We start from the raw sequence: 129,990 nt of genomic DNA, 5'->3' as shown, positions 1-129,990 counted from the left end.
ATGTGTTAGGCACCGACTTATACCACTGGTAGGGTTTCAATCAAATTATTTGCCCAATTTTTAACTATATGAATATTCGAATAATTGATCAAATATTCGTTTATACTAGCTCAAATGAAATTTTAAAAAATAATAGAATGAAATAATTTGTATAGTTGAGCAAAAAAAGTAGTCGTTTTTTCTTTCAATATACCCGAGTGACTAGTGCCGCTCCAAAATCCATGGTCTTTTATTTTGCTTCGAAATGAGAGAATATGATACGCTTCTTCTTAACAAAAAAATGCACAACAACATTTGCGAATTAAATGTTTATAAGCGTGTCTACTATCACTGAAATTCTCAGAATTCTTTCGTTGAACGAAACAAAATTGGAAAGGCCCACCCTTTATTGCCGTTTAACGCTTATCTCAAAAACAGATGTGCGTCGCAAATTTTTGTGAAGTTCGTATTTAGTGTTTAATTCGATCGCGGTTAATTAATTTAAATTTATTTAGTTTATATTAAAGTCGGATCCGATCTGTAGGTATATCAAATTTTTTCAGTCATTATTAGCTACTGTATATACAATAAATCCGATAAAATTATGTATTTAAAATGTTTCGTCAATTTTACTGAAAACTATTTAAGTGCTGTATTAATTTTCATAAAAAATCACGTAATTAGTCAATTATACAGTAAAAAATGAATTTAAAGATTTTTTTATGTTTTTATTTATTCTATGCTGCATCTATATTCACCTTCTGGATTAAATCTATAATTTATTTTTTTACTATATAATTGACTAATTACATGACTTTATATTAAAATTAATTTAGCACTTAATTTTTTTTTATTGAGCGTGGCATAAATCCGAATTTCGTACTGGGAGCCGTACACAGTGATTCGGATTTATCCGCATCTAGCACATAAAGGGTTAATTCAATCGCAGCTGATCTAAATTCTAGTATTTTAAAATAGCTGAATTGACGTCCTTGATCAAAATATATGAAATATTATATTAAGCATTTCACTGGCCAGTATTGTGTAATACATATTTTATTACAATACATTAAAAAAGTTCAATGATTATGAAAGTAATTAATGGTTCATAAAAATAATTCCTTTTCACTAAAATACTATTTTACAGGGATATGATTAAAAATTTTTACTAATTTGTTAAATAAATGAATATCGCTAAAAACGAATATATTCAAATACTTCATCCATTTCTTATTCAATATTCAAAGAGTTGAAAACAACGAATAATTGAGAACCCTAACCACTAGTCTATCAGGTTGGTTAATAATCTTAAATAATAAACAATAAGGAAAAAATTAACAAATTTATTTTTAATTAAAATATAGAATTACAAACATATATGTGGGGATTTTCATAAACACAGTTCTATATTATGTAAAATTATGAATCAATAATTAACTCGTAAAAGAAGCCATTAGAGCTAATGCATTTTTTTATCTACGTACTTGCTTCAAAGAAACGGTTTTTGAACTCCCCGACAAAATGAATACATTACATTTTTAAGGATGAACAGGAACGTCATTTCAGCTTTTTCCGGGGGGGGGGGGAAGTTGCCCAGTTAGTAAGTTAGTTTTAATATTTCCATTTCATTAATATTCATAGTATTTGATTAAATGAAATCCTGTTTAAAATACAAGTCAAAAGTAATCGTGCCGTCGCCATCGCAGTGGAACTTTAGTATTACTTAGAAATATTAGATTTATGTATATTATTTTGTACGAGGTCAAACTGAAACAAATTTTTCTTTTAGATTCTAAAAATAAAGATAATGGTTAAGATTTAAATAACGAATAAACGTACAGCATACTTATTTGTGAAACATTAATAAAATAAGCTATTTTAAAAGCAGTGATATTAGAAACAAGTGTATAACAAGGATCTTCTACGAAAATAACGTTTAAGTCATGTACAAGAATATGGCAAACGTGTACACCAAAACGTTGACGAAGAACCAGTATGTTATGCTTCCTACTGTAGAAAATATATCTAAAAGTGGTGCCAAAAACTGTTCAAGAAACCAGGTAGTCGTTGTAGCAAAGAGGTGAAATTTTCATTTATATATTGATTTATTTTTATTAAATGTCAATGAGTGTTTGTCAATAATTCTCCCAGACAAACCTTGTAAATAAGAAAAAAGTTTATTTGGCAATTTAGGAGTGATTTATGGATGTAATATAATATATAATAAATATAAATATATACATATATTTATAAACTAGCTAAGTTGCTCATTTTATTTTTAATTAGTTAATACAATACATATTTTATGTAATGTATATTATGATAATGATTTTTAAATATGACAAAAACATTAACTAAAATAACACTGAAATACCGAAAAGATCTATTTAGAATCCCAGACATGTTGCATTAATATTTGCATGCATTGATTTATGTTTTATAGATAATACAAACTAATGATATTATTCGAATAAATACGCTTTATAAATAGTTATAAAAAATATAAAATATGTTTAGTTGAATAACAGACGAAAATTTTTAAGCAAACGAAGCAACTTTGGTCAGATTACATTAAAAAAATATCATTGTGAAAACTATTACTTTTGGTTTATACTATTATCATAATGATTATTTTATAAAAATATTCGTGATTTTCCAATTGAAAGTCGCTACTTTTTACACATTTTTACATGTAGACTAAGTAAACATCACCGAAGCGCGTCGGATTTTGCCATTTTATTTAATGAAAGCTTGAACTTAATAGCTTGTATTTTTCCGGTCAGAATTTTAATATGGTGGTGGTCAGAATTTATAATACATGGGTCAGAATTTATGTTAAAAGGTCAGAATATAATCGGCCAGAATAAATATTAGATGATCAGAATATATAATAATTGGTCGGAATTTATATTAAATGGTTAGAATTTCAATTGGACCGATCAGAATTTATATAAAATGGTAAAAATTATTTTGACGGATAGTTAGAATCATTTTTTACAAGTTGGCAATAGTATTATCGTATAATGTTGTTATTACTGTAACCCTGAATATTAGTACAACTGGTCGATCTGTCATTTGCATATCAGCAAAGTGTATTTATTAAAAAAAAAACTATTTACAATTTTTGTTTTTCTATTTTTATTTTTGTTAGTGTAGTGTGTATGACGACCACAAGTATCGCCATAGGCAAATAATTTGCTTTACATTTATTTGGTCAGTAGTTAAATCAACTTCTGGGAAGTATTTAATATTAGATGGTCAGTATCAATATTACTTGGTCGTTATACACAGGGCCGGCCCGAGGGGCAGGCAGTACAGGCGATCGCCTGGGGCGCTAGATCTTGTGGGGCGCCGTGATACCAAATAAAGGCGCAATATTTACTTAAAATTATCAAACAATATTGTTAAAAAATATAATCTGATATTATTTTTTTGTATACACTACTGTGCACTCTTTAGATTATTTCACGCGTAAAAAATCGCGACGAAAATAAAACTACAAATTCTTAAAATACCCACAATCGCAAAAAAAAATATGGTGTCAAATATAATATTAAATTACTTTAATTTGAATTATTTTTGCGCTCATGTAATGAGTTAATAAAGTATTAATATGGGGGGGGGGGGCGCAAATTTAGTTTTTGCCTGGGGCGCACAATAACCTAGGGCCGGCCCTGGTTATACACCAGTCAGTATTTGTAAAGAATAGCCAGTATTTATATTATATAACGTGTATTTTAACCTCAAAGTCAGGGTCAGTAACATGGTCATTATTAAGATGTTTTAGGAGCAACTTGTTTGGTTGGGCTCGCAACATTATTAAATGTCAACACAATAAGCTAAGCGTGCTTTCCGCCGCACGAACAATTAATTAGATTCATTGAGAGTTATTCATGGAATACTCACTGTTCTGAGCAACGCTCGCTCGCACCTAACTTGTGCAATAGTCTAGGTACAAGCAAGATATTTTATAATATATTTATAAAATAAATAATTTATTGCCTATTAATATTTAAAAATGTTATAATATTTTTTTAATTTACGTGATTATCTTTATTTATATTTACCTGTATACTATTTTTATTTTTACCATTTGATATTTCTTCTGACTCTGAATAGTATAATTATGATCATTTATTATTTTAATTATGATTGAACTATATTTTATTTCTTATCTTCCTATATATTTTAATTCTGACCCAAAGTTTATTTAAATTCCAACCATTTAATTTGTTGTTCAACATAAACACCATTTCTATTATTTCAAAATTTGGCAATAAATACATCATTTTTAATTATTCTGGCTAATGCAATTCCAAGATTTATATTTTTAGTATCCATCAACTCGCAGTTGGTAATTATATATAATGTAAATATTATTACATATTTTTTTTTGCATTGTGCATTGGCGTAAATCTATTATCCCCTACATGTAAATATATATGTAAATAAATTTCATACGCTTTTTATTAGCATACAACGAGTAATTGTGGAATGAAGTCGCTATAACGCGTTATAGTAAGTAAGGAATTATGGATGTACGGTTATGACATTAAAATAAATGTGCAATCGTTTCAATTCAAGAGTCTTGGAGAGCTAAGAGCAAAAGAGCACGTCAAGTTCGAGCGAATGTCAAGTTTTTTTACATTTTACTTCGCTTATAAAGATGTGGTCAAGCACCAATTACTATCAATAATTAATTAAGAGTATTACCTTGCAGTTTAACGCCGTTTTCTGATGTGATCTGAAGTGTGAGCAAGCAATATTTTGTACCACGATGACGCACTGGCTCACGAGTGTTTTTTTTCAAAAAACGATAGCACCGCATTCCCTGTGACTTTTATCTGTTTCCGCATAATAAAAATACAAATGTCACGATTTTTCATTCAAAAGACAAGACTATTAAATAATGCATTCTACAAATTATTAGTATTATATCATGACTTACATGTATGTGTTATAATATTTTATTATTGTTTAAAATGAAAATTGTCGTTATTTTTTTAACACACTTAATACACGTCACTACTGAATATTTTCAAATAAATGAATGTTACATAATTAAAAACGGATATATTTCATATGAAACGCTGAGCCCAACCGACAAAATTACGGTTTTGGCCATAAGCGTGTTTCAGCCGTTTCACGATAGTGGCGCTGCAATCGCCTTACCGCCAGCAGCCGTTACGTTCGAGTTGAAAACCAACGGTCGGCGGAATGAGTTCTGGTCGCCAAATAGATGCCGCAGCACTTCACCGAACGCCTCCGCCTCGTCCTTTCAAGATCAAGAATCCTTTCGAGCGCACCCTTGTCGAGCGACTTAACTCGCACGTATGCAGGTGAGTACCTGTCTTTTAACACCCCTGACTACATCAGTTCCTAATCAATATCGCCATCTATTTCAGCCCTGGCATGTTCAAGATCAGAGAGTCGCCCGGCAGCTTCGAATGGGATATAGAGCAAGTCTCGATTTTGAAACCTGCTCACATCGTGGCCTGCAGTAGTCAGTTCGAGCCTACGCCGGATCCCGCGTTGGAAAAGCAGGCGACCGAAGCCATAGAAAAGTATATATTCATCCTCTACCATAATCCAATTTATATCGCATTTCTATACCTAATCAACGTTCATCTCGCAGATACTTCTCTCAAGAGATGATCGTCCCTAGTCCGTTTGGCGAAGTTCCTAAAAGAAATGCGCTGCCGTTGAACGTCGTAGATGCGAATATGACTCCCGAGTGTACTAAATTATCAGGTTATAACGATGGAACGATGTACAATGATTGTTGATAATTGGTAACTGTTTAATCCAAAATCCGATTGCACATATCTTATATAGTATTTTTGTAATTGTCGGCTCGGAACAAGATTCACAACACATTTCAAAAATTGCACAATATCGATTCGATTGAGAAACGTAATAGAAACAAATAAATTAAGATGATTAGATTTTGAAAATATCAAATGAGGATACTAAAAATAAAAAGGCCTATTGGATTTTTTGTTTGAGAAGGATAAATTGCTGTGGTAACTAAAATAATAAGGTTATTTCGAAAAATTTTGCATACCTCGAAATTTTTTTTTACTGAAGAGAAATTGCTACGGTTGCTCAAAATAAAGTAATTTCTGAAATAATTGTTCAAGGGGGCAAAGAAGGACAAAAGGAAGACAACATTTTTAAGGGAGATGTTTGGTCACCGTTCTTCCCAAAGTTAATATCTAACTTCTTCTAAAAAGCACTCTGGCTTTGATTTTAGCGAAATCAATATTAGTGTATTAAGCAATATAATTGTCTTTTAATATTATTTCTAAACTACAATTTTTCATTTCATCTTAATTAAAATTATTTTAGTAAAATTTTCGCTTTTATGCAATATATGCATTTAAAAAGTTCTTCATTGCTACAAATTCATGTCTCTGACATACAATCTTCAATTTTAGCTCTATTTTTTTCCTAATGATTTATATTTCTCTTATTCTTAAATAACAATTATATTTTTAAAATAGCTTCAAATCTACTATAAAAATGAAAATACAAAAAGTAGTTTATTATTTATGTACTTTAGTCTGTAATATCACCGTATTTTTAAACTTTTTCTGGTGTAGTTTCTGATTTTTTTATTAACTTTGAATGATCCGTGTCCTCGTATATCGTCTTCTGTGCCATCAAGGGCATTGGTGATGCAGCATTTCTAAAAATGAGTACTATTGATTCCGAGGTTTGTTTTCAAGTAGCTGATATTTTTAAGACCCCATAGATTGTAGGATGCTATAGATCAGCGCTGTCTAACTTCTCTTTTAAGTTCGTGGGACATTTTCGGGGGCCAAAAAATCTTTTACTGTTAAAAAAAATACCTTTATTTTTTCAACTCATTGTTTAAAAATTTCATTTTTAAAAAAGGTTAGCGGGCCACCAGATGGACAGTGCTACTATAGATTAAAAGAGACTACAAATTAAATGGTCAGAATTTAAATCAATTTTGGGTCAGAATAAAAGTCAAATCTCAGACAGAATTGTATTATTAAGGGTCAGAATAAATATCAAATGGTTAAAATAAAAATATAGGACGATCATGTGAATTAAATAAAATATAACATTTATAAATATAAATTTTTGTTGCTTAGAACAGTGAACACCCCATGAGTAACTCAACGAATCTATTTAATTGTATGCAGGATGCGAAGGTATTTAGAGCACCGCACGAAGCGGGAATAATGAAGCGAGGGAGCAGAATGACAGAGAGCACGCTTGGCTTGTTGTGTTGATATCTGACAATGTTGCGAGCCCAACTAAACAAAGTGACTCAAAACACTTTGATAATGACCATGTATTATTATACTTACCATCTGTCAATATTAATACGAGCCATTATAGGATACACTTCCAAATTCAGAGACCACAATACAGACGTCTTACAATCAATAGAATGCGCTATATTTCTCAAATAAATCATCAAAAGAATGAAGAATCTTTGCTCAAAAATTATCACACCAGATCTTTAGTCCAAGTTGTATAGTCTAATCTTGATGCAATTCATTCCGCTGTTATATGTGTAATTGAATGCACAATAAATGCTTTTCAATTTGGTCTTCAAAGTAACATCTAGTATTGCTCAAAATTTTCACTCCAATACTGAGAAAAAATTATATATTGTTCAGATGGTTGAAAAAATTATCTTCGATGGCGCCTTTTATTGCAATTAAATAAATCATAAGCACATGACACGAAAAATGCTCTCTTGGATTAAAATTTATAACATGAAGCCGCACACCTTTTCTGTACTTCGATTGTCATAGATCTGACCACGAAGATTCATAATTTTGTTTTGCCCATCCCTCTTTAATTACAAATAGATTAATATATATTTTTTCTCATCATATTCATCACTCATATGCTATAATTTTCTAATTTAAAATAGTCCTGTTTAGAAGGAGCTACAATTCTATGACAACAGGCAAAATTAAAACATCAGTAACTCAGCCTGTCACCGAACGCTATCTAGCCATTTCAATATAAGTAACTCTGACAATTGAATATTGACCATTTCCAGTTGTATCGTATAAAAATTTAAAAAACAATTATTTTACGGTTGTGACAGTCTTTTTCCAAACTGACGATGTGTTTATAGATCTTAACATCAAAATCTTTCCTTTATTTCAGTATGGGCACAAACCAACCTCTCTTTTCCAGCCATACTACCACCAGAAGTTGAAAACGTATTAAAACCTTTTTATAATTACAATAAGGTGTATAAACTTACCTTTATATTGAATAATTTATAATTTTTTAATTAATATAAAAAAATCTATATCACAGGACCAAAGTTGCGTTAGCGAAGCAGACATATCAGCTAACTCACTCAGAAGAAAATTATGTTTCGAAGGTGAATTCTCAGATGATGAAGAAGATTATGCAATATATACAGAAAATAATTTTAAAGTACATATAAACCATATTTTTTACTATTGTTAATTTTAAATTTGCTCTATAACTATGTTTTCTTTTATCATTTAGAATAGGCATCAGCGCGGCTTGAAACGCTCTTTAGAAATGTCTCCAAAGTCAAGTGTATCACAAGACAAAATAGATAGCCTTTTTAATATGATCAACCGAAAACCTTCAAGTCCTATATTGAAGGCTGATTTTAAAACAAGGTGCGAGTCCAGCGAAAAGATTCACTTGAAATCACCATCTCTATCGCCGATAAGACACTCTTCTTCCTCCATAAAGGTTCTATCGTCTCTCCCGCAGTAATTATTAACACATAATCTGTAAGTTTAATACATATTTTGCGGTTTCAGGAAGAAGAGTCACCAGATACTTCGTCTAAAAACAATTCTCACCACGGTATCGACATATCTCTGTTTTCTCAATCGACACCAGAAAAATCGCTATCTTCAAACGATATCAATTCAACTCGAGACGTATTCGACTCGTCCGAGATGAATTTGATCAAGAGGAGATTCAACGACGACAACTGCCAACTCGGAAAGAACTCATTGAAGCTGAATAAACGTTCGCAGTCAGACCTATCGCTCATTTTCAATAAGTGCAAGAATTCTTCCGTCGTTAACATGGACATCAGCAGTGATGGATCTGTGTATGGCACGAGACATTATTCGCATCAAAATTCCGAAATTGGTGGGTGTTTGGTTTATTTCATATGGATATCAGATTTTGTTTAAAAAGCCTTCGGTTGTAGTGTTCGTTCTACGTTCATGCCGATCCTGTGCTATGTTCAGTGTAGGGCACAAGAAAGATCCTGTCGTTTAACTCTCACTATTGCAGATTTTTAAAATATTGTTATTAAGCATTTGCCCCCCCCCCCCTTCCCTTCCCTTGGCCAGCTAAATGCGTGTCATTAAATGAAATTAATGCAATCGGAATATTAAAAAAATGACCAATGACTTTTGCCACCCTTCCTGGAAAAATCTGAAATGGCTTTCCTGATTTTAAACAAGAAATTTTTCAAAAAGAAACTAAAAAAAACAGTCGAATCTATTTTGGAAATATTTTTTAAAATATGTTATTTCAGTGGAATCATATCGGAATACATTTTCACCAGTAGATACATATTTTTACCAGTAAAAATATAATTTATTTGTCAGGTGCTAGTAAAATTAAATAATTTAAACTTTTCCATGCATAGTAATATATACATTTACATATAATACTTACCATTATTTATTTACATGCAATGTAAAAATGTTAGTGAATGTGTATTTTCAGTGAAGTCATATTTTCACTAATGAAGTCCAAATACATTTTCACCAGTGGATATATATTTCTACTAGTGAAAATATAATTTGTTTGATAAGCGTTAATGAAATCATATGCTACTATAAAATGTCTATGAAACTCAATTTGACAGATGTGAAACGGCCATTTGCTGTTTAAACCCAAGCCTAACCCAATGAAAGTTCTAAAACAAATTATAGTTTTAGAACTTTCATTAGGTAAAGTCTAAAATATAAACTAAACTAACTTATTTCTTAGGGAAAAATAAGCGTTATTGCTTGTCTGCGCTTCGATATTATACTATGCTATAAAAATATGATAGCTATCCTTACCGATATTACTATAGACTTCTGATATGAGAACATTGCTCAAAATATATTCGAACCTAATTTTGGTCAATAGGAGGGCTCAAAAACAATAGGCACCGTCGCAGTAGGAACGTTCGGTTTACCGAGCACTCCCACTGTGACGGCGCCGACACGATTTTATTGCTTTTGATGTGGATTTTTGACTTCTGAGAAAGGATAATTGTTTTTTGCGCACTCCTATTGGTCAAAATTTAGTTTGGATATGCTTCATTTGTTTTCACTTATTGTAAATCGTAATATTGTTATAAAAAGTGTGCATTTTTTCTACTTTGAAAATAGCTACAAAAATGCATGTCGTTTAATAATGAAACACTGCGAATCTTAATTAAATCGAAATCTGGAGAAATTTTGCCCGCTCCTTGAAAAAGCTGAAATTACATCCTTGGATTTTCATACTGTTTTGTTGACACATCATATACTTACAGACGACTCCTTTGACTCGCTGTCTCTTCAAAATCAAATTTCCAACGATCTGGAAGCACCCACGTCCGACTTTAATTTCAAGCTGACGAAAGAAGAAATCGCCAAGATGAATGCACGCGAATCGGACGAATTCAACTTTATCCCCTTATATTCCTTAGAAAAAGAAGACAAGGAAAATCGCAACGATATTACCAAGATTGACGACTGCTACACTCCAACAAAATTCGGCCATGTCAATAATTTGCATGTTTACGATACTCCAGTCACAACAAATCAGATTATGACCATCGAAAGCCCCATGCAGATTTCGCCCAACATCAGCCTATGCAAAGGCGAATCGAACACCAATCTAAATCTTGAAACCAATATGAAATTTAATGTTATTTCTTCGCAAAAGTCCAATACGATCGTCACCAGCTTTCATAGAATGGACAGTGGTTTTTCTGAATTCGGCAGCTTTCAAAGCGTTCCCTTCGCATCAAACTCCATCCAGGATATGACGAAATCGTTTCAAAACAACACAACTTCCACCAGCGTCAAGTGGAAACGTTTCGACAGCGGTTTTCACGACGAAACCTCGTCGGACTTCACACATCAGATCAGCTCCAACGACTCGTTGAAGTGTTCGCAGAAGTATCTTCCGATCGACGAGGAAGCAGGGCACTTTGACGAGCTAAACAAGACCGACGTGTTCGTCGACAACATGGTGTCGATCATGAATAGCCAATTTTCGTCGACGCCCTCGAAAATGCAATTTAAGAGACCTTAACGTGCAATCTGATACGTGTTTGCCATCGCGCACGTACGACCCAGTGATAAATTACAGTAGTGTAATAAGATTAGATGATGTAAAATTATGTTGTTGATAGAGAATTAAATTATTATTACTATTTTATTTTAGGTAGTGTATAGATAGTTAAATTTTTTTAAATTTTACAGCATCTATCATACATTTTTACTAAATTTCAAGATCAGCGTTAATTAGAATTTGCTCTTCTTTATTTAAATGCAATTATAACAGCTACCTTGAAGACAAAATGGAAAAGAGATTTTTCAAATGAATGATTTTATATTTTGACAAATTTCAAATTGAATAGTGTTTGGATAAATAATACAATATAAATTGCTCATTTTAAATCTTTCCACTTAACTCTTATGGCAGTTATAATTTTATTGAGGCATATATAATGGCATTTTTTTTAAATTCATGATAATATAGATTAAATCGAGGAATCATGTAAAAATATAGTTTATTAAGTAGATACTGTAATGTAATCCATGACTTTATAGTATTTAAAATTATTTTTATTATTTTTAATGAGCTCACAGCGCCAAATTGGGGGATAGTTAATTTTACAGGTTTAGGGCAAGGGGATATATTTTTATAATTAAAATAGCCAACATTTGATTGTCGGTGAATATTAAACTTTTAAGTCATTAAGGTCAGGAATATTAAATTATCACAATATGGTACAATATTTTTATACCAAATCCACGCAAAAATGTATGTGCTTATATAATAGGAATAGCTATTCTGCCAAAAGAGAGCTGTTTATGGTGTATCTAGATTTGTAGGTGCGGTATAAAAATATTGTGAGCACAATGTGATAATAAACTAATTTAATATTGATCAAATGTTTATTAATACACTATAGCAATACGTATATATATATACTTATTTAATTTAAGTGAGGGATTCCTATGATTTAAAATTATTTACATTTAATATTATCAAATTTTACTAATAAAAACAATGAAAGAATTTTCGTATTGTTACAAAATTGCTTTTACATAAAAAAATATACATTTTAATTTCGAATTATTATACATAAAGGATGTGCCATATTGTGATTGTGTTGCTTGTAAACTTTAAAAAAAAACATTATTACGCTTATAACTGTGATAAACAGTATATATTATATTACATTATTATTATAATAACTAGGAGCTTATTTTGTTTTTTTGTGTGTTTTATATTTATGCAACTATTCTATATTTTTATATTGTGGAATATTAATTAATAATTTATATAGTCATAAAATTAAAAAGTCAATAATTATGAGTGCTCAATTATAATAATAAAAAAAGAAAATATGATTATATTGTGATCTCTTTTTATGTTATGTGTACCTATATATTGTACGCGTATATTATGTGCGTTGATAACGTACGGACAAAACCACCACCGATTAGTTAGTTAAATATATACGTTTTGGTCAGATATATTATGTAAATAAAACGATGAACTGCCAGAATTTTCGTCTGTAGACTGATTCAATAAATTATAAAAAATTATATTTTTTGCATCTCTATTTTATTACTATTGTTTTGTTAGTGTAATGTATGTATATTTTCTGTATAATTATCTTTTTATTAAGAATCATTTACGTTTGTTGGAATGTTTCTTGCTTTTAAAACAATTTCCAATATTATACACATTTTTTAAAATCAAACTGTTTTATTGTCAATCCTTTATTAACGAAAATATTTGAGCAAACTACTATTTAACTTTTCATAAACAATATTGTTATAAAAAATAAAGTATTATATGAAAGTTTATTTTAAACTATTTTAACAATGTGTATTTGAGTCAAAGTTTTATTGTAATGAACACGGTAGTCATTTGAAAAAGCTGAACTTGGCTGTTAATCTTAGTGTTGTATGATCTGTACCACATTTCTGACTATCGATTAAAGGGCGGGCAAATTCCGCATGTTTCATTTAAAAATAAATTTGATAAAATATCAAGAGATTAAATGTTATACACTTTTAACCCTTTGAGCGGTATCGCCGTACATGTACGGTGGTAGATCTTTCAATGTTGTAAGGTATTTTAAAATTAAGCAAATCTGCATGTATAAAATTGAGCGTACAACTTTAGGTGAAGTTCTTTGTCGTAATTCTTACTCAGGACCATGGGAGCATTTTAAAATCATAAAATCATGGGAGCATTTAAATATAATTAATTCTTCTCTCGAGTGCCTATACTTCCCGACGGTGTGGAAGCAAGCAAACGTAATAATCCTTCGCAAACCGGGAACAGGCCCTTCATTAGCCTCTAGTTACCGACCTATAAGTTTGCTACCCGCTGCAAGCAAAATTTACGAAAAAATTATTCAAGCTAAATTATTAGTCCATGTTAAAGAAAATAAAATCGTGCCCGATGAACAGTTCGGCTTTAGAAACGCACACTCTGCTACTGATCAACTTCATCGAGTGGTGAAACATATCCAAAGGGGCTTTGACAAGAGAATGTCCACTGGAGTAGTGTTCCTGGACATCGCCAAAGCCTTCGATCGTGTCTGGCACGCAGGCATCATATTCAAACTAATACATTTCAAATTCCCTGCTAATTTAATTAAACTAATCAACTCTTTTTTAAATGGGAGAAATTTCAACATAAAACTTGAAAATCATTTGTCAAATCCCAGACCTATAACTGCTGGAGTGCCCCAAGGTTCAATACTGGGTCCTTTATTATTCACTATATTTACGAGCGACTTTCCAACCAAGCACCGCGGTAACGACATAACTGCTCTATTCGCTGATGATACAGCTATTTTGTGTACCTATAAAAATCCTCATCGAGCGGTAATTAAACTTCAAAATAAAATAAAAAATATTGAAAAATGGTTCGACAAATGGCTGGTCACTGCAAATCCACTAAAAAGCGTCGCAGTAATGTTCTCTCTTAGAAGAAAAAAAGCCTTTGCTATAGAAAATTTAGCCAAAATTAAAATGTATAATAAACCAATAGAATGGCATAATAAGGCCAAATACTTGGGTCTTACCTTAGACTCTAAACTTTCGTGGAAACCACACATAGACACTCTAATTCATCGAGTTAAATACACAAGAGCTAAGCTTTACCCCCTTCTTTGCCGCAAAAGTAAATTAAGTATAAAAAATAAACTGCTAATTTATAAAGCAATAATCAGACCCGCAATGTCTTATGCATCCCCTGTGTGGGGACATATTATAAATACTCGCAAATACCCTCAAAAATTACAAGCCCAGCAGAATATTTCATTGAGAATCGCAGCAAACGCTCCTTGGTATGTTCGCAATTCGATGTTGCACCAGGATCTAAAAATAGACACTATTAAGAATCATTTTGAAAGGCTTAATAATAGACACCGCGAAAGAATACTAAATCATACAAATGGCTTAATAGCTGATTTGTTTGATTAATTCCAGCTAATATTTCTTAAACTCAAATAAATAAAATAATAATAAAAAGGTGATGCGTGTTAACACACACAGACACCAATCCTCGTCAAGCAGGTGAGAGACTTAAGTCTAGAAACTGCGATAAAATATTAGATATTATTACATTTTATAAATCTCCAAATTTTTAAAACGTACCGGAAATTTCACAACAAAATCAAAACTAAAAAAAAATGTTCCCATCTGCACTCGTGTAACACAAAAGAATCGAAGTAACAAAAGGCAGTCAAATTCTATAGGTTGTTTTTACAAAGTCATAAACATACAACTCAGAGTCTTTCTTCTGTGATATACAATCACTTTTGCAGCCGATTGTCTTTTCTTTTGAATTTTGACGGAATATATCGACCATATTCAGCGGAGTGTAACCTCGGTTGACATAAGATCGCAAACTTCGGTAAATTATAAATAACATCTGTCAAATAAATTAGATTCATTTATTAAACTTTATTTTCGAAAAAAATGCGAAGACTGATAATTTAGTCTGTAACAATCATGAAACATGATAATAAAAATACACATTACATTAGGAAAATTATATAATACATTACTGAAATGTTTAAATAAGTTTTTTTATTCTCACAAAAACATTTTTGTTTAAATATTTTGAAATATCAATATTGGCTGTTTTTAAAAAAAATGGAGGGGAGGTGTAAGTTCAGCGCTCCGACTTAATTTTTAAACACTACACCACTGCCTTCGATAAATTTTCTCTGTGAATAACACATTGTACAAGTAACATGTCTAGGTTGTCATCCTTCATTAATTTTAAAACAACCGCATTTCTTGCCCATCATAGAAAGAGCACCATCTGCACAATTTTTATCGGTTCTAAGTATTTTCTAAATATATTTTAGTTTATTGTATATATCAGTAGAGCAGTACTTGTGATTTTCACAAATTTTGAAAACTGTTTATCCTACAAATTCACTATGCAATCCTTTGTCCTATAATTTGATAGCAGTATTACTTAAGGATTGAAGAGTGAAGACGAGTCAAAAAAGGATCTCAGAACGCCCGACATCAGCGACTGGCGCTGTGTGGCTCAGAATAAAGCATGGTTGAAAATAATCTTAAATAAACCAATGCCCACTCTGGTCTGTAGCGTTATGATGAATCCGTAATTTGGCTTGCTTTCATTGCGCCACTGGTTGTTATATACATATGTATATGTTTTCAATTTTGGTTTTATAATAATAGTTTATTAATAAATATAAATTTATTTTCACTCTCAGTTTAGATGATACATGGTTACAATGTAATTAAGACATGTCTGGAACTTAAATCCAGTCATACACTTATTGTCATTTGAGGCTATACGTTTTTTTGTCTTCTCTGAAAATCTTATCCGAGCTTCTAATATAACGACTTTTTTAAGTATTACGTCCGCAATAGTGCGCAATTGGCAATAACTAATCTTCCCGGATGTATGTGTAAGAAATTACGCGAACGTCAGATAGCGGCAAAAAATAAAAATGTGCCATTGATATTGTTATCTAAATAATAACACAGAGGAAGTTAGACGAGATAAAAGCTACGTCGGCTCTGCAATTTTTCTCGCAGGACAGATTCGTCTTGAACTGGGACACACCCATTCTAGGACAGTCTGTTAAGACCGCGTTATCAATGAAAATACATAAATCATCGTAGGATAAATATATATATTTCAGTGAACACAGATAATGGTGTCTGTGATATGATTGAAAACATTAATAGAATGCCAATAAACAACAAATTTACGAAACGCCGAATAACAACAAGATAAAGTACACGTCATTAATATATTGTTTACAAACACTATACCATAAATATTATACGTGTGTTTATTATAATTTTTATTGCGATCTTCTTTACGCTCTGTGCATAGTTCATTCAAGAAGTAGAAGTCGCACTGATACAGTATGTGGTCAATATTTACAATAATGATGTTAGTATTTTTTATACATATAAGATTGTACAAAAGTTTTGCACCTTTTATTTCACAAAAATAACATATTATTTTGAGACATCGTTTTACTATTTTTAGGGAAAAAATTATTATACGTGTAATTAAAAAAAATCATAGAGCGTCATTCATTTTTAGTAAAATTGTAGGTTAAAATATTTTTTGTGTATTTTGTAAAAGTTGAATTTTGCAGAAAAATCCCAAAAATAAAAAAAAATCTATAGGAAAAACTATTGATATTGGTAGAATCAGCGTTTAATTTACACATTGATTGAATCATCACGTTTCAAGCTAAATTTTACATTTATTAATGTATATAGTTTTTTTTACTTACATAACATTTTATCAAAAGTTCTTAGAGTATGTTATTTATTATTTATTTTATTATTGACACAACCTTAACCTTTAAGATCAGCGTTTGTTGAAAACTTAAGACATAACATAATTTAAAAATATCTTCATAAAAAATGTTTTATGTATTTAACGTATATATTTTATTAAAAGAATTTAATCAATGTCATAAAATTAACCCTTAATTGGAAATAAAGTAGTTTTAATATAAAAAAATAACTTGCAAAAACTTAAAAATATACTTAATATTTATACATCGCATGTAAATAAATAATGATTAGTAAGTAAATGTATGGAAACGTTCAAATCTTATAATTTTACTAGCACCTGCAAATTAAATTATATTTCCACTGGTAAAAATATATATCTACTGCTGAAAATGCATTCCAATATGATTTTACTTAAATGATATGTTTTAAAAAATATTTTTGAGATTGTGTTTTGTAGATATTCTTTGGGGGACAATCCGAAAATTTCTGGTTTAGAATCAGAAATGTCATTTCAACTTTTTCTAACTTTTTTTAATATTTTGATTTCATTAAGATGCATAGTATTTAATTAAATTACATGAATTTTTCTGGCTAAATTCATGGGGTGGGGGGTAGAATGCCCACACCTGCCCCCTCCCCTCAAATGACAACCCTGATAGTTGATTTTGACAACAGAAGTCCTTGGTCCTAAGTCGAGGTGTATTGGAGTTGAGTGTTTCGGGTAGGCTCGCCGTATTCCCTCCACGTACATTGGTAGTGATCAGAATATAGTGGCGCACGTGACTTTTGTGCAGATCTCAGGAGATGAGCTTATGCATCACGAATTGTAATACAAGTAATAAAATATGGAATAGGTTTAATTGTATTGCTCATGAGGAACCTTACTTTAAAACTCATTATTAATTAATAATATCATTAATAGTTTTAATTTCAGACGAGGAATAATTCTGCCATCTTATTAATAAACGGTATTGATTATATTCTTAAAACTCTTTTATTGGAAGGAACATATTAATATCATCCTTCATTGCTCTTATTTTTTCCTCTCTTGTCTGGGCAATTTATTTATTATACTAAGTATAAAGTTTTTAAATGTACAGGCAAATTGTATAATTATGAGTATACAAATATACATTTTTGTTATTGTCGTAGTCTAATGCGTTACAACGGGTAAATCTGTACCAACTGAGTAAGTCAATCAGATATAATGAATACCTACAAATATTAACTACCAGACTGAAAGTCTGGGAATCGGTGACATCTATATTAATAATTATAAATTATTATGTGTAATATAATTTATAACATAAAGATGTCTCTGCAGCTAGAGCCGATTTTTTTTAAATAATTGCGCATTTTTTAAAATAAAAATTCAAGGGCTCGAACCCGTATCCTCCGAGTTATTAGTCTGAGGCATTACGGACTATGCTATTCCGTCCTTGTATATTATTTTTTTTTAATCACTGACTTATGTAAATCGATCTTAAAAAACCGCACATTGTAATACGCGTTTACGAGACGAGATAAGTCTGAGTGATAACTTATTTAGCGCTAGACATCGCAATATTATATTTTTATTAAAAAAATATCCGGTTGTGTGACCTATGGACAATCACTTGGACTTTGGAATTCTTCTGCATTATTTAATTGTAACGATTACAACAAACGTACTGACGGTTAACACGTTGACGGACGAATGTTAATTATTGCCAATTTAATTCATTATAATAATTATGTCATTTACATAATACATATGTATGTAAAATAAAATATGCATTTATATCCAAATATTATAAATCACCTTCCAGTTGCTTTTTCATAGTGACAGATGCAATAAGTGAAAGGAACACGAAGGGAGCCCTGAAATGGAACTAACAAAAAAATATCAAATTCATCATTGATAATTTGAATATTTTTGAATTTTGACAAAATCATATGTTAAATCAATAAATATTTTAATAATCGAAATATTAATTAGCATATCACATGTAGAATTATTTTTCGCATCGCGGTGCCGTTATTGCACGTAACCATGGAGTAAAGAAATATATTTATATACTCTATAATAAATACGCTTAACCAACACATAATTATAGTATAAAACGCAATTTAAAGGGTTCCCTTGAAAATTTAGATTAAAGGTAAATATCAGATGATTCAACTAGAGACAGACCAGCTCGGAGTTTAACTCAACTCCACCGCGGCAACTTGAGGCGACAATAAAAATAATTCAATTAAATATTGAACGTAAGCTTTGCCCTTCAAATAAGAAATAACTCATATTTATTTGCACAATATCATATAAATATAATCACGATACAAAATAACTATGTACAACTGTATTTAGATCAGCCTAAAATTGTTTAATTATAACCGTAGTAATCAAAAAAATTTTTGTGTAATTCAGTTCACAAAATATTATACATTTGGGTTATGTTACGTTTGTTACTGCTTTAGTTGGATTTATATATTTGGGAATAATTAAAAATATTTGTATAGATTTTCACAAATGCGTTAAACTAAATTATGGTGAACTGATAATATTATTATATCTGGAAACGAATTCTAAAGTTTCCTGTTTAACATTAAAAAAAAAACATTTTAACAGATAAAGTTTTCTGCGTAAGATAAATGTTTCTCCGAATGCATTTGTACTGCATTTATATTAGATAAAATTTGTCATAATATTGTTAAACCTAATAAAATTCAAAAAACTTTTAGAGAAATGAAAACAATTGCAATAATAAAAATGTATATGTTGTTTATAATTTTCAAATGATTAATATAAACTAAAATTTGCTGTGCTCTTGAACGTTAGAAATAGAAATTCTAACTATACTTTAATTATTCGTGCAGTAGAGCACACAATAACACGGTAAATTGTGAACGTGCTATTTGGGTGCGTGCAGTTGGGTGACTAGAAAATACTCATATATTTTTTTGCAATACGTACGTACAAATCGGGCGCATGTGGTGAGATATCCTCCCTTTGGCTTGCTCACACTTAAAGTAACGGGCACCCAAATAATTTGACCGTGTTATTTGGGAGTCTACTGTATAACAAAAATTCAGGGAATAGTCGCGAGATAGAATTATAAATGATGTAATCAAATGATTTGATCAAAACACATCTAATTATTTCCAAGACTTATTATTGTAATAATGCAACTGTACACATTTATGGCAATAAGTTTGTTTTTCTGTGTTTCCATAAAAAATAAACATTTTTCCACATAACAAAACATTTTCCAAATAAAATAACTTACATTTACCTTACAAACTTCTTCTTAATCCTGGGAAGTCGGTCGAAATTCCTTTATTGTTAACTAACAATGAAATTATTTTTATTGTCTCTGAAATAAAACTAAAATTTATAGGAATTAGTATTTCAAAAAAATATTGCTATTATAAAACTAATAAACTAATTTAAATAAAATTTTATTTTATTTAACTAATAGATTAATGAAGATATATATTGTTAATGCTTAAAACTATATTTATTGCTTTAAAAGTTGCAATGTTTATTTTTATAAATGGTATAATTAAAATACTCCTATCAATTAGTTAATTTATTACTCCCATACTTATAATAAAAAAGAGCGAAAAACTAATCAAGGAATATTTAGACTTCTTACACAGAATATTTTTTTTGCATTAAGATACTTTTGCAGGAATTGAAATAAATTGTAATTTGTAGTGTTTTAAAAAAAATCATTACTGGTGTGATTTCTGTTTTAAATAATTTTAAAAGTTTTTAATACTCAATACTTTTAATATCCCATCACACACAACTATTCCAGTTGAAACCTTGTTGTTGTTTAGAATAGAGTGCTGTTGTGAAAATCGAATTTCTCTGGTCTTAAGAGTCTGTGAGTTGTCTGTCAGTCCGAAAATCTTCGTTGAGTGAGTGAGTCTGGTGGTGAGTGCCAAATTGTATTTTATACTAGTCCTAACTTGAAGCTTTATGGGAGAGAAGACCAATTAAGGAGCAATAGCTTTAGTGTTTAACTCCGCTTTATGTACATAGCTTGGTGGTATTTGTAGGCAACCGTCTAATAATCGCTAAGGATGCGTACAATAATGCTAAAGGGTCATTGTCGGAACTTTCACAATATATTTGTATTAGGCCTAACTAAATGTCATGAAAAAAATCAAAATATATATACTTGAAAACCAGTAAAAATATTTTAATATCTGATATATTGTACAATAGAATATTTATGACCTTTTTACTTGTTTCACAAATAAAAATACTGTGAAAATGTTTTTTTACTTTCTGGATTAACATATTCTACCCGCTTTCAAAGTATTGTATGTGAGTGTTCATTTGAAAGAGTACATGAAACTTAATTTAAGGCCTTTATTTAACAGTTTACGTGTTATTCTAATTTATGTCAGAAGAAAAAAAAAACAAAGTGTTATCTTACCTACATCTTCGCCAATAACATAATTATCTAAAATTTCAGCTCTCAAACCATTTTTAGTTATTCTATTTATTTTATTAATTTAATCGTCTTACCATTTTGGGTTGAAGCACCCACGCGATGACCCCCCGACCCATTTCATACATAATTTGTGGGAAAACATCTTCAAACATTGACGTCAACGTCTCGTCTAGAGAATCCGGCAATCGTCTAATCACAACAGTCTGCGACTAGGTTCATTTTAGTACAGTCGATTCAAACAGATAACTGCTAAATACCAAAATAGCCCTCAACTCTTCTAAAGTGATGTTTATGATAACGTCCAAAGATTGCGTATATCTGTACTTGCCTGTACCGAGTGACTTAGAGCACACATCCCGCAGAACCAACATAACCTTTAGTCGCACAATCGCGTTCCTTCATATCACATAATTTACATTAAGACAATAACAATAATTTTCGTCATTCGCGAATAGTCGCCAAAACGGCTCGGTTGTGCGGGTAGGACAATTTTTTTCGACAGTGAATCAGAATGAATTTGACTGGCAATCTGTGGTTCCAGTCGATGCTGTTCGTTTTGCAGAACGGACAGCAGGACGGACAGCAAGTCAACAGTAAACACAATTTATTATATCAGATCAGGTGTTGTAACGCGTCGATTGATCGTTTGGTTTGTTATTATAGAATCCCAAACGGAAAAGTGTTACGGAAGTTATGGATGTTATTCGATTGACTACCCCTGGATATCAGACAGTAGGCCAGTCAGCTATTTTCCGAAGGCGCCGGAAGAACTTAATATAAGGTAATAATTATCCAATTTTTATTATTTATTAAAATGAGAACCACTTACATACAATCTTTATGTGCTTAATTATCAATTTATATTCCATTCGTTTTTAATTTAATTTTATATTAAAATAAGTGTTAAATGTGGTATTTCATAACATCCACATATATTGTTATTAGATAATTTGATAATTAAATATGATCTTTGGAATCAAACAGTTGTCCATTATAGTTTATCAAACGATTTTGAAATTGGTATCGTTAACATTGGACGATAGCAAATATAACAATATGTATTTTATTGTAAAATAGGATAGTGAAATCAAAAGATATGATTCCAAAATACAATAATAAAACTCTCATACGCATGCAAATGATTGAGTCGTACGTCATTTCATTTTTTGTTATTGTTATGCTGAAGAAGACGCAGCTTATGCCCGCGTGCATGCTATCTGACTTCTACTTCAACATCTCAATTTCAAATTTCTAATGGAGTCTTTATGAATTTATAGATGTAATCTTTATTTTTCTTGCACATCCCCATAAATAGATACTGATATATTATAAATTTATACATACGAAAAACCAGTACGATTATATAGTGACTTACGTTTTGTTTTCACGTGCACGCTCCATCGCAACTTCGTAGCCATCATCATGCCGATCTTTTGAGTAGCACTATTAGTGTAAAAAGAAGATGAAAGTCTTTAACCTTCAACATACTTTTTAATCTTTCTAATATATAAGGATACATGTGAAATAGTCATGTGTGAACTTTTTACGCAAAGCATCCAACGTTGCATCCGATGTGTGGCATATCACATGCCTTCCGCATTAATATCTTCGATTTCGTGCCAAAAATAATCGGTTATCATGCGCCTATAGCGCTCACCGTTGACTGTTACAGTCATACCTTCATCGTATTCAAAAAATGTAAGGCCCAATGACGCCGCCTGACCACAATGCGCACCAAACAGTCACTTTTTGGACATGTAATGGTCTCTCGTGTATCACATGGGAATTTTTCTCGCCCCATATGCGACAATTTTTCATTTTAATATATCCAGAAAGGTAGAAATGTATCTCATCAGAGAATAAAATTCCAGAGAATTCCGGGTCTTCGGCCACACTTTCACTTACAGCAGCAATTTTTTCGGCCGAACGGGCAACACACAGCACAGGCCTTACCCTATCACCAACGCTTCTAGTCTCTTCAATTTTTTTCACTACGTTGCAAATTGTTCGCTCAATAGGACGATGAAATGGGCAATATTTTTCTCGTAAATTTCGATACACAGTTCGTACAGAATTGTTATTTTTGTAGAACAATTTTAACGCGTTGAGCGGTGGTCAAACGATTGCCCGATTGCCCTATATAAAATCCGTCTCCACCACTAATTATTATAAATACTTTACTTTCAGATTTCCTACATTCACTAGAAACAACATTAAGATACCATACTTTCTCGATCCTAGAGATCCGCGTAAGATTAAATCTGGGAAATTTCAAAGAGACGCGCCATTCTTCATCATAGCACACGGTTATCTAGAAGGAGGAGATAAACCTTGGGTAGCAATATGTTTACAAACGAATCGATTATGCCTATTTCTATTCAAACGACTAACTTTTTATTATCGCTATAGATCGAACGGATGACTACCAAACTTCTTGCATTGAAAGAGAACGAAAATGCTACCATAGTAGCGATCGACTGGAGAGGAGGATCAGGACCACCTTACTCTCAAGCTGTAGCCAACACTCGTCTGATTGGTGTAATGACCGCTCATTTGATCCACGATTTGTTTGTAAGTCAATATATAATCTTAAAAATCCTTCAAAAATCCCCTCCTCATTGATATAGATTATTCTAGGTTCATCTGAATTTGAAACACTTGGATAACTTTCACTTCATAGGACACTCTTTGGGCGCACATTTAGGTGGATACGCGGGAGCTACTTTGAGAATGGTGAACTTACATAACTTATTGCAATACTCATATTTGTAATACATGATTTCTTGATTGAAACAGAAATTCAATATTATTCTTGGAAGAATAACAGGATTAGACCCTGCTGAACCATTCTTTGGAAAAGTCGAAAATATGATCAGATTGGATAGAACTGATGCTAGATTTGTGGATGTGATTCATACAGATGCTTCTCCGTTTATCAGTGGAGGTAGTATAATATTTAATTAGAGATATTGATGTCTAGACATTTGTTGAATAATTTTGTATTGTTTGCTGCAGGTCTTGGATTGGCTGAAAGCATAGGTCATGTAGATTTCTTCCCAAACGGTGGTGCTAATCAACCTGGGTGTAGTCAAGGCATGATGCAATACATAAACGCGCATGAATCTTTATTCAAAGGTATTAGGAAGTTCATAGGGTGCAATCATCTTAGGAGTCACGAATACTTCATAGAGAGCATTACTACATCGTGTCCGTTTTTGGCGATAAGCTGTTCGAGTTATCAGGTTTGTTTGATTAAATCGTTGATTTCCAATGAGAAGGCAATTAAGAGTAAATTACATTAAGGTCTAACTCCACCTTTAAAATCATCCCCTATAATGAAAGCTGGTTTTAAGACCATCCGATACGTATAAAGGACTATTTGAACAATGCTTATTAGATGCGAGGCCATTAGTGTATTCTTATTCTAGACGAGTTTCGAAACTTACGGAGAAATGGGTTTAACGAGCTATTGTGTTAAAGGCTGCGTGGCTATTGTGCAGCTCTGAGTTTTCTACCAATTCATAATGTATTTTGTTGAGTCAAACCATTGTCGATTTAATCATTTCAAAATGCCACTGTTAATACTCCAAAGTGATTATTGTACAATCATCACAGTTATTATAAAAATCTAATAATGAACTATATTTACTTCATAAACCAGCTGCACTTTAGGGTATTATGATAATAAATGAAATACAGATATCCCAAACCTCTTCTCCCTCCTCTTACCAGGAATAAATTTCGCATACATGAAAATAGAAACATTCAATGTAGTCTGTGCTGAAATTAATATATTTGATATTTTTATTCGGTAGTAACAGCTATAAAAATTATAAATAAAGCTTTATTATTTTATCTTCGACCCAAATATATTTTTACTATCAATTTATTAAATATGTTTGTCTAAAACTCAGTTTCTGTAAATAATATATTATTATAGCACATGATGTTTAAAGGAAATCACACTACAGTTAATTAAATAGAAATGACATAATTTTTTTTATCTATAATTACTCCTAAATATTTTATTTTATCAATTATTTATATAATGGAGTTATCTATAACTATTTTTATATTACTATCTAACAAATCTTTATAAGTAATAAACACATTATATTTTATTCTCATTAAGTTAAAGTACATTATTTTTTAACCATCTTTCTATTATACTTAATTTATTATTTAAGTTATCTAAACATCTTTAACATTAACATGCAATAAATTAAAGTAACGTTTGCAAACATGTATTTAACATTTTTCTACATTATTAATATATAGTATGAACAACAATGGCCCTAATTTGGACCCCTGTGGTAAACCGTGAGATACTATTTTCTCTTTGGAATAAGCATAATTTATTTTAACTTTTTGCTTTCTTTTTTTTTAATTAATTATCAAACCATAACTAATAAAGATAATTTCTAATTTCTCTAACATTATACTTCTGTCTATTGCTTTGAAAGCTCTCTTGAAATCCAAGAAAACTGCTCCAATGATTTTGTTCTTATCCTTGCCCAACAATCAATCATTTATCACTACTTGTAATGAAGTCTCGGTGGAATGTTTTTCTCTGGAACATTTTTATGTAATTAATAATAGAAATATCGGTCAATAATTCTCATTACATTTATGAAGTAAATTATTTACTTACAGATTAAGCAAACCAACATTTTAAAAAAAAATATTATAGGAACATAATTTAAAAAAATCTTTCGCTATTATTAGTTTGGAATAAATGATTTAAAAATTCATTCTTGTACGGTAAAATGAATTATTCATTGTTTCTTAAATAAAACTGTATATTAAATAAATATCGCAGAAGTTCTTGCTTCTCGGCTTATTAAAATGCAGTATTTTGTGAAAACATAGAAACAATACGTTGTTATTATTGTACATATTCTTCGTCATTACCTAATGTTCGCCCACAAATGTCCACCTGAAAGTTACGCTTTTACCAAGGGATGTATTAGTCCTCATTCGTCCAATTGCAGTATAATATTAAGATTTTTTGACATGTCTCCATAAAGTAATGACAATTTTTGTGACCAAACTGATTTATTATGTTTTAGGATAATATAACTCACGCTTCTATTTTAAATAACATCATCATCGTTATTCTGGCGCTACATTATAAGTGGGCCATGGTTACGCAGTATCAGTTGCTGATGCCGAGCGTCCAGAGGTCTATTTGTACTCAGTCCAACAAACGCAGTCTAACCCCTCGAGTATATTTGTAATTGACTGCTTTGCAATCGCCCATTCGAGAGTTTGGTATATTTGATAGCGTTAGGCTAGCAAAATAACTTAAATTCTTCCCCGTGACTCTTCACGTCTACCTTTCACATTAAAAAAACATCACTAATTTAAAGCAACGTTGTTTAGGCACCCATTCGTTTCATGTTTTTGCATATATAATAAAGAAACCATAAAAATATAAATGCATGATATTGATTCTAAATGTCACATATGTAATTATTTGATATTATCTAATATAAAATAAATAAACAAGGAAGCTTTTATTCGTCTAATGTAGATTACACATTTTTAGGATTTTGCTCGAGGTTCTTGTTTTCAATGTGGTGCACCAGGTCAGGAATGCCTACGCTTTGGATACTATTCCTACAATGGATACAAAAGATTGCTGGCAAACAACCTCGCAACCGCACAAGCATCAACCTCTGTCTATTTTATGACTGGTGATATGGATCCATTTTGCAGTAAGTCTTTTCACATTTAATAATACGATCAAAAATCACATGAGTAAATATAACCATATTTTATTTTTAAATCAGGATTACACTACAGGGTGACGGTGAATATCTCATCATCGGTGGAGAGCGTCTCTCACGGAGGCGATATTGGAAGATTATGGATGGTGCTGGTCACTAAAAATGGAACTCTATCTGAAAAGATACATCTGGAAGAACACGCTGGGTAAATATATATTTAACACTCATATATAATCTTTTCATAAATTTGAGCGTATAAAAGTTTCTTCAATGCGCTACGATGGTATTTGTACATCATTTTTAAAAGCATTTCATATACGTACATGTCAGGCGCGGGCGGTGAGATAATTTCGCTCTCGATCGCTCGTGTGTTAATTGACTAGAATGAGTGAGAGATAAGAGCATGCGGTCAGCGTGCCCTTATCTCTCATTCACTCTCGTTACTTCAGCAATCGAGAAGGAAAGTATTTCACCGCCCGCCCCTGATACATATGTATATGTTGAGAGAGCTGCAAGTTCTAACTCATATTGACAGTCTACTGTCAGCCATTTCATACTGTAGTTCTGAGTAAGATCGTTTGTTAGTTGTGGTCCGACTGTCGTCATGGAAGTGTCGTTCTTCCATTTTCGTTGATAAGTTAATAATATGTAGTTAGTAAAAAGTAGATAAGTTACATATTTTAATAAGGTTGTAGTACAAAACTATTATTTATTAGCCAAGGTGTATTTTTTTCAAGAATATATATTACTTTTCCAGATTTCACAAGCCAGGCACTCAAAAGACAATAATGGTTGCCACTAAGGAATTAGGAATACCAGAATCTGTTCAAATCGAATGGGAATACGAAACGAACATTCTGAATCCGTTCACTTGGAGAATGTTGATGTCTCCGAAGATTTACATATCGTGGGTGTACGTCGAATCCTTAGAATACAAGATTAAGTATGCATATTTTTAGTGTAACAGATTTTCATAATTTTAAATATTAATAATGAAACTAATCATTGTATTTTAGGTTTGCAGTTTGTCCAGTAAATGATTCGCCGGTTTTGGCGAACACTCCGAGTCATTTCAAACAGCATAACTGTAGAAACATTTTACCGCTTAAGATTTCTACAACATCAACTTTTGCTTATTAGTCGACAGTAATAATAATACAAATAGTCAAATATAAAAATTGTGATATAATTAGAATTATTATTTATAAAGAATTAATTAACTACTTGTTTATGTGCGTATTAGAGAGATGTCTGTATATAAATGTAGATGCATTTTATTTGTGTTGCATTGACATTCAATGCTGTTATTATTTTTTATATATTTTAATATAAAGTTTTATTATACATTATTTTAATGTAATATTTTAATTTCGTGTATTATAATTATTGATATTTAATTTAATTTAATTGAATAATTTTATTTAGTACTTTATTATTATTAGCCTTTTATGGTCATTTACAAGAATATTCACCAAAAATCTCTAATATTGATTTTAAACGTCTCATGAAAAAATAAATAAATGTCAATGATAGTAAATGTACTCTTTATTCTCATTTGTAAAACATAAGAACAGGTAAATTAGTAAACTTAACTAAATACATTGTAAATACATAGATTGCATTAAAATATTACAGCGAATTTTCATTTAAACATTAAAAACAACATCAGAGTAATTAAAAATTATACACAAATAATGTGGGAAAAATACATACATTAAATTGTGCAGTTGCAAAATATTTCTTTCTTCTGCAGAAATAATATTATCAAATACTTGTAATACATTATTTCTTAATTTCATGTTTTTCCATTTCATTCATCAATATGATAAATACATACAGATAAAATCTTAGTTTATAAGATACCATTTTAAAGTATTTAATAAAAAAATATATTATATACTGTAGAAATTTTGATATGCATTAAATTGGACATACATAATATATAATCTTATTTTTGTTGTAAATTATTGTCTTCTATCTAATCTAATCTAATGTAAATAAATGCATTACTTCATATAGTAAGCCTCTCCTTTTAAGAGTAGAATAATTATACATATCTAAATTTATCTGATACATCAAATTTTAGTCAATATTTATTGATCACACTGAACAATTAGGCACTTTTTTCTACAATAAAGATGAGACAGCTAAATCCTCATATAATATTGCACATTGAATTGAGCTACTACATTAGTTCGCCATATTGATACGATCTCTTGTGAGTAAGCTGATGAAACATATTGTGTCTTACTTGAATTAATCACAGATTAATAATATATTTGAATAACAAGGATATTTCATTAATCATTAATACAGCATAATCTTTGCCCATGTACTAACTGAAGAAATGAAGACTTTTAGAATACTAGAAGGATATTCTAGCATTTATATTAATATTGTACTAGGCGATATGAATGCCAAAATGGGCAAAGAGCTGTTTGCAATGCCTATTATTGATAATCAAGCTTACAAATAAAAAGTAACGATAATGGACTAAAACTAATAATCTTTGCAGTCTTGCTTGATGTGATTAATGGTGGAACATTGTTCCCAAACCCAAATCCTGTTCTGTGGCACAGCCCAGATAGGAACACCATAATTTAAATAGACCACTTCCTTATACTTATACTAAATATCACTCAAACCTTATCGATGTGAGAAGCTAGAGACGCACTCTGCGTAAGAATTTCAAATGCTAGAAAGATTATACATTAACGCTAACACAAATATAACACAAGTCGTATAAAAATCACTTATAAAATACAACTCAACTCTACCTTAATAGCAATACACTAGTACTTGTGAATTATAAATGGACACGTTGTCAAGACGCAATCAAAGAAACAGGAGAAAAAACTACCATACCAGAGAAAAGGCCAGATTGGATTGATGAGAAATGTCGGAGAGGTACAAATCTAAAAATCCAGGCCTATCTCAAAATGCAGTAAATATATTGAGCTCGTAAATATGCAAGAAAATAAGAAAAACAGGCAAACATTGCATCTCACATATTGCTCCATAGTTTACCCAGCTTTTAAAAATATGATAGCTATCCTTACCGATTTTATTATGGTCTTCTGATATAAATGTTGATCGAAGTATATTCAAACCGAATTTTGGTCAATAGGAGGGCGCAAAAATAATTATCACTTCTCAGAAGTCACAAATTCACGTCAAAAGCAATAAAATTATGTCAGCGCCGTTGCGTGGCGTTTCCACTGCACCGGCGACGGTACGATTTTATTGCTTTTGACGTGGATTTTTGACTTCTGAGAAGGGATAATTGTTTTTTGCGCTCTCCTATAAAAAAAACGGCTTTGCTCTCCTATTAGCCAGAAAAATGCATTTTATTTAATATAATATTAAAACTAACTGGACAATTTTTGCCCCCCCCCCTTCTGTAAAAATCTGCAATGACGTCCCCGATCTTTGCCTACAATAAATGATTCTAAAACAGAAAGACTTATTTATGACTCGAATTGTTACCGAAGATAAGTAAAAGGCAGTGGTTGGATGCCAATTAGCCCCCAATTCCAACCTCGAGAACAGGATTACACCCCAATAAGATAATGTTATGCACTTAGTGGGATATGAATGACATAATTCATTATGAATTCAATATTCAGCTAATTCGATTAAAGCGATTCAGATCATAAAAAATACCTTCCCTTATAAATTAAAGAAGGGTAATTTACACCAAGACGGCGCTCGTCTTCATGTATCCAAGACAATAGAAAAAATCGATGGATTTTCATGAGAATTCTTTTCTCACCCATCGTATTCTTCAGACATTGCTTCAAACGATTATCATCTATTTATATCTCAGCAACAGATTTTAGGTGGAAAAAAATATTTAACCAAAACGGATATAAAAATCTTATTGCTTTCAAAAATTAATTTTTCGAAACAGATATTAAAAAATTGATTAATGTGGAAAAAGATGGTGAATATATAATTTAGTAAAAGTATTACACATTTTAATTTAATAAACTCATTTAACCCGCATCTTATGGAACCTGATATTAGCTCCTGCCAATGTAAGGATTAAACTATTTTAAATAACAGCTGTGACATCCTTAATACATGGATTTCTTCTACTTAATGATGAAGAAGATATGAACGGTCTTCACGTCAAAGAAGTTCTAAAAGCCATTATTAGACTCGAAATAATTTAATTTTAGCAACGAGATTCCAACAGAACAAGTATTCTCTAATACATGCATGAGATATTGAAGAGTGGAAATACAAACTACTGCCCGAGGACTAAGACAAGGGTGTGATATGCTCCATCATAAAAAAGTCGATTCTCTATCGAGTGAAAACATCTGCCAAATATAGCCTTATGGCGACCGTTCACCAAACAAGATAATAACTTTTTTAGAAATAAAAGGTTCTTGGAACCATTTTAAAAAAATAAATATGTCTTTCTATAAAAATATTTTTTTTCAGAAACACGTTTCTGAGTGCTTCCGAAAAAATCCATTTCTTTACCGGGCGCCAGGGTTATTAATAATTTTGAGCCACGCCACAGTTGATTTGGGTCGTTGACCAGAGTAAAGAAGACAGTACACTTCCTTTTTTCTTGGGCTGATGCCAAAGTTCCTTTAATTAAGCTCGTCAGGCTTCCTATTGAAAGTCTCTTAACAGGTCAGCACCACAGAGGCTCAAACTTTTGTTTATGGCCATTTTCAAGTATATCAAAACACAATATTCATCAAACGAATATAAAAGGATTTCCAAGCAGTCAAAATTGGCCTAGAATAGAGTGAACTGGAGAATGTAGCACCATTATGACAATCACATTGAATGTTTAAAAGCCAACATGCACGAAAGCAAGGTATTACCCTAATTTGTATCTTATTTAATACTGTCTCTAAGAAAATAATTGGTTACAACAGTGATTATTGCGCAAACGAAAATTCTACAGCCAAAAAGTATGATAATATGTGATTGTTTAAATGTCAAATATATTTTATTTTGAATTCCAACTGCTTTATATTTTTCTCTATTTATAAATAAAAAATTGTGTAATTATAGGAAATGTAAGTGTATCATACCAATGTAAATTACTAAAATAATTTTAAATTAAAATCTGTTATATATAGACTATATTTTATATATATACATATATTACCACATATTCTTAAATATACATATATGTGTACATTGATAATATATGATGAATTTTTGGTATGCGCAATAATCACTGAGCAGGTTATGACAAAGGAAAAAATTAGTTATACTGTTTTATTAGATTTATAATAATAAATGATAAGAAAAATATTACTACTATTGAGAGAATAAAAAGTGAAATAATTAAAAAATCTATATTCTATCTGTCGAATTAACAGTAGATGAATTGACATAATCGTTCGGTTTAATGATGGTTTCCCCAGTAAAATAAATTAAATATTCCGGATAAACCATGTCCTCTCTGTATATGTTTACAGATGTAGGTCTTCTTTTACCATAATCAGCAGAGTTGCTAATAGGAGTAGGCGGTTTACTTTCACACCTATCGCAAACAATAACAGACGAAACTACCATGCACTTCCATTCATCTATGATTTGACTCTTATGACACTCATGATTTGATACCTTGCTAAATTTTATAAATCCGTACTTTTGTATCGTTTGAATAAAACCAATTTCAGCCAACTCATGACGACTCATTTTGAAGCCGCGATACAGCATTTGCTTCACATTGGTCTTTCCGTGCAGAATCTGATGCTCCTTCTCGCGGAGCAACCTCATAGCCCTCAAATGCGGATTGTTGATCTTTTGGACTTTATGCACTTGAAAATGTTTCTGCGTAGTTTTCATAAACAGCTCTTTGACAATATTGAACTCGTTCAGGTTACAGTCGGTTATCAGATTAGCGGCCGAAGGAGTTTGCGAGGTAATGGTGTACGTTAACGTCTTCGGACTCCACACTCCCATTAAGATGTCATCGGAACATTTTTGAACCATCTCGTCTATTGTATGCAATTTATCTTTTACCTGTTTCTCCAAGTCTACGATTACATTCGATATGTTAGCTTTTTCATCTTGCAACTTATCAATCTGGGCCGTCATTGCTCTTTTTTTATCATGCAAATCTCCAATATCTAGTGAAATTGTAGATTTATTTGCTTGCAACGCTAAAATGTCACTTTCCAGCTTTTCAAATTCTTCTTTAACATACAGCACTCCAGTTCGCTCCGAAAAAGCTCGTTCAAGTATCCTGTAATCATTTCTAAACTCTTCTAATTGGTTTTTAATTGTCGCGATTTCATGAGTTTTAACAAATAATTGATTGCGTTGCGACTCCAAAGAGGCTTGTAATTGATTTATCGTTCGTCTTCCCCGCGCTATTTCTTCACTGTTTAAATTCCTGTGAAAGTAAAACAGGTCAATAATATAAACATTTTTTTATTAATTAAAAATAATAACAAAAAAAAATATTTTATAAAATATAATATTATGTTCAAGTTACACAGATGTCATTTATTCTCTCTCCCTCCTGAGTTTAGCGAGAAAATTGCATGTCATTTAATGGAATACTATGAATCTTAATGAAATGGAAATATTAAAAAAAACTACCAATAACTGTCCAACTTTGGTCACTCCACCCCCCCTGGAAAATTCTAAAATGACGTCCCTGTTTCTAAACCAGAAATTCTCGAGTTCCCCCTCAAAGAAAATCCAAAACAGTCTCTTATATATCCCGAAATTTTATTTCAGTGAAAGTAGATATATATTTTTACCAGTGAAAATATAATTTGTCTGGCAAGCACTAGTAAAATTATATGATTTAATATTTTCCATACATAGTAATATATACATTTACATACTTATCATAGTTTATTTACATGCGACGTGTAAATGTTACAGTGAATATGTATTTTTCAGTAATATTATATTTTCATTAGTGAACTTCAAATATATTTTCACCAGTAGATATATACTTCTACTCGCGAAAATATAGTAAAACTGATAGGCACTAGTGAAATGATATACTGCTCTAAAATGTATATAAAACTCAATTTAACAGTTGCGAAACGTCCATTTGCTGTTCAACCCCAAACCCAATTTGATGAAAGTTCTAAAATTAATTACAGTTTTAGCTTTCCTTCTAATAGAGCGACTTGCTAAATCTCATGATAACCATATATTTTATATGCCCACTTTGGTTAGCTATTATATTCTTTGTTCTGTGGTAACCATACATTTGTTTTCATCGTTGACCTACTATTTTTAAGGTTTTAAATGCGTGAATTTATTAAATAATTATAATAGCACAGTAAACGACTACTAGGTAGTTATTTGTTTTACTATAATTTTTAAAATGCTTGTAGTTAATTTGAATTAAAATACATTTTAAATTTATTTGCGAAAAACAGTAAAGTAGTATTGTTGTATGATATTTTAATGTATTTCAGCTCACATTTCAAATGTAACGTGATGATAATATATGGTGATGGAAGGGGAGCAACTTAGTTTTTGCTTAGGGCGCTGAATAAGCTAGGATCGGCCCTTTACATACCTACTATAAAATTGATCTCGAGCGCAGCGGATTAATGAACATATGTTCAAAACAATATTTAGGTGCCTGATATAATTTCAAAGACTAGAAAAACGGTTACTTTCTAAAAATATTTATATAAGATAGTCAATCTTCTATAAGTGTTTTTACTTTTGAATTTGTGACCAATATAAGTAAATTCGATTTTTTACTCAAACGTATACGTATTAATGTACATATGAAATGATTATTGAAACAAAATTGTTTACCAAAAAAACAAATAAAAAGTGATATGATTATTTCAGAAGGAGGATAAAAATGAAATTCAAAACTTCTTACCCTTGTTCATTGCCCATTTTGTTGTAATTGTTTTTGTTCTCAAGCGAAACCGACTAGAATAAATCCAGAATTATCTGTCACGACAACCAGTTCACAGTCGGTGTTGCCAGTTGTAATAATACCTAATTACGAATGTGTAGACATATTCCAGCAGAAAAAACTGTTTTTTTTGCGATGTGAATAAACGGCGATGAGAATAATGGAAAAATTGGGAAAATTTAATAATTAAAAAATATAAAAAAACAGATATATTTTTAGATACAAGGATTACAACACTTACTTGAATGTACAATACTGTTTCGCATAGTAATAGCATCGTTGTGTTGGGCTATAAATTAATTTGATTGACGAAATACGCTGTTGGCAGCCACAATGGTCTCAGATGTAAACAATATTTTTATTAATTGCTACAAAATTCGCCGTCGATGGAAATCGTTTCGAATCTGTCAAATTATTCTGATACAATCCCGGGATATCCGAGACGGTTGATAACCCTGATTCTGGTACCTGCCGATCTGTCAAGATGATTTCGGACGCAGATATGGCATTTGCTGCAATTACTCTTGCGGTTTTTACTCAGAAAAAAATTGTAAAGAATCAGACAAATTAAGCCCGATGATTATAAAAATACTATTGTTGCACAATAATAACTTAGTAATTGGTATGACTTTGCTCCTCGTACTTTGGAAATGATAATAATGGAAACGTGTGAGGCTATACTCCAAAAATTAAAAGAGAACATTCGTTTGAACATCAACAAGCCAAATGAGTCATAGCAATTGACGCAGCATCAATCGCTCATCGTTCGAAATAGTCAATCACGTAACGATTGATTGTCTCCGGGATCCTTTACACTGGTAGTACTGAGTTTAAATAGTAACCAGTTGCTTTATTGTTACTTCAGAACAACTTGCCTACGCGCGTTTCGTTAGTGTCAACCGACCAGTGCCGCGGTAGCGTTTGACGGTAACGTTACTCTGAGTCAAGATGGGAATACCGAAGTTTTTTCGGTTTATCAGCGAAAGGTATCCGTGCATCAGCGAGCCGATACAAAAGGACACTTATGTAAGTCTACGTATCCTCTCTGCGATCATATTTGCACGAGGACAACTACGACCCTACGCGATTGTGCAATAACATTTTATTTATTGCAGGTTCACGAATTTGACAATTTATATTTGGACATGAACGGCATAATACACATGTGTTCTTATCCGGACGACAGTCTGAGCTTTAACATTGACGAAGAAAAGGTGTTCAAAGACATATTTCACTACATTGAGTACCTGTTTCAATTGATCAATCCGCGTACACTCTTCTTCATGGCCATCGACGGCGTAGCGCCCAGGGCTAAGATGAATCAACAGAGATGTAGAAGGTTCTTACACTTATGAATATGTGCCAAAATTATTTTTCCTTTTTTCAAATCACTGCTTACTTAATTAAACAAAAAATTAATTTATTTGTATACAACTATGAATGCCATTTCTTTAATAGATTTTTTGCAGAGAGTTATTCTTAGGGTGTTCATTATTCTGACCAATGCTCGTTTTGCTACATAAACACGATTTAAATAGGTTAGGTGTGAACGAGCGGCAGCGAGTGAGCCTTGGTCAGAACTGTGAACACTCCTGCAACGAATGTATCTAAAAAAAAATATTTATGATTGTAATATAAATAATTCAGCCTTTTTATATTTTTACAAAAACGTTTTTTTAATTAAAAATTACAATTATAAATATGGATAAAAACAGTACGCCGCTACTGTGTATACAGTATTTGGAGGTGTTTTTTTTTTTCGAAGGACCTAGGGGTGCCGACTTCTGATTGGCTCTATTGCTGATATCCGAAGCCAATGGCAAAACCCCAGTGTCAGGCCTTTTGTGCCAAGGGTCGACGGATCAAAGGCAAAGTCTATAGTGCCATTTACGTCCTACCTTGTCAAAGTCTACTATTACTGCCGAGTCAAACTCAAATCTGGCAGAGGAAAGGGATTTCCTAAAACCAATATTACTTTTTATTTATTTATATGACTCACTAAAATTTACATCGGCAAGTCACCGTTTTTTAAGAAGCAAATCTTGTCTAGTTTATTTGTTGAGATTCTTATATTATTTAATCTGCCATACGTGTATGTATACATATATTATGATATTGTTATTGATACTTAACTATGGGAGATGGAAGGGCTTGCATATTGTGCCTTTTCTTTCTCATCTTTGCAAACGTTTATCTTCATAGATATTATCTCAGACGACGCTGATTTTATAGCTACGTTGTTCTCGACTCAATTGTGCAACTTGATTTTTTCAGTTTTTTGTTTGCTAAGGGTTCAACATGTGCATTAACTTTTATAATATTTAAATTAATTTTAATAAAATATTTTTTTTTTATTCCAATCTTCAATTTTGTTTGTATTAAAATTGACGTGGCAGTCTCAATTAAAAAAGTAGTTTGCTAATGCTGTTTTTACATTCAAATTTTTAATCGCGTTTTTATAACCTTTTTCTCATTGAAATTCTACGATTCAATCTAAAAAACCGTCTCTAAAGTAATCACTTTGGAATAAAGGTCATTACATTTGAACTCGTTCAAAAACAAAGGCCATTAATTAACAATTACACTATTTATTGTCACGAAATCATATTACTAGAGGTCATTTAAATATAGTTTAATTAAATATAGTCATAATCAATTATATTTTAAATATAATAAATTTTAATTATCAACAGTCTTGGTTTTTTTTAAATTGCTTAACTCCCCTTAGGGTAAAAATACTTAATAATTACACTTTACTCCAACTATATGCTATGAAAATCTTATGCTTAAAAAAGCATCACAAAATTTTTTTTAACTTCGTTGTCACAAACGAACATTGGTGAAAATTTTATCCATGAAAAGTCTACGAAATACCCTTTGCAAATAAGCAAATTGTTCGTGTTGTAGGCATAAAAATAAAACAAGATCAAACTTTATTAATTATTTATTTGAATTTATTCTTAAAAACAACATTGCTTCTATTAAATCTGTATTCGTAGAAGCTCTCAAATCAGAATTGAGGATTTTAAGAATGGAAAATAACCACTCTAAGGATACTTGGGTTGGCGGCAATGCTGTAACGGTCAACGCTGAATCTTTTACGATTTCTGGATACTGCTGTATTGCCATTTTAACATTTAAATTATAAGCTCGGTCAATTTTTTTCACCATTTTCAATGCATCGTCAAATTAATTTTTAAATTTTGTAATAGTCTCCTTCCTCTACTATATTAGGACTCAAACGAGGACGTTTTATTTCCTCTTGTTCATTGAGATATTTTTCAAAATCGTCTTCAGATAACTATTTTCAAATTATAAAAAAATAAAAGGATTTAAAAAAATCATTAATCAAAAAAAGCCACATCTACCTAATTCACCTTTATTGACTTGTAATGGACATGTAAAAAAATAAATTTATTATTGGCCGATTGCAAAGTATTTTTTATCAAATTAAAGGTGCAGTAAACCCCCTAATAACACTAAATTGGGAACGTGCTATTTGGGTGCGTGTAGTTGGGGGGACTAGAAAATACTAATACAAATTTTTGCAATACTTACTATGTTATCATAGTTTGTAATCAAATGTTCGATGACTTTTTTGTAATTTGAATTTTTAAAGTTTTTCCGTTTTTTTCTTTCAAACAAATGATATAAAAATCAATCCTTTGTTTGCTCTGATTGCTTCACTATAAACAAACACTTATACAACTTGATTTTGGCGATTGCATAGCAATTGCGCCTCAATCATATTGAAATATATAATATTAGGAATACGTATATTATAAATCAGAGTATAACACTAAATCTAAATTTAATCTTTTCCATCCGTGATTTAAACTGAATTAGATCTTTAAAAAAGAATTGCTTCTAATATGTCGGCATTTACTGAAGTTCTTAAATCAGATTTGATTATTTTAAGCGCGGAAAATAAACGCACACATGTTAAAGAAAATTATAAAAAGGAGTTTTGAGTTGGTCGATTTTTTACGACTCTTAAAATACCATGACTTCGCAACTGACTTTAACACTACTTTTTGAACTGTTATTACATTGCATGTTTAATTTAAATATTATTTTTTATAGATTTCAATCAGCACGAGAAGCAGAAGAGCTTAAACAGAAAGCAATAGAAAAAGGTGAAATTTCCGCAAACGCTAAATCGTTTGATAAAAATTGTATAACTCCTGGGACGGTGTTCATGGCCAGACTGCACGAACAGTTGAGATATTTTGTCAAGCAAAACATATCTACAAACAGGAATTGGGCTAAGTGTAAAATAGTATTATCCGGTCATGAAGTATGTTTCTCATCATTCGATATTTTAAATTACTTATATGTATATTATATTGTTACATTGCTTTTTTTTAGACGCCCGGAGAAGGTGAGCACAAAGTTATGGATTATATCCGATATTTGAGAGCACAACCAGATCACGATCCTAACACACGTCATTGTCTATACGGACAAGACGCAGATTTGATTATGCTAGGATTTTGTACTCATGAACCTAATTTTTCTATTTTAAGAGAAGAAGTAATTTCTTAAATTGTTTATTAATTATTATTACAAGTGTAGTGTATTTTAAAATAAACAGAGTTAATGTGATTATTATTTTATCAAATATTAATTGTGATTTTTAGGTAGTATTTGGAAAGAATCAACCGAGACGTTCATCACCGGAACACATAAATTTCTATTTGTTACATTTATCGTTATTAAGAGATTATATAGAGCAAGAGTTTTTGACTTTGAAGGATGCACTCAGTTTCCCATTTGATATTTATAAATTAATAGATGATTGGGTTTTGCTTGGGTTTTTGATCGGTAACGACTTTATACCCAATCTGCCCAATTTGGTAATCAATAAAAATGCGCTACCTCAACTGTACGATATGTACAAAAAAGTCTTACCAACGCTAGATGGTGAGTGGAACATAAAACGGCTAAACTTAATTGGATATAAAAAATATTATTAAAATATTGCATCATCAGGTTACTTAAACGAGGGAGGAAAATTAAATCTGAGCCGATTCCAAATATACATGACCAATCTAGCAGAATTAGATAGAGAAAAATTTCAAGAGATTTCCGGAGATTTGAAGTATTTAGAATCGAAGACTGGAAAAAAGTTTAATAAAAACGTGTGTATTATATTGATAAAATATATAATGTATTTAATAAATTCTTATAAATAATGTTTTTAGGACGAACCTAAAGAGTTTGACTACGCGACCTTCTTAAATGGTGCAAAACAATCTCCATCAGAAAATAAATCAGGTTTTAAATTGGATTTAGATGCTCTCATTGCGTCCACAGACGAAATGGTAATTTTTGTAATAGACTGTAAATAATAAAAATTGGATGCTTTCATTGAATGGTTCCTATACCTGTTCGCAAGAATCACTCGATAGTTTGTTCATCTGTGTTTATTTATAATATAATATTAGTTTCAATGTCAACACTTGGCCGACGGGTCGTTTTTTTCCCGCATAATCTGCGAAAACGGGCTGTTTCGCGAGAACTTTGCGCAACACAGAGTTATAACCAGTGGCGTAGCTAGGATATGTGCCGCCCAGGGCGATCCTTAAAATTGCCGGGCCCCCCCCCCATACAATTTTTGCAGGGTCATAAAATCAGCATTTCTTAAAATAATAAATTGGTTATTATTAAGCTCTTGTTATTCGTAGATTTATATGTGTTTTAGTGCATTCAGGATTAAGAACCACACTAGACCAGGTCTCGGCAACCTTTTTGGCTGCGGGTCAAAATAATTAAAATGTGACTATTAAAAAGACTAGCAGGCTAGTGAATATTTTTGGTCCTGACAATCATATATGTGGTCTAGTCGTGACATCGTAACACGTTAAAAAAAATATATATGTAGAACTGAAATGGGTCACTTCAAATCATCAAACGGGTCACTTGGTGACCCGCGGGTCATAGGTTGCCGAGCCCTGCACTAGACGATCCCATCGCGAATATGCCGCCCCCAAGCAAGTGTAGCCCGGGGCAGCCCGCCTCCTCTGCCCCACCATAGCTACGCCACTGGTTATAACAAAAAGATATGACAACTTTTGAATTAAATGGAATTAAAAAACAAAAAATTATCAAATGTTCTGCATTGTATTGGTTCATATGTTAAAATTATTTTATCAGTGGTTTTCAATCTGTGGGCTGCATAAAATAATAATTAATATCATAAAATTTGCTTTATTCTACTTTATTTTATCTTTAGCTTAAAAAATAGATAATAATTAATTATGTGAATTAAATAAACTATGTGACTTATCATATATAAAGTTATATTTTGGTCTTCCATGGGTTAAAATTTGTATGCTTATAGCTCTGTCACCTTTACAAATAAGTTTTATTATCATCTCTTGTTTATACAAAGAGCTCTTTGAATGTCCCTCACATGGAAAGTCAGCCAGGGCAATAAAAATAATTATGCATTGAATTATTTTTTTTCTTAAAGTACAAACATTCATTCATAGACAGCAGCACAAAACGCTTTAGTTTTTGCCAGTAGATACTGGCAAAAACTATGTACTGGACCCGTCGTTGAAAGTCAGAAATCATAAAAGGTAGTCACTACCCGTCCCATCGACTAACATCAGAGGAAGCCAGTAGGTACTACCCGGCTCGTTGGTTAAGTGTTAATATTGCAAAATGTATTGTAGCCCAAAAGATTAATTGCAAAAATAGTCCATCAGTTCCTACCGTATCTTCGCATCGATACAGTTTCAAACGTCTGTTTATTTAAATGTTTCTAGTACAATATAATTACAAGGCGATGATTCAGGTTGACGCCAAATTATTTCTCATTTATAAAAAAACATTGATCTTTTTGTCATTTTACCAACTGTTGGATTTGTTTCCCAAATAAAAGGTGCCAGGTATTTTTATTATTGTTTGAATAATATTATTCAAGATAAGATATTTTGCGTATCGTCGTACTTTATACATTGTGGTAATATATTGATAATCTTATCAGTGATATTTCATCTGTGCCATCTGATAAACAATATAAACAATAATAAATAAATTTCAGGTTTTAGCTCCAGGTGAATCCTTATTTAATTCATATTATGACGAAGATAAATCAGACGATGATTCTAGTGGTACATATATTGATCATTACATCATCACTTTATATCTAAAACAATCACTAACTTATATATTTTTAGACATGTTTGACGCAGAATTTCTGTTACACAAACGAGATTATTACATCAATAAGTTGCTATATGAAAATGTAACCGAGGATGTTTTAAGATCACAAGCAGAAGGTTACGTACAAGCTATACAGTGGATCTTAAACTATTACTATCAAGGCTGTTGCAGTTGGTCATGGTACTATCCACATCATTACGCTCCGTATTTGTCAGACATAGTCAATTTCAAAGATATGGAGATTACATTTGAGAAGGGAAAGCCTTTCATGCCATTTGAACAGGTTTGTTTTATTCGATTAGTGTTGATTTAATAATAATAATGATTTTATTGTTATATTTTATTTATAGTTACTCGCAGTTTTACCGGTGGCCAGTAAAGATTTGCTACCAGAAGCTTTTCACTATCTGATGACGTCGGAGCAGTCGCCGATTTATCACTGGTATCCTCTCAATTTTGAGACAGATTTGAATGGAAAGATGCAACAATGGGAGGCAGTAGTATTACTTCCTTTTATAGAAGAAGTTTGTGATTTTTTTATTAATCTTTTAGGGCTGTTCAAACATTCTCGAGATTTGGTATTCAATTGCTCATTTATGTTTGGAATACAGTAAAAAAAATTATCATTGATCAAGTTATGAAGGATATGATATAATGGATCAAAACTCAAGCAAAGCCAGATAAAAAAGTGCATAGTTTTTCTTGGAGATTAAAATATATTTAATCAAAGTCTCGAGAGTTTTGCTAATAGCCCATATAAATCGATTTACAGCATATTTATTATCATATTTTAATTCAGAAACAATTTTTATCGGCCATGGCGGAATGCTATCCGAACATTACCGATGAAGAACGTTCAAGGAACACCCATAAGCCATTTATGATGTACAGATTTTCTGAAGAAAATCTAGGCGAAGTATATGCACCGGCATACTTTCCGCCGATAATGGAGAGTCACGCATTAGAAGTGCCAGTCTCGTTAGATGAAATAGTCATACCCGTTGATGAAGTAGTACGAGAATTATTACCAAATCCGTACATCAACACATTCTTCCCTGGTATTCCTACTTTAAAGCATTTAGAATTCAGTGTAAGTTTTTTAATTCATATTTCAATGAGTGACTCTTTTTCTATATCAATTTATTTCCCACAGTCAGCACTAATGTCTGCCAGGGTGAAGATCTTCGAGTATCCCTCACGTAATGAAACCTTAGTATTGACCGTCAGTGGAAGTAAAAGCAATCAGTCATTGGAGCTAGTGGCCGCCGATCTTTTAGGCAAAGTAATATGGGTCGGTTGGCCTTACATAGTCGAAGCCAAGTGAGTCGATCGATCCATAATGTGTGATTTAATTTTAAATTAATGTGATTTTTTTATATAGAGTTGTAGCTGTTTCGGACAGTAATTGTAAGATGATGCACACAGCTAAACAAGTTTCTGTCGGAATAGAAAATGATGAAATAATGTCTGTAATAAAGAACACCAGCGAAGTTAGTAAATCTCAGTTCAATCAAGAAAGTAGAATATTCTCAAACCAGTAAGTAAACGATCTTTCATCTACATGTAATGATAAATCTTTTCTTTAGTATGTGGGTGTTAAGCGGCTTTCTATAATTTTCAAATGGAATATTTCCATCTCAGTGGAAGGTGGCTAAAATAATTATCATACTTAAGCCTCCTGCAAAAGTAGGTTATTTTCCATTAGTTTACTACTAATGATCCCTTTATTATGTTCTTTTTAATATTTCCCTTACTGTGCCAAAAAATCGCCATGTTACTGTATTCTATACACATGCAAAAAAGGCTAATTAAAAATCGGAATAATAAAAATTCTTATATTATTTACTGTTGAAGTCAAAATGTGAATTTTTTATAACTTTTAATTTTACCCTAAATTTTGATCACATTCAAAGTACTCTCCATTGAGCAATATGCACTAGTCCAAACGTTTCTTCCATTGTTCAAAACAGTTCTGGGACTCACATCAATCCCCTGTGTACCAAAGATCCGCCCTTTTCTTCCTGTTTTCTCACGTTTTCGCCTCGTGGGAAAAAGTTGCTTGATAAAAAATATGCTATGCATAATTAAGTGCTCTCACGGCGATATTGACTCATACTGATTCCCTCTACAACACCCCCACCACCCAAAACTCGTTCATGTAACGTCTTGTTACTTTTGGGTCCCCCCCGTACAGCTTTACATTACTCAGACATACCAAAAGATGTTTATCATTGACGAATCACTGTTATTATTCTTTTGCTTAAGGTAATACTAAATATATTATTATTATTAAGTTATATGACAAGACTTGGAATAGACGTAGGAAATATCAACATATTGGTCCACACAGTGCTAATCCAAGGTACGTTTTATTTCTTAATTCTACACCTATGATCGTAAAGCTATCTTATACTTTTTGTTATCAACAGGCTATAAATATACTAGTGCCAATGATGGAAAGTTGGTCCATGGAGTCCAGTGGTGTAAGGTTCCAGTTTGTTATCCTTTGCAAACCATTCTAAAGTATGTAGAGATCTCGCCTGTTGCAAATTCGAGACCATATCAGACTGTAGAGGAAGGTTTTCCAAACGGAGATAGTGTGTTCATTGTAATGGGTCCACACTACGGTTGTATGGCACAAGTGAGATTTTCTTAATTTATTAAATAATCCCAATGAGGTATAGCCGCTGTGATTAAATGCTTAAATCATAGATTACTGATTCGGCTGAGATTGCTAAATCGGGCAGAATCAAAGTGATGATGACTATGGTGCCTGAGCCTGATATCAGAGTTCCGAATACCATAGCAGTAGATCAATACGTGCCTGCGAAAATTGCTGCTGCGAGATGTGGTTTGTGATAATTTTATACTGTACATAAATAAGCCTTAAATAATTTGCTACAAAATTTATTAAATCGTTGACAGATGATTTGGGGACTATCTAAATTATATATATATATATATATATATATATATATATATATATATATATATATATATATATATATATATATATATATATATATATATATATATATATATATATATATATATATATATATATATATATATATATATATATATATATATATATATATATATATATATATATATATATATATATATATATATATATATATATATATATATATATATATATATATATATATATATATATATATATATATATATATATATATATATATATATATATATATATATATATATATATATATATATATATATATATATATATATATATATATATATATATATATATATATATATATATATATATATATATATATATATATATATATATATATATATATATATATATATATATATATATATATATATATATATATATATATATATATATATATATATATATATATATATATATATATATATATATATATATATATATATATATATAGTAACGTGTAAAAAACGCATCACTTCTCGAAATCATAAGAATCGTTGGTTGTGGGTATGTCTATATTGTTTTTGAGTGATTATTTAGCCTATTGACCATCAGCTTTCGCAGTGAAAATATTTATTAAAATTATAATGCCAAATAGTTCATAATTTAGCTCAAGTAATTGGATATTATTGTGTATTCGTCAAATAAGTTATTGACTAAAAAAATTTAATCTCGGTTGTAAACAATCATCAGTTCAAAGACTTTTTAATGATCGAAATGCGTGCAATAAATCGGGTTAAAAATGTTAAATTAGTGAAGATCGAGTGATGCTACAAATAAGTATTTGCGAAACAATTGATAAAGAAAAAATGTGGACAACCCTTATTTGTGGCTTAAGGAAGGACGTGTATGCAGTCGTATACCTGCAAAAAACCGTTATTAACCAAAGAATGGATCATCAGGCCAATCGACACAAGTTGGATTGTTTTGGATTGAAGAAGAGTGGTGCTTTCTTATGAGAGTGAAATAAATTTATAGAATTCGGATGGAGTGCACTATGTTCGTTCATCGCGAAAATGTCTCCAGTCAGATGTGTGAAATCTAAAAAGCCAAATGATCTGAGGGACGGAACAGTGAAGGTGATGAATTATAAAACTATCCTGGAATTTTTTTCATCCCTTCGATAGCAAAGCAAGTGAGCTGAAATTTGGACTATAACTTCATGGATGTTTTTTTACCCTGTCATCAAGTGAAAATAGTCAGTAATATTTTTTTATTATCAATTAGATGCCGTAAAGATAAAATAAAAAAAAATAATACTTGATTAATATATTTCAGTGTAAGGAAAAATTTGTTTTAACCCTTTAAATGCCAGCGACTTTTTAGTGAGTAACCTGATATTTGTCTTCACGCATCAGTACTTTCTAAAAATAAATATAAAATACTTGGTTTACTGATAAATGAAGCTAGTATAATACAATAATCTTAAATAATTAAAAAAAAATTGTAAATAATTAAAAAAATGAATTTGTTTAAAAAAAATAGTCAACCAGTGAGTTGCTGGCGTTTAAATGGTTAACAGTATTGAATGCTGAGAGGTGCAACAAAATAATTACTGTTTATTAGTGGTAAAACACAATTTTAAAATATTTTTTTTTATTTGCGTAAATTTTACTGTTTTATTTTTATAGGCTTTTATTTTATTTTTTCATGTGTAATATTCTCATAAACATTTAAAGAGTTTAAAATTTTTTTGTATACCTTTAGTCATACACGAAATATGATTATATCGAAGGTGATGCGTTTTTTTTACATGTATCCGTTATTCTACTACGCTGTAATCCGATTCAAATAAGATTAAAAATATTCATAAAATTATTTACTAATACAGGAATATCGGCTCTGTTGTTCGCCCGCATAACTTCAAGCTTGTTCATAACTCCAACGAAGGACCAAGAAACTAAAAAGTTCAGCAAGAATATAAACATTGGTTTAAATATGAAATCAGTCAAACTGGTAAGTCATTTATTTGTGTAAATTTCCCTTTCAAAACAATATAAAAACGCATAATCTATAATATAACGTTTCAGAATGAAGAACTCCTCGGCTACACACGCAAGCCGGACAGAGTTTGGTTGTACTCATTCAGATGCATAGAGTTGGTGAAGGAGTATGTGCGCAGATACTTCGATCTGTTCGTAAAACTGGAGTCATCGATAGAGAGCGACTCGTTTCAAGAAGATGATCTTTTCAGCGAAGACTGGTGGATTCATTGGTTTCAAAACGTTAACGTTTGCTCAGAGTCATATATGTAATTTGAAGTGGTTTTGCAGCGGCTTTGGTATAAACGACGTCGTCAAATGGATCGCCTCTATGACTTACAGTAAGTCACCCATGTTGCCGTGTGGCACTGACACGTTGGATCCTATAGAAATGGAAGATATGAGGCAGAGCATAGAGCGGCAGGCGGCAGATTTGATCAAAAAGCAACAAAATATGATGATAAAGGTCAAACCGCACGTGTTATTTAAGGTAAATTATTAGCGTATCATATAAATATAAACTTATTTTAACTTACGTTTATTGATTAAATGTTGATTTTATTACAGGAGCAGTTAAGAAAGGGAAATATACCACCAGATCTGTCCACGACCTCGTTTTATCTGTTCGATAGGGTTGTGAATATTAGTTCTACTTGTTCAGTAAGTATTACTTTAATTAAATTATTTATACATCAATGTTCACCATATCGACGTCATCTATCACATCTAATGTGCTTAGCATGAATGAATTAGTTTCAAAACTCTGCTCTATATTTTATAACTAGAAAGAAGTGTTAAAACAGCTTCATCCAAATCACAGTTCTCATTCCGTCACTTATATATTTCAACTAAATCCAATTATTTTTCTAGGTTCCCTTAGGATATAAAGGCACTGTGGTTTCCATCATTGTTAAAACGAAACAAAGCGCAACCAAATTTTCCGATAATGTACACATAGATCCCTTGTATTTGGTTATGTTCGATAAAGATTTCGGAAGCGGAATGAAAATTGAAGGCGTGGATGGGAGCCAGTTTTATTTGTAAGATCCATATGAATAATATTATTTTCATTTTCAATTCAATGAGGCACGTGTTTTATGTTCCTAAAATGCAAAATGTACATTTTCAGAATGTTCGGTTTCAATTTGCTGAACATCACGGGGGGAAGAAGTGCAAATAATGAAATGAACGTTAAGGTATGTATCATGTTGTTCCATTAGTCTTTGCGTTTTTATTCTTACATTTAAAAAAATGTATAACTTTTTATAAATTAACGATAATCTTTCGATGTTTGTTAACAGTAGTCGTATCGATGATGCTATTTAGTAACAAGATATTTTTTGTTTCGATATTTTCAACCCTAAATCAGCAATGGCAGTGGAGATAAATAATCTCTGTTAAGATATGTTATGCTTTATGAGCTTCAACTCGGTCATAATGCGACAATAGCATTTAAAAACATCTGTAATGCAATGCAGGGATTCCATTAAATTTAGAAAGTGACAGATACGGTTCTAAAAATCTCGTCCTGAGAATTTTGACATTGAATATCTACGTAAGGGTGGATTGTTAGTGAGGATATTAGGGCTGCCATCAAAGCAGGTCCGAGATTTCAGACGTTAAAAAATTAGAAAAGGTGTTAATTTGCAGAATATGAATATCTCATAAATTGTCTGAGGAAAACCTCGCGTAACGAATCTTAATCAAGGATGTCATTTGAGGGGGGAATTTTCCTCCCCTTGAATTAGACCAGAAAAATGCCTATCATTTATTTAAATACTATTAATCTTAACCATTTGAGTGCCACACATTTACTAGAGTGAAAGAGATGTAGAGGCATGCACTGCTTGCCTCTATCTCTCATTCACTCTAGTTACTTAACAATCGAGTGATCGAGAGGGAAATTATTTCACCGACCGGCACTGATACATCAGTAGCTAAATATATTTATAACTTAAAACACGTGCGACACGCGGGAACTGTCGAGAGATACTGACGTAACATGTCGAAGCATGTAACCGCTCAACATGAGCGCGATCCCGCTTCTTGCAATTTTGACATGTGCACCAAAGAGCGTGACCGCACTTCTTGGCACTCAAATGGTTAATGAAAAAGAAATATTAAATAAAGCTGAAATGACATCTTTGATTTTAAACCAGAAATTTTCAGGTTATCCCTCCAAAAATATTCAAAAAATATGATATTTTTTAAAATGTCATTTCAGTGAAATCATATCGGAATACATTTTCACCAGTAGATATGTATTTTTATCAGTAAAATTATAATTTATCTGGCAAGTACTAGTAAAATTATCTGAATTCAACTTTTTCATACGTAGTAATATATACATTCTTATGATACTAGTAATATTTAATACTATTGAAATCCAAATACATTACAAGTAGATAAACATTTCTACGAGCAAAATTATATTTAAACTGATAGACGCTAGTGAAATTATGTACTGCTCTAAAATGTCTATGAAACTCAATTTGACCGTTGCGAAACGTCATTTTCTGTTCTAATCTAATGAAAATTCTTAAACTATTTGCAGTCAAAATATAAATTAAATCATTTCTCAGTCAAAAATTCACATCAAAAGCAATAAAATCGTGTTGGCGCCGCTCCCGCTGCAACTGCGACGGCACGATTTTATTGCTTTTGACGTGGATTTTTTACTTCTGAGAAGTGATGATTGTTTTTTGCGCTCTCCTGTTGGTCAAAATTCAATTTAGATGGCAAACAAATTATGTTTCGCTCTCTTATTGGTCAGAAAAATGCATCTTATTTATGAAATAAAATTAAATGGAAATATTAAAACTACAACTAATTGGCCAAGTTTTGCCCCCCCCCCCTTCCCTGGAAAAATCTGAAATGACATTTGTGATCTCAATATGCCAATAATTAATAATTCTAGAGCAGAAAGATTTATTTTAGAGTCGAATTGCTACTGAAGATGAGAAGTAGATATTTTATTTTAACATGCAACTTAAAAGGCAGTAGTTTGATGCAATCAATCTCCAATTCCATCCTCGAGAACAGGAGTGTACCCCAAAAAGATAATGTTATGCGTTTGGTGGGATATGAAGGACATAATTCATTATGAGTTATTGGATAATAGGCAGACAATTACGACACATAGTGTGATCATTTAATTTGTTTAAAAGCAACTCAGACCATAAAAAAGACCTTCCTTTATAAATTAAAGAAGGGTAATTTTACACCAAGACAACGCTCGCCCTCATATGTCCAAGAATGCAATAGAATAAATCAATGGATACTCCTTTCTCATCCACCGTATTCTTCAGACATTGCTCCAAACGACTATCATCTATTTAGATCCCTGCAATAGTTTTTAGATGGAAAATTTTGTTTTATAAAAATGACATTAAAGAATTTATTGCTTTCAAAAATTTATTTTTAGAATCAGATTTATTTTTTTTTATTAATATGCGGAGAATTGCACGTTTAATTTTTAGCTCATTTAACTAGCACCTTAAAAACGCAAAGACCTATGGAATAACCTAATAGAGTGAGTAGTTATCAATTAACACTTATATGTAAATTTATTGATCTAGGTTCACATTAACAAGGCTCAAGTCAATAACATCAATACTGCACTGCTTAATGACAATCACAATTCAGCGTTTGCACATTATTCAAGGTATGATTTATTATATATATACATATATATATTGGAATGATTAAGAGATAAACTTACCGCATAACGTTTCAGTCCGAAGAAAGCGCAACAAAATTTCACACCGACTGAGATTATCCAAAGTCAACAGAGACTCCAGCCAAAAAATATTTATGCCGCTGTTCCTCCGCATTTATTACCGACTCAACCGCCGCCGATCTTCAATCCGAAGCAGTTGCACGTTGCAAATAACAATGCGCAAGAAGCGTACAATCCGCCAAAGGTGTGTTATAAATATTATTTTTCCCAGTGAGACTACAATAATTTTTTAACTACCACTTATTTTCTCATCAGTATTAGCTTTTATGATACACGTAAACTTGGGGAACCTACGATATTTATATATATATTTATAATTTTTAGGCTGTTCACAATCATCAGGGCACGCAAATGCTCAAATCTCTGCTGAAAATACAAAACACAGAAAATACTGAAAATCATCAAACATTCAATCATAACGTAATAAAACAAACTATCTAATGGGTCTTAATCGATTACGCTGTTTCAAACTCAATATATGTATCTATTTTACTCAGGTACCTGCACCACTCGATAATAACATGAGACCCAACAATGTTTTCTCACAGCTCATTCAATCTCAGGAGTTTTACAAAAGCCCGCCGGCTAAAATTCAACCACCTTTCCCCGGAAAATTGATAAGTCACAATAGTGCTCCTCCAATGGTACAATACAAAATATACACCATAATAAATTTAATGAATTAATAATTATTATATTATGTGGTTTTCAGCCACCTCAAATCCAACGCCAAGTCACGGAGACTAAAGCACCAGTACTTCCACCGTTCGTTCCTCTCCAAGTCACTAAAAAAACGTAAATTCATATATTTATTATAAATTGTAAATTAATTGTATGTTTAATACTGAAATGGTACTTTATAGGATCTCACAAAATGTACAAACGCCACCGAAGAACGTTAATCCTGCAAACCCTGAAACTAAATCTAATTCTATTAATCTGTTGACACCAATAGTCGCCCATCCGATTAGCGATACTACGGTGAGTCTATTTTGCAGAAACATATAAAAGCCAGCTTTAATTTTCCAGTATGAGGCAACAATTCTGACAGAATCCAATTTGCCTAAGCCATGACAGTGAATAAGTCACAAGGGCAATCGCTCAATTTGCCAAAAATTGATGATTGCTTCTCGGTTAAATTGGAATTAAATATAGTTCCAAATATTATTTTTTTTTATATTATAATTGTACGTTATATATGTTTCAGAATACAAAACCCGCTGCAGTTAAGAAGAACCGCAAAACTAAGTCTCGTATTGCGGCCAACTTTAGTAACTTGAACTAATCAAGTTAAAAATCACATTTTCATCGTTCATTTCAACATGGAAATTGTGTTCATTAAAATTAACATACGAGTCGTTAAAAAATTTAGACAAATTTTTTAGCAAATTAGCATTATGTTTGTATATTTGGAAACACTAATTCTTTTTATATAAAAAGTTATATGAAAATAATTTTAGACAATTTTTCACTGAATTATTCGCTCAAAGAATTTAAATATTGTAATAGTCTTTTTAAATATATTGTTTTCTGACATGCAGGTTTATTTTTTAATTAAAACCATGTAATTATGAACCTTTGTGTATTTTATTTTTTGATGACAAATAAAAATATGTATATTTTTGAACTATAGTTTTTAACTTTCACCTTCATATCAAAGCACATGCGAAAAAAGTTCTTTTCACCGTTGGTTAATTTATACGAGATGAAATTATATAGCTAATAATATCAGAAATCGTTCAGCTTTCTAAATAGGTATCGCTCAATTGTTAATTTTTTATTGTAGTTTTATTTCAAAATTTGTTTTAACTGAAGAACTTCTAGAAATAATAGGTATGCATCACTAGAGAAAATATATTAAATAATATCATAAATACTTCCACCAGAAAATGCTTCCGTGCTTCCTCACAAATGTTCTGCATTGACTGGAACTGGGACAGTTATCGAAATGAAGATATACAAGATTAAACCGAATTTAATGGATATCCTGCTACATCACGAAAGCATTTTTTTGCTAATCAAATGAAATTATAATATTTTAATCTTCGTATGCAGATGACATAGATATTGTAGCAAGTTCAAAACAGGCGTTAATAGAAGCCTTCAATGCTCTTGAGTTATCAGTCAAGAAAATAGACAATAAACAGAAAACAAAATACGCTCAGCGAGGTCAGCATCTTGCAAATATACAAATAAATAAGTATTCTTTTATGCTATGAAGTCTGATAACAGCCAAAAACGAAATCAGCGAGGAGATCAAAAAACAAAAAAAAAGCGATGAGAGCTAAAAAAAGGTCTTTGGATTTTTTTGTTCTAGGAGGACGATCCTTCTCAAAGGAGAGTGTCTGGTCGCCTTATTGTTATGTGTATTAGGTTTTTGGCGGACGAATGGTGACGGGTGGCAATTACACACAGATTTATATAGCTTACATGAATGGTGTACGAGGCAACACTGACCGTTCTCTTCCCGCCGAGGCCCACCAAAAGAATGTTCTGCCTGCCGCCGCCGTCACGTAAGTGCTATCAGAGTGCCGCCAACTTTTAGCCATAATAAAATAAGTACATACATATGCCCCCACAGGTTGTTAGGAAAATAATTGCCGTTTATAACCTTTCAAATATATTTTTTCATTAATGACATTAGAATTGCCTCATTTTTTCCAATTGAATTAAAATTTATTTATTTCGTTGTTTTTTCTGATTTATCACTCGTTTTTAATACATAAAAAAAATGCTCTTATTAATTGATAATAAAATAGAATTCGATGTTACTTTGAGTTTATATAATCATAGACATTATCAAATGACATTTTAATTGAAAAAAACAATTATAAAAAATAAAACAGCAAATATTTTCTTAGCAACCAAATGAAAGACGTGACTAAACTTATTGAAGTGGCATTCACTGCATTGAGTGTTTACGTATGATAAGTTGTATTATATTTATTTTTTTAAAACAGATCTTATATAATAATCAATTGGCCTTGTAAGTATGTCTCTAGAATATAACATTGTATTAATAAAACCTAGACATCTTGACTTGATAATATAATTAGAAGCAGCGAAAAGTCACTATAAGGTAAAAAATCGAATATTTTAATATTAAATTAATAAGAATAATATGATTATTACAGTTTTATAAAGATTTGGTGATTTTAAAGAATACTAAAGTTGCACTCAAAAAATAAATAAATAAAATTGCATTCAATGCCGTATTATATACTTCATAACTGTAATACTAAATAATTTAATATATTATTGTAAATAAATTATCAATATTAAAAAACTAATATTTATTTGCTATAAAAAAATATTTTATTTATAAAATTAAAAAAGTTTTCATTGATATTTTCCAATATCCATAGCTGATTTTAGATAACTCTTTAATTGGTTCACGATTGTTGGATTATTTTTTCATATTATTAAGACATTCTATAAGCAATATATGATTACTTATAGCATTGTCGATATTATAATATTTCATTGTTGAAAGCCAAACTACATATTGTCTGCGTGCTGTCTTTGCTCAAGCCACATTGAAATTCTGTAATTATATTTTCTATATGCAGTCGTTGAAATAAAAGCGAATTAGTGAGCAACTAAAATCATCTCTTGAATTGATAGATGTTTAACACTAGTTTAAACACTTATTATCGCATTTTTTACATGGCATAAGTGTTTTGTTACATTACATTATAAAACCCAATGAGTAAAACCTCACAAGTGTATAGATAATGATAAGGAATTCCCTCTTATACTTACTCTTTTATAATTTTACAATACATTTAGAATTGTGTCAATCGCCTGATTTTAAAAATAAGTGTCTGAATACTCTTATATTGAATCATCTCCATTCAATTATGTCATCAAAATCGTTATCTGATGAAAAAATGTGTTTTTAATGCTACATACATAATTCCGGAAAACACTTGTCATCATTAAATAGTTTATCTTGAAAAAAATAAATACAATAATTATCTAACGCTATATAAATGTGAAAATATATTTTCCTTACATCACAGTGTATTATTCCCAAGATGGATAAGCTTAAGTGTTTGATCATTCTATTCACAGTTTTGATGCAAACATGTTTTGCAGCATACTGGTGGGAAAACGCTGTAATTTATCAGATCTATCCTAGATCTTTTAAAGACAGTAACGGTGATGGAATAGGAGACTTAAACGGTAAACAATCAATGTTCATAAGCATATATGATATTATCAATACATAAATTTAATTTATCTATACGATATAGGAATTACACAAAGTTTGGGTCACATCAAAGATGCAGGAGCTGAAACAATCTGGCTATCGCCTATTTACAAATCGCCAATGTATGACTTCGGTTACGATATTGCCGATTTCAAGGAGATACAGCCCGAATATGGTACACTCGAAGATTTCGATAATTTAGTCAAACAAGCTAAATCAATGGGTATTGTAACAGTTGCTTTATATTAATTATTAATTAATTGATATTGAATTATTACCTAATGTATTTATAGGTATAAAGGTTGTACTAGATTTTGTTCCGAATCATGGTAGTAATGAGAGTGATTGGTTTGACTTATCTTGTAATAGAACAAAGGGTTATGAAGATTATTTTATTTGGGCCGATGGAAAACCAGATCCTGAAAATCCTGGAAAATTATTACCACCCAGTAATTGGGTAAGTTAAATAAACATGTAATGATTACTATATAATTTTATTACAATATTTAATATGTGTGTTTTAAGGTTAGCGTTTTTCGCAAAAGTGCATGGGAATATAATCCTACACGTAAACAATTTTATCTACATCAATTTGCTATTGCTCAACCGGATTTGAATTATAGAAACCCTAAATTGGTTAATGAAATGAAGGTATTTATATATTGATGTAAAAATCTGATATAATAATTTAGTTATCAACGTATATTTTTATAGGATGTATTAAGATTTTGGTTGGATAGGGGTATCGGTGGTTTTAGAGTCGACGCAATACCATTCTTATTTGAAGTTGATTCTAATGATTTTGGTGGTAGTTATCCTGATGAACCACGTGCGAATGTTATCGATGCTAATAAAGACGATTATATATATCTGGATCACATTTATACTGTCGATCAAGAGCCAACTTATGACATGGTTTACCAATGGAGGGCAGTGCTGGACGAATACGAAAAGAAAGACGGAGAACCCAGAGTATTTCTAGGCGAGATTAACGCATCAATCAAGAATGTGATGAGATATTATGGTAACGAAACGACTCGTGGTATAATTCCGTTCAATTTCCAATTTATGGGTAATGTTAATAACAACTCTGATGCAAGGGATATGAAATTCTATATTGATATGTGGTTCACGTACATGCCTGTGGGTCAAACTGCTAATTGGGTGGTACGTATCAAACTTACTGCATTAAACCTAATATTTTAGAAATTGTATACATATGCTATTAACTTCAGAATGGCAATCATGATACTAGTCGAGTTGGAAGTCGATTGGGAGTCAATAAAGCTGATGCTATGAATTTAATAGCTCTTCTACTTCCTGGGATAACTTTAACGTATCAGGTTAACTATTTAACGCACAATTAAACTTGTGTATAAAAATATTATATCATCAATTGATATATCAATTCAAGGGTGAAGAAATAGCAATGACAGATGGTGAAGTCACTTGGGAAGAAACGAAAGATCCTGCCGCCTGCAATACAGATGATCCTATCAATTATTATAAAGCTTCGCGTGATCCAGAACGAACTCCGTTTCAATGGGACGATTCTAAAAACGCTGGTTTTACAACTGGTAACAGCACATGGTTACCAGTCGCTCGAAATTATAAGGAAGTTAACGTTAAAAAGCAATTAGAAGCACCAAAAAGTCACTATAAGGTAAAAATCTAACAACTTAACCATTGTATTTAGCATTAAATTAATAATAATGCGTTTATTACAGTTTTATAAAGATCTTGTGACTTTAAAAAAGACTAAAGTTGCACTCGAAGGAGATGTAGACGTCAAAGCTCTGTCTGAAGACGTCTTAGCTATATTACGGTACAGTTATATCATATACATATTTTTTCAGTACTCTTTAAATGATATTCTGCTTTTAGCTTTTTACCAAATCAGCAAGTAATCGTTGGCGTAATGAACATATCACCTAAAGAACAAGCAGTTAGCTTAGAAAGCTTTCGCTCAGTTCCTTCTATGGTTACTGTATATGCATCGAGCCAAAATGCAAAATTGCAAAAAGGGTCAGTATCTAAACATACATTAACCATCTTTAATTGTTTTATACTTTATAGCAATGTGATTATTCTTCTTAAATTTCAGAGATCGTGTTCAATCTGGGAAAATAGCTCTGTCTTCGTATGATGTCATTGTATTCACTTCATAATAACTATATGTATGCACATTTATCTAAAGATCGATATACTATATTACTCAAATTAAATAAATATATATTATGTGAATATAAAATTGAATTTAATTAACTTTAATTATTTTATTACTATTAAAAAACACATATTCCTATTTTATCATTAGAAATATAAAATATTATGTCCCACAATCCTAACTTTATTTTAATAATTCCTTAAAAATGGTGAAATAATTTGTTATTTAAATTAATTGAACCACACTTATTCACAATTGAATGATATTTAATCACAAAAAATGACAGTTTGGCTTGTGATAAAGAGTTTTATAAAGCAAAAAACTGAGTTTCTTCGTTTATATGGGACACCACCGCGAGAAACATTTTAACGGCTCAAGTCACAAGGTACACACTATAAAACAGAAATGATGAAAATATTTGTCACATTGATAAAAAAAAAGAACGCACGCAGCCTTTATTATAAAAAGTATATAAATACGGGAATGCGGGCAATCAAGAATCACTTCCTCTCAGAGATTTTCTCTAACACTACTGGTATTTACACTTTAACATCTTTGGAGTTCAACCAAAAATGAGGCCAACTCAACTTCAGACTAGTTTCTGTCCTCATCCACTGGTCCGGTTCAACGTCTGGAATCCATAGTGAATCTGTGAATCTGAGACGCCTGGAGACTAGAGAGGTACCAACAGACAACAAGCTTTTTCATAACAAAAAATACACTCTGACACCAAAGGTCAGGACAAATTTTATCTTGAATAAAAATATTCATAATTGCTTTTTATTCAAGATTGGGGGAGGGGTGGATATTAAATATATTTGTGGTAACAAATATACATTATATAGAGAAAATATGTCGTCAATTCAAAATAAAATGCAACGCATATTAAATAGCTTTCATATTTCTTATATATGTATATCGTGGCGTCCGAATTATATTACACAGACGGAAATAACGGATTGTTAATGGCTAGGTGAGATAAGGGATTACTCAACGATAGAAATTCCGATGAGTCATCAAAATATAAAAAAATCGTTATCGTTAAAAAAATAAACTAAACATCTTAAGTTTAAAAAATATTTTTTTTTTAAATTTGATGATTTTTATACATATTTTGATATAAGTGTTTTACAATTTGAATCGATAAAATCAATTATGTAGTTCGTTCTCAAGCGCGCCCAAAACCGGGACTTCCCATAACTTTCAAATTTGCTTACATGTGACAGCTTTTCTGACATCTAGCAAGCACTCGCTGCGCGCAGTTCGGTGCATTTAAATAAACAGTGAAATATGTTATAATCACAGCATTTTTCTTACAAAGTGTTAATTGAAGATGATTCCAAATGATGTAGAACCTGAAATTATAGACAATATAATAAAACTATAAATTATGAGTGTGCCAGTAAGTGTTTGGTTATATGAATAATATATCACGGTTATTCTATCAAAATTACTATTGACTTTCTAGGATCAAATATTAAAAAGCAAACAGCAGTGATATGGCAATTAAAGGTATACATACCAAAGTTACATATTAAAAACATATTACAATGGTAGTAATAATGAAAAATCTCATATTAGTGTTAACAAAAAGTTACATTTTACCCACTATATAGTATCGTTTACAGTTAATTTTCAAAATCAATGAAAGATCTAATAACATTTACATATGGCAAACAATTAAAATATGACTTACAACTTACCAGTTTAACTAGTGATTCCAATCTACTTGTTTAATTCTCTAGTGTAACTTCCGTTAATTTTGTTCTTCGGTTGTAGTTTAAATTTCCTTCATGGATTAAATTAGTAGTAATAACGTGTTCAATGTTTAACTCTTGATAACTGTCTTATTGTTTTTAATTATTTTTCAGAAGCAATGATAGTACAATTTGATGACCTATATGACGACAACGTAGAATTGTTGAACTGAATATCCTGAATTTGGCTATTCCAAAAGAGAAATGATTGCACAGAAGAAAAATTGATAAAAAACCATGACGTAGATACATATTTTGCTACATCAGAATCAAAAATAACCTACTCTTAGATATTTATGATTGTTTATCTAGTTTAATCAATGTATTCTTATAATCCTTACACACATTATATATATATTTCATAGTTATAAAATACCTAGTTAATTTGCAATCCGATTATTTATATTCAGTCAAATCAAACAACGCCCATGACAAGTTAATGAAAATTTTTGTCGCATAACAAAATTATTGAAACTGTTGTCATGTTGATGTCACGTTGTTTTATATTTAAATGTTTATTTTTCATTGGTCGACAACATTAGAATTCATTAGCGGAGGCTCGAAAATCGTCGTGCCAACTCTATTTTTATATTTATTAATTATAAATATATTTCAGCCTATAAAATTAAAAACTTTTATTTGTAACTAGTCACATTTTATGAATATTTATAATACAGGAATATTGTTATTAATGCAGCCACTGCACGTGTGCGGTACCCAAAAACGCAGATATCTAAGGCTGGATGAGTTGATGGTGAAGACTTTCACATCAATACTTTGGATGAGTTGACAGTGAAGACTTTCCGTGTGTATACTGGCCTTCTTTGTAATGAGTCATCCCTTTTCTCACCTTCCTGAAAATGGTTTATTTTTGTTTAGCATAGCATATGTGAGCACTACATTATTTGGTGAGCACTACCAAATTTAAAATTAAGTATTTGTTGAATTAACCATAGTAAATTATTATTATTTACAATAAATACAATTTATTATTATTTATAAGTAAAAATTTAGCAAATTACATATTCTTTTTCGATTGTGATATACTATTCAATTCAACCCATAATCGACTCTAGCTTAGACCCTATAATACTTGAGATAGATAATACTGTTTTTAAGATTAAAAATGGACATTGATAATTTGTAAATCAATCTGAAAAATACAACCTTGTAAAAAGCACTTGATTCATTATCTCTATTGCGGTAGGAAAATACAAGATTATTCATTGTTCACAACTCTATATAAAGCTTAGTATAATACATAAACAGTTAATGCAAGATGGCGACTCGAAGTGCTTTCTTGGTTATTCTAATATTAACTAGCATTTTGCTAGTAAACTGTGATAAAGAATGGTGGCAAAAAGCTGTGGTTTATCAAATATACCCTCGATCATTCAAAGACAGTAATGGAGATGGAGTCGGAGATTTAAATGGTACATTGAAATACTTAAATATAAAATAATAATATATTTACAATTTTACATTTATACTGTTTTCAGGGATAACTCAAAGATTAAATCATATCAAAGATGCAGGAATTGGAACAATATGGCTATCACCGATTTATAAGTCCCCTATGTACGATTTTGGATATGATATTTCAAACTTCAAAGAAATTCAGCCAGAGTATGGCACTATGGAAGATTTTGAAAATCTTGTCAAGACAGCAAAATCTATGGGTATTTATATATTTAATATATTATTATAGAAATATACTTAAAGTTATTTTTTACTATAGGAATAAACGTGGTACTCGACTATGTACCCAATCATAGTAGTAACGAAAGTGATTGGTTTAATTTGTCTGTAAATCGAACTAAAGGATATGAAGATTATTTTGTTTGGGCTGATGGTAAACCAGATCCTCAAAATCCAGGAAAACTTTTACCACCATCTAATTGGGTAAATAGTACTATTTATTATTTAAATTTAATTACATGCACTATTTACTATTATATATTTATAAAATTAGCTAAGTAACTTCCGTAAGAGTTCATGGGAATACAATCCAACCAGAAAGCAATTCTATCTTCATCAATTTGCTATTGGACAACCAGATTTAAATTATAGAAGTCCATTGGTTGTAGAAGAAATGAAGGTATATATAAAATATATATTTTATTTTATTGTTCATATATTAATTATCAATATTTTTAGAATGTAATACGTTTTTGGTTGGACAAAGGTGTAATGGGTATCAGAATAGACACTATTCCACATTTGTTTGAAGTCGATCCAAATAAATTTGGAGGAACTTTCCCCGACGAACCGCGTTCGAGTAACCTCGCAGCTAACGATCAAGACTACGACTATTTAGATCACATTTATTCTAAAAACCAACCCGAAACATATGACATGGTGTACCAATGGAGAGATGTTCTGGATGAATATAAGAAAAAAGATGGAATCACTCGCGTAATGCTAACAGAAGCTTATGAAGACATTAAACTCACAATGGGATATTATGGAAATGAAACGCACGATGGTTCTAGTCTGCCATTTAATTTCCAATTCATCAGTAACATTAATAAAGAGTCAGATGCGAGAGATATCAAATTTTACATTGATAAATGGTTGACTTACATGCCAGTTGGTAGGACAGCTAATTGGGTGGTAAGTTTTCAATGCTATATTAATTTTCTTCAAAGGTATTAAAAACTATTTTATATTTTTTTAATGTAAACATAGAATGGAAATCATGATAATAAGAGAATGGCGAGTCGATATGGAATAGATAGAGCAGATATTATGAATATGGTTGCTCTTCTCCTTCCAGGCACAACTTTAACATATCAGGTACATATAAGTTTACTATGTATATGTATTACAGTGGCGTGCCGTCCATATATGCGGTAGATTCAAAACGTCAAACGCATTATAATATATTAAACAGGACTATAAACACGAGCACGTGTAACAGCTAAGTCGCTCGCCATCAACCATACATGCGTTTGAGGTTTTGAATCTACCGCATGTATGGACGGCATGCCACTGATGTATTACTAATAATCATACTCATAATATTACTTTAGGGTGAAGAATTGGCTATGACAGATGGTGAAATTAGTTGGGAAGATACTAAAGATCCACAAGCTTGTAACACGGACGATCCAATAAATTATGTAAAAGCTTCTAGAGATCCAGCTAGAACTCCATTCCATTGGGACGATTCCAAAAATGCTGGTTTCACAACAGGAAATAAAACATGGTTACCTGTTGCCAGTAATTACAAAGAAGTTAATCTTAAAACCCAAAAAGCAGCTCCTAAAAGCCATTATAAGGTTTGCTTATATAGTGTAAAGGTAAGATAAACTATTTTATAATTAATATATTATATCATTATTAGTTCTATCAAGATCTCGTAGCAATTAAAAAGACCAAAACTGTAGAGGAAGGTGATACAGAAGTTAAAGTACTATCTAATAATGTTATGGCTATCTTAAGGTATTTGATGAAACACTATTGCAATTGTAAGTATGTATTATATTAATTAGATTATTATTTTAGATATTTGCCTCAAGAAGCGAACGTTGTCGCTATATTTAATCTTGGAAGCAAAGCTGAAACTGTTAACTTAGATGTTTTCAGAGTTCTCCCAAAGACCATGAGTGTATATGCTTCTAGTATAAACGCAAAATTACAAAAAGGGTATGTCTATATTGATATTTATATGCTTTGAGATAATGAACTAATATTTTTTGTATATTTTCAGTGATTCAATAGAAACATCCAAATTAACACTATCCCCTGCAGACGCTATTGTACTAACCACATCAAAAATAAAATTCCATCCTCGTGCATTGTCGTTTTAGAACATTAAACAATCTGTAATTTATAAAAAGCAATAAACTAATATGAGCATCTAATATACATGTTTTATTAACAATTAAGTTACAGAGTAACCAAGCAAGGTCTTCATTTTTGACAAATCAGAAAAACTTGAGCTGCTTCTTCTTACACTTACACTTTTTTCTAGTTTATGTTTTTTTAATGCATTTCAAATATCAATATGTTGCGTTAAATGTAAGTTGTGATATTAAAAACACCGCTTACCAAATATTTGTTCATGGTAATAACGAAAAGCTCAATATATATCAAGAAAAAAGTTATCCTATTCGAAGTGGGTTGAACTCCGGATTCTGGAGCAGAGTTGACGTAAAGAGGGAAGCGGCTGCTTTCTCGATTTTCCCCATCTATATGGTGGTTAGCATCCGTACGAATTCTCGGGTGTCCGATTTGGGGATCTCGTGTTGCATACTATTTTTAAATGTTATTTAAAATTCCGACACGAAAATATTACGTAGTTTCTGAGTAGATTCTAATATATTGACTAATATTAAAACATAAAACTTCGCTTGCGTTATAAAATTATGATTTTGATTGTGAAAATTTTTATGTTGGAATGTTAATAAATTTGTTGTAAATTTAAATCAAATTATTTGCTGAACTAATCTAATAGGTAAATATCAATAAAAATATGTAGTTATCACATTTCATCAAAAAGTTGAGCATCCGGTATTTACACACACTCGCTAGTAGTAATATTTGTATTTAATACAAAAAATAAAATATTATAAGTCATTTGTTTTTTTCATCGTTTTCATTGTCGATCGAAAATTAGTCTTGTAAAGTCGCTCTCAGTCTATCTGGAATGCCTATCGTAGAAACTGTTGCTCGTCGATCAGGTAGATCTAGGTCTAGATCTAGAAGACGCAGGAATAGAAGCAGAAGCAGAGCCAACATCGAACCCATGGACATGCGTCGAAGATCCAATTCGAGAAGAAGGAGAAGAAACCGAGGATCTCGGAGACTAGCAACGATAGAACTCGTTTAGTGGATCTACCATACATGAAAAATTTCCGTAAAATATTTATGTTCATTTCATAATTATTATAATAATGATTATGATTATTAATAAACTAAATTTTCGAAGTAACTATCGACGTTTAATCAATAGAAATATGATCAAAATTGTAATTTATAATAAAAATAAACATTATTTTTAAATAATTCAATCCCTTTTATTTAACGCAAATATGTCACGGTTTAGTTGTTTGTCTGTGTGTCCAGCTTATAAAAGCTGAAGACACATTGAAATATGCTGCAGTCATTGGTTTCACGCTATGTATCGTTACTCAATCATTAGTCAAGCAACATTTGTTTTCAAAGTTTTATTTACCTGATTTACCTTTTTTTTCTCTTACCTAAACTGAACACTGCTCTCAATTTACAACGATTTATTTACATTGAAAATAATAAGAACAATGACCAAGCCAAATCATTAATAAAATTTAATTTTAAGTAATTAATTATGTATAGATTGATTCAATTTGAGTTTCTTATGTTGGCAGCACCGTAAATAAGACGGCTGTCAATTATCACGCATGTTCAAAGTGTTAAGTGTTAGTTTACAACAATACATTAACGAAATGGATCACTTAACCACCGCTCAACGCGTTAAAATTGTTGAATTGTTCTACAGAAATAGCAATTCTGTACGATGGATGTATCGAAATTTAGAGAAAGATTCTGGTTATTTGCATCCTCCTATTAAGCGAACAATTCGTGAAAATAATTGTAAAGACTGGAAGCGTTGAAGATAGGATATGGGCTGTACACCATCGTGGCGCCAGTTCAGCCGAAAATATTGCTACTGTGAAAGTGTGACCAAAGACTACTTATTTCATATGGGAAAATCAAGTATTATATTATAATTAAAATAACCAGATACCCGTAAAAATAACAAAGTACTCAATTATTTTTAAAACACGCTGGTAACTAGATACCCGGTTACTGTTCTACCCGGTCGAAAAACCTAGTCATATGTTTGTACGATTAGTTTATTGTGGTCATCATCTAACACAATTTTCAATTAATCTTTACTGCATATTAAAACTTTCAGCGACTTATGATATTGGATTGAAAAGTCACCAGAACCTTTCGTGCACTTTTTCTTCCAGTTTATAACAAAAAACAATAACTTGTTAAGTTTATTTCAAAACATCAGTAGTATCCTCTGCCACTGCTCTTTTAATTTCACCATGTATACCTTCTTTACATACACTTAAAAATGCATTCTAAAAGTTTATTTTTTAAGAATCCATTAAAAACAGTAGAATTAAGAAAATGATTTTTTAAATCATCATAATATTTCTCAGAATATTCTAACAATTCTCTAAAAACTCCGGGATTCATTGAATTTTCAGTTTCGTGTCCACATTATTTACCACAAAACACTACAATTTATAATTTTAGATGAAGTTTCATAAATCTTTTTCACTTTCTCGTTATGTTTGTTTATTTATTGAATATAACAATACCTTTTAAATTGAATGTAATTTATTTTTCAATGATAATAAATGTGTTGATATATTGATTTTTGAACTGATAAGACACCATTTTACATTTACTTTTATGTGTAATATTGTATAATCGAAAAATATCTAGAACAATACACAAGGAAATCTCATATGAAGTGTTAGCAACGTTTAAAAAGCAAAAAAAGTTCAAGTTTAAAAGGCGGCATAAAAAGAGCTACACAAAATATTTTGAAACTATTCCACAAACTTTCTCACGGTAATTGAATATTATATAATCAAATTTAAAACATACTTCAGTAACACTAACTAAAACGCTTGATTAAAAGATACTGCTTTAAGCTACTTTAATGATTACTCTTTTTCATATGAACTGTTAGCAACAACACAATGAATTCTTATGGCTAGTGATATCTAGCGACACAACTTTAAACTAAATTACAAAGAAGATTTTAATGACTGACAAGCAACATAAAAATATAATAAATGCATTACAGATTAAAAAATATAACCTTGTTAAAAGCACTTGATTCATTATCTCTATTGTGGTAGGAAAACACAAGATTTGTCATTGTTTAAAGTATTTATATAGAGATCCGAATAATATATTGCAACAGTTGGTGTAAAATGGCAGCTCGTGGAGCTCTGTTGGCTATTTTTACATTCACTAGCATTTTGCTAGTAAACTGTGATAAAGAATGGTGGCAAAAAGCTGTGATATATCAAATATACCCTCGATCATTCAAAGACAGTAACGGAGATGGAATCGGCGACTTGAATGGTAAAGCAAAGAAATTTAATTAGTTGTAATATATGATAATTATATCTTAAAAATTTCACACATATATTGTTTTCAGGAATAACTCAAAGCTTAGATCATTTTAAAGATGCAGGGATTGAAACAATATGGCTATCCCCGATTTATAAATCACCTATGTATGATTTTGGTTATGATATTGCAGACTTCAAAGCAATTCAGCCAGAATACGGCACCATGGAAGATTTTGATAATCTTGTCAAGACATCAAAATCTAAGGGTATTTATTTATTTCATATATTATGATGGAAATATATTTATTGCTATTTTTTCTATGAAGGGATAAATGTTGTACTCGACTTTGTTCCTAATCACAGTAGTAATGAAAGCGATTGGTTCAAATTGTCTGAGAATCGAACTAAAGGATATGAAGATTATTTTGTTTGGGCTGATGGTAAACCAGATCCACAAAATCCAGGGAAACTTTTACCACCATCTAATTGGGTATGTGTAATAATTAAGCATTTATCATTAAGTCTTAATTTATAATATAACTATGATCCTACTATTTTAATCTAATATATAGCTAGGTGTATTCCGTAAAAGTGCTTGGGAGTATAATACAGTCAGAAAACAATTTTACCTTCATCAATTTGTTATTGGTCAACCAGATTTAAACTATAGAAATCCATTGGTCGTTGAAGAAATGAAGGTATTTATTTATTAATTGTTTATATGTATATACCAGTGGTCTCCAAAATATTATATTAAATCGCATACCCCTGACAATAGGTATACATACATTTGTAAAACATTCTAATGTATTTAAAAAATTTTCTATCAACTTTTCCATGCTTATCCGAATGCATCCGCAGCTGTCAATTACCCATGTATCCCACTTTGAAGACCACTCATATATACAACTTATATTTTTTTTAATAATTATTACGGCAATATTTGCAGAGTGTAATACGTTTTTGGCTTGACAAAGGAGTTATGGGTATCCGAGTTGATGCTATTCCACATTTGTTTGAAGTCGATCCTAAAAATTTTGGAGGTGTTTATCCCGACGAACCACGTTCGAGCAACTTAGCAGCAAACGATCAAGACTACGACTATTTAAATCACATATATTCTAAAAATCAACCCGAAACTTATGACATGGTAAATCAATGGAGAGATGTTCTGGATGAATATAAGAAAAAAGACGGAATCCCTCGTGTAATGCTAACAGAAGCTTACGAAGATATCAAACTCACAATGAGATATTATGGAAATGCAACACATAATGGTTCAAGTTTACCATTCAATTTCCAATTGATCAGTAACATTAATAACGCCTCAGATGCGAGGGATATAAAATATTACATTGATTCATGGTTGACTTACATGCCCGTTGGTAGGACAGCTAATTGGGTGGTAAGTTCTTAATACAATGTTAATTTTCTTCAAAAATATTACAAATTATTTAATATTTTTGCATGTCCATATAGAATGGAAATCATGATAATAAGAGAATGGCGAGTCGATATGGAATTGATAGGGCTGATATTATGAATATGGTTGCCATTCTACTGCCAGGCACAGCTTTAACTTATCAGGTACTTATTAGTTTATTATATAGATGTATTTATAATAATTATAATCATAATATTACTATAGGGTGAAGAATTGGCTATGACAGATGGTGAAATTAGTTGGGAAGACACACAGGATCCAGCAGCTTGTAACACCGATGATCCAATAAATTATGTGAAGGCTTCTAGAGATCCGGCTAGAACTCCATTCCAATGGGACGATTCTAAAAACGCTGGTTTTACAACAGGAAATAAAACATGGTTACCTGTTGCCAGTAATTACAAAGAAGTTAATCTGAAAGCTCAGAAAGCAGCTTCTAAGAGCCATTATAAGGTTTGATTATAGAATATAAAAGTAAGGCAAACTATTATATAATTAACATATTATATCATTATTAGTTCTATAAAGATCTCGTAGCAATTAAAAAGACAAAAGCTGTGATAGAAGGCGATACTATAATTAAAGTACTGTCTAATAATGTATTGGCAATTTTGAGGTAAGCATACAAATATCAACCATTAGCACTAGAAATTATTTATGTTTTGAAAATTCGGGAATTGACTTCTGACGGCTGAGGTGGAATTGGCAAATGGAATGGCAAAATATGGCGATTGAAGTGGAAAGGCTGCTTGCTTGATTTTCTCCGGTTCTAGGTTTGTGGCAATTTGGTTAGCTCCACTGAACGTGAGCTTAATGTAATTCAAATTTAGACTACTCTGAGGCGGCATTTTGGATTATACATACATATACCATAGGAGAATGGAAAGAGACGAAAAATTCTCTCGCCTTTACTCTTTCCCAATTCACCGCTCAAGTGGAACGTGGCGCAGCTCTCAAGATCGGTCAATGAGAAAATTATTCTCTCCTCAACCGACCGAGTTGTAGAACTTTATAGTCGTCTAGGTTGAAAGTTAAATGTAGTTTGTAGATTAAGAATTGAAGAAAAAGTGATTTTTTGTATATGTGGACTTTCATCCATATTATTATACAATATCATCCTTTTTCTTACAGTTCTGATTCCTAAGTAAGTGTAAGATTTACATTCCGAATTTTATAGTATTCTTATGATCTAAAATTGTTTAGTAAAAAATCCATGACTTATTAAAAATCGGATTTCATTTCATTTTTTAGCGTAAGAATTACGGTTTAAATTAGTTTTACTTAATATCCAGTAAGACTATCCTTCTTTGTCACACATGATTTAGCAGGTGTGCTTTGTCAGACTAATTATTGTAAAAAGGCAGATAAGCAAGTGAAATCAGCTAATGTAATTATATATAATTTCAATATTAATTTGATTATATTTTAGATATTTACCCCAAGAATCAAATGTTGTCGCTATATTTAATCTTGGAAGTCAAGCTGAAACTGTAAATTTAGATGCATTCAGAGTTCTACCGAGTACAATGAATGTATTTACAGCAAGCATGAATGCAAAATTACAAAAAGGGTATATTTTTTTGCAATCTATAATTATTTTTAGAATAATTCGTATTAATTATTAATAATATATATTTCCAGCGATTCAATACAAACTTCCAAATTGACACTATCGCCTAAAGACGCTATTGTACTTACTACACCAAAGAGGAAATTTCATCCACGTATAATATTCTAAATTTGTGTATTTATTATTTCACTAAATAGCACTTAAAATAATTTAATAAAATATTGCAAGCATCAAATATATGTATTTATAATTAAAATTACAAAAATAATATTACAATTACATTAAAAATCCATAGCTCCTTCCAAAAAACAGAGACAATCAACAGTATCTATTACGTTATCAAAATCTTTTTTGGTGACGGTTTTTCTTTTACCTTTTGCGGTATATGAATAAGCTTCTTTAACGATTGAATCTATAAACAGTTCCTAAAAATAAAAATATTATTAGTACAGAGTAGTTTATAATACATAATACAGAGAAGTTTATAATACATAATACATAATACAGAGGATAAAAAAAGGACAAATTTCTGCGAGAGCTAAAATAATGCCATTTCAAAAATTTTAATGCGAAATTTATCTCGCCATTTTTGGGAAGGACAAAAGAGAAAAATTGCTACTGGAGTTAAAAAAAATTTTAAATTTTAATCAAAAGCCATTTCTGAAAAATTGCTACGGAAGCACAAAAAATTTTTTTTTATAATTTTTAGTTCAAGGAGGTCAACGGACAAAAGGAGGATAACATTTTTGAGGACATCTGGTTATAAATACAAGTTGAAGGTAACTCACCGTAGCTTTGGTGACTGCGAAAACTGCTTCATTGCTAACCAAAGCAACATCAGGATCCATTTTCATCATATTTTTTATCTTGTTCAGTGGCAATTGTGTATATTTGACTTGTTTTGGCGCTTCTTGGTTATTTTCAGTTAAATTCTCAGTTATATTCTCTGTTTCCGGTTGGTCTTCTGAAGTAACTACATCTTGGATATTTTCTAATGAAATGTTTCCGTCTTCCATTGTTTTAAATAAGAAAAAAGATGAATACGCGAATTTGACAGATGACAGCTAATCGGCGTTCGCGCTGTTTGCGTTTATTTTTAATTCATCGGGTCTTAACACAATATTTTTTAGCCATACAAAATAAAATAAAATGCTTTTAAATAAATATGAATAATAATAAACTGCATTAATAAATATTAAAAAAAATTCAATTACTTACAATTTATATTTTTGTAAAATCCCCCTTTTATTTTTTATTTTTAAAAATAAATAACAACAATATTTAATAAATTTATATTTCAATCATGTAATTTATTTATACACAAATGATAAATAAAAATTCCATTTTATATATTTTATTGGTTCGTTTTACAAGTAAGATAATAAAAGAGGAGTAGGTATTAGGCATTCGATATAAAATCGAAATTGTAATTTTTATTTTAAAACGTACATATAATATACAAAAAAATAAATTATTTACACACAACTCTCGAAAACACATGTCACGATATGCATAACAGTTTTTTCCACATTGGCCTCTTCTTTTCATACGGCAAAGCCGCTAATATCGCCGCATCGAATGCGTCTTTCAGTTTGTATCTCGTTTTTGAAGACGTCTCTATATAAGGTGCATTTATTGTCGACGCTAAAGTTCTAGCCTCAGATTCAGACACTGGATGTTCACCTTGAAGCTAAAAATGAAAAAAAATTAAAATATATTCAACAGGGTGAATATTATATAAAGTAATAAGTATATAAAAATAAATTACTTTTAAATCGTTAATTATTCCATAATGATCCTTTAAATCACACTGCGTTCCAACTAATACATAAGGAGCTTTAACTTTAGACACTCCTGGCAACCATCGATTTTGTATAGAACGAAAGCTCTCCGGTTTGACGATTGAAAAACATAATATTATCACGTCCGATTCTGGGTAGCATAATTCATTTACGCCTTCTAAGTAGTCCTAAAATATAAAATGAATTACTTCAAATACTATTTATTAAAATAATTATTTAAAAGAATCATACTTGGCCTGAAGTATCGCATATTTGTACGCTTATTGGCTTTTCATCTACTTCCACCTCAACTGAAACAAATAAACAGACATAAGTTAAGATGTATTAATGCATAACTAAGTACAATATAAGTAGTACACAATTAAATTAGAATTATTACCAGTAACCAGTTTTGTGTATTAATTATAGCCCTAGGGTAAATAATGCGATTAGCTAAATAACGACTGTAAACAGGAAAGCTTTGCTATTACTATTTTATTACATATTTATATCTGACAACTTAGCATAATGCTTGATTTAAAACCATTTAAGAATCTTAAAACGAATTAAAATCAAGATTATTTTTTTCGTGTTCAAAAGATGATACATTCTGATATAGGTCATTGGATACTAAAGATAAACAGATGTGTCGAAAATATTATTTATTTATATTCAATAACCACTATTTTATTGCTGTTCCCTCCAATAGTTACGCATTGGTGTGTCATATTTTACAATATTTTTAATTTTCTGCATAAGCTGTTATCTATTTCGCGTAATAGGAATTAAGAGAAATTCAACACAACATATATCTACTTATAAAAATAATTAAAAGTGTAATTTTGTACTAAATAGCAAGCAATTAAAATAATTATATAGGTACAGCTGTTACGTTTATCAAATAGATAACGCTATATTCACACAGTGACAAAGTAAAGATTATAAAAATAATATTTAAAATGCATTATATAAAAGAGTGTAATTAACCTATATTGTCCTTATTCAATTACATAATCCTTCCACAAAAAATAAGATAAACGTAGGATCTAACATAGCCGCATTGTTCTATCAAAATTTCTAAGCGTTGTTGACAAAACTTTTTTTTAAATAAAATTATAATTTTTTAATAATTAAAAATGCTCTCCGTCAATTTTTAAATCAATATTATCAATTAATAATTACTAATCGACTTTCCTGCTTAATGTTAGATAATAAATTATGATACTTATTATATTAATTATTGTTTAAGACATTGTGATGAAAAATAAATAATGAATTAATCTATGACACTACTATTAAGTATTAAACTTAAAAACAAAATGTACTTTTTCATATAAAGCGGTTAAAACTCATATAACGGTTCTTGAAACGGTAACGGTTATGATTAATAAAACATGAGTGAATACCTTTAAAATCGTGAAAAAACTATTTAACGGTGGTCGTACAAATGTATATTTTTTACTTTTAATTTCATTGACTTTATATTCCAAAATAATATTTAAATACTATAAACCAATTATATTAGTAAATAGTCAGATTAATAGGCAGTGAAATACAAAAACGATTAAATATATGAGAAGTTCAATATTTTTTATTATTAAAATCCTAAAATATACGTATAGCATATTTGTATATGGTGTTCCGTATAATTTGCATTCTTCGCTGCTCGCAAATGTAGTAAAATGGCCATTATGAAAGAAACTTTCCAATTGTTCTCGTATGTCCCTATTGCGACGATAAAGAGAGGAGAACGCGTCACTATTGAACTAACTCGACTTTGAGAAATTTCTGCAAATATCAATAATAAATATGGTAACATATAAATATTATAATAACGCAAAATAAAATTAAAATATGTCATTATACATTATAATTATGTGTAAAGAATGGTTGAATGTTTTTGTGCTAAAAAAGGGGTAAAAAGACCATTATGCTTATTCAATACATAGAAGTTTTTGCCATAAAATATAATTATTCATGCCATATTTGAACATGAAACTATATATGTAAGAGTTTCTTTAAAACTCAATGGCATTAGTTATTAAATGAATTTATAAAATACTTTATATTGCGAGATAATTAATTATAAATAAGGCCAAACTACTATTTATTTTTTATTTTTTCTACACAATTTTTCAATATTTTCTTTAAAAAGTACATATTTTTATAAGTTTACAGTTTTTTAACAATTAGAACCAATAAGACTATCGGCGAGCAATGTTATTATAATATTGCTCAAATCAATAGAGTTGACATTACTTGTTCACGGGCTGAAACAAAGCGTTGAAGTGGATTAACTTAATGTTACTGCACAGTAGCATGCGTCAGTATTTTAAAGTATTGGGTGACTAGATAAATGAAAATAAGGTAGTTATTGACCAAAAACACCGGTGGGTGTTAAATGTTATCATATTTACTGGTAATAAGGGAATATTATTATTCAACTTCGTTTAGATACATTGCCACACCAAGAATTTCTTATCGTTCTAATCTCGACTCATTCACTTTTATTCTGTTAATTAATGATTTATTTAATATTACAAATTCTAACTTTTGCCGATGACTGTAAACATTTTCAATTTGATGCTAATAAATACTGACTAGAAAAAATGATTGTGGCCATATGTCAAAATAATTCTTACCATTTAATATAAATTCTGACCAGTCCAATTTAAATTCTAAACATTTAATATAAATTCCAACTAATAAATGTAAATTCTGACCATCTAATATTTATTCTGACTGTTCATATTCCTTTTAATATAAATTTTGACCACAATCGTATTAAAAAACAAATTTACATATAAAAAATACTAAAAAAATAACACCAATTGATTTTGATTGTGAAATGGATAACAACGTACTTCATCGCACAGAAGTAGTAACCAATTTGGGCGTTCTATTTCAATCGAACTACCAATTCCATCAAAATATAAAAGTAACATTTATTTATTTAAATTTTAAAACTTCCGTTGTAATCTGGCAGGCGTAAGCCCAATGCATGCAATGCAATGCAGTTCATATTGCACAGTTGTTAAAAATAAATAAATAAGTATTTATTTGTAATAAAACAAGGTCGCAAAATGTATGGTTTGCGGTCAAAATTTTTGGCCCTAAGCGACCTATTTTGTAAGCATTGCTGGTAAAAGTATTTCATTGCGAAACGATTTTGTACGTGCGCTATTCGTCACACTCGACCGCAAGCCTATTAAAAAGTGAAATATTTGTGTGAAAACGAAGGGAAAAAATATTTAAAAACAAAATTAAAAATATTTTCATTACGACCATGAACGTTACGCCGAGCTTTTGTCGGCCGAGAGAAACAATTGGAAAGTCACGCTACAGCGGCACAATGATGATGGTCTAAAGAGCGAACGGGATGACCATATTCAATCGGAGGAGCATCTTCCACGCTCCAATAAGCCGAATCGACATCTCCGTCGATTATTATAATGTACTATTATTATTATCAGGACCGTCAAAAGATTTGTTAAGCCCTGGGTAATGATGAATAACTATAAAATTCCCCCCCCCCTCTCCACCCCTACAATAAATATTATCAGCTCCCCTTTTCCATTATTATTAGAGCGTTTAATTAACTTTCCAGATACTTTTAATTTAAGTAAATACTGTTTTTAAATACAAAATAATGTGCATTTTCAATATAAACTTTAGAACATTTTTGCCAAATTGAGCTATAACGCATTTTTGTACTAGACCAAATTTAATGAACATTACTCGGAAACAGCTAGAAAAGGTAGAACTAACAAGTTAAGAATATGATTACTGCACTTTTCTATGAGAAAGGTAACTTTAGTTCGCTCAAACATTTAAATATCTTTAAAGTCGCTGACAAATACTTGTAAGACATGGGTTCAAATCCCTTATGAACGTAAGTATTTTTCAATTTCTATATCGAGCAATCGAAATAAATGATTATTATATCATTTTAATTGAAATTGATTATCACCGATTAGGTTTTCCTAGCTTTTCCTATGCTCACAGATACATATTGTTATTAATATTTACAAATAAAATCGAGCTAGGTCGTGCATAATGACATCTATTGATTGTAAATTATAATACTAGTTTAAAGATAATTGAACAGATGTTACTAATTTACAAACTGAATTTAACCTAGTGTCTTATTACTTGCTCAATAGATGTTGATTGTGTTTAGTCTGGTGTAACGGAGTATTTATACATAAAGTATTTATGTATATTATCGTAATTTGGAGTATGGATTAGTTATTTGTTACAATTATAATTCGATAGATCAACTAAGACGAACTATTTCTAATCTCACTGATGGAATATAAAAAAATCTAGTTAAATCGTGCAAAAATTATCTCATAGAAAATTTAGCCGCGTAGCACGAAAATGTGTGATTTTTTTAAATTTGAGGAAATTAATTAGTCGCGAGGATTGGTAAAAAATGTTATACATTGCAGAAGAAAATATTAATCTGTATTAGGCCGCGCAGCAAAATTTTACCTAAAATCAACATTTAATTGGTATTGTACGATCGCTGCAATACACATTATTATTAATTTGTTTTTTAATGTACTTCGTTTTTCAGGGCAAACATTATAAGTCTTTCTGGCTTTAACAGTTCAAAAAGTATTTATTACTTACTACACATTATCCTGCTCTCACCACTCTTAATAAGTACAATTTATAATTAATTTCAAATTCGTTAAATTTCTAAATAATACTGATCAAGATAGATAAACGGTTATATATTTTATAATATTTTTCCACATTCAATTTTACATGAATATCGCCATAATGCAGTCCGGTTTAGAAAAGTATACCGTAATGGAACACCCGAGCGTGTAATTAGAAACTTTTACGTGTACAGCCGCGTAAAAAATTTTCAGAAATTTCAGTCTGAATTTCACGTAGAATTTTATTTCATCCGATTCGCAGAGCACATACTCTTTTCGCCGGTCCTTGGACTTAATTTTAAAATCGCTCTCGCAAGGCTTCTCGAGTTATGCGTTATTGAGGTCGTAAAATTACGATATGTATTATAATATATTTATTTTACATTATAAAATAATAATATATATAACAGGCATACAATAGAATAGCGTAATAAAACAGAGCGAATAAATCTGAAGCGTCTCAGATTTCAGTGCGTTATGCGTGGGGAAATTTTCGTCACAATTCAGTGAACTTTACGCAACCATTCCAACATGCAAATATAGTTTAGCACCAACTGAATAAATTGATTACCAACTGATATTGATTTATGTATTGTTGTAAATAAACTGTAACATAACAAGCGTAAACTTAATGCGTTCATTTGAATGCGCAACACCGCAATGCATGAGCTTGTTCCAGGCCAAAAAACTAGAGTATTCCCGATTTAAAAAAATATTTTTTATTATCATCTTTGTGGGATTAAACGGTTTTTGAGGACACGATAACTAACGTAATTTTTTTGTCATATCAACATAACTCTTATTCTTATATTTTTTGGTATAGTAAATTTTAATAATTAAACGGCAATAAATGATAAACTCAGTACTATACTTTTTATCATCTAAATAAATTGTTTTAACAACAATAAAAACACGGAATAGCGTAGTCCGTAACGTCTCAGACTAGTAACTCTGAGGTTACGGGTTCGAGTTGAGACCAAACAAATTGGCTCTAAAACACTTTGTATGCTGATCATCTATCAACATAAAACTGACCTTGATGTTAAAATACAGATCATATAATATTAATAGTAGCTATTCTTTATAAATACTGACCAATTAACTGAAATAAATACTGAATAAAAAATAGCTTCTGTCAAAATAATTCTTAACATTTAATGTAAATTATGACGTCCAGTTTAAATTTTAACCGTTTAATATAAATTCTGACCATCTAATAGTTATTCTGGCCACTTATATTCTGACTGATGTATTCTGACCTTTTAATATAAATTCTGATCCAAAAAAATCGAGCCTAATAATAATCTTTGAGGGCAAAAAATATTTTTTAAATGAATATAATTTGTTTAGTTTTAAATACTTAAAAAAATTGACGATATCTAAAAAACGAGACATAAAAATCAATATGTAATTGAAATATGTTAATAAAAAGATGTTCCTAAATAATATATGTATATAGGAAAGGGGAGTATTTAAAATAAAATTCTACCGTAACCCTTTGTTAAGCTAAAGCGAGAATATAATGTATACAATCATTATCGTACATCAAAACACTTTTCGAAAGCTAGTTTCGTAATCAATGAACGTTCGCCTCATTATCTCCACAAACATTGAATAGTAATGGCCGTCCGACGATGGCTAATGACCGAACTGGATACGCACTTTATAAACGACTCATTATTTTTAAGATTACCAGTTTTCCAAAGGTCTACGCACAAAACCATAAATCGCGTTTTATCTACACACGCGTTCTAGTTCAACCTTCGATTTTCATTGAAAAAAATATATAGTATATCTAATGTAGATCCAATTTGCAAACTAGAGACGTAATAAGACGTTGTGTGTTTTTAAAGGCCTCGGTACGCTAGATACATTTTAATTAGCTAAAAATAGATTTATCGCCATTAGTGCAGTTACAATATATAAAAAAACTTTATATCAGTAGGTTATGTATAAAATTAGCAATTTAATATGAATTATATCAATATTGTATCTAAACGGTTTCAATTCGAAGAAACCAACAATGGCGCTTTGTTTTATCAGTTACATATACCATATAACATCAAATTTACCAGGACTTACTGCGTGACTCAATATATTTTTTATCAGTCAAAGCAGTGGAACTGCAATAATGCATTATCAAATAGACGATTTTTTTAGTTCATACAACTATATGTTATCAGTGGCGAATTTTTCTTATCATGATTAATTTATCGAAATCGTTTCATTCGATACAGTAATGTAATAAGTACTTTACAATCGTCACTATTACTTCACATATGAATTTTGCAAATTTTCTCATCACGTTGGTTAGATAAGCAATAATGTGAATTAATATGTAAAACATTTGCTGAAAACATTACAAAAATTATTCACTTCCTTTTTTTCCTAAATATCTTTCTCAAATAATTGATAATAATTTGATAAAATGTTTTTTTTTATTGCGAGAAAAATTTTACTAAAGTAACTTAAAAAGCTCTTTTTTAATTTACAGTAATTAAAACAATATAATATTAAAACGTCACTAATTATAACAATAAAAAATAATGACTACGCAGAATTTTGTTTTGAAAGAAATGTATGAGTTTTTACTGTATTGAACAGTTCCTCTTAATTTTATTAAATAAGTGGTGGAACGCCCGGGATAAGTAAGTTAGAACCCCCCCTCCCCTTTTCCTCTTTTTCAAGTTTTACTATTTTGGCAAAATCAAACAATGACGATTATTCGAATATACCTAAACAAATTCGTACTATGTTTATATAATGTACATAATTCACTATTTTAGGTCACATACGATCGCTTTTTGAGAAAGTTTTTTACTTATTTTTTATTACGCAGTGCCTTCTGCTTGGGTGGTTTCTTTGTATTTTTTCAAAATTTGCATTTTGATTAATCGAAAATATATGTTTAAATTTATATATATTTTTTAACTTCGTCTTATATTACAATTATCCGTGAATTTTTTACATATGGTGCAAATAAACAACTTAGAAGACTTGGTCATTATATGTAGGTTTACATTAAATGTAAGCCTAATTATATGTATTGACATGATTATCACGTGTTATTTTGTATATTATATAATTAAAATATAAAAGAATTAATTATGAATAACATAGTTTATTATAAAAAAATAGATTTATATTAATATATTTTAATTTAAGTTTGTTATGAATATTTATATTCCTTTTTTTCATAGTCAATTAATGAGAATTAATAATTTATTTTTAGATTATTCAGTTCCAGTCAGTTCACCTCCCCCCTTTAGACAGAAGATGCGTTCCCTTTTTTGATAACACGTGTCTATTTGTGGAGGAGGGATATTAGACTTCACACAAATAGATTGTTATTAAAAGTTTGCTAGTATAAATGAAAAAGTATTTTTTTAATATGTACAGCTCTAAATATATTTATAGAGTTATATGACTAAATTTATTTGTAAAACGCTGGTTTCGTGGAATTCTTAATTTAAAAAAAAATATTTTAGGGTCTCCTTGTACTAGTTTTGAATAAAATGAAAATCTAATTCATTCAAAACGTTCAATCATATTAGTACAATATATAGTTTTAAACTGTGGCAACCCTGGTTAATTTCATTGAAATTTATCAGTTATCTCAAAGAACAACAAGCCGATCGAAACGCATACGTCATAGAACGTAGAGCAAATGTTTGCACACGTTTCGCTTCGAATAATTGCATTTATGGTTTAATTAATGAACCTCGGAACGGAAGTAATGCGCGTCGGCGTTTCGGAGGGAATTCAAATTAACTTCGAATTAACATTGAAAAATGGACGCCGACGAAGCGTCCTCGAGTACTGAGAAGACCTAAAATAGAGTCGCCATTAACGAAAATAGACGGATCCTTATAAGACACGCGGAACGAGGCGTGAAATGGGCGAAAAATACAACTGAAAAAAACAATGAGCTCAATCAGGCATGGCGGAGTTCCGCCGCGTTACGACCAAAATCGTGAAAAGTTTCAAAGTTGCCTATTTTTGCCACTGACACAGCGATGGTGCTGTCGGCGATAATTAAATTTAGTGAATCACGGAGACAAAAAATTGCATGAAAAGTACAACAGTCGCTGGAAATGATTCACAAACGAGTATATTATTAAGACGATGACTGTTTATCGCTCAAGGCGAAATATAATATCTACTAACGTAATTGTAGAATAAGTTTGAATTTTGCGTATTTTTAAAATCCTATTTAAATTGTTGCCAGTGAACAAAAATGTATATTTATTTATATGCATGTATATTCCCCTTCGAGCTAATTATACATTTGGGTTATTTCATTCGTATGAATTAACATGAAAAAAACTGAAAGTAATAAATTTCGTATGTAAATCATTAATTAAATTATGAATGCAGCGTCTGAAGTTAAATTAATGTGAAAAATATACAGTGAGAGTCTCGGTACAATATAATTCTAGTTTCTATTAAATAAATAATTATACAAACATGTGATTTTCTATATCATGAAAAAAATTCAGAAAAATTTGCAATCAAGCTGTTATTTTTATTTTAATATAATTTATTTTGCAACGCTATTAAGTTGTGTAAAATTACAAAAATTGTAGTGACCTTGCGCTGTGGCACGTTGTGGTTAGAATTAGAAGGTCAGGCATATATCTTTACCTTCATAAAATGAAGTTCCTTATAAAATCAAATAATTTTGTTGCTTATCAACATTATTTAATGCTCTTGCTTCAACTTTTATACCATGTTTAATTTAAAAACATGTGTCCACTATATCGCACAAATACTAAAGCAATGTAATCAAGTTTATAGTTATAGTTTTTGGTAATAATTTAAAGCAAATATGTATCGTGATTTTAAGAAACTTGTTTTTGTGTAGTATAAATTCAAATTGATATGTAGTTATGTAGATATGTAGTTATGTCAATTTAAATACACTGAAAAAATGTTCTTGTCAACAGATTGTTTTGCCATGTGGCTCTGTACATCGAAAACAACTAAGAAAACACATGGAAATGTTAGGAATTATAAAAAAATATTTACAAGAAACTTATTCTACCGAATAATTAATTATGATATTTGAGGTTATTTTATGAATACCCTTCATATACATATTGTTAGATATTTCTATTTGAATATGATATTCTAAATCCTAACTATGATATAACTATGTGAGGTACCCCAAAACAGTGAAAGATCGACCACCGTACATGTACGGCGATACCGCTCAAAGTGTTAACGACACAATAAGGCATTCCACATGATAGTTGAACAAAAATTTAGTCTCCATATACTTGCGAGGCGAAATCACATCAAAATTATGGTGACAGTTTTATGGTCTGCGTTTGATATAATAAACTACGTTTTTTATTATTGTGAAACCTTTACAATGTAGAACAATGCATGACCACACATCGAATGAATGAAAATGTGTCGATTAAAATGGTGCTTATTTCGATTAATAAAATTAATGATTAGCTGAGAAAATATTTAAATTTGAAGATTATATAATAATTTATACCCGTGAGCTGCTAATCTAGTTAAATTCAATTTTAGAAGATTCAAATGTAATATGTTGCTTCTTTAAAAAATAGTATTTCTTAAACTTTAAATAACAGTCGCATGCTAGAGTATTGTGACGGGCATATCACATTTTTTCATTACATACGATAAAACAGGTTTCGTTTGATAGTACCCTCCCTGTTTCCATTGCCACTCTTATTTTATAGTTAGTAACACAGTGTCCCCCAAAGTTAGTTCAGTTTTAGGCTTTGTCTTATTATTGGATACATCTCACCGTTATATTTATCGAAAGTGGTCGGCTTGTAGTCGTACTGGAACAAATTTTGAGCGTATGACGTAATCAAGGAAGTCTTCCCTACGGCTCCGTCGCCCACCAGTACGCATTTTATGTTCTTCCTGTCTCTCGTCGATTTGTCCTTTGTTCTCCTCCTGCCGCCCTTGACGCAAAACACGTCCCTATTCGCTTTGGGCGGCTGCTTAACGTTAACTTTCTTATCACAGCATAAACTATTTAATTCGCTAGTATTATTGTCTATCACAGATTTGTTGTCGTCGTAAGCGTCTTCGCCGGCGAAGCGACTCCTGATGGGGAACTGGCTGGGACTGTGCACCCCGAAGACGAAGGGACCTTCGTTGGGCGGTTCTCTCTTGTCGTAGGACATCTGCTGGTCGACGTTTGAGTATTTGAAGTAGACTGGCGTAGCTGAGTCGTCGAAGCGGTAATTGTCGCCATTCTGGTAGACGATCTTCGCGGCGTTTATGGGCCGCACGCAATCCGGCTGGCGGCTAGCACCTGCCTGTCTCTCGCTAAAGCTGTTCTGGCCCTTCTTGGGCTTGTTTTGTCTCTGGGCTGCAGCTTCCACGGTCCATCTGCCGCTGGCCAGTAGAGGTCGATCCGCTCTGCCGTTCATTGTCTTGACCGAGAATCACCTCGCCCATCGTCTATCATCGGCAGAACGGTGCAGATGTGATGTCTGGAATTTCCATTATTCCGGCGGAAAATCTCGTTTGGATCGGGTTCGACGAAGGCGCAGACAACACGGCGGCCGCGAGCACACTGCCGAGAGAACTACCTGTTGATTTTATCTACCTGGCCAGGTACAATACCTGCATAGCGCAGAGCCGGACTGGCACTGGCGAGCTCAACAGTCGGAGAGAGATATGGCCTTATCGCCGTGGCGATAATTTTATTTAGACTTTTGATATACATGTGTACTATTAATTAATTATTAATATATCTCTTATTATTATACATCTCTATAATAGCAGTATTGCATCATCCAACTTTGAAGAAATAAATAAATTATAATGCGGTACGCAATCTTTCTACAATCACTGATTTTAAATATCAAATAATTAAATTTTAATCAAAGAAAAATAAATACTTATTTGGGCGAATAACGATATTTTTTTGTTTATTTCTCAAAATATTGTTATTAATTTTAGCAAACTTAATAAGCATTGTTTAAAACCGCTTAATGACTGACTTTTTTCGCAAAAAAACTTTTCAAAATCCCTAACTTTTTCGAATAATAATAGCTGTAAGAAGTGAAAAATAGGACTATTTTTTTTATTTATTTATTTAAATTAAGACCATCGTGATCTGACTGGTTAGCACGATAAAAACTTAAAATACATTAAAATTTAAAAAATACGCACAAATATCTACATACATATATACATACGTATACGTATATTCAAATACATGTGTGTATGTGTGAGTGTGTGTATACACACATACATATACACAAATAACTAAAAACATGATAAAAGGATAAAAACAAATCACTTCAACAGGTATGTATTGTCCCTTACGTATGTGCACGAGAAAATGTCAATATGTCGATTTTTGGCGAGTACATATTATACTCTTTCGTGGGGATTAACTCTTTGAGTGGTATCACCGTACATGTACGGCGATCGATCTTTCACTGAGGTACTCCAGATAGTGATATATTTACATATAAGAAATAAAAAACATTATAATTATAAAAAAAAAAAATTAATTTAATGTAAATGATTTTTATAGAAAATAATATTAGTAAATTAAAGAGTACGAAATAAATGATCCGAACAAAAAATATTTGTATTATAAAATATTGAGAGCCTCTGAATTGATTTAAAAAATCCACAAAAGCCAAATATTATATAAAAAATATGGATAATAAATTAAGGAAATTTAATAATAGAAAAGCGTTAAAATAAATTAATAAAACATACTAATACACAAAAGTAGTAAATTAAATCAAACTAATAAAATGTTGAAAATCGTCGATTCTTACTTTAGTCTAGAATGGTTCGAACCATGATAACAGACTCGAATTTTATTTATAAAAATGCGCTAAAAACCGGCCATAGCAAAGTGAAATCTATTGATTATAATACACATAAGATTTTATAATTAACTATATAGATGTCACTGATTCCCAGACTGAAAATTCTAGTAAGTAATATTTACTTCTAAGTATTCACTATATCTGATTCACTTACCTAGATGGTATAAGTACATTTGTCCAATTGTAACATATTGGGTTTACGTCTGTCAGGGTACAACGGGAGATAAAAAAGTAATGAAAAAATCAAGATATTTTCATTAAAGCTTAGAATCTAAAATTTTGCTTATCTATATATTTATTATACATTCAACGAATTTTATGACACGATGACTGGTATAGTTTTAATCAAATTGAAATGAAACCTGTTTTAAAAATATATCTTGCATCACAGTTAAGTTCGTTAGCCAGCTTGAACCGCCATCTTGTTTCAAAATAGTAGCTATATAAAAAAAATAAAAAAAATACTAGCACTGTTAAAAAAATCAGGGGAAAAAGCAGGGCAGTGGAATCGTTGAAAATTTTTCCCGACTCCAACTATAACAATAATTAACAATAATCTTAAAATATTAAATTTATTTTTAATTATTTTCGTGTAAATAACAACAAAGAAAAGAGAACAATAAATAATTAATAATTTTTGCTACACAATTTACGTTATTTTTCTATACATATTGGAAATGTTGTCGAGTTCTGAATTTTTATGACAGAATGTGAGTTAGATGATGTGTTAGAGAATTAGGTGTGAAAGTAATTAGTGAATACCTACTATTTCTAATATGTCATATGTAAACATGGCCAATGTAAAACATTACCCTGGGTGTCATTCGCTTGGATTAGTGCCGCGCCATTGTGGCAGGTTGGCTGTTGTTGGGTATTTGATTAAGTGCATAATAATTTTTGTTTACTTTATATTACCGACTTAAAACATATCGCGCACGAAAAACAATTAAAAAATCATTAGTCGGGGTGGAAAGGATTAAAAAGAAGTCGGAGTTGGTCAATTTTTTACAACATTGCCGTGCCATTTGCTAAAAAATCAATGTTTACTACATTCGATTAAATAAAATTAAACTTCTACTCTACCTACATGCAAAACGTTAAATAATTAAAATATGTATATAATTAAAACAAAAATATATCGATATACAATTTGTTATATAATTGTATATGATTGTGTGTAGATATTACTTCTGAATACAAAATAAGAAAATAACTAAAGTTTATCGCAGGGAACTGTTGCTTACATAATTATTAGATATGTTCATACGCATATTTTGTAACAGCAAAAATCCCTATACTATCTTGTAGGCCGAAATTTTGCCAAGTAGTGCTGAAATATTATATATATATGTCTTAATTCTACAAAGTTTTAAAATGTAAGTATAGTAAACACCATTTCATAGAATAATATAGAATCTGGTGTGAACAAAAAATACTTTTTCAAGTCTTTGTGTGAAAACTATTTATAAAAAGTTTTAAAAAGAAAAAAATACTTTTACCAATTGCTCCTTTGATTGATAAAAAAAAAAGTCCATCAAACAAAAAAGTTTAACGGACCGCATGCAGTCCACAATTTTGTAGCTCAATGTTTGTGTAATATATTCGAAGATAATGCATAATGCTTTATATTTCAAACAATCAAGTATTTCGACAATATTTATGAAATACTTATCAGATAATCAACTGAATCTAAAGTACAAAAAAAATATGTTTTATTTGTTTTAATACTATGTAAATCTTATCAACAACAATAAATATCCGAAAAATAAAATATATAAAAGTAAATTATTTTAAAATGTATTCATATATATTTTTACAATACGGCCCTGGGATTGTCAGGTGGTTTTAGACTGCCAAATGCTGAATCTCGTGTAACCGAAGAAGGATAGATGTTTTTCTTTTATTTCTATTTAGAGAGTTTGAAAATGGCCAAAACTAATTATCATATAGAATTTTTACATGCTAATGTAAACAAATACAAGATACAAATTTAATAAATATGTTTTATACATTATTTTCTATTATTTTTTTGTTTATAAATATACATACAAATTATTATTTATAGTGAAAATTTAACAATATTTTTTTCAATAATCAGTGAATCTATTATTTTACTTTTTTATTTAAAAAAAATATTAATCAATTTGAATTAAACTTTATTTTTAAAATATGAAATATTGCATATTTATAGTATTAAATTAACAATTTAAATTGATTATACTAATATTGCATATTTATATTTACTCCTATATAGATATGGCCGAATAATTTTGCGCCAAGGCCCACCTGTCAATTGTGTTCGGGTCCATGCGTGTTTATTAAGTAGGGTTAGGTTTCTTCATATACAGTTTCGCGCATCAAAATGGCGAAATTGTGTCTAAGTAAGTTATATTCTTTAATATAATTTAATTTGTATTATTATATAATATACACATACACTATTTTAACAATAAATATATGCTCTTATTCTGTTTTATAATGTCAAATATGTATTTTAGATAAGAAATCCAAGCGAGTCAAAGCTTCCATAAGATACAAAGTAGAAAAGAAGGTCAGGGATCATAATAGAAAAATTCTTAAAGAGAAGAAAAAGAATCCTAAAAGAGGCAAGAAAAACAAGCCTGTTATTATTCCGAATATTTGCCCGTTCAAAGATGAGATTCTCAAAGAAGTTGAGACTATGAAGTTACAGAAGGAGGCTGAGAGGCAAGCAAAGAAAGAGCAAATTGCAAATGAACGCAAAACATCTAAAGATAAGCAGAAGGATAATTTGAAGAAAGGTGGAATGGAGCAATTGGTACTATTCAACTTTTAGTTCAGGCGAGTTACTTTCATATAACGCTGTTAAACATATTTTATTTATAAATTTAGATAAACAGTGCAGATTTGAGAGGTAAAATCCATGAAGCAATCACTCCCGATGTCATTGATCCTAGCGAACAATTCAGTAAAGACAAAAAGAAGGAAAACTCGCTTAAAGCTTACTATAAAGAGTTCAAAAAGGTGATACAGGAAGCCGATGTTGTGTTGGAGGTTGTAGATTCACGAGATCCACTCGGTAAATATTGTTTTTTTTTATTTTAATATATAAATAAAATTTACGTTTTGATCTAACTTTACATTTATTTAATTCAGGTACTCGGTGTCTTCAAGTGGAGCAGGCTGTGAGAGATGCACCCGGAAACAAAAGACTGGTAATGGTTTTGAACAAAGCTGATTTGGTTCCGCGTGAAAATTTAGATCTTTGGTTGAAATATTTGCGAAAATCAGTGCCGGCAGTGGCGTTTAAAGCGTCTACGCAAGATCAGCAGTCTAAATTAGGCAGAAAGAAAATGTCGAAAGCCAAGAAAGACCAGAAAATAATGAAAAGTATAAAATAAATAAAATATTGCTAATCTAACAATCATCATTTATTAATTGTTATTTTTATTCTTATAGATTCCGCTTGTGTTGGAGCTGAACTGTTGATGTCGTTATTAGGAAATTATTGCAGAAATAAAGGCATCAAAACGTCCATAACTGTAGGTATTGTGGGTTTACCTAATGTTGGTAAAAGCTCAATTATAAACAGTCTTAAAAGGTCGAGGGCTTGCAACGTTGGAAGCACACCAGGAGTTACAAAGTAAATAATAGTTTTACGCAATGATTTAGTGAAACATTATGAAAGTATAGAAAGTTATTAACTTAATAAATCTCTTCTATTTCACAGACAAATGCAAACAGTACAATTAGACTCAAAGATAAAACTATTAGACAGTCCTGGTATTGTATTTTCGAGTAATTCTCAAGGAGCCGACGATGTCGTTGCTTTAAAGAATGCCATTAAAGTCGGGAGTCTCAAAGATCCTATCACACCGGCTTCAGCCATTCTACAAAGAGCTAACAAGAACGTTGTAATGGAACTTTATAATTTAAACAACTATGATTCACCTCAGGTACTTTATGATTATACATATTTTCAATTACCTTGTATATCTTATTATTAATTATATTTTATAGGACTTCTTTGCAAAACTGGCGATGGGAATGGGCCGCTTCAAAAAAGGCGGTATACCTGATATAGTTTCAGCGGCTAGAATATTGCTTGAAGATTGGAACACTGGTAAAATTAAGTATTACACATTACCCCCAGAAGAAGCAAACGAGAACGAAATTCAATTAGATGCTAAAATTGTATCGAGCATTGCTAAAGAATTTGATATAAACAGCTTCGAGCAGATGGAAACGGAAATGTTGGGAACGTTGAAGAACCCTGAATTAAACTCATCGATGCAGGTATGTTCATATATTATTTTTACATTATATTTTTTATTAATAAATGATATTTTAAGGTTACCTCTGAAGGACCGCAAACTGCCATACCTATGCAGGTTGATGATGAAAATACGTTGATATCCGCATCAGTCAATATAACGGCTAATAAGAAAAATATTAAAAGGGACAGGAAGAGGAAAGGCAAAATTGATCCGGAAATGGAACTGGAAGGTAATATGCAGATTGGAAAACGCAGAAAGAAGGAGTTGAAAAAAAAGAAGAAAGAGATAGTTCGCTTAGAAAAGAAGACAGAAGCTTTGGCAGGAACGCTAGAATCGTTTGGTATTGAAGATGAAAATGGAAAGGACGATGATTATGACTTTAACGAACATTTCGCTGTGAAAGAATGATTTTATTTATGAAATAAAATGCACATGAAAAACTTGTTTTTTAATTTATTTTACTTGCATTTAAACAGTTACATAAAGCATAAATATTTCTAATTGTTTTCTTTAATGATTTTTGACATAATTTGCTTCTATAGTTTTATCTACACCCATACCTCGCTTTACGGCCTAGATACGTTCCACGAAACTTGGCCGCTAAGCGAAAAGCTGTATAACGAATCAATTATTCTAATACAAATTCAATGGGATCGGTTCCAAATTTGATAAATATGTAATATGGTTTATCATTTAAATTGCATTTTATCTTTTTATTTCATTTAAATCAAAAATACATGCATAACAAGTACATACATTTGTACATAAAATAATAACAGACTACAAAAACCAACAATAATCCATAAACAAAAATGAAACAACTTCATGTTACATAAAATATGTGTATGTATACATACATATTTTTTTTTAAAAGGCTTTAATCTGAAGACGATGAAGAAATAGTAACCTGCAGATCACTGTCGTCCTCATTTTTCGCTGGTAAAGATGGGCCTGGCTTAAAAAAATTGTCCAACGTTGTTTGTCTTGCCTTTTTGTCTATTTCGTTCTTCAGTGATTAATAACAGCTAATGGCTGAGTTAATTCCTCGAGAAACTTTAGCGCTGCGTTCGACGTCAGGATCGTTTTCAAGGAGGATGTTTATTCCTTGTTCGAAATAGGAAAAAGCTTTCGACAAATTTTTTGATGTTAGCTGTTTGGATACAACAGGCTCTGTCTCTTCATCAAATGCCGGTTCTGCTTGCAACTGAATGAGTTCCTCAAATGAAAGGGGTTCCCTATCAGCTTCAAGTAAATCAAGCACATCACGTTCGTTCAAAGCCGAGATCATGTGCTAGATCCAAAATGTTTTGCCTAATTTCAGGAAGGCAATTAACTTCTGCATCAGTACTTTTTACACATTCTGGCCATATTTTTTTCCAAACGTGGTTAATTTTAATTCCTTCCATGGTTCACTGATGCTGTCAACAGCATCCTTGATGTTATAGTTTTTCCAAAATGTTTTAATTTAAGATTTACATTCGGTTTCCCTTACAAGTTGTCGGAAAGTTCGGCGTAGGTAATATGCCTTAAAAGTGGCTATTGCACCCTGATCCATTGGTTGGATCAGAGCTGTTGTATTTTTCGGAAGGTATTCAATCGTGACATCTTCAGATAGTTCGGATAATTTAGTAGGATGCCCTGATGCATTATCAAAAATTAGCAAAGCCTTGTTGCTTAAGTTATTGTCTCGCAAATATTTTTTCACTTCTGTACAAAAGTGATTTTTGAACCAATCCTCAAAAGTAGCTTTAGTCATCCAAGCTCTCTTGTTGGATCTCCATATGACGGGTAATTGATTTTTATTTATTCCTTTAAGAGGCCTTGGATTTTCGGACAAATATATTAAAAGTGTTTTAGCTTAAAATCACCCGCGGCAGTTCCACCAAGTAGCAAAGTTAATCGTTCTTTAGACACCTTATAACCAGGCGCAGATTTTTCGGTTTTTGAAATGTACGTTCGATCAGGCATTCGCTTCCAATAAAGCCCTGTTTCACAACACTTGTTCAGGTTTATAACCACCTCTTTCAATAATTCCCTTTAAAATGTTGGGATATTCCTTAGATGCGGCCTCATCGGCGCTAGCTGCTTCACCTTTCATTTTCAAATTATGCAAATTAAATCTATTTTTAAATTTTTTTTAAAATCGACATCGAAAAAAAGTTTTTTTTTGCCGTTATAGCAAAACATTTTAGGCCGTATATCGAAAACGTGCCTTAATTGAAGAAGGCCGTTATAGCGAAATGCCGTATAAAGAGCGGCCGTATAGCGAGGTATGAGTGTACTTCATTGCTCACAACAGTACTATAGTCGCTCAAAGCAAAAATACCTAATAAATTGTGTCACTACTTATCTATTTTCTTATGTAGGATTCATCATAGCCCTTACAATACTTAATGCTTTTAGTTTTAGGAGAAACTTTCAAGACTATATAAATTTACCTAACATCTTGAATGGTTTTTGCAACTTGAATTGTGCACAAAGAAATTATAGTATCTGTTTTCAACAAAATTTACCATTATTTTTATTTTATAACTACTTTAGATTTAAAAAACGTAATATTATGCAGTTAATGACTTCAAGATTATAACAAGATATCTGTTATTACAAAAACTTATTAGTTCTTATCGCACATTGGACAAAAACGTACTTAGCGTGTAATAAATTTATTTTATTAAAAATAAGGTGCACAATAATCACTCTTTTTAGAAGCTATTAATATTTAAATAGCCGTCATATTGAAACAAATTGGCGGAATAGATCGAAATATTTACAAGATTAATTTTTTTTGGAAATCTGGTTAAAACTATGTGACAATCTGTAAAAAAAACATAGTTTTGCCATGATTTAGGCATCTGATTTCACTATTGTGCCTGAAAAATTATACGAATGCTTGCTGTAGAAATATCTAGATATTTGTTTAAACATCGTCAAATAAAATCGATCTAAAAACTTTTTTTTTTTAAATATTTTCTAAATTCATAAAAAAAAATATTGTATATTTTTTGCAATTAATAATTTTATTTTTTGATATTTCAAATTGTATTATAGGTTATTATATGTTTGAACGTGGCTGGCAAGCCACCTAAAAAAGTTTCTGAAAAACATGGTATATTACTAGAAATGGATGTAAAAATAAAATCGTGTGGTAATTGACGAAAGTAGTATAATGATAATTTTAAAAAATGTTCGATCAATAATACTAAAAAATCTAAATAATTTGCAAATGCACATTTTTGTGTGAGCTACAATAATACACGATATTTTTTTACAAAATTAATAACTTTCTTTCTGTAAATATTTTTTTTAATTTATGTTTAATTTCAAAGTCCATGTTTCTAAAATCAATAATACAATTTTCTTGAAATATTATGCTAATTTATTAATAAGATATCCGATATTTTTTTAGGGGAATATTATATTCCAAATATACGCATTGTACGGATAATAATTACAACTAGCAAAAAATGCACAATGCGGTTAAAAAATTGTCGGTGCGTAACTGTTAATCGCGTCTTGAAATTTAGTTTTTATTGTGTAAATATAATCAACCAATTAAATATGAGTTAAAAAGTATAGAATAAAGCATTAATATAAAGTGACTAAATTTGGAATATATCAAAGGAAAACACTAAAGTAAAAAGGTCATCTCGGATGTTTTTGTTCGAGGCGGATAAATTGCCGCGAGTGCTAAAAAAAGTTAATTTGGAAAAAATTTATTTGAGGATGATACAGGAGAAGAAATTGCTAAAAAATTAATTTCAAAATTATTTGTTCATTTAGGGATGCTGCAATAGTTAAAAAAATGTCACCTCGTACATTTTTGTTCAAGGAAGACAATCCTCCAAGGAGGACGTCTAGTTACCTTACGTAATACTATTTTTTTCTTCTTTTATGCCCCTTTTTTTCTTTCACCAGTATCTTGCATTCCAGCCTAGCATATCTCAGTATCGCAAAATGTAAAAATTTCCGAGATAATCTTTATTTAATTTGTTTATCTGTTCCGATTTAGAGTTTCATAAGTATGGCAAGCGTAAACAAGTGGCATTTAGCGACCATTGTTTTAATTTTTCTATAAAAAAAAACAAAAACACAATAATCTCGGGAAATTGATTATTTTTTTATTCAAATAAAACTGTATTTTATTAAATAAAATGGCATTTTTGGTATGTAATTTAAAATTAAAATAACCAACAATTTTCGCTATGCGACCAAATTCAATTATGTTCTTAAAAAAATACTTTTCATTATCTTTATCTAGGAAAAATGATTTAAATGTAGTATTTACAAATTGTTATCTTAATACATGGTTAATAAATACAATCCGAAGGGTAATATAAACAAATATATTTGTTCTAACTTAATGTTCTAAAGTCAGCGGAAGAAAGAAATATTTTTTTTGTAATAGCTAAAAAAGTTTCCCGATCCCTACTCTAGATACTGCGCTTATTTTGTCTAATGGTGGCTCTGTTTTTACATTTTACCTGTAAAAAGAGACTTTATATGTCTCTGTTTTTTAGCTTCCTCAGCTTCCTATATTGAACAAAGATTTCCATGAAGAAATTTTTTTTAGCTCCTAGTATGTTTTTAAAACTGAAATTTATTATTTATACAATGAAGTTTAATATTTAAAAGATTTCACAATCTGTATATTAAGATAATCGAAATATTGTAAAATAAAAGTAATAGCCATGCTCAACTTTAAAGCTCTTATGGTTAAATGCTCGTGCCGGTGTATGCTCGCGATTGGTCAGCACCCGACCAATAGCATCACTCCAGCTGTCTGAAATTTAACAGTCCACATACACGCTCGCCTATCTCTATCTCTTTCTCGACTATTCGATCGGAGCGAGAGAGCGTCGACGACGACGTCGAGGTGCCTAGCGTCGCTACGCTCGCGAACCTACGCTACTATCGCCTTCTCACTTTAACCCTTGCACTAAAACGGGACGGAAACAATAGGAAGTGTCGTGGCACGAAGAGCGGCGAATTGACACATCGAGAGCTCGTAGCGTTCATTCGTGTGCCGGCGTTCGGATCGAGTGGCAGTCATGAAGTTCGCGGGATTGTTTCTGGTTCTTGCCGTGGCAGTATGCCAATCCAACGCTGAAGCTTTCTTCGAAGATGGCTTTGCGGACGGTGAGTTGAATGCGCCATTTTCCTTTTCAAAATATAACCCCAAAATGGTGGCCGCGCCATAATCGATATTACCGGCCGGCTTCGGTTGGCTAATTTTCACTCTTTAAATTTGCATTTTGTTATCGATCAGATCGAAAATCGATACATCGGTTCGGAAAGGTTGTGTGTGGAGGACTTTCTAAATCGCTTTCGTGGCATTTCTGTCTCGATTCTAGAAGGATTCGATTCTAATATGGATTTTAAATATCGATCACTACCTTATTCAGATTTAAAACAATCAAACTTACTGTAATAAGTAAAAAGATGAGCGAATTAAAAATTGTCCATACCTTATATACATATATTATATTAAAAATATGATTGATTTGGTTTAATCCTCATTAATGGATTAAACTAAATCGTGTCTGTTGGTGGTAGCGATTAAATCTCATGTTAAAATACAATACTATGAAAAAATGGTCGCATGTTGCAAGGCCATATCCCATAATCATAATTACTATATAAATATTGTATTAAATCGATTAAGGCATGTCGAACGTTAAATAATTGCATATGTAATCTGTTTTCAGATTCATGGGAAAGCAACTGGGTCTACAGCGAACATCCCGGTAAAGAGTTTGGAAAGTTCGTCTTGACGGCAGGCAAATTCTACCATGACGAAAACGACAAAGGTACGCTTTAATCTCGAAATTTAGCAATATCGTTAGAAAGTCGATGATTCATCAAATCAAAGTCTTCATTTTGTTGAAGACTGACTTTTGAACCTTGTATTGCTACATTTGGTTATATACTACTTGTCCGATTCCAGGATTGAAGACATCTCAAGATGCTAGATTCTACGCTCTCTCAAAAAAAGTCGCTCCTTTCACCAACGAAGGTAAGACACTGGTCATCCAGTTCTCCGTCAAGCACGAGCAGGAAATCGACTGCGGAGGCGGATACTTGAAGCTGTTCGATTGCAAGCTCGAACAGAAGGACATGCACGGAGAGAGCCCCTACGAGATCATGTTCGGTCCGGACATCTGCGGCCCCGGCACCAAGAAAGTGCACGTCATCTTCAGCTACAAGGGAAAGAACCTACTGATTAACAAAGACATCAGATGCAAAGATGACGTGTACACCCATATGTACACTTTGGTCGTAAACCCCGACAACACTTATGAAGTCTTGATCGACAACGAGAAGGTCGAATCCGGTACTTTGGAAGCAGACTGGGACTTCTTACCGCCCAAGAGGATCAAGGTATTTATATATATTTTTTAATTATATTTAGATAATTATATATGAATTTTTATTTAATTGAATGTTTTTATAGGATCCGGCTGCCAAGAAACCGGACGACTGGGATGACAAAGAAACCATTGCCGATCCGGAGGATACTAAACCGGAAGATTGGGAGAAACCTGAACACATCGCCGATCCCGAAGCCGTCAAACCTGAAGATTGGGACGATGAGATGGACGGCGAATGGGAGCCGCCTATGATCGATAACCCCGAATACAAAGGCGAATGGTCTCCTAAACAGGTATCATACGATTCATCATGATTGTATTAAATATTGGGAGTTGTTATTTGAATATATTGTTTTTATTTAGATCAAGAATCCCGATTATAAGGGTGTATGGATCCACCCCGAGATCGACAACCCCGAATATGTCGCCGATGACTCTTTATATCTACGCAAAGAAATGTGCACAGTCGGTTTGGATCTTTGGCAAGTTAAGGCTGGTACCATCTTCGACAACTTCCTCATCACGGACGATGTAGAAGCTGCCAAGGCCGCAACCGAGAAAGTTAAAGCTATGCAGGTAATTTGATTGTAAAATAGGCAATTTATTGCAAATTATTATTTATTATCTAGAACATTCCAAGACTTCCAAAATCCTTGCAAATTGTTCATATACTGGGCTGCAGAATAAAAGCAAATTTTAATGTTTCTATGAATGCATATTTTAAATGTTCATTTTCAACATTATTACTATTTTTCTTAGATTAATATTGTTTAAAAAATCTTTATAATTAAAAAAAATAATACATACATTTCAAAGTATAATATAATACTAATAATTTTTTCCATAACTAGACAATGATGTATGTCGAAATAAAAGAAAAATTACAGTCTTAAATTATTAAAGATTTTACCTACAAATATGTATCAAAAATTAGAATGACGGTTATCTTTGACACGTGTATTAATCTTGTATCTATATTTTTAGGAAACCGAAAAGAAAATGAAGACTGAGCAAGATGCGGCAGCGGCAGCAGCGAGCGAAAAGGAAAGCGGAGATGCCGCAGCGGCCGAAGACGACGAAGATCTCGATGACGAAGACAATGAAGACTTCAGTAGCTTACCAAGCTCGGAAGTGAGTGTCTTGACTCATCACTCATTTCTAAAATTAGAGCATTCTTATTAATTCTATTTATATTATTTTTTTAGGACACAGATCACGATGAGCTATAAACGTCGACTCACGTAGGCAATACGCCGTCATCATTCACAAAGACTTTTTAGTGTTGTATCGTGTGTGTGTGTGCAGTGAAGTCACAAATGGCATACAATGCTTGATTCCACATTTCGGACGTTTCCGTCATCGTCGTCATTTTTTATATATACATAAAGTTTGGATAACTCACGGCATGCATTTTTTTGTGCTCTTATTCAATTGCGATATACTTTATTATATGTAACGAAATTTTTTATTTATATGGAAAAACCGTAATTTCCGTTACGCCAATTATATATGTATATGACTAGTATATATATGTATGTCTGTGATCCGTTTCGTTTTCGCAAGCGGTAAGCTATGTTTATAAGCCAAATTAATACACGAGTCGTATTAGTCATATGTTTATAAGTTACGACTATGACGATCAATTAAACGTAGCCATATTTTGTATACATACACCTATGTAATTCCACTGTAAATTTGAATAATGTACGAATCGATCATAAGGATCTTCCGATGGGATCTTCCATGGCTCATTATTTTTTTTTTGTTTTTTTTTAATATTTAATTGCCACCCACACATACCTTATTTTATGACTGATTCTGTACAACTTTATATGTGTTTGTTAAAATAAAACGAGAAATTCCATTACGTTGTGGTGTAAATATATAACCCTAACCAAATCCCATCTTATGCAATGACTGATATTTTCCTAATCATTTTTACCATTAAATCTGTGATCTTATGATCTTAACATATTTTTATCATAAATAATTAACTTTTAGCTATTGAATTCATGGATGCTTTAATTTAATATTTGATTAAAAGCATAAAATATTAAAAGGTTAGAATATATATTACTTTCAAATTAAAAGAGTCACTGTCCGAAGCACGTACCTGTGAGGAAATGGTAAATATAAATTAAAAGGGTAATAAATTAAATAATCTTTACGACTTGCTGCACAAGTTCATTTGTTATGCTACCGTACGTGACAATCGAATGTTCTGACGATTTAGGTAAATGCATTCCCAAATGGACCATAAACAAAGGCTGTTAAATGGCTTTACAAATGTCAACAAACCAGTGGAATGCGCTACCCTGGATACAGGTGCTGCCTAATCTTCAGCTGATTAAGCTTTGACGGAAAATAACAATCTATTTCAGCCCCGAATCGTTGGAATTAGTTCAAACGTCACTAGTAGGCAAAGCCAAAGAACCACTTCCACCCCAACCAGCGTATATAATACACATTTGTTAGGAAATTTCATCAAGAATTTTCATCAGATACTTTGGACACACGAGAGTTAATCCAAACTCGCATCAAATGGAGGTACACTGAGCATCGACCGACACTTCCCGCTTCATGTCAAGCCTAGTTCAGTTATGATGTCCGAAATTTCAGTGCTCGATCTGATCTTGGGGTACGACTGGATTCTACGAGACGTTGACAAGGCTACGAGTACATCACGTATCTATAAATAATGACACAAATTATACCGGATTTAAAATTGTTGCAAATTTAATAATACAAATAAACTCACATTTGCTAGGTCGGGACAGATTAAAAATCCTATCTTTAATTAATCACAATGTTTTATCAGGTATATGCATTTATTTTTTTAATAGAAATTGAAATACTTTGAAGAAGTACATTGTTTTCATCACGTAACTCGTGGACATGACTGATACATATATTTTGGAATATTAGTTAAATATTATAAGATAATAAAGTTATGCAAATTTTATTGAAACTTTTCTATAATGATAGTCCAAACATCGTTTTGGCAGATGTAGAAACATAAAATATTTCTAAAAATTATTATAATTTCAGGATGCCTCAAAACAACCTAAAGCATCTTCCTGAGACAATGGCAGATTTGGGGGTATTTAACTAGAATTCCATTTAAGAGCAAAAAGTTAGAGAAAAAATATATTGATTTCTGAAGAAGTTGAATCAATACGGAAGAAGGAAGATATCAGATCAGTAAAATAGTTAAACAAATAACATATATGAATCTCAGAACTCAACAAAAAGCGTATATTTTGTGAAGAAAAGTTCAGCACTGATGTAATTGGTAAATTAATTGTTTACTAAATAATTTTTTTAAGTACAATATGTTTATACCATTTTTTCATGGGCTAATTTGTATTTTTTAAGGATACATACAAAAAAGAGTATTCCTTCATAGATCCATAGAAAATTTAAGATATATAAACTGAAAAAATAGCTCATATTCAGATAAAAATTTGTTACTCCTAAGTATTATATTTTAAAATTAATCAATTTCTACGTTCTTAACAGAGATTTTAGAAATTGTATTAGGGTCGTGAAAAGTTTAGTGTTGAATCAAGAATAAAATAAAACATTTATACTCAACATCCAGAGCTAAATAAATTAAATTTTTAATTAAAATTTACAAAAATATGTTGTGCCATCAACTAAAACTATAGATATGTATTTTATAACGAAAATAGAAAAATAGTGAAATTTTCTGGTACTAATGAAATATAATTTCTGTATATTGTGTTCAAAATAATTTTAATTTGAAGCTAGTATTTTAGATTTATATGCTACTGTATACATACATATCACTTTCAAATGATTTTTCTATAGCAGTTATACATAGAATATATTGTAATTTTTAATGAAAATTTGTATTTTGTTAGTTTTTGAAGCTTATAAGTATAACGATTGTTTTTATGTAAAAGGCCATTTATAATTTCACAAATATAATTTAATGTTCTACTGTCGAAAATACTCTTTCAGTTGCTGTTGATGTGCTATTACTAAACTGAAGTTATGGTACTAAAATTAAGCAAGAATACAGAATCTTTTTACATAGTTAAAAATATGAACAAAAATATACAGTGGTACCTCGACTTACGAATCGCTCTACATACGAACTTTTCGAGATACGAACTGTTTTCATATCTCGTTTTGACCTCTACATACGAAACTAGATTTGAGACACGAACTTCAATACACTGCGCATGCGCGCGCGCTAAAACTATTTATCTGAGTGGTGTTTGATCTTACTAGGTCGCATTTATCTGAAATACAACGCAGAGTGGCGTGTGCGACGCACTCTGCACGTAATATTTGATTATTTATGTATTTATTTCAGTATTTATGTGATCAATAAGATGTAATGGGAATTTGAGTTTCGAGATGCAAACCACAGTCGAAAATGAGTTAAGTTTGTAAATCGAGGTACCACTGTCATAAGTTATTATTTTAAAATATATCTACTTAACTGGGGACAGGAAGATACTAAAAATGAATTAATACATTTAAAGCAAGATATGTGCAAGATGACTTAAATTTTAGTTTTATTCTGTCTATATCACTGATGCCATATTAAAACTGTGGTAATTAAATCAGTTTGATTATTGACGACTTATTAATATGGTAGTATTAAAAATATAATATGGAGTTTTTAGAGGTGTGTTTTATATTATTTAAAAAAGTTGTATTTTTTTATTATAATGCTATTCTCGTTTTTAATATCGGTCTAAGGTCGCATTAGCAGCAAGCTCTTAAGACCTGAGTTTCGCAATATGCCTAATAAATTTGAGCTTGGGGGCAAAGTGTATGACCTCTATTTAATGCAATTAGGCTTAGAACAATTATATATAAGATTCCTCTCTAAGAATTAAAATTGTGATAAAAAGGACAAGATTACACAATAAATTCAAGCAGTTCTAGGCGCATGAACTGCGCTTCTTCTTCAATTCACGCACCAGGAACTACACATCTATTTTGGACCGAGACCTATACGAAGATCGCAACTGTTCGGTCGACGAGAGATTAATATTCTCATCGACCGACCTATAGAGTCAGCTGATTTGGTCTCTACTAGCGAACTATTTTTACTAGCGAAAATATAATTTAAGCGCTAGTGAAATTATATGCAGCTCTAAAATGTCTATGAAACACAATTTGCATTCCGATATGATTACACTGAAATTACATATTTTAATATTTCGAGATTGATTTTTTTTACATTATTTTTCCGAGAACTAGGGACGTCATTTCAGCTTTTTCCAGGGAGTGAGGCAATTTTTTTTTTAATATTTTGATTTCATTAAGATTCATAGTATTTCATTAAATGAAGGCAAATGTCCCCCAGCTGTCACCTCCAAATACGTAAGATTAATTTTTACTGATGACTACATGGACATGCTTATTATTTTTTTATTTTATTAAAAATCATTGAGATTATTTTACAAAGAATAGTGATATAAAAATAAAATAAAAATATATCTTCACATGTAGTCTTTTTAACTCCATTATCTTTACCTACTTAGGTTTTATAACAATCACTTACACTTTTTTCATAATAGACCTTTCTTTATTCGTTTCAAATATGAATGAATATTTTACGAATCATCAGACAAATATTAGAATAATGAATAGTTATAAAATATATTTTTATGCATTTCACTTGACCATCACTGTACCGATCACCCAGTCGAATGTTAGTCAAAATCAAATAAAAATCTACCATAACAACGCTACTCTTTCAAATATGCATTTGTTTTTCACGACAAAAATCAATTAACAGAACTTAACAACACGCCTAAGCACATTTTCCTCCTAACCATTACGTAAAAGTGCATTCGGCTGAGGTTGTGTCCGTGTCTGCTGCGAGGGAAGACAACAAAAAAGCGGAGGAATGGTGGGAGGACCACCGCTCGTGAGTCAACCAGCCTCGGGCTCGAACACAGTGCCGGCAGTGCTCGTGCCAGACAGTGCTCTTTGTTAAACGCTTCTACCACCACCAGTGCCAGTGTTTCATAAAGTTCAATAAGCGTGTTACATTCGTGCGTGCCAGATCCGGGAGCTTGGAAAAACGGTATGTGAGACGTCGAAATACATACATATTTTTTAGGATAATCTATTTTAGTGCTTAGCTTTTAATTTGAGGCTTAAATAGTTGAAAACCACTGTTAAAAAGGAGTTACTACAATACTCTACCATTTTGTCTACATCAACATTAATCAACGCCCTGGATGGTTGTCTATTCAATAAATAAGGCTCGCATACTTGTACATCAAAGACATTCCATTGCTCTTATGAGAAACATAACCCTTTTGGGAGGCCATATATCAATCCATATATTAACACAAAAGTAAAAGGATTTGAGCTGGTATTATAATATATAAACTATTATTGCAATATTTCATATACAGATATATAAGTATAAGATCGATGTAAACATTCACACAAGCTATTGTTATAGCAACAAAATGGTGAAACTGCACAATTCTATTATTATAGTATATCAGTAAACATTTCAATTTTGTATGATATGTATTTTAATACCATTGTATAAAGTATAGATAATTTTCATTAAAAATCATTGAAAGCTCGTTTTAGAAAGGATTGTGTGAACAATGCATTATTGTTGGCGTAGCGTGCTTTCGCCCAGTCGCTATAAATATTTATGGCCAAATTCGACGGTGCACCAAAATATTAAGTGATTTATTAGTCGTTGAGTGCATTATAAATCAAACCTTTTATATGAGTTGGGGAGGTTAAGGCGTTAAAATGAAATAACTTATTTGAAATATCGTTGAGGAGCACTGATTTGATACAGTTTTAATAGGGCCAGAATTGGTGTCGAACGATAAAAAGATCATTTTTGGTTGATATAATAACATTATTTCTAGTTCAATTATTATTGTTTAACGACGTCTTTAATTGCAACAAATTCGGCAGTTACACCTGTGCAATGATTTCATTATTTTAATTAAATAATGAAAAGTAAAATAACGATGTAGAATACTTTAATGGTCTTATAAAACCGGATATCCGCTGCCTGATAAAACAATCTGATGAGTTTGCCAATATATGATTTACAGGATATGATATTATCATATACCTCTATAAACTTTTTTACCATTTAACATTTTACATATATACTTTTTTTAAGCATGGTTTTAATTTATTTTTACATGACAATGTTAATTTAAAACAAGTAATATTGTTTTGGATTCTAGCTTAATCTTCAAAAATGTATCAAATATGTTAAAAGAACTTTCAGTTAACCTCGCAGCATGAAATATTTCTTATGAAAAGCTTCTATTTCTCTAGAAGAAAATAACCTCGTATAAATTGGCTGCGCAGCGCGAAGTTTGTAATGTTTTGCTTTAAATTTATATTTTTTTAAAAGAAAATCATGCTGCACTATTATTCAGGCATCGCGCAATTTTGCGATGTTATACTTAATAAACAGCAAATATAAAATAATTAAGAAGATTTCTGTACATGAAAGTGTGAAAACAATATTTTATTTTGACTTTAATATCTATTAAGCAAATTAAAAGATTTTTTGTTTCATCACGTTTAACTCTAATAGTATTTTGAATAAAAATGTTTATGCCATCCTTACCTTTTTCTGTATGATTTTGTTTAAAAGACTTATAGCCGCCATTTTGAAAAAAATATAGCCAAGATATTTAAAAGGTCTTTTAAAAAAATATTTCATGGCAATACGATTAAAAGTACGGTTGTTATCGTGCTCTTAAAAATCGTTATTTATTTTAATTTAATTTCTTTTATATATTCTCAATGATTTTTTTAACGGATTTAAGGTTTTTCTGAATTTCATAATAGCCGCCATTTTGAAACAAGATGGCAGATCAGGCTAGCTAACAAACATACCCGAGATATTTACATTATATATTTATATAATGTCTATACGATTAAAACCAAGACAAAAACCTCTATAACTCATATAAATATTGGAGTAAAAGTCGATGATACTGGATTGAATTTTTCGAAGTAACATCAAGGCCCTCTGCAATAAGTATATAGTATATATTTTTTAAATCTACCTAAAAGTACAGATGTATATTTGGCCGAATAGCACAATTTTTTTGGGTATATTAAACAGTTATCCCTTCATTACTTTTGAAATTAAATTTGTTGTAATTGGTTAATTGTTGTATAAAATGTTTACATGCGAGTTAAAGATGCTTCTTTAACATAAGTTGTAACTAAAAAAAGTGAAATTTAATTGAATACATACATATACATCTCTACATACGATATCTAGTTGATTCTTGCGGTCTTTTTCAGTAGAATAATAATTTAAATGATACTTTTTTAAGTATATTGGCATTATTTTTAATATATGCCCAATTAATAATTATAAATAGTAAGTAACTTTGTCATAACGATAATAACATGTTTTCATTACATTTAATAATAGTATTTAATAATAAGTGTACGAAACACGACGCCGGCATTACTTTATTATCTTATTTATCTCTTTCTTGATATTTTTTTTATATGATTATGAAAATTAACTGATAAAATATTTTTAATTTATTAAGAAACCCTAATATAACAACTAAATAAAAAAATAGACAAATAATAAGTTGCGAGTTACACTAACAAAAAATCAAGGTTTCGAGCCCGAAGCTCGAGATTGTGACTGCGAAACGCGACTTTATAAGAGCTTATGATGAAATAAGACCTAAATTCTACTATTTATTTATTATCATAATAATATTCGAATGTAAAATACCGCCTACCATTTTTTGTCTTAAACACTAACCATCTAGAAAATTTATCATTATTATTATCATATTAATTAAATTAAATTACTGGCCCAATTTATACAGACCTTTTATAGTACCTTTATTCTATTTTCGGGGAAATGCGGCATTGACACATAAATCCAATTTTAAAACCGATCATATTTTTAATGATTGTTTATCAGTAGCTGCTGATAATACAATAAATTTTAATTTAATTTTATATATGTGTAACATATAATACATTATTTTATATAGTTATTTTATTTTTTTGACTCACACTCACGAATGCAATATATGTAATTTAAAGTTTGCGTCTTTAAAAAACGGTAGTTTGGAGAACCATGAAATTATTTTTTTATATTACATCAAAAATATATAATATATTAGATCTAGTATATGAACATCTCCAAAGTTGGTTACAAATGTATATGGAAGCATATAAAGTTAAATATATTTTTATATAAAATGGTTTTATTTTTAAATTGATCTTTGAGCCTTAAAGAGGAAAACATACTTATTTTTAATAATACATAGTTGAACTTTTGCGGTTTGAGGTTAGAAAATTACGTACTATTTTAATTGATAAGCATAATCCATGAATTATATATATGTAACAATTCTTAAAACTGATTACAATAATCAATGGGGTAATAAATATTTTGTTATGGCCAAAATTGAGTCACCTTCAAATAATATTTTGTCAACCTGGTCGCCTTTCGATTTGTTAAGATCAAACTTACTTTTACCTGTCAGTGTGATATCATATGATCAAACAACCGATGTATTACAAATAAATATGAGTCATGCGATATCGTCACGAATAAGTACGACGCTTATTATTATTTATTTCGAATTGAATCATAGCTGTCATCCCTGTTCTGCGGTTAAATGACTCACGGATGCTGCGCTCGAACGGTCTGGCAACACTCACCGGTAGCTTCTCAGAAATTTAATTAAAAAAATGAAACTGTATTATCTCGTTCCGTGTTCCGTGTTTTTTTCTTTATTTAAATCTAACTTGGAAACTAAATCGAATTAATCACCTCGATTTAATTTTATTTGTAGAATAAACCAACCCAATTATTGAAAGATTTTCACGCATCGTTCAGGGTTGTCATATTAAAAATGCTACAAGGTTGTTAAATTACGATTTCGGTCACGTCAACAATGGACAATTCTTTCGTTGTCGTTTTGGTCTCGGATTGTTCATCTGCGACCGTGAAAGACACGGAACCACTTCCGGCCAGTGAATCTCAACGCGCGACATCTTCCTCTTTCCCCCTCTTTTGTAAGTTCGACGACATGACACTTGTTCGTCTTCAAGTCCAAGGTGTTTTCGGCTGACTAATTGGAGTATCATAATAAAAATCTGACAAGTATGCAAATATACGCTCGGGTACAACAACCTGCAAATTGGCCGTTCACCATAACGTTGTTTTTTTTCATTATACTTATACGTTTAGTGAAAAGTGCGTTTCGATTATGACGAAGAAAAGCGACGGGGAAACTGAGGGGTCATGTTCAGGTGATCTTAGCTACGAGTGAATGTTATAGAGTTCCCACAGACGCGCCGCGTAAGGTTCTGTATATTAAATTTTGACCTTTCTAAAAATAATAGTTTTTCATTTTTGTTATAAACATAAACTATTTACGTGGAAGCAAAATTCACCAAATTTCCCCTCCATCTGTAAATAAGCAATGCATTTTTTAAGCAACGGTAGTGCCATTTAAAATTATTATTTCAATTGAAAAAATGAAAAATACACTCATTATTATATATACGTCCTTTAGGCTCGTAAAAAAATGCTTTACGAACAGATTAGAATAAAAATATCGTGGAATACAGTTATTGTCTTACAATAAAAAATGTTTGCAATATAATATTTAAGTGAGGAATCTCTAAGTAGACATTTAAAATAAAGAATCCTCTTGAAATCCCACTACAAACATTATTCTTTTTATACATTCCGCCCTAATTCTATCATTCTGTTTGAGTTATTTTGTCTAATTATTGTCTTTGGCGTTTATTTGTATCGTACATCAACCACTTCTCATCCCTTATATTGGTGCGGCAGCACCCAAACAATAATTACAATAGAAAATATAAAAAAATACGGAAAAGCATTCGAATAAAAAATATGGGTCTACCTTGCTTCCATTGAGTGAAATATGAATGCATCTACTGTAAATAATTGTATTCTTATACATACTTTCTTGGCAATCGTAGCGGAAGAAATGTAAAGCGAGACATGACTTCACTGCATATAGCAGTATTTACCTTCCCATGCCATGGATCTTGTGTATCTAAACCTCTCGAGGATCGAATTAATCTCGACCCACAAGGTTTTTCCTAGCTATCGAATGGCGCCGGTTACCCACGATGAACTGGGCAAGGATCTTTCTACAACCGCATAATTGTGTATCACTTTCTATCCACGCACCGTTGCCATGGCGTCGATCAGAACAATGCCCACTCAAATTCGATCAATTTCTGAAAAATCATATCAATACCCATGAAACCCATTGTTATCTCACGATTTTATTACACAATGGCTGCAGGTTAACGGGGTCATATCAGTATTTTTAATTTCATTTTCAATACACAACGAATCGAGTTCTTTGTGTTGTCATACTCATAATGAGACTGAATGACATTACGCATTTAATTTATAATAATTATATTATTGCGCACAAAGAGCACATGTAGTATTTAATTTACAATTATTATCAAAGCCTTGCGCATATGTTTACTATCTTAAGAAAAATGCAGAAAATTTATTGTATAAAAAAATCAAACAATTTAATGAATTGTGTAACGAAGCTATAATAGGACTTCAATTTACTCGGTATTTTTATTAGCATTTCATTAAATATTAAATCAAATTAATGGTTTTGTATAACAAGTGGAATTGTATACATTAGGAGCAACAAGAATATTGCTTATCATTCCTTCGATAAAAGTCATCACATACTATTGTATGTTTTATCTATAATACTTCCTGTTTGATATAATCTGTTTCTGAATTATATACATTAATTACCTTTTTATAAATTTAACTATTTTTTCAGCTTAAAACTTAAAAGTATAACTATGGTTAAACTGTAAAGTTCACAGGTTTCCCCAATGCTTTATGATGGCCTTTCTACTATACCTATTCATAATTGAGAAAAATAAATTAAAATCATTATTATATTTTTATATTTATCAATGAATCGGAGTAATGATATGTTTATCATGTGTTTTAGAGCTAGGAGCGTAGGGGCGTAAACACAAACTTGCCATCTCTTTCTCAATTATAAGTAAATAATGATGAAATGGATAGCTCTCGAACTGACTGTGTTAACGCAAACATGGTATAGTGATATTATATGCTGCTCCAAAATGTCATTTCACATGTGTGAAAATTGAAAAAAAGCGATATAATTGGGAGTTTTCAACTGACAGTTGTAAGCGCCACTTGCTAAAACATGTACGCCGTCAACGAATTTCATTTAAAAAAACAGTTATAGGGTCAAAATATTCCAAACGTACGTGTACCAGATCATCCGCACAGTGAATAAATACAGAGCCACTGATATTGACCATTGAATTTATGAAGAAATTGCTTAATACATTTTCATTGTCCTTGTTAGTGAAATTATTTTTATACTAGTAATAGTTTACTGAGAAACAACAGTTGCGAAACTTCCACTTGCTAAAACTTGAATAAAGGAATTAACCAAACCAAACTCGACCTAATGGAAGTTTTGAAACTAGCTATAGTTTTTGAACTTTGATCAGGTTAATTATTTTAGCTTGATTTGAGTTTCACAACTGTCAAATTTAATTTCATAGAAATTTTAGAGTAGCATATAATTTCATTAGCGCCTATTAGTTAAAGTAGGTTTTAGCTAGTCTATATTACCATTATTTTTTTTACTTTTTTCCTTCCTCAAAAGTTTTACTTATGGTTCCAGCTAATGGTAGTTTCGGTTATCATATTTATGTGCTTATTCTGAATTTAAAAATTAGATATTATTTAAAAAAATATATTTCAAAGTCTGTTCGAAAATATTCAGATTATTTTTTTATATATTGGCAACCTTATTCATCTAATAAAAACTTTTGACAGATGAAACGGTCATAACACAGCAACATTCGACCTTGTCCAATATTAGCGAAATTCAAGAATGCACTGTAATTTACAGTTACAATGCGCGTGTTATTTGCTATGTATTATTATTATTATTATTATTATTGTTATTTCATTTTTAATCAAATTCATATAAAAAGTCATTATTGTAGCACGCCTCGCCCCTGCTGCGTTGTGAAATCTCTTAATTGAAAACTATTATATTTATGGTCAGAATAAATGCCGAAATTTGAAAAGATTCCCATGCCCAAATTCCCAAGAGGCGATAATAGATTTTTTTCTATGATAGTGCATTATTCTAAGCGATAAAATCGTATTATAAATATAAATAATATGAAAAAATGAGCCGCCCATGTGACACCTTAAGACCAAAACTTTTATTATTGACGTATTCTTGGTAATAGCACCATACTTTTTAACCAGCTACAAAATACAATAATCTAATGTGCAATATTTACAAGCAACAATTAGTTGCATTTATGCATGTGAAAACATGTTTCAATGGTAATTTTATCGCATAATCAAACATTGGACACGCACAAACGCATGCATTATACAGACATAATGAATTTGTAATGCATTAATCAGGCACAAAAAAGAAACGTGTCACGTGCTATACTAGACTAGATCTAAATTGTGCCGATATACTTCTATTAATATTTTGTTTAAGTATTTGATTTATACATTAGTGCGTATCACATTCGATACAGTGTAATTACGATTATAAACATATGTATATCATTATAACTGTAATGTAAGATATTTTAAAAGCGTTACAGTAATTCGAGAGAGAAAATATATTTACAAATATATAGTGGGCGCGTAAATAATTCGGTATGGTATTTCTGTTCTCATCTGTATTTTACAAATAATAAATATAAAATTCAACATTGAACTTTATACTTGGCGATTCGTGAACGGAAACGCTTACCTCTTTATATTGAATCGCGTTTTTTGTGTAATCTGATTAGCATGTGTTTTTTGTTATTATTAGACATGCGTGTTAAATTATATATTGTTACTATTTTTCTCGTTAGTGCTTAATATCGTTCGCACGAAAAGAGTTAACACGTATCTACGCGGTGTATGTTTGAGTTTGCGCTTTATTCTCTCAATAACTTGTGATTTAGATCTAGATTTATGCGGTTTATATTGAATGCAAAATCTGGTCGGCCTTGGTTGATGCCCACGCTGCCAAAAGTTCAACAGTTGGGTCGTATTGTATGTTCGTTTAAGTGTAAAATCTTGTGTATTGTCACTGAAAAAAATGATGAATGTCCGCTTGTGGTGTCTAGCGAGTAATATAAGAAAGTATACAATCCTCATTGTTCTCGGTCTTGTTTCAATGCAAATGTATCATCTATTCCGTTTGCCGTTCGTTTTTAAACACTGGCGAACAGGCGGCGGTAGTGGAACCGTAGCGCGCATAATTTTTGCAGTCAGCAACCCTGATACTTTGAGTGCCATTTTGCGTGAAAATCAAAGTGTTTATTTTTCATATATATTTATTTAGTTTATTTATTAAACTTTATTATAATAAGAAATTACTGTTACATAGAGACTCTAAAGAAAATAATATAATATTTAGTTATATATTCACTAATATTATCTATATTTTAAAAACATGATTAGGCTATTTTGTGGTTCTTATGTAATTTTAAAAATGTCCATAATTTCAGGTACAGTACCGGACGTGTGTGGAATTTAATTATGAAACAATGTAATACGGTTGTTACAAAACAAGAGCAAACACAGTAATTGTAAAATAAAATATGTTTATAATTGATACATAAAAGAATGTTCAGTGGAAATTTCATTTCTACATCAATAGCCTTCTGTATTAAATTACACACCTCTCTATAAGTATAATATGAGAGTAGTAGGTATTTATTGAATCGATTAGAGCTATTTGTATATGTTGGAAAAATGCACTGTTATTTTCTTCTCGTCTTGCTCAATGACAAATTGTATTAAAAGCAGAATCGTGTCAGATGGACTATTTTCATTACAATGAATGACGCAAGCAAGCACTATATTTAATTAATTATTAATGAACTGCGACAAGCGTAGAACAATACAGGTTTTTATTACTGTCAGAAGCAAATAACGAGGCCATATCTCACGAGTGTATATTGATGCACTTGCAAATATACATATAGCAAATTTTATTTATTACATATATAGCATATTATATTTTTTTCTTCTTGACCATGATGTAATTTATAGTTTTTGTAAATAAATTATCGAGAATGACACGCAAAAGCCACAAAGAAGATGGACGATCCATTGCCTTGAATGGTTTTAGAGCAATAATAATTATGTATTTCATTATTAAAACATAATAATGAATAATGAACCATCTTCAAGGTTAATGGTCTTGAATAAACCACATGATTCAGTTTTCCTCGATCAGTGGCGTAGCTACAAAGAGTTATATACATATAATTTAATCCTTGAGGTCATTTTTTCAATTAGAAAATATTCAAGTACAATAGCTCAGTAGTATAAATAGAATTATTCCTGAAAGACCTGAATTCGGATCTTATATGAACCCTAATGTTTTTAAATTCTTATCGTGTCTGAGAGATCGTAATTAGTTTTCATAATTATGACTGATCATAAAAAAACTAGGGTTTCTTAGATTTACCTAGTCTTATGAATGAATATAGTAGAAAATCGTGATCGTGCATGCTTCATGCGAGCATATTTTGATTCTAAGTTGTGATTATAGTTTAAAATTATTAAAATCGATGTTACTGATTTACATGCTTTGATTTCAGTTTGCTGTCTCACTACTTATTATAAGTTGTTGATTGTGTTTACGCCGTTGTAACGCATTGGATTGCGTCCGTTGTGTTATAATGGAAGATTTACTTTTTTAGAACACATGAAATGAGTAGTAAGTGTAATAATACTATTATATAAATATATAAGAAATAAATAATAATAAACGTCGGACATCGTGTTTCGTATAGTTTAGAATATAATTATTAATTTTAATATTTTTACATTTTTAGTTAGAAAATAATATTTTTATTAAGTTATTAATATATGTACATTTAAACATGTATGTACATAAATTTATACGTCATTTCTAATATTAAATATATACAGATTTAATATCAGAAATTGCGATAAGTTAATATTAGTTGGTATAGGAAAATGAGTATGATTGAGGGATAATATACTGTGAGATATTATAGTAATTCTAGTCAAATAAAGAAACTCATGACATAAGTTGCAAATTATAAATACGTATGTTATACTTTTATTGTATTTTATATGTTTAATCGGTCTTTTACTGTCGTGAGGTACCGTAGCTAAAGGTCGTACTGATACCGGACACTCACTTTTTGGACTTTAACCCTTTAATTGCTAAGAATTTTTAATCACATACTCATGGGTTTATGTTACTCAGCTATCAAATTAAATGTATAGAAATTGTTTCATGCCATTGACCCACTAACGCATTAACAGTTTCACAAATGCATTTACTTTTTGGGTATCACGGCGTCAACAACGATCGTCGTTAGCGTTTATTTGGTGTTATAAACAACGATATACCTTGTTTAGCAACCACAGCGTTAATTTATGCTTTGTTGTGGTATTTAATTATTGAAATAAGACACTCAAACTATTGCATAGCTGTGATTTAGATAGTGTATTATAAATTAAATGAAAGGAATTTCTATACTGCAAGTATTTACATTTATGTTCAATCAGCTCATAATTTAATAATTATTATAAATTTAATAACATTCCAACATTTTCGCACAATCAAAATTATAATTTTATAGCCATTCCCGCAGTTTTGCGTCTTAATATTAAGCAAAATAGTGGCGTCTTTTAATTATTTACATAGATTTTTTCGTGTCAGGATTTTTAATATAAATTAAAATAATTGTGCAATTTTGATTTATACCGATGATAATAAATTATCATTTATACATTTTTACAGAATTATTATGCTGATTTTTTACTTGACTGACGATATATTTTTGATTCAGTATTATATATTTTTTGTCTTTGAATCCCTATTTTCTTAAAATCGTGTATTAAAATTATGAATAATATACCTTTTTATATTGCTATGTTGTAGACATTAAATTATTTAGACTCAAGAACTTTGAATCTTTCATCTTTAAGTGTTTCCTACTAAAACAATTTAAGAAAATATTAGTTATTTTTATTTTTATGATAAATTCATAGTCTAGTTATTATCTTTAAAACGTAGTTTATATGTTTTTTCTTAGTCCATTTTAAATATTAGTCAGCAATGTTATAATTGTAAAATTGACGGTGGTTTTAAACTAGAACAATTTAGTATATTATACTATAAATATTAGTATTAATTTAATATTGCTATTTTCCGATAAATTGTATACATCTACGTAATAGTAGTATGTAAGCATTTTATATGTAATGATATTATAATATTTGACAATACAACTTCTGTGCCTAATGTTTCTAGCTACGCCACTGTCCTCAATGAAAATCATTAGTTTGCTAGTTATCAATTTTGTGGTTGCTTGACTCAGCTGCTTATCGTTTATGATTAAAAAAAATATTTTTAGAACTTAGTGATAATATCTTAGAATTAGAAATAATGTAACAAGATATATTTATTTAATTTTATTAAAAGCAATGCAGTCAGAATAATAGAAATGCAAAGATTCAAAGAATCAGCTGCAGTGAAGATACTTTGTTGGATATGAAATAACCTTTGCATTTTTATACAAGAGCATATTCTTAACATTGTTTTAATCTGACATTAAATTCAAAATAATCAGTAGTGAATATGTTTTATGTATATATTAAAATGAATAAATCGCTAGAAAGCACTCTTCTTTGTTTGTATCCGCATCTGGAGCCATTGTATTCATAAAGTTGAATACTTTAGAAATTCGCAGAGCGAATCGTATCTTGACAAATGTTTCTTGTCGCTCTGACAAAAGTCATAAGTGCAGTCGAATAACTAAAGAACGACAAAAGCGGATGTCAATCGAAATCGGCACCTTTACACACATACATATATGTCTTTGTCAAAAAAATCGGAAAATCTTGCTTCCAATACATCAACACAGATTCACTTTAGAACCGTGAAAGTCAGTACTGTGCGTTTTCTAAAGCGTTTTGAAACTGTTCATAGACAAAATGTGGCGCAAGCACCAGATCGTGCTACGTGTGCTCTTTGTTTAGGATTTGACCTCTGGATACTAAATATAGTTGAGTTTTCCACTAAGTAATACATAATTTAGTATCTATTTATTCATTCAAAACTATGTTAAGATATTGTAGGTTAGTTCTGGTTTTAACTATAAAAAATATTTTAAAAAATCATGCTTATCCATTACAGATTTTAATGTAATACAATTATTCTAATGTATTATATGTAATTGTATTTCTTGAGTTTCTATTTATAAATATAACATTGCACGAAAGTGCACGAAACTTTCGCTACGCCCACGACTTTGACTTAGTTCGCAATTAGTTAAAATATATTAGCAAATGTGCAGAGTAAAGTTGCACAATTACATTTATAGTGTAATAAACAACAGTAAATAAAAATTCGTGGGAGTATATTGGCAACATGTATGTATATTTTTCGTAGGAGTATCATATTATTATAGTATCCATATGTATATAGCTGTGTCTAATATTAGACCCATAATTCATTTATTACTTACATGATTGATATTTTACGACTATCTTATGCTACCTAATATTCATAATCAAAATTTAAGATTTTCTATTTTTATCTGTTTATATACTTAATAGTTTTTCATATATTAATAAAACCATAAACGTAGATGTCTTACGACTAGTGTGTCTTAAATGTTGTTCATCCACATAAATAATAATAACTCAATGACCAACAGAAGTAATTTCAATCTAAATTATTGCTTGACTTCAAACCAGGTGTTTTATCGACTTTGACATTAAACTATATATGGAGTATAAGTCATAATATATGTTATTATATAATGCCTCAAAATGTTTTGTATATATTCAAATACATATGACTTATGTACAATCAATCATATGCACTCTATATTACTATTGAGAATATATGTTTAATACTATGATTAGATTTGTATGTGATATTTTTATTAACATATGATTTAGAGTATCGTACTTGCTAAAAATTCATCAAATGCTACATAGCATTAGCACATAATAACAGAAAGAACAAAAAATATATTAAAATTAATGGTAAATATATTTAGTCAAGTTTAAAACCATTTATAATTTTACTCACGGATATCTCTCTGCGTTACACACGGATCTGAGTGTTTTATTATACATTTTCCGAGCATTAAAATTATGTATACAAATAAAGTTTTTTTAAAGGACACCTAACTAATTAAATAATTCTTACATTTGTGAGAATAATATTTTTTTATCAAGTATATTTTTATGTTTATATGTTTTATATCATATGGCTTTGATACTAAAATGTTTTATTCATCTGTACATTTTTACAATGATTTCTAATAAAGTATTTTTTTCTAATGTTATCTAAGTGAAGTAAAGTAATCATTGTTGTTGGAGTTGTTTTTTACTAGGAGCGTTGTGATACAATTTATTGAATTCGCCAAGTAGCATCTAGTCAATGAAGCACTTTTTAAAATTGCTTTAATGCTCGGTGACTTTCAGCGGCGAGCTTTAGTGTCTTAAAGAGTCGCGATCGCGTCCCATGTTCTTATTCGTTGCGGCCAGGACGTCAGTGCTTGAGAATGCTCCTTTTGCACGAGCTATTCAACTTCTTAACGAACACATGTATGTTTTTAATTGCCAAACTCTATGATGTTTTCAGTGATAGCTATGGGAAGCTGAAAAAATATATATGGGATGGTGCTTATCTAATTTAGGTCTGCATCATAACTGTTTTTAACGCACGTGCTAAAAAATAAAATGCCTAATAACCTGATAACATCAAACTTCAAAACTGTTTTGCACATTTTTCATAAAAGGGGCTCAAAAATTTTTGGCATATTGAAGACATGCATTAAGTAACAGATTTTTGGGGAGAGGGAAAAGTGAAGGATTGACCTACGCTACTGCTCGTATTTTGCGCTCACAATCTCGCGCTTGGAACTCATATTTTTACACTGCGTATAATTTACACTTTACTTTAATCTTTTTATACTTTTCATTCTCCACCCAAGCGCATATCTTTAACTTCAGACAAAGTTTTTATGTGTTAACATCGCCGCTCACGTTTTCGGCGTGTCGAATCTGCTTTTATGATTTTCACTCCGCCAGATATAGAGATTGTCCATGGTCAGCAGCGGTTGGCTCATCGTCGGACCCTCGTCCGTCTCCCTCATTGAAAAGTTCTGTAGCACTGCTGCAGTGCAGTGCGTTTGTTTTGCAGTAATCAGGGCGAAACGGTTCTGGCCGCGGCGGCGACCCACCGGTCGGTTTCTAAATTATATTCAAATCGCAACAACGGCCGGATTGGTGCGAAACAAAACAAAAAAAGACGCTCGTAACTTTCATTAATGCCAGTTGCGTAATAACGGATAAGCCGAAACGGATAAACTGACCGGAGAACAGCTCCGCGAACGCCACGTGTATTGAACCTTTAGGTAGTGCGAAAAATATTTTTCTCCTCCTTTCTTGACGATACGACCTCCCACAGGTATTGGCCTTCCACCAGATATGGTATTAAGCTGCTATAAGCGCAGTCGTTCTATATTTTATTGGATCGCCCCTTACTATCTTCTACAGCGGCACCCACTTTGCTAATGTTATGAGTGCCATGTTAGGCTGCAGCTTTCCGACTTATCCTTTCCATACCAACACGATAGACCCTTGGTATAAGTTGGTGACTAATATTCGAATGGCATGAGTTTGAATCGTATATGGAACCTAAGGTTTTTCTGATAGATCGGAATTATTGATTATTATATAATTATAATTCCGATCGACCATCACAGATTGAGTTTTCCTAAATTTTCCTGATCTCACGGAAGAATATCGGGATGAATAATGAAAATAAAATTAAGCTAGATCGTGAGTGTTGGCTGTAATTATAGTTTAAAATTAATAAAATAGATTACAGACATTGATGTCAGTCTGATGTAACACCACTTACTTAGTAGTTGTTGATCATGTTTACTCCATTGTAGTATATTGATCTAAAGTATGTTATACTTCAATTAAATATTAACAATAAACTAATTAAAATTAAATCTATTTATTTTTCCATAATTTATTAGCTTTTATTGTAATAGTAAAAAATAGTAATATCAAAATGCAGACAAACTATAGAGCAATATGCGGGATGAGACGTTCATCTGCATTTCTTCTTTAGCTTATTTTCCACTGAGAAATGATTTGCCTTAGTTTGTATTTTATTTTGAATCTAATAAAAATTCTAAAACTATTATTAATTTTAGAACCTTCACTATGTTAGGTTTCAGATGGACGTTTCGCAACTGTCAAATTGAGTTTAATAGACATTTTAGTGCAGTATATAGTTTAACCAGCGCTTAAATTATATTTTTGCTAATAGTATATTGGTGAAAATGTATTTTGGATTTCCACCTGCTGATATGGACCTTCCAGATAAATTGTATTTTTTCAGATTTTCTTTGATGAATAATTTGAGAATTTCTGGTTTAGAATCAGGGACGTAATTTCATCTTTTTCTAGAGTGGGGTAAAATTTGGAGAGAGAAATTACCACCTACGATGCATTTAGACAGCAAATCTTCACATTCACACATAAAATTATTATTTTATGTGTGTTAAAATTATTTCACTGTACTTTTCATTCCACTAAATGTCAAAATTAGAAGTATTATTTGTGAAGAAACTGTAAGTGATCGAATTTTTTATTATTTTTACAGTAATCAGCACCTGAAAAATTATATATATCACTATTTACATTGCATTAATTCTAAGGTCATTATTTAAAATCTCCACTTACAACATAGATCTGAAAATCAACACGACATGGTATTTTCCATAGCTAAAAGGTTATCAGTATCCCAATTTCACAAATAATTCAGATCAGTTTACAGAACAAAGAGTAAATTTTTTTTACTTTCAAATCATCGGTGAAATTCATAATGACCATATCTATGTTCTTTATAAATAATATAAATAGTCGTCCAAGGTTAAAATTCTGCAAAAATACAGAAGGACTAAAATAATTATTTGACAGTTTTCTTAAATTACTTCCGAATAAACATTTTTGGTTATTAGAAAATCTGACGCTTGAAAGTTTTCCCAGCAAAATTCAATGACCAACATTGTAAAAAAATATAAACCATATAGTTGAAAAGAAGGGCATATAGCATTAGTTACAAATTTAATTCCCATAATTAACGCTGCTTTGTTAAGCAAAGCCATACCTAAAATGGTCTCCATAATTAACTTTTTTAATTTCTTTAAAAAATTGATGCAGCGGCCCCATCAACAGTTTTTAATTGTCACAGTTAATATTTCATTCATGAACTGTAACCAAAATTTTTTTATAAGTTTGGCCTTAAGCAAGAACTTCCACATTAAATTACATTTTTATTTGCGAGGAGCGTAATATTTTAAGACTATTGAAATTGAAAAATCTCAAATATTACCATATAAACCCACGATTTAAATTTCATGTTAAAACGTGCGAAATCGCTACATTATTATTAATTCGGCAATTTTTTCTAAGCGACGTTAATTTGGTAATTTTCACGATTGTGTTACATGCTCTCCATTTAATTACACGCCATTTATAACATTTCTCCAAAAAAAGCTTATGAATCACTCATTAAATAATTTGCAGCAAAAATCGCTTAGCTAAATTATTTATTAATTTCAAAATGTCATAACTATTAACTTTCATTCAAATTGAATTATACATATTAACTATAATATATAATAAATTATATCTCTCTAATTGATTTGATAAATGAAAGCTCATTATGCTATAATCCGTACTACATAATAACAATTGTGTTTCACAATCGTAATATTCAATTAGAGGTCATTCCGAGAGAGTGATGTAATGAATTGATTTGTCGCTTAATTGAAGCATTGTGCTTATTTTTAATTGCTTGTTGGGAATCGCAGAAAAATCTCGTTGTACGCATTATTGATGTTTTAATGCGTTTGTATTATATATTTCAAATACAATGTTTAATAAAGATTAACGCTCAACCTTCGCTCGCTCGTTGAAAAAGAGCATAAAAATAAACGGCACAAATGAAACGTTTGAGAGCCGGCGGTTCACGACTCTGTTCAAAGTAACGGTTCGTTCAGATTTATATTGCAGATAAGTCAAGGTTTCTTCACTTTGTAACGAAGTGGATGGAAGTAAATTATTTTTCTTTGTTCGTTCGTGTGTGTATATATAAAAATATTGTTTGTGTGCGATTAAAAATGTAAAATGCACAATAACAATGACTTTAGTTTAAGTTGTTCAAGTGACTTCAACGCACTAGTGCACACGAAACCCGAATGATCAATTTTTTATATATGTATTTTACTACAAAACTTACTTATGTACAATTAAATTAGGTTTTTCGTTACATTTTTTAAAGATTAATAAAAGAAAACTATATATTGTATGTATGTAGATATAGTACATACATATGTATGTATGTAGATATAGTACATACAATATAAAAGGAAAGAGAAAACGTAGAATAAATTCTGTTGAAACATTAGAAGCGAAATCTGCAATACTCATATTCAAGATATAATGCATATGTACATATTGTATTAAATTGTGTCATTAGTTATTAATTATAAATCCGTTATTAGATAGATATTAAAAAATAGTACATATGCATTGAGGACAAGATACTGTCGTATTTTAATATAAACTCCATAAAACACTTTTTATTAATAGACCTTGTAAATATCAGGTAAGTTTGTTAGCCAGCTTGATCTATCATCCTGTTTCAAAATGGCGACGATTAAAAATTAATTCCGTTTAAAAAAATCATGAGAAGGTCAAAAATGTTCTACAATAGATATTATTTTAAAAATACAACAATATTATTAAACGATCTGTTATAATGTTTTTTTATAATTTAATATTTACATATTTTAATGTTGCATTCGTTGTCATTTTAACGGTTATAATACAAGATAATAATAAAAATGCAATATTAAGATCATTTTTAAGTATTTTCTAGAAGCAAATGTTTGATAAAGTATACGAATCTTATCTTAAAATCTATTTCATCTAAGTGGAAGCTAATGATAGCGTATCATTTTATATGTAAGAGCTTATGGCAATAAAATTATAACTAATTTCATAATATTTAGAAATTTCTAAAATGACTTGTACTTTTTACAAACATACATTTATTTCATGGCAATAATGATGATTAAAATTTATCAAAAAAAAACAGATGTATGTATAATATTTCCATCTATAATATATAATTTTTTGACAAAAAAATTGGGTTATTCAAGAACTACAATATATTATGTAATAATTTAATGTATTTGAGCAATATTTTATAAGCCGATTGATATGTTATTTACTTATAAAATTGTTTATTATTTAATGTCAAAAAACTCATTTTATTTTAAGTATTTTGACATTAACACAATTTTTATTTTTTTCACATATGAGAATTCTAAAACCGCAGATAAATTTTAATATTATGCTCAATGGTTAATAAATGATTACGTTCATTATATTTTAAATTGAAAATACCATGTTTTATCAGAAATAACCATTGTTATTTTAATGAAAATTTTATATCATACATGTCCCAAATTTTTGGTGTTAGAAAGAAATAATTGTGAATAAATTAATATTTTACAAAACTAATAGATTCATGTAACATAGCAATATTTTTTATGTACATTATTGTAGTAGATGTTTATTTATTGTAAATAGGTATTTTTAAAATTATTGATATATCATTAAATTCAATAGGTTGGTAAATATTTGAACAATTTTTTAATTAAAAATAATATATATCAATAAAAGTTTTATATTAGCTTTGCAAAAATATTTTTTTTAAAGAGAATTTATGATATTATATTAATTTTTAAATAAAAGTATACGTGCCATAATTTGATTTTATCATCCATATGGCATAAAATAATGCATTACTATTTTTTGGTATTAAATGGTTGCCCCAAATATTGCATATTCAGATTTTATTATTCATGTTTCATAAGAAACGTATTCCTTGATTTTTTCACGTTATTTTTTAAGACATTGCCTCATTAATAGTTTCTCTGATATATTAATCATCAAATACTGTTTGTTGCAAAAAAATTGCTTATCTGCAAATATAGCAAAAGGGTTGATTTACTTGGCCAAGATGTGTTTTTTATTATTGATCTTTGATCTTATCACAATAAATTCGCTTGTATCCCAAGGGATTTCAAGCCAAATGATATTGTTTTAGTAACATATTAACTTATGTTATTAAAAACCGACAAATTCTATTGGTGTTATATTAGGTATACCGAAAAGAAACCACGTTTTTTACAATGAAAAAATATTTATTCTGCAAAGTAATTTCTACTGTTGCTTAGCAAATATTACAGTTCTTCCTGTCTGTACTCCAATGTAATTTTAATCAACTGTATCTAAAGAAACATGATCTCGATTATAAGCATCAAAACAACAAAAATATATAATAGTAATGACACCACATTGTTAAATATCATTTTAACAACATTGAAACGTCAAGATTGATATCAGATTTTGCGCAACCGAGCCTAAAATGTACTAGTATTCGTACGAGTGTTCTTCATGAATAGAATTGTACAAAAAATACTATTTATTTATGTTGCAAAGGAGAACAACACGATTTCATAGGAGTTGAACGCACTGTCGTTGTCTCCGTTAGTCACACGTCTCGCAACACGTTTTAGTTACTATTTATTTCCAGTCGTTTGCCATTCATCATACAGTAAAAAGGTCGTATGTAGTATGTGAACATAAATATAGACATTCTCGAAACGACGAAGATAGCGAGCACAATTAAGATGAACATAATTTTATTAGTTCTTGGCAAATCTACGAACAGAACGACGACGGTTGCGCAACGTTACGATTTTTCATTGTGAGATTGACGAGAAAAACGTTTCCGGTAAAAGTTGACATCGACTCGCCGGAAAAACGGTGAATAAAGTGCCGTGAAACAATGAGAGGCGGAGAATCGCTCTTTTCCCACTTCGATCGCCGGTTAAAATTCGTTAATTTTTGATAACAACAATGAGTCGTCTTCGAAGCGAAAATCAAAGCGTATCAATTACGAGCGTAAACGGAGGAGCGTTAACCTTTTGCGCTCGCAGATCAATTGCAGCAATCGATTTAATTTGCTTTGAACTTTTAATTCAATTGTACATTGGCAATTATACTTTTCATCAAAAATTTATTAAAAGTATAATCATTTTTTTCTATGGTATGTTTTATGTAATAAAACATAGCTTCACCCGCGATTTCTTATTAACTATATTGTATCCATGTTAACTAGGTTTGTAAAACGAAATAGAGCCAAAACGTAGATAGGGCTTGAGATGCTAGAAAGTCTTAAGGTATTTAAGAGATAATAATTTAATTAAAAGAAAAATGCTGTTTATTCAGAAAAAAATGACTTCAAATGTTTCGCTGGTCTTTCGAGCCCTAAAAAGACGGCCTTCCCGTGAGTTTTGTCCCACACACCAAGAAAAAAATGAAGAATATACTTATTTTAAGTGTTATTTATGTATAGTAAAAATAAGTAAAGAATATTTATTGTATTATTTATGTATACTTATAATAAGTCTACTAATGAATATATGACTGTTTATGTATACTATGTATATATTGTACGGCTTATATCCAATTTTTTTAATTATAGATCGTATGAAAATGTTTAAATTGTATGTTAAAAAGTTTAAATTATTATATTAGAATAAATATAGAACAAAAATGAGTTGTCAGTTTATCTATTTTACAAAAATACGTTTTATTTTTACATTCTAGAAAATGTGTTTTTTTAATAATTTACAATATTATCATTTTCAGTCTTTTTTTTCTTTTTTTTTATATACGAAATTTTTATTTATGTTTTTACTTCTGGCAAACCTAGTAATATTCATATATTAGATTTTGACAACTATGGCCATAACATATTAAAAATCGACCATTATTTGCAGCACATAAAAACGTAATATCGCTCTCATCAATTCGCTGTATGTATTTATTAAGATTACATTAAACTAGTTCATGAAATCGGCAAAACGATTTCTAACTAATTCACGTAATAGATGCGTCATAGACGATTTCGCCAATTCCGCGAATAGATTGATTTTTTGTGTCAAAATATATTTTGGTCGTAACAAATTATGTATTGTTCATATGTTGTTAAAATGCAACGCAGTAATTATCAAATGTCAAACGCGCATTCACAATAAGTGTGAACATATAATTTTATTACACATCATAATAATCTGCATGCAAACATGTTAATTTTTTAATACAAAAGAGACTTTCACTGTGTGATTGTTTGCATTATAAATTATTCGAAATAATAGTTACAAATTGAAATGCACGCGCACTTTCAGTTTCACCTCAAAGTGCGTTTCAATTTCGGTATCGTTCCGAAAAAAATGAAATGAGTACTGTACTATAAATGTGATAATGAAAAAGCATAACTGCTCAAGCAGCGCATGAAGATACATTTAAATAAAGAGTAAGAAAGCAATTTTTTTATGTTGGCAACACTGCATTATGCGAGTAACTTTTATTCGAAAATAATGACGCCCGATTACGTCTATGGTCATTTGTCTGCTAATTTTACGCAATTTTGTGTTTTAATGCGGATATGTGATATGTAATGACACGTAATGGCGTATTATTACCATTAAAAAAGTATACAATAAATTAAAAAACAAACATTTGCCTTTAGTTCCATACCTTTTCGCCAGTTTTTGACAATATATTTTTTATGAAAATTTGCAAAGTAAAATTATTACTATTATGGTTGAACGCTATTGTTTTTAATGGGCATTAAGAGTTGTCCATGAGCGATATAGGTGACATAGCTAGTTATTATTTTAAATCTAAAACATATCGCGCACCGGCTTAAAGATACTAGTAATGAAACGATTTAAAGGTTAACCTGTCGCGTTGTTGAAGCAACTTCCGTTATGTTTTCTGCAAGAGCGATGCTTGTCGGTACAGTGGGCATAGCAGCGAATTCGCTTAGAAAATTAAGAGGGTTCACGGTACGACGGGTACGTTATTATGGAACTCGCTTTACGTAAGGATGCAAGAGTGTTGATGGCGGAAATGGCCACTGACGAAAATGGTCAGTAAAAAACGGACCTTGGCGAATTTTACACAAATCGTGAAGTAACTCAATGACGTTGAACTAATCTTGGGTTACGGAATCAATAGACGAACGACCTCTGTTTTAATCTTTAAAAATAGGTAAAATAATGGTTAAAGTTCAATTAACATTATACACGAGGTTATACTATGTGACGCGTTGTAGTACGAGATTTTCTTAAAAAAGTTTTTCTTTGGGATTTTAATCTTAAAAATTAAATTGAAACTTATATTTAAAAAAAATATATGTTAATCTTAAATCATAGATCTTATATAAATATTCGTGTGTTATTTATGTCACAAAATAAATGCTTTATTATGAAATAGCATTAGGCTAGCAACAATTTTATGATATTTACTGTAATTTAAAGTAGGAATTATGGTGATTATATTATTCGTTTTATGCTAAGAAAAAATGTAAAAATAAATACAAAACTAGAGCTAATTTTTAATGACATTTTAACCTTTTCTTGAATTGAAAATACCATATTAAAAGCATGCATACCAAAATTTTGAATATTATGATAATATTTATCCGGCAATTTCAGCAAGTAACCATTTTCTGAGAGGAAGTTCTTAATCTCGCTCCGAAAAGAAGTTTGGCACTATAAACGGTCGCCACAGTAAGATTACCGTCTTACTTATTATTTTTTTATTAAAGTCATTGATGATAAAAAATACGAGTTTACAGAGTCAATATATTATAGTATATCGTTCAAAACATGTTTTATGTAAATTATATATTTAGCTCCTAGAAGCTTAGGTAACAAGCTGTTCATCAGCGTATTAGATATTGTATATTATCAATATACAATTTAACTGATTATTTTTATAAAAATGTAAGACAATATAAATATTAATATATTTGATGAATTGATTTAGCCAAGTTTATAACCAATAGTGGCAATCGCGACTAACTTAATGTGTTATACACGGATATAGGTGTTTCTTATATTAATTATATTTTGTATTTAGAACATAATTTTCTCTTTAATTACAAATTATGATGAAAATACTCATATCAACAAATTTTCCAGTGCTAGTCACGCTTTGTGACGCTCATGTCCATAATATCAAAATCTTATCAATAAAAGCATGAGATATAATCTTTATGTTACAACACTGTTCTAGATCTTTAGATATGTCATTTCATAATTTGTTCCAAATTAACAATTGCATAATATCTATAATACAATTTGTTTTTATTTATTTTCCAGAATATTCTGCCGCCTGTACAAAGATGCTCACATGAACAACTGGAGCACGCCGATGACGAACAAATAACCAAAAATACCGGTTAGTTCACTCACGTGTCCAGATAGCGGAAAATGACTTCTGAGCGAAGCATACCTCACCTGAGAGACATCTTCGGTCTTGGAGGGCAAGCTTTTCATCAACACTCTGGCTATAGTGAAATAGGAGCGTTTCCACCGCAGAAGAATGTTGAAAACTTTGAAAACGACTGCAAGAAATCGGGAAAGAAGTCCAGCAAGAAGTCGAGTAAAAAGGATAACTATAAGACTTTGACAAGCGGAGACGTGAAGACTTTGGAGAGGCACTTGAGCATGAAAAAGACCATAAGGAAAAAGATTATGAGGGATTTGTCTCAAGCATTCGTGGAAGATCCTAATGAGTTCAAGATTGAGAATTCGACCCCAGAGCAATTAAAAGCAGAGTTAAGCGCCGAAGCTATGAAGTTCGGAGAAAAACATAATAAAAAGAATGGAGTCGATTCTAACTTTTTAGATATGTTGAGAGGTGATTCTAAAACGAATAAGAATAACACTAGAGAAGACCTTGAATATACAGCTTTAAGTAGGAACGACATAGAAGAACAGATTGATCCAGCCAATCCAGCTACTGGAGAAAAGACTAGTTTTTGGAGGAGACTCACCATGAAGAACAAGAACAAGAGATAGAAATAAATATGTCCAAAATCCAAAATGGCTCACTCGAACGACTTAATTTATACGAAATAATTATTATATTTTAAATTTACGTTTTCCACGCATTAAAAGTGCTGCCATCTGTTGGCGAATTGCAAAACTAATATCAATTCTATCAAATTGAGTTTAAATTAATAATAATTTAAAAACACGTCGTCATTATTAATTGCCAAATAGTATATTTTCCTAATAAATGTTAAGTGATTAACGATGGTGATAATAAATAAATATATCTATTTCACTGTATCATTGTGATATTCTTAATGTATAATATATAAAATAAACGTTATCAATTATTGTGTGACTTAATCACATCTTTGATCGTACTTTATTAATAACAATTTAGCTGATATTTTGTAAATAAATTTTATTTATACACACTGTACGCTTACGTACGAAATTGTGCTTTTTATATAGCAAAATTCGTATTAAATAGTATTGATGGATTCAACGAATTATTCATGTATTTTTTACGAATAAGCTAATTCATTATATGTATTTTTAATGATTTCCGATAGTTATAACGCTGTATTATTATTATATGTATAAATAAAATATTAATTGAAAGGTTTTTTTATTTATATTATTTTAATTAAGTTATTGTGTTTTTTTATCATTCGGTGCCAAAAAAATGATACAACGTTAACTAGCAGGCCAAAGTTCACAATCCAACGTGTAAACGTAGTAGTAGCATACCGATAAATACAATTTTAATAGTTCATTATGTAAGTTATTTAATTTTAATTAATTTTCACTATTGAACGTTGGACTAAAATATCATATATAAAATATCCCCCCTCCTCATTTAAATTTGATCAGAAAAATACATATCATTTAATGAAATACTATAAATCTTAATAAAATGAATATATTAAAAAACGCCCCCCCCCCCTGTAAAAACTGAAATTACGTCAATGTTCGCTGATAATACGCTTTATATATAAATAAACGCACGATCGCAAGTTCCACATAAAAGTTACACGATTGATCTGCAGATGGCGTTAATATAATTTCAATAAAATAATAATTAATTAATAATTTGTTATCAATATCTAGGTCATGAAGTAACTTAAAAATATTATTAAAGTGTCATTTATAATACAGATATCAAACTAAAAAAATTATGATAATTGAAGAAAAACTATCAAAATAAATATGTTTTTATTAAAAACAACCAACGACCTCTAATGCCTAATTATAAATAAATTTAATTACAGCGGTATTTGAATCTTTAACATATCTAAGTCAAGATAAACAGAAATAACATCTGACAAATCTTGCAGCGATTTATGAGAGTTGAAGTGAGCTTGATGATAATTGTTGATATTCTAGCAGTATAAATTTGTGCAATAAATGTATATAAATATATAAACTTGAAGTTTGGCTCTGTATCGTAAAATCTCCCAACTCCTGGCGACTTAGATATGACTGTACCAAATCTGACAATTGAAGCAGAGATCTGATTTTTTTAAAAGCAATCAAAGTGTAATTGATTTTCCCAGTACATATGTGTATAAATGATATTTTTACTACGCTACACTTATGTATATATTATCAAAGATTATTATGTAACCACTAACTAACCGACGATTAAATCAATATATTTTTTATGCTAATATATCTTATAAAGCAGTATTTTACTTACATGGTTTTACTATTAATACATATTATTATAATTTGTTATCGCTGCCGTTTAATGAACGTAAGCAAATATAGACAATTCAAACGCTAATTAATTGCTCACAGTTACCGAGAAAATTATAATTTTCTCGACAAATGGAACTTGCTCTGTCAAGTTTAGTGCCATGAATACATAGATGAGATGCACATAAAAAACGTATGCGGAATCAACATTTAGCATACTACATTCAGGTGTCATAGGCGGAACATTTACTATTCTAGTGGTAGTTTCGATCAGATTATACTTATTTATTACGCCCAAGCAACCTGAACAGAGTATAGTCAAGTGCATTTTTGCACATAAAAACCGTCGTTGAAGTCTTAGCCACGCTATTTTTTCAATATTTTCTCATGTATCGGAATGTCAATGTACCTTGTACCGACTTAAGTGAAATTTTTTTGGTACATCATTAAGATTGGTCTACATTATAGGTAGGTATATATATGCTTGATGAATATGATGTGATGCAATTAGACAGTAAACCATTGGGAAATAAAATACCTATCTTAGATTAACTGTATAATAAAATATTAATTACTACCAAATCAGAATGCCTTTTATTGTATAATCTAGTAACGTTAAACTACATATCGCAAAGTGTGACATTTTAAAGATGCATTTGTACAACCTATTATACATGTTAAGCACCTGAGAGTTAAAATTCAATTTATCTTTTAAAAAAATACCAATATGTTTTGCAGAATTTTCTCTTTTGAGAAAAACTTATGATATCATGGAAAAATCTCGCATGGTCTAACTTTCTACAAAATATTATACAATGTTTATTGACGCTATACGATAAACGATAAAGCACATCTCCACAACGAATCTAAATTGAAACATAATTTTCATCATTTAACTGGATTTCAATACTTTCCAAATTACCAGCTTCTTTTATTATGTTATTTATTTCTTTATTGTAAATCTTCCGTTATAACATAACGGGCGTTAGCCCTATGCACTATATAGTACATGGTAAACACAATCAACAACTACTAAATAGTGAGACACTAGACTGAAATCAAAGTCCTTAAAACAATGACATAATATTATATTATTACAGCTTACTATCAATAGGTGAGCTGACTCGATTTTATTTCAATTATTCATCACGTTATTTATCAGTGAGATTAGGAAAATCATGGAAAACCTAAACTGTGTTGACCGATTAGAATTATAATTACATAATTAATTTATTACCCGGATTCGCCCAGGATGGGTAATTAATTTTACTCGTCCTGTTATTACAAATTTATTTTAATACTTAGTTATGTAATAGTCTTAGTCTCTTGTTTATCATCAACGTGATGAATGTATTGTTTGATTATTCTCTCTTTAGTTAAAAAAAACTCTTTACCGCATTAAGCCCAGGTTTTACCAAATACAATCACATGAATAAATCAAGTTTGCTCGTAGTAAATCATCTTTATTTTTAAAAATCCTTAACAGAGTACTTGAAGTGAAGTGAAGTGCATAGCTTATAATTGTATTAACTGCTATACGTATTTAATATAACTATTTGTAGCACTTTCTTATTGTCCACTCTTGCTCCTTCACCCTCACCTACTTCCCTTTTGACCAGAATTGCACCTCCTTTCCAGATACATTCTATTTATGATTCTTAAATTCCAAATTTTGTGCATAGTATATGTAGATGTAGTAAATATATAGTTTTTTATCGAAACATATTACACACTTCTGTATGAGCTCCATTTTTAGAGTTTGCGTCTTTTTTATTGATGAAATGTGTTACATATCTACCGCAGACACCTGTATATGTCATGATACATAAAAGTAATCATATATTGTCATCGTTCTTACCGTAATTTAAATTTTAACATGCCCGCTTGGTGGCTTGGCAATTTCGAACGCAACCCGGTGGCAGTTGACCTTACTGTATCATTGTATAGAATGTGTGAATATTTTTTATATTTATTATTTCGTTTCAAAATTATCATATCCAACTTGACTTAAGCAATTTGATGGTGCAATATCACTTAGGGCAACGCAGTTTCGAAAGGTAAAATTTTTGATCGAAAACTCGCCTGATTTGTAATATGTAATTATACGACTGACCAACAGCCCAAAGCTACTCGGGACAATGATATGATAGCTTGTATATGAATACTATGCACAAATGCAAATGTGTCATACTGAGTGCGAGAAATTACCTGTTTTTGTAAAATGGAAATGGTCCTATTATTCTACATGTATAAAAAATATTACGATAATAAGGAAAATATTGGTTAAATTTTTTGTGACTAATGAATCGTCAATTTGAGTTGTATTAATTTACCACCTTTCTGTAGATATTTTGAATGCTTTGCTCGTTATGTTGCAATTGAAAATTGACCTCGAGAGAAGCATTCATCTCTAGAGGCAATTCATATCACATTGACTGACTGTCCTTGTGACTTATTTATTGCCATGATCAAGATAAGCAAGTCATCAATAATCAACGGCATTTTGTGGATCGTTGCTTTAATCACATAATAAATACTATTTTGCAATAATGAAGTTAATTATATAAGTAAAATATATACCTTAATTAAATAATGCAATACAATACAATATTGGGATAATCAACGTAAACTTTGAAATCCCTAAAACGGTATCTCTAGAAGAAATTTAAATAAATTTAATACTATAAATATCTATAATTCCAGAATAGCTAAGTATAAAAAAATATCTTTAGTATTGTGTATGTATTGTATTGTACGTGATGTTTTTGTTACATTTTCAATAGTTATTACATGTGTTCTATGTCTTTCTAACTAACCGCGTTCCACGGCATCATTGCACGGTTTAAGTGGATCTGAAATCCTCAGCACCATAATTTAAAGGTGAATTATCCTAGTTTATTGTGGGAATAGTTATAGAAAATAACATTTAACAAAAGTGTTGGAGGAGCTCAAGGCAGAATGTGCACGTTCTTGTAATGTAGGGCATAAATGCGATATGCTTGGTTCTTGAATGGATTCAAGAGGCGAGGAAGAAGACTGGCGTGCTGCAAAGGGTTATTAGCAAAATAACGCCCAAGGAGAAAAATGAAGAATGCTGTCGTACACTGCCACGCTACCAGCCAAAAGTTGCAGACGATAAGACCAGAAACGCTCAAGATCAAAAAATCTTTATACCGCTTAATCGTCATAAAAATCTCAACAAGAGTATCAAAGCCGAGAATGTAACAAACGCCCTACTTGAGGCCATAGAACTGAAGTCGACCGAGACCTACAACTTCGAGTAAGCGACCACACTGTCGCAAATTTCATATACCGTCCGGACGGCGGCCGTGAATGACGTCTGGACGACGGCTTCTGTCACATACAGCCCGCAAATTTGCGCGCGATCGAAAAATGTGTCAAATAATCGTAATTTTAAATTGTCATATTATTAAAATTACGCTACTGATAATTATAAAAGTTTGTGTGGGCACTCACCAATACAATATCAGTGAAAACTGTTCGGTCGTAAATATTCAATTTATGCAAAATCTTTGTCGGCTTTTGCAAAATGCCATAAGGCATAAAAATGATACTTCAGAATACGAACACCACATCTGTGACTATCCTAGAATTTGTCGCCATCGATTCTAAATAAGAATTCGTTATGGTGTGACATTTATATAAACCGATCTAGGAAAATACAGCCCGTCCAAGATATGAGCGACCATCGTCATAGTACTGGTGAGAGAATTTAATAGGGTGACCATGTGAAATTACAAGTGCAATTAATTTTTACTTTTTTAATTTTATTTGTTGAGGAAAATGTAAAATAACACTTGCTTACTTATTTTGCTTATTTGTATACATATTTAACTCAAAAACATGACAGCACTCACCAAAATATTATTTAAGACATACCGATGGCGGCAACTTTGGCGCAAAATAATAAAGACGAGCGAAAATGGCCCGATTTTATGACCCGTCATAAAATCACTTAAGGGACAAATTTTTACAAAAAGTACGGTTAACCATCGGGTGCGGGTATAAGCGCAGAGACATCTAAAACATAATTTATGGGTTGTACGGAACAAAATGTAAATATTTAATAATATATGTAAAC

General features: G+C 30.6%; 11 protein-coding genes across 12 annotated transcripts; 9 read left to right on the top strand and 2 right to left on the bottom strand.

Annotated features, from left to right (window-relative positions):
* The first annotated feature begins 5,063 nt into the window (after positions 1-5,063).
* Positions 5,064-11,400, top strand: bora (aurora kinase A activator-like protein bora). 2 transcript variants are annotated; one of them, XM_088194272.1, is made up of 8 exons: positions 5,064-5,318; positions 5,385-5,543; positions 5,615-5,730; positions 8,137-8,192; positions 8,293-8,415; positions 8,491-8,706; positions 8,778-9,117; positions 10,508-11,400. In XM_088194272.1, the coding sequence occupies exons 1-8, from the start codon at positions 5,197-5,199 to the stop codon at positions 11,272-11,274; spliced, it is 1,899 nt and encodes a 632-aa protein (XP_088050398.1). In that variant the 5' UTR covers positions 5,064-5,196; the 3' UTR covers positions 11,275-11,400. The 2 variants fall into 2 exon arrangements, with proteins under 2 accessions (XP_088050398.1, XP_088050397.1); XM_088194271.1 differs by having other exon boundaries at positions 5,092-5,318; positions 8,137-8,222.
* A 10,257-nt stretch (positions 11,401-21,657) lies between these two features.
* Positions 21,658-28,381, top strand: LOC148231110 (pancreatic lipase-related protein 2-like). Its single transcript, XM_088194978.1, has 11 exons — positions 21,658-22,056; positions 22,127-22,244; positions 23,651-23,798; positions 23,873-24,034; positions 24,101-24,196; positions 24,260-24,407; positions 24,479-24,705; positions 27,012-27,180; positions 27,256-27,397; positions 27,950-28,135; positions 28,209-28,381. The coding sequence occupies exons 1-11, from the start codon at positions 21,975-21,977 to the stop codon at positions 28,330-28,332; spliced, it is 1,602 nt and encodes a 533-aa protein (XP_088051104.1). The 5' UTR covers positions 21,658-21,974; the 3' UTR covers positions 28,333-28,381.
* Positions 28,382-35,965: 7,584 nt separating this feature from the next.
* Positions 35,966-52,581, top strand: pcm (5'-3' exoribonuclease pacman). The gene is made up of 29 exons (XM_088196104.1): positions 35,966-36,100; positions 36,190-36,413; positions 39,158-39,371; positions 39,443-39,607; positions 39,715-39,997; positions 40,067-40,215; positions 40,279-40,398; positions 42,126-42,195; positions 42,262-42,530; positions 42,598-42,771; positions 43,047-43,337; positions 43,401-43,567; positions 43,629-43,784; positions 44,542-44,609; positions 44,677-44,888; positions 44,960-45,098; positions 47,065-47,189; positions 47,264-47,436; positions 47,507-47,705; positions 47,783-47,875; positions 48,086-48,255; positions 48,345-48,411; positions 50,794-50,879; positions 50,952-51,138; positions 51,279-51,374; positions 51,452-51,598; positions 51,667-51,749; positions 51,818-51,935; positions 52,162-52,581. The coding sequence occupies exons 1-29, from the start codon at positions 36,023-36,025 to the stop codon at positions 52,237-52,239; spliced, it is 4,401 nt and encodes a 1,466-aa protein (XP_088052230.1). The 5' UTR covers positions 35,966-36,022; the 3' UTR covers positions 52,240-52,581.
* Positions 52,582-54,882: 2,301 nt separating this feature from the next.
* Positions 54,883-57,418, top strand: LOC148231108 (maltase A1-like). The gene is made up of 10 exons (XM_088194090.1): positions 54,883-55,139; positions 55,211-55,390; positions 55,461-55,624; positions 55,693-55,818; positions 55,882-56,334; positions 56,403-56,510; positions 56,582-56,830; positions 56,895-56,992; positions 57,052-57,192; positions 57,272-57,418. Exons 1-10 carry the CDS (start codon positions 54,992-54,994, stop codon positions 57,333-57,335), a joined length of 1,731 nt encoding a protein of 576 aa, XP_088050216.1. The 5' UTR covers positions 54,883-54,991; the 3' UTR covers positions 57,336-57,418.
* A 2,950-nt stretch (positions 57,419-60,368) lies between these two features.
* LOC148231107 (maltase A1-like) lies at positions 60,369-62,957 on the top strand. Its single transcript, XM_088194457.1, has 10 exons — positions 60,369-60,524; positions 60,591-60,770; positions 60,830-60,993; positions 61,064-61,189; positions 61,249-61,704; positions 61,780-61,887; positions 62,124-62,372; positions 62,438-62,535; positions 62,599-62,739; positions 62,804-62,957. The coding sequence occupies exons 1-10, from the start codon at positions 60,371-60,373 to the stop codon at positions 62,901-62,903; spliced, it is 1,776 nt and encodes a 591-aa protein (XP_088050583.1). The 5' UTR covers positions 60,369-60,370; the 3' UTR covers positions 62,904-62,957.
* Positions 62,958-66,035: 3,078 nt separating this feature from the next.
* LOC148231106 (maltase A1-like) lies at positions 66,036-69,418 on the top strand. Its single transcript, XM_088195881.1, has 10 exons — positions 66,036-66,189; positions 66,266-66,445; positions 66,506-66,669; positions 66,752-66,877; positions 67,129-67,584; positions 67,659-67,766; positions 67,828-68,076; positions 68,142-68,239; positions 69,053-69,193; positions 69,265-69,418. Exons 1-10 carry the CDS (start codon positions 66,036-66,038, stop codon positions 69,359-69,361), a joined length of 1,773 nt encoding a protein of 590 aa, XP_088052007.1. The 3' UTR covers positions 69,362-69,418.
* On the bottom strand, positions 69,415-70,301 carry PolE4 (DNA polymerase epsilon subunit 4). The gene is made up of 2 exons (XM_088194165.1): positions 69,982-70,301; positions 69,415-69,618 (listed from the first exon to the last, which is right to left on the bottom strand). The coding sequence occupies exons 1-2, from the start codon at positions 70,207-70,209 to the stop codon at positions 69,475-69,477; spliced, it is 372 nt and encodes a 123-aa protein (XP_088050291.1). The 5' UTR covers positions 70,210-70,301; the 3' UTR covers positions 69,415-69,474.
* Positions 70,302-70,590: 289 nt separating this feature from the next.
* On the bottom strand, positions 70,591-82,284 carry LOC148231104 (rho-related protein racB-like). Its single transcript, XM_088196212.1, has 4 exons — positions 81,424-82,284; positions 71,227-71,285; positions 70,962-71,162; positions 70,591-70,883 (listed from the first exon to the last, which is right to left on the bottom strand). Exons 1-4 carry the CDS (start codon positions 82,058-82,060, stop codon positions 70,695-70,697), a joined length of 1,086 nt encoding a protein of 361 aa, XP_088052338.1. The 5' UTR covers positions 82,061-82,284; the 3' UTR covers positions 70,591-70,694.
* A 3,485-nt stretch (positions 82,285-85,769) lies between these two features.
* On the top strand, positions 85,770-88,181 carry Ns1 (Nucleostemin 1). Its single transcript, XM_088196211.1, has 8 exons — positions 85,770-85,866; positions 85,984-86,282; positions 86,357-86,543; positions 86,621-86,854; positions 86,924-87,107; positions 87,195-87,420; positions 87,485-87,760; positions 87,817-88,181. The coding sequence occupies exons 1-8, from the start codon at positions 85,848-85,850 to the stop codon at positions 88,147-88,149; spliced, it is 1,758 nt and encodes a 585-aa protein (XP_088052337.1). The 5' UTR covers positions 85,770-85,847; the 3' UTR covers positions 88,150-88,181.
* Positions 88,182-92,755: 4,574 nt separating this feature from the next.
* Calr (calreticulin) lies at positions 92,756-95,976 on the top strand. Its single transcript, XM_088195009.1, has 7 exons — positions 92,756-92,877; positions 93,447-93,548; positions 93,686-94,119; positions 94,193-94,402; positions 94,473-94,685; positions 95,094-95,240; positions 95,315-95,976. The coding sequence occupies exons 1-7, from the start codon at positions 92,790-92,792 to the stop codon at positions 95,336-95,338; spliced, it is 1,218 nt and encodes a 405-aa protein (XP_088051135.1). The 5' UTR covers positions 92,756-92,789; the 3' UTR covers positions 95,339-95,976.
* A 3,960-nt stretch (positions 95,977-99,936) lies between these two features.
* On the top strand, positions 99,937-124,815 carry LOC148231101 (uncharacterized). The gene is made up of 2 exons (XM_088194094.1): positions 99,937-100,182; positions 123,516-124,815. Exon 2 carries the CDS (start codon positions 123,627-123,629, stop codon positions 124,215-124,217), a length of 591 nt encoding a protein of 196 aa, XP_088050220.1. The 5' UTR covers positions 99,937-100,182; positions 123,516-123,626; the 3' UTR covers positions 124,218-124,815.
* Positions 124,816-129,990: the final 5,175 nt, after the last annotated feature.

The sequence above is a fragment of the Plectrocnemia conspersa genome, unplaced genomic scaffold, assembly GCF_051122295.1.
Source record: "Plectrocnemia conspersa isolate PC_06_02 unplaced genomic scaffold, ASM5112229v1 ptg000010l, whole genome shotgun sequence".
In the NCBI taxonomy this organism is placed as follows: Eukaryota; Metazoa; Arthropoda; class Insecta; order Trichoptera; family Polycentropodidae; genus Plectrocnemia; species Plectrocnemia conspersa.
The sequence above is the reverse complement of the archived record's forward strand: the minus strand, read 5'-3'. Positions and strand labels throughout refer to the sequence as shown.

Coding starts and splice junctions, on each gene's coding strand:
- bora (XM_088194271.1), top strand. CDS start 5,197: ATGAGTTCTGGTCGCCAAATAGATGCCGCAGCACTTCACCGAACGCCT. Junction 5,731..8,136: donor CGAGTGTACTAAATTATCAG/GTTATAACGATG, acceptor CCTTTATTTCAG/TATGGGCACAAACCAACCTC. Junction 9,118..10,507: donor GCATCAAAATTCCGAAATTG/GTGGGTGTTTGG, acceptor ATATACTTACAG/ACGACTCCTTTGACTCGCTG.
- LOC148231110 (XM_088194978.1), top strand. CDS start 21,975: ATGAATTTGACTGGCAATCTGTGGTTCCAGTCGATGCTGTTCGTTTTG. Junction 22,057..22,126: donor GGACGGACAGCAAGTCAACA/GTAAACACAATT, acceptor TTGTTATTATAG/AATCCCAAACGGAAAAGTGT. Junction 22,245..23,650: donor CCGGAAGAACTTAATATAAG/GTAATAATTATC, acceptor CTTTACTTTCAG/ATTTCCTACATTCACTAGAA.
- pcm (XM_088196104.1), top strand. CDS start 36,023: ATGGGAATACCGAAGTTTTTTCGGTTTATCAGCGAAAGGTATCCGTGC. Junction 36,414..39,157: donor AATCAACAGAGATGTAGAAG/GTTCTTACACTT, acceptor TATTTTTTATAG/ATTTCAATCAGCACGAGAAG. Junction 51,750..51,817: donor CTCCAAGTCACTAAAAAAAC/GTAAATTCATAT, acceptor GGTACTTTATAG/GATCTCACAAAATGTACAAA.
- LOC148231108 (XM_088194090.1), top strand. CDS start 54,992: ATGGATAAGCTTAAGTGTTTGATCATTCTATTCACAGTTTTGATGCAA. Junction 55,391..55,460: donor CAAACAAGCTAAATCAATGG/GTATTGTAACAG, acceptor ATGTATTTATAG/GTATAAAGGTTGTACTAGAT. Junction 56,335..56,402: donor GTCAAACTGCTAATTGGGTG/GTACGTATCAAA, acceptor TATTAACTTCAG/AATGGCAATCATGATACTAG.
- LOC148231107 (XM_088194457.1), top strand. CDS start 60,371: ATGGCGACTCGAAGTGCTTTCTTGGTTATTCTAATATTAACTAGCATT. Junction 60,771..60,829: donor CAAGACAGCAAAATCTATGG/GTATTTATATAT, acceptor TTTTTACTATAG/GAATAAACGTGGTACTCGAC. Junction 62,373..62,437: donor CTCCTAAAAGCCATTATAAG/GTTTGCTTATAT, acceptor TATCATTATTAG/TTCTATCAAGATCTCGTAGC.
- LOC148231106 (XM_088195881.1), top strand. CDS start 66,036: ATGGCAGCTCGTGGAGCTCTGTTGGCTATTTTTACATTCACTAGCATT. Junction 66,190..66,265: donor TGGAATCGGCGACTTGAATG/GTAAAGCAAAGA, acceptor TATTGTTTTCAG/GAATAACTCAAAGCTTAGAT. Junction 66,446..66,505: donor CAAGACATCAAAATCTAAGG/GTATTTATTTAT, acceptor TTTTCTATGAAG/GGATAAATGTTGTACTCGAC.
- PolE4 (XM_088194165.1), bottom strand. CDS start 70,209: ATGGAAGACGGAAACATTTCATTAGAAAATATCCAAGATGTAGTTACT. Junction 69,619..69,981: donor TCGCAGTCACCAAAGCTACG/GTGAGTTACCTT, acceptor TTTTATTTTTAG/GAACTGTTTATAGATTCAAT.
- LOC148231104 (XM_088196212.1), bottom strand. CDS start 82,060: ATGAACGGCAGAGCGGATCGACCTCTACTGGCCAGCGGCAGATGGACC. Junction 71,163..71,226: donor TATGCGATACTTCAGGCCAA/GTATGATTCTTT, acceptor TTTATATTTTAG/GACTACTTAGAAGGCGTAAA. Junction 70,884..70,961: donor GAATAATTAACGATTTAAAA/GTAATTTATTTT, acceptor TTTCATTTTTAG/CTTCAAGGTGAACATCCAGT.
- Ns1 (XM_088196211.1), top strand. Junction 86,544..86,620: donor AGATTCACGAGATCCACTCG/GTAAATATTGTT, acceptor TATTTAATTCAG/GTACTCGGTGTCTTCAAGTG. Junction 86,855..86,923: donor AGACCAGAAAATAATGAAAA/GTATAAAATAAA, acceptor TTATTCTTATAG/ATTCCGCTTGTGTTGGAGCT.
- Calr (XM_088195009.1), top strand. CDS start 92,790: ATGAAGTTCGCGGGATTGTTTCTGGTTCTTGCCGTGGCAGTATGCCAA. Junction 94,120..94,192: donor TACCGCCCAAGAGGATCAAG/GTATTTATATAT, acceptor ATGTTTTTATAG/GATCCGGCTGCCAAGAAACC. Junction 94,686..95,093: donor AGAAAGTTAAAGCTATGCAG/GTAATTTGATTG, acceptor CTATATTTTTAG/GAAACCGAAAAGAAAATGAA.
- LOC148231101 (XM_088194094.1), top strand. CDS start 123,627: ATGACTTCTGAGCGAAGCATACCTCACCTGAGAGACATCTTCGGTCTT.